The sequence below is a fragment of the Alosa pseudoharengus genome, unplaced genomic scaffold, assembly GCF_046254945.1.
Source record: "Alosa pseudoharengus isolate Yale_2024_CS ecotype anadromous, Long Island Sound unplaced genomic scaffold, YU_APseudo_1.1 YU_APseudo_1.1_scf_19, whole genome shotgun sequence".
NCBI lineage: Eukaryota > Metazoa > Chordata > Actinopteri > Clupeiformes > Clupeidae > Alosa > Alosa pseudoharengus.
Genome location: NW_027468657.1, coordinates 21,606,840 through 21,751,018, shown reverse-complemented (window position 1 = coordinate 21,751,018; position 144,179 = coordinate 21,606,840). Strand labels below are relative to the sequence as shown.

The window sequence follows — 144,179 nt, the reverse complement described above, 5'->3', positions numbered from 1 at the left end:
AACTTGGAGAGAGTCTCCATCTACTGGCCGTTTTGAGTTAAATCATTTGTTTAGTCACTTCTCTTGGTTCAGTTTAGTATCAAATTATTGCACAGGCTTAGGCTAATTGTTAAGTAAATATTGAATGTTCTTGAGTCTTAACTCAATATGAAAACAAACAATCCCAGCGATCAAGGATCTTTGATCATATAATTTATTCCAGACGGTAGCAGTCATATGTTACAGGGTCATTCTCCAGCTATGGCACTTTTTGACCTGGATTTTTTTAGAAAATGTAACATTTCTTTAATTAAAATCTATTCATTGTTTATTTCTCCACTCTGTTTAGAAACTTGCCCTGAGAATGGTTGTGATGATTGTAGTTAAATAATATATCTGTTTGGCATTTTATTCCACAACAAAACAAAACAAACAAAATATATGCACAAAATAAAAAATCACACCCATTTAAACTTCACACAGCAACTTCAAAGATCACTGTTGGACCAAATGCTTCAGGCATGTAAGAAATAACCTGCGTCAAGGATTTGACAAAGGTAGCCTACATGTAGTTGTTAAGTTAAATTCTAAACAAACTTTAACATATTTTTTAATTCTGTTTCAACTTTCATATGTATGACTCCTTTCTGGCCAAATTTCAGAGCTTTTAAGTTTACTCATTGAGTTTGAACTGAGAAAATAGAAAAGTGTTACGATTGTGTCGGTTCTCTAGCCTGGCCCCGCCCACCTAGATCTTCTTTTGAGGGACATCTAGGGCTTTTCTCAAAGTCAAGGATTCGTGCTTGGTAGAACGAGTCCTGCCGAGTCGAATCCTTCACAGGCGAGGCAAGGCTTCTTCCTAGCATACGGAAAACACAGGAAGCTGCAGGTGCATTATTAAAAAGCATGTGTGCGCACAGGATTGTGAGTGTTCCAAGCACGCAGAAGATACACGCATGCATCCTCGAAAATCTCAGAACCATTTCCCTCAAACAAGAATGTCAGGCCAATCAGTGACGATAGAGGAAGACGAAACAGAAACTTATTGTGATAAACAGTATAGCAGCAACACCTGCAAACATCAAAAAATGCAAAAAAAGCAAAGGTAGACCCATATACATTGTTTCCTGACTGTTGATGCTGTTTATTTTCAGTTTGTAAAGTTCAGGGGAAGTAGGAAGTAACGTTCGGATTCAAAGTTACAATGCAAGTGTTGGAAAAGAATCCCAATCGTGAGTCACCAGACTGTATTCACTTTGTAAACGAGTGTGGATATTTCCAGGCTACCAGTTCTCCCCTACTCTCGCAAAGTGGCTAAACACAAATGGAATGTTATTACCGGTGTTACATGTCAACTGCCTTTACATGTTAAAGGTGCACTACGAGTTCCTGCATGGTTTCAGCGCAATTTAATTTTTGTTTCGAATCGTAGGCATCAAGATGTAGGGTCTGGGAACTTACCATAGGCACTGCTTAATCACTGCTCGGGATAATCGGTTGTCTTTCAAATTTCCTCTGCACGCAATAGGATAGCGCTACAACTCATGAATCCCATGCATTTTCCCACCAGCGGAGCTAGTTGGCTAGTTGATCAAACTTTTCCCCATTTAAAAAAACCTTAACTCGAGTCGCGATTCAAAGACCGCTGTTCGCCAGCAGCAGCATAAATCTTCTTTGTTTTTTAAGTAGCAGGACATTCACGCGGAACCATCACCGACTCTATACACAATGTGATTGGCCTGATAGAAGTTTCATTTTTCCAGCTCGCAAGCCAACGGAGAGTTGCTAGACTAGCCTGGCTGCAAATTACATTTGCTGTCGCTAGGGTGCATCTAGATTTCTAGGCTAGAGAACTGTGTGAACTCTGCTGTCTTTGTATGAACAATTGAACGGGTGAATGCAACAGAAATAATTATCCCAGAAAGTCCCAGAAATATGACTTGAATAGAAGTTATGCAACTAATTGATAAACTTTTAGAATACTTTGAGCACTGATGCAGTCAGCATAGGCCTATCAATGGCAAACTCGAAACAGCGCCAAAACAACCACCAGTGGACTAAAAAGCTATTACATGTGTACTGTTAAGACTCGCCATAGAGAATGAACGGGGGAAATTAGTTTGACGGTGTCATACTCCTGCGCGGGCCGAATGCTACATACCACGGACATGTTTTGAGGGGCCACCCAAAATGAGGTGACGGGCCATATCTGGCCCGCAGGCTGTAGTTTGGGGACCAGGCTAGCAAGGCTCCTTGGAATATTATTGCTACTGCAACAAATATGCTGTTAAGACACACATCCTGCTGGCCTTGGTAATTATTCTGGGTAGCTATGTGTTGTGCTGGGTCTTCACAGATCCTGCTTAGGCTACTTGGTTTAGTGCTTGAAATTAGGGATCTAATCATATTGGAGGCTTTGTTTCACTTAACAAATCGCAATAATCAAACTGGCGAATGAAGTTAATGAGACAAAACTCCGCTCTAAGGACACAGATTGATTGATTTTATTAGATCAAATAGCATCTCTCTGGAATTGTGATTTAAAACCAATCTTATGCACGCAGTTACGGTATACTGATATGAGTTAGTTTAGTGGGTAACATGCAAGCCTAAAAATGTAGCAGGTTTAGCTCTTGCTCTGCGTGTCATATGTGCAGGCCAATAGGCGTGTTCGACTTGAGGCAGATCTGTGCAGATGTGCAGATGTGATGCATGCTGGGTTGAACACAATGCATACTGGGATGGACGCAATGCTTGCTGGTTAGAAAATTCTGTCCGACTTCTGTCAGCCGGGGAGGGACTTACCACCGTGACACCATATCACATGACCTTAAAATATCGCTGGAGTCTTAGCCTGCAGACAGATCTTGCAGTTGCCTTCCACAAGCTGCACGAGCTAAAACACGCCCTCATGACGTCAGTTCAAAGACGTCCGTAGATATATATACGGACTAGATGTCACCTTGACTACTGCTGTTCATTGGAACGAATGCGTCAATCGAGACGCCATCTTGCCGCGGTGATCCACTCCTCTATAATGCATTAGCGTCAATCTAGGCAAAGATCTAACGAAAATAAAATCACCATAAATCGTCAAAATCTCAAGCAACTATCTCGTTTTTTGGGTTGTTCCAACTGACAGGCATGTGTTTATGGTCGAGTCTAGAGAAAACTAAGCTTTTGACGATAATAAAGATAAATTTTACCCGTCTAGCCCCATAGACTCCCATTCATTCTGCACTACCTATCGGCGGCCCCTAGAGGAACAATGAGTGAACTGCAACCAGGTTCGATACAATGAAAGTATACAGGATCTCCGTAGACAGGCTCTGGTTGAGGCCACATACCTCTCGTCTCGTTGACTCATGTAAGTTGTAATCTCACCAGAAGTTGCTGTAGATCTGTAGAACATTTACTTCCGTGCTTTAACATGGTCTGCTACTACATAGGCCAGTCGTTACTTTTAAAATCATGGGTCAATGCTTTGGGCGAACGAGATGTAGCTTAATTCACAAATGAAAAAGCCATGAGAAAGGTGATTTTCTGACGTTTCAACAATGAAACCGAGTTTGCCATCATTGTGAGTAGTTCCCAAATTTGTCGCTAATCGCTAAAAAGGTTTTCTATCGCTGGGGATGGCCAAGTGTCGCTAAATAGGTAACACTGACAATACGGGAGAACTAGTTTAGAGCTTCAGATCCCCGCTCCAAGATGGTTGCGGTGTTGACGCATGCTGAGAAGCAGAAGGCGACATCTAGTCAGTATATATATCTATGAAAGACGTCAGGGAGGGAAAGTAATCTCATCGCCATCTAGTGGTTGCGTTCCTAGAGTTTAGCGGAGTGGATGGGATTTTTTTTTAGAAAAAATATATCTCGGTGCACATTGGGATCTTAATTTAATGCCTTCCATATGTTAAGCACTGGGGTCGCCTCTATTGCTTCAAGTGGCCATACCTTATTTTTAGGATCAGTTGAATTGTTTTGAGTTTTTGTCGTAACATGGTGATAATGAACTACAGTTGCATGTGACGTCACAGGTTTGGGCGCTTAATCTCTAACTGATCAATACGGCAATTTGCTTAACTGGCTTAACATATTTTTGTAATAACGGAACGTGATGTAAACCGCGTGGTGATAACCTTTATGTCTGGATAACTGGTGTTGTGCTTCTACTTACATGAAGAGCTGGCAGTAAGTGTTAAGTGTCAATGCTAACCAGGCTAATAAACAAACCATGCTACCGTGAGTAACGTCGAAGGGTAAAGTCACGTGACTTCTTTTGTAGTTCGTTTATGAAACAAAATGAGCCATTTCGATTTTTTCAAATAAGGCAAAATAGGGTCTGACATTTTCACAGTTAGAAGATTATTACTGTATAGACACTGAAAAATATTTTTGATGGATAACATCGCTGATTTGGCTTCACAATATTTTTTTAAAAATAGGTCTATGGGACTTAACATTGGAGCTGCTCTTCGATAGGAACGCAACCACTTGGGGCGCTGGTTTTCACTTTCCCTCCCTATAGGGCTTATTCGCAAACACCGCCGCGGCCATATTGTTGATATGACATTCCAGTTCTATAGGCTATATTCTATGTGACAATCGCCTGTAGCGCGTAGATTTGAGCTGAGCAGAGCACAGTAGCCTAACGGCTTCATCTCGTCAATATAAGTAAATAAACGTATGGACCCATATCTAATAGCATTAAGTAAAGATCCGTCATTATTGTCAACTGTAAATTACCCCGATATTTATTTTTAGCCTAACTGTCTTGTTCATACATCGGCACACGTCGCAGCTGAAGGGGACAAGCGTTCAAGTCGCCTGAGTCAAGGTCGGCGAACTTATATTTGTTCCACCAACGACATCGTCTAACATTGCCATGATCGCAGAGAATAAAGTTGCATCTCATTGGACTGCAATTGTATCTTGCGTTTGCCTGTTGCTCACAACCTGCAGCCAAGGACTTTGCTAAAGTAGTTTAAAGTGGGTTAGCCAGTGATCGTTTTTGTCTGATAACTTCTACAGGAGGATCTATGATGCAACTACATGTCTGGCAGAAAGGGCTAACATATTCTCTGTAACATTTCCAAAATCCAAGTGAACAAAACACTATACAAATCAGAAGTATCTACTGATATCTTTCTCCGCTGAGTTTGTTCCTACTATTTGCCACTTGCCGTGCCACTAAGACAAGCTGAAAAGGGCGCATCATGAATAAATATATTAGCCTTTAGGCTACTGTAAACGTTGGCTAACATTGCCTACCTAGCAATGCTATGCAAATGCAATTATGTCCAAAGGTAATCTATGGTAGGCGACTACATCAGGCTACTGCTGATGTCTCCGCATTGCATAGGGGCAGCTGCTGCGCTGTCTAAAACGTATTTAACTTAAGCCCACAGAGGACAATATAATATAGTATTAATAATACAAATATAATAATGGCGATGTGAAGAGTTGGCTGTAAGTTTAGCCTAGGCTATTTATCATATGTAGCCACAAGTCTCTCCTGCGCTGACTACTTCTCAGTCTCATTTTCTTCTCGTTTTCTGACCATGTCAACATTGAGCAACGAAAATAAGGGAGATTTTCCGGGTTACTCACCCAAAATACAGGGGAATTTCAACATTCGTCTTTCTGTTGCTATCCCTCTGCTGAGAGCAAGAAGTCGTAGGACTACAAAACTGCTGCACTAATTAAACGAGGTGTGAAGCTAAGCTAGGTCTAATGAGATTGTCATCAAATCGTGCTCTCTCCCACACTGTTCTGATCACTCTCAAGCAAAACGATGCTTTAAAAACATATTTTCGCTGCAAGGGCAGGGGGTACAGGACAACAGTAAAGAGACGGCCAAGTCCGATGGGGCTAATGTTATGAAAGTAATAAAATATGGGATATTTTACGGGAAAATATTAAAACAGGAAGACACCTGGAAAAAAGTTGACAGGTAGGCTATGTTTCTGACAGTGGGTGAATCTAGGGCTATTTGCTGTTAGAACGGCCTGTATTGCTGTTGTTAGAACGGCCTGCACTGTAGCCTAGGCCTATTGCACAACATAGGCCTACCATCACGTTAAATTTTGTACAAATAAATAAATAGCCTACAGCGATCATACCGGTGCTGTCGCGCTTGTCAATTGACAGCTGCATTAAATAGACCCACCTATGCATTTTCTATATCAACAAAATGGCCGCTGCGAACGTTATTACCTGATTATTACGTAGATCGAATAAGCCTAATAGGGCCATTTGGGAGGAATGTCCTCATGACGATTATGACGGGAGTCTCATGCTGCTTCCTTATGTTGGAATATGCGAAAATAAACAGAAATCGAAGGGATACCTTCTTATACGTGATTTCTGCAACAATGGTAGGCTAGCCTACTGAAAACGTTTGGATATTCTTTTATTTTCTGCTGTTAGCTAAATAGATAGACACACATATAGGGGAAACACTTGATATTGAATTTATGTGCTACAATGCAGGCCTGTTAACTGTATGACAATAGTGGTTTATTTAAACTACATCATAAGAATTTATTTCGTCAGTCATCATGCTCATTTTAATGAGTAAGAATGAAAGTTCTGCTGTGTTTATTGCAAACAACATTCCGCGATATCTCCCGCGAGTCACGTCAGGCAGACTGTAGCCTGTCTGTCCGGGATGAGCTGCCCTCTGTTGTACCTCCTCCCGGCTAGCCTCTGAAGATCACGTTTACGTAGAAAGCCAGACCAAGTCAGACTCACTCCAAGTCGAACAAGCCTAATATTTCAGGACTTTTATTTATTTGTTTTGCGGTGATGACGGTGTCGAGCTCAGACACGCGGTAGGCTTGAGTGATCTGCAATTGTTACCAATAAAGGTTATGAAGAAATATGCATATGTAACTGACTCATGCTGAAACTACGTATATTACCAACCTAATTTGCTTATTCCCCGGTGTTGAGAATGACCGACGATGAACACTTACTAGGCTAGGCCTAAGCTCCAATGTAAAACGGTTAGCGCTAGCAAACTGTGGACCTTTAGTAGCTTAGCGTAGGCCTATAACATAACCAATTTTCTGGCCTTAGTTGGAGCAAATATGTTTGTATTTCAACCCAAAGTGCTCCACATACAAGACATTGACAAAAAACAAAAGACAATAAGACAAAAAATGCCAGACGGAGCGGCGTAGTCGCCAGCGTTGACACCACATGACAAAAACATTTCAAAAAATAACAAACACAAAAGATGCCGGACGGAGCGGCATAGTCGCCAGCGTTCCCGTGACACTAAGACATACAAGACAGACAACACAGCAAATTGAAAATAATTAAATAAAATAATCATGTTAAAATTAGTCCAATTTCTAACCGGCTGAAAAAGTCCAAGGGCAATGATGACCCGCGTGAAACTGCCAATGCAAGACCAACAAAGTTCTTTCACTGACCAACTCAGAGAATTTACTAGCAGTCTGGAGAGCAGAGCACCGGAAGAACAACAGTCTGAAGTCATGATGGGCGATCTTCCTGCTGATCAGCAGCTCGGTGGCTTTAGCAAGGACTGTTTGTTGCTTCATGGCTCCTGACGTCGCCATCAGAGCTCCCCACGTCAGCACTCAATCCAGACTGCAGGCACCCAGCGTCAGAGGCTATACAATTAATGTTATGGCGGCTCCCAGGTCAGCCGCAGCTCGGTGGTCGTGGCAGCTGCAGATCTCTCGCAGAGTAGGCCCATTGCCCTGAGCAATCTTTCCGTCCAGACGAGTCCAGACAAAGGATGTGCAGCGTCAGATGGAAGAGGGATGGCTAGTCAAGGCAAGCTCATCAGCCCAGTCGAATAGAAACTAACGTTACCGTTAGCTATCAGCCAGAAAAAAGGACCAAGAATAACACAAAACTATCGAAAATAACGTAAATAAAGGGTGAAAACATTTAACTTGACAAATAAATACAAAAAAATAACAGAACATTACATAAAATTACGAACCTTTACATAAAAACAAACAAAAACATGATGCCAGACGGAGCGGCGTGTCTCGCCAGCGTCCCCGTAACCTAGCAAACAAGGTGTTACTTAAGTGTAGTTGAGCTTGCCAAACCAAGCTAAACAGTCAGTTCGACCATGACTTTGTTTATGATACTCCTGTTAATAAACTGGAAAGAGCGAAAAACAAAAACAACCTTATTATAAACGCCGTGCTAGCGATGCGGTCATATTGACCCCTTCACGGTTCACGTCACAACAGACCCGGCAGCAGACACCAATTTACAGAGGGGCATTACATTTTTCCAAGGTGGGCACAAATTGATCACTGTTGCGGGAACTTAAATAGTTTAAGATAGGCCATTAATAGACACTGGGGTTACAACAACTGAATTCAAACATATCTAGTGCCAAAAATGCTTACACTTGACAAAGCATTCTAATATGAAAATGTAGATGTTTAGGATAACCTATTGTTGTAAAATGGTGCCCCGTGAGTAGGGATGAAGAGAGAAAGCGGGAGGGGGTATGTGTGTTTAGAACTGAGATGCATAGTGAAGTTGAGACTAGAGTGAGTCATATTCAAAACAATCTAGCAGGTTAGCAGCTCATTAGCCTATCTTAGTCTACGGCAACATATAGTTTATGAAGTTGTGCGTCTATGAACAAAGTAGGTTCACTGCAGATATGTAAATTATGTAGCACTTACGTTTTGAGTTTAACGTTAACAGGGTGCGATTTGTGTAAAAACCAGAGGGGGGGATGATTTTGAATAAGTTTGTAACCCCCCCATTTTATTTTATTTTTTAAATTAACGAACGATTCATAGCCTAGTAATGTCATGGCTAATAATAGCCTATATTCATTTTGCCACCTTTGTAACATTTACCTTTATCTTAGTTTTAGTTTACCGTGATGTATGACTTTAAACAGCGAGTGTGCTTGGTATGATGATCAACTCCTCTAATGCAGGGTAGGACTAAGTTTTGACAAGCATACAAATTCACCTTGTTCTTGCCCCATCTGAAATGACTCCTCTACTTTTGCTGCCTCCATCCTTTCTGTATTTGTTATGTAAAAAAATGTTGTATATGATGGCACTGAAGTCTTGAGTTAGTGAATTGGCTAACAGTGTTAGTTGGTAACCAAATAGCACACATTGCACTACACGCTGCGTACTGTAGGCTACGTGCATTCTCTCTCCTGCTGATTTGCGTTCAGTAGCCAAGTGCGTAATATTGCAAAAGTTGAAAAAGTGTTTATTGTAGCCTGCAGAAAATAAATAGCATACTATCATACTGTCAGTTAATTGGCTACAGTGCAGTGAAGTTTGGAGAGTAAAGTTATAGGGCAACTTGAAGTTTTATGAAAATAATTTACGAACCAGAACATAAAGACCATGGAGCTTCTATATTTCTTGCAGCTGTTAAAACACCCGCTAGATAGTTTAAATACCCACCAACATTCGTTTTTGCAGTACAGATTATTTCTGAAAGTTATTTGTCTACTAGGCATAGCCTACTGGCTGATTTATCAAACGAGTGCTTTCTCGTTCGTCCTCCGCAAACTACAGGTGTTTCGGTAGAGAGCCATTGAATAAGCGATGCCAAGCAATTTCTGTAACACTTTTTGTGACATTCAGCTATCTTCTCATTTAATGTAAGTTCCTTCAGACAATAGGCCTACGTTCTATACGTGGAGTTGTCCTCCATCTCAGTTGCATCAGTTTTCTAATTTTGAAGGTTCTAAAATATGACGATATGCTTCACTGAATCCTTCTCGTTTTCTTTCATTTGTCCAGCTAACTTTTCCATTGAAACTAGCCATTTATGATGGATTACACAGTCGACATTCTGAAATGTCCTGCACGATCAAGGCTAAATTAAGTTATCACGCAGCCACTGTGTCAGCAGCATGAGTGCTGACGGTGACGGTGGGTTTCTGATGTCAGATTATTATGTAGGCTAGCCTACTAGACTGTTCTCACGTTGCAGCGCTTTACTTATATAAAGTAGCATTAATCAATATGAGGGGCAGAGGGGGATAAATGTTGTCCCCCCCGGCGATGAAAATAATTAAGCAGAGGGGAGGATATCAAGACCAGAGGGGGGGAAATCCTACCCATCCCCCCCTACAAATTGCACCCTGAACGTTAACTAGGGAATGGATTTGATCAAATTCATGTTAGCTGATGTGATGCTTGGTGTAGTTTACAATGCGCATTTCTTCAGATAACTGTCATTACGTGATGCATGTAACATGCTCTAAATAGGCAGTGGTTTATCTAACCTAGTCATGTACTTATCTGTTTTATTTTCAGAACCACACACACGGCCGAATTTGGGGCGGAACTGAGGACTTTTGGAGCTGAATACGATGCAATAAAACTAGAGAAATGTTAAAAACAGACCACGTAGCATTTGTTTAGGGTTGCATAGCAACAGAAGTGACTTTGCTTAATTTGTAATGCAAAAACGATCTACATTGCGGAAGAATTAAGGATACTTTTTCTTCATGACTTGTTTAAATGTCATTGTAATTTATTTGACGCATGTAGTGATGTGCCCAATGAAGCGAGGCTTCGGAGCTTCTGTCGAGCAGAAAGGGGCGTTTACATAAAAATCACGTGACTGATGACAAACGAGGCCAGTAGGAGTTAAGTCATTTAGAGACGTCTGTATGCTTCAGAGACGTCTGTATGTATGAATAGATCCTATATGAATGTCCTTGTTATCGCCATCATGTATGTCTGTAGGTAAAGTATGTTTCTCTGGTAACAACAGATGTACAAGAGCTCTTCTTCAGAGAAAGGTTATCTCAATACCATATGCAGGAATGGATTACTGCACAGGGCTACCGGGCCCAGGCCCAGGGGCCCTGAAGCCCAAGCCTTTGCATGGAATCATTGCCTCAATATCATCAAATCAGGATGTAGACTATGAATCTGATTGAATTTAGTATTGGCCATCCCCAAAATGCACCAGAATACAGGAAATCACATCAAACAAATAAAAAAAATTCTGGGGAGGACCCCCAAACCCCCCTCTCACATATGCGACAATTAGTGGGAGGCCCTTAATACATCTGGGCCCAGGGGCCCGAAAGTTCATAATCCGTCCATGACCATATGTAATTGCCTTCTGGTCTAATTTTGTGGATGATATTGCATGGAAGAAAGTCTGGCTCCTACCTAATCGCTATCTAACAAGGTTAAAGAAGTGTACTTTAAGATTATTCATAGAGTTTACCCGACTAAAGCATATATTGAAAAAAGATTCAAAAAAGATATAGATGTGAATTGCAGCTTCTGTGGAGGATTTTCTGAAACTATGGTACACTTGTTCTGAGAATGCCCCATTGTAAAAGAGTTCTGGCGTGATCTGTGCCTTTTTATAGTGAATAACATTGACAAAAACTTGAATTATTCAGGAAAAATGTGCTATTTGGTCTTGTAGATAATGAACGTAACTCGAACAGCCTATTTTTAAATGATCTACTAATTATTATGGCAAAATTTTATATTTACAAAAATAAATTCCTAGGGAAAACACTGTGCTTTATTGCTTTCAAAAACGAGTTTAAACAATACATGTTCAATTAGATTTTATACGAAACCAAAAAGCTTTTAAAACTATTACTGTTTGTGATCTTTTTAATGTTTTTAATTATACATTTACCCCCTGGCAATAGGTTTTACTATGTGTTTGACACCAAACACATAGTAACACTTTACTTGACGGGTGAGTTCATACACATTCATAGCAGCTGTCATAAACTGCACATAAAGCATTCATGACTGTTTCATGAGACATTACTCAAGATTCATACCAAACCTTTCATGAATGTGGAAGACTGAACGACGAGAACTTGTCAAAACTTCAGTGCATTTCTCTGTTTGGCAGGAATCTCCATTGATGAAAATGACAAGCTTCCCATGCTGCTTCCTATGTTTGAATGTGCGAAAATTTACAAAAATTAAATTGAATCGAAAATCTAAATATTGTAATGATCTGAGCCTAGCTGTTATCACTGTACTCCCATAATGCTGTGCGTGTGTGTGTGTGTAATGTTGATGTTGGTTTTAGTATGAGTAATGGCGTTTACCTTGTCATGTATGTGTTAGCTGGTATAGTCTTTCTTTATGTTGTACCTCATGTGTTTACCCCGTGTATTGTATGTGACTACCCTGTTTGTGTATCGTGCTTGACCTCCCTTGTGTTGCCTGTTTAATGACGTTCGTGAGTTTTGATGCATAACCAATAAAACCATTCTGAGACAACTTTGCAAGATTTTTACAATATTGTTATTTTATGCAGGTAGGGTAGACAGATGACACACATGTTCAGAAAACACTTAATAATGAATTTATGTGCTTTAGCCTAATGCTGATCTGTTAAAAGTATGGCAACAATAGTTTATTAAAGCGTAACTCTAGCCAAAATGCAACCTAGGGTCTTTTTGTGAATGTACCCGAGTCAAACTTTCGTTTAAAAGCATAATTAGGATGGAAGCGGCACTTTTAAGATTGACCGTATTGTCGTTTATCAGGTCAAATGGCCTTTTGAATGGGAGTGCTAGGGCACTACTATGATCGCATCAAAATCGCTATTCTAAGAAGGCTCAATACAACATGAAACTTTGCTCGAAGTATCACCAGGGTCTCTAAACATGAACTTAAGCATTGAGAACATTGTTTGTGTACACAGAGTTTACTAAAAAGAAAGGATTTGAACAACTCACTTTAGGAGTTGGTTTTTCCGGTCACTGCCACCTTGCCAAAACCTTTCTAGTAAAAGAAACACACACAAACACACACACATACAAAAAATCGAGGTATGTATCGAACAGTGAAACGTCAAAAAATTTGATGCAAACTGAATCAAGACTTTGGTGTATCGTTACAGCCCTAAAATGTAAACTGTAGCCTATTCAGTGCAATCAAAATTCTGCAATATCTCCAGTGAGTCACGTCAGGTGTAGAAATAGAGGTTGCATTAGAGTTTTTCATTTTCTGTCATTTTGATGGACAGGGTTGTAAAAATTCGGTCATTAGCTATTTTTGCTTGGCTGACACTGGCATATCTCGTGAGTAGTTATTATCATGAACAAACTGTCAAAAATAAGCCCGGCCCCCTGAAACGTCATAAATCACGTGATAACCACGCCTCATTTTTATGCAAATTAGCCATGTGGTTGTCGCCACGTGTTGTTTGTTATTGTTATTGTTTTGTGAGTCATGTGACAGTCATGTGACTGGTGTCAAACCCCTGGGCAGCCATATTGGGTGTAAAGTCATGTGACAGTCATGTGTCTGGTGTCAAACAATGCCACGCCCCCCCCCCTTGGCATCCATATTGGATGTGGTGTCATGTGACAGTCATGTGACTGATGTCAAACCCCTGGGCGGCAATATTGGCCGCCAAACCCACATGTGTGTTTTGTGGATAATGGGGGATCAGATAAACTTTCTAAGAGTTGTATATGTTTAGTGGTAAATGGGGCTAAATACAAAAAAAAAAAAAAAAAAAAGAGAATGGAGTAGCCAGAACCCAGATTCGAACCAGGGGTCTTTAGATCTTCAATCTAACGCTCTCCCAACTGAGCTATTTCAGCTGCTGGGCTTCAATGGTATGCAATGTAATGTAACCCTTATGAGTGAATTCATGGTGGTCATAGGTCACCGGAATGTAGGTCTATGTAGGGTATGAGGAAAACTACACACGTGAGTTTTTCACCATAGCAGAGTGTGTACATCGAAACCCTCCTGTTTACAGGTTGAAAGACTATGATGGAGACATGTTAGAAGGGACCTTTTATGAATAGGAGTTGCAGAAAATCCTCATAAACAGGGATAAGGCCTTCAAAGTGGAAAAGATTTTGGAAAGCAAAAGAGTGGGTAGGACGCGTATGGTATTGGTAAAATGGTTAGGTTGGCCATCAAAATTTAACTCGTAGGTCCCCGCAAAAGATGTGGTTGATGCTTAAAAAATGTCTTTTAAATCACAACACAACATACGTATCCTTATTCACACCGGCGACATCATGGAGGACGAAGGGTTTTATGTGACTTTACCAAGCAATGCGTGCCGCGATATTTATCCCGACAATAGAATATCCAGCTACAGAACTAAACTGGCAAAAACACTAACACTAAGGGGGGCTTGGGAGGTCGCGTTAATTGAGTTCATGTACCCCAAAACATGGGTTCCATTTCACAAAAAACATTCAAAATTCACAATTACCGATACAACTACTAACATCCTTATTGTTGGTGAACTTCGTGAAGCTTTCTACAATAGCATTGCTGATATCATAGCAGAAATCAATAGTATCGGGTCTCATATACAGTTTACCTATGATGAACTACTTCACAAAGTCCGTGTGACATCATCCGAAAGTGATGTTTCGCTAACATTCCGAGGGAAGCTAGCCAGGATTCTAGGTTTTGAAGATATCATTCCATTCGCGGTACCCCCCGGAAGCGTCGGTAGATACGCCCCCCACATTGCTGATTTGTATGGCAGGGAATATACATTGTTTGTCTATACAGACATTATAGACCACCAAGTTGTAGGTGACTATTATGTACCACTCCTGCGATGTGTAGAAATAACGGGGGAGACCAAAAATATAGTCACAATCGGCTACGACAAACCACACTACGCACGTGTGTCTAAATCACACATTGACGACATTACCATAGAGGTGAAAAGTGATCAGAACCACAACGTGTCATTCAAGTACGGCAAAGTGATTACAAAACTCCATTTCAGACCAGTAAAACAACTTCCAAGAATTTAAAAATGAAAGAATTTAATCCCTACGCGGACCCACATCGTTATGTTACATATTATCAAAACCAGGCGGGTGGACATATTGACGGGTTCGCTGGGGGCCCTGTCATGTATGGAGGATTCGGCTTGGGATCGCTCCTAAAAGGTCTGTACAGAATGGCTATGCCTCTATTGCGTAGAGGTATTGGAATCGATAAACCGCATTTAAAAGCGGCAGCTAAAAATATCGTCAGTGATGTGGTGAGCAACGTCATGCAAGCCCACAACAGTCAAGAGGGGTCGGGAGTGTTAGTAATGCAACGTAGACACATGAAATGACCGCCAGGTGTGAGAAGAGGAAGATACACAAAGAAAAAAAATGTAAAGGCTAAGAAAAGATCAGTGTCGAAAAGGAAGGCGCAGAGTAAACAACGGGGGAGTAGACCTGCTAAAAAGAGGCGTAAATCCATATTCTAACCATGGCTCTGATACACGGCATGTCGGCGGAGTGTGTCAAATCTGAGTTGGATCTTTTTACAGTGCCTATGACTCAAACGGCTATAGAGAAAAACACCTATGTTGAGATACCTCCCATATCAGCTCTGTCAGACACAGGCCCCCTGGAGTTTTTCGTCGTGGTAAATGGTCAAGACTATATTGATTTGAATAATTCGCCATTGTATACAAGATTAAAAATCACCTTACCCAACGGAGCGGACCTACCAGCGGGGGCGCCTGTGGGTTTGATAAACTACCCTGGCGGCTCAATCTTCTCTCAGGTCGACATAACGCTGGGGGATCGGCTCATATCACAGAGCTCAAACACCTATCCATACCGCTGTATTATAGATTGTCTATTGAATTATGACCGTGAGGCCCTGGAGACCATTTTCTCTGCGGGGCTGTTTTACAAAGATACAGCAGGCCATATGGATGTCGGGGATCCTGGAGGGGCCAACGAAGGTCTCACAAAGAGAGCTGCATTTTCTGAAACGAGTAATGTTGTAGAATTGTTAGCTCCAATCCACAGTGACATATTTTTTCAAGAAAAATTGATGTTAAACGGAATTGATATCAAAATAAGACTAACTAGAGCGAAGGATGAATTCTGTTTAATGCGCAGCGATGCTGTAGCATACAAAATCAACATTCTTTCAGCAACTTTAATAAAGTTAGGCAATATCCGTTTGGAAGTTCGGTTCAGTCAACTGTTGCCAAATACAATAAATTTGATTGTGTATGCCGTATTTGACAGTATAATCGAGGTGTCTAATCGAAGACAGATTTTGATGGACTACTACTGAAAGATCATGAATACTGTTGAATTATCGACTATTATGGATAATATATCCAAAAATGCACATTTTCTAGGGGTATTGGCTTGTGATCAACTACCTAAAACACCCGTGTATCATTTACCAGCCTCTGTGATAATTAATACACATAATTCAGACCAACCTGGTGAACACTGGCTAGCTACGTACATAACTGAAGAAGGTGATGTGTGTTTCTTCGACAGCTTCGGGAACCGTCCAGACAGTGATATATTTCCTCCAAGCATATACACATTTCTGAAAAACATGGGTAAACGTCTGCTATATTCAAACCAGCAGGTGCAAGACTTTGCGTCTATCACATGCGGTCAACATTGTGTTTTCTTTCTGTATCATATGTTGAGAGGGTTATGCTATGAAGATGTGATACTTAAATATTCCGAAAATTTAAATAGAAATGATAATATGGTTTCATTAATTGTGAAAAAATTACAAGGTTGTAAATGCATGTGTAATATATTCACATGCGTGCAGCATGCACAGATCAATGATAAGTATCTAAAAAAGTGTTGAAATGGCTTCATATTAAATAAACATGTCAAATGATATTTCAGAGTTGTGTGTTTTTATTGAAAAACAAAAGGATAGAAATACACACATTATAAGTCATACATGTATCAAAAGTCATACAACATTATAAAACATTATAAACATAAGAAAAACAAAGCAGAAAAATGACAATTTACAAAATATTACAACATCTGTGAACATTAGGGTTGGGCACCGAAACACGGTTCTAATATGGCACCGGTGCCGACACAAACGGTAGTAACTGCATCGAATCACAACGTGGATTTCGGTGCCTCATTTCGGTGCTTAAATAGCGTTTTTTTTTTTTAATACGAGGCATAACTGCATGTCATGCGCCATCTCTAATGTCTTGCTCTGATTGCAACACATCCAGATACAGTTAGCTAACATAAACACTGGATGTATAAACCAGAGGGGTGCACCACATGAGTGGACAGTGTTTGACAGCTTCCGTGAGACCAAATAGCTTACTTTAAAGCGATATCGCGAGCTCCTGTCAAATTCTAGCAGTGGGCCTAACTACACACAAGCAAAAGGCTATGAAACAACATCAACAGTAGGCTAGCCTAGCCTATACGTTACACAATATCCTTGCTAATGCGCTAACTGACATTTATTTGAAATGTTATCAGCAAAGTTGTAAGGTGAAAACTTTATTTCACGATGTGTTAAACAACATAATGGCATGATATTAATCTTTCATGTGCATGAGGTATACATATAGCATCACAATGAATATGAAGATCATGTTAAAAGTTAGCTGGCAAAAACAAATATGTAGGTTACATACCTGATGTCACTGAGCTGTCAAAGAGGCTACGAAACCATCTCCGTACGTTATCGCTAATAACTCAGCTGACTGGTGTTAGCGCATAGCCATAGTTGCTGTTAAAATGCCTACTTGGCTAGCGCTGGGAATCTTAACACTTCAACACCGACATGAAGCCTAACATGTTCAAAACTACTGCGTGTTATGAGTCAAGACATACAATTTCTTGAAGCATTTGGGAACACACTGAATTAACTAGAAAGTAGAGTCCCTTAGATTAGCTTGCTTGCAAATGCCGTTGGCAAACCGCCTACACTGGGTAAACTTGAAAGCTTGCCATTGTGTGTGCATGCATGGCAAGCTGTTTTAACATTTAAATGTATTATTCATAGTAGCAATGAGATATTGATAGTAAATTGAATATAACAGTTCAATTTCATGTTCAAATTTGTCTCATCAATAAAAAAAGCAATTCATGCTTTAGACCATTTTAATTTAAAACATTTTAAAAACAAAGTACCGGTTCAGGCACCGTTTCGGCACCGGCACCGTTTTAAAGGTATCGATTTAGCACCGGTATCGGATAAAACCCAAACGATACCCAACCCTAGTGAACATTAGACATAAGCAATGCATAGTAATCATTACAAGATTTCTAAAATTTAAGCCATGCTGATGCATCTAATTGAGGTGTTGAAAAACCAGGGGATTCTGATACCGCTCTGACTGGTGTATGAGTAGGTGTACTATTTCTTTTCAGTGCTGTGATTGAATCTTTAACTAGCCTATTTGGTATTGTAGAAAGAGGGATGTTTAGCATCGCAATAGCCCTCAGAAATTCATGCCATCCTTGAGGTCGCCTGCGATGGCTCACAGCCTGGGACCCGGTGATACTTTTTACCAGATCAAACACATGCGTACCTGGAATGGTTGTGCCATTAAAAACAAAAGACCCAGAATCGTCCCACGATGCTATGCCTTGAGAGTTGTACATTTTTGCTAATATATACTCCGCATTCCTTTTGCTTCTCGGGGGTACATTTTTTAAAACCTCAGAGGCTACCTGATTGTTCTCAAAAGTGGGGGGTGTAGTCTGTACTGCTAAACTCTGTGACACATCATCGGATGATGACTGCAGTGGTAAACTCAGTGTCAGTGTGTTCGTCTCAAGGTCCCCCTGTTTAACCAGGGCCAAATATCTCTGTAATAATGACGTATAATGTTGGGCCTTCTCATGAGGGGTCAGATGTGTTTTACTCAAAACATTTTTCATAGCTACTTCCAACTCATTTTCAACAGACTGGCGCAGTGGGGTAGTTGCAACATCATTTTTTAAACGGTCCAATTGTCTTTGCGGTACCAGATACATTTTCTCAGCGTACTCCATTACTTCTAACTCTGTCTTGATGTAAACAGACTGGTTATGAACGGCAGAGCAACACTCAAGAGGGGCAGGAGAAATCCACCTTTCTGGTTAATAGTGCGTCTCTTTGTGCGTAGGCCAATTTTCTTGTCAGCCAATAACTTTATCAAAATCTTATTTTTACGTAGTTTTTTATATTGTACGGCTGTTAAGGATATAGTACCGCGAAGAATATTCAGTGTCACCTCGCAGAGAGCTAAGATTAACTCATCTGACGCAGAATGTAAAATGATACGTCTCTGGGCCGGTTTAGCTTTAAGTAAACGTCTCAAAAGAGGCAAATTTCTACCTATTCTCTCAGACATATCGGTGTCTCAGTTTGTTTTCTTTGGCACGTAGACAGCCTGATGTTCCAAAAGCAAATCTGTTCTGAGGCGATACAAATCCGGGGTTTTTGGTTTATAGTCAATCAACAAATATCCGTAGGGTTTCTCAGTGGCATTTTTAAAAGATTCAAGAAATAATTTTGTGTTACCGGGGTACATCTGTCTCGTTAATACACTGATTTGGTTGTTATCTCTAGGGTTTTTGAAAACAATTAGATAATTAGTGTTCAAACTGATTGTTCTGCTAGATTTCCCCTGAAAGAACAGATTCTGAACCATGTAAATGGCACTAAGATTACGATGATGTACTGTATTTTTCTGTATTGTTGCTGGCATCTTTCATTACATCATCAATAATTAGCAGGTTAGTTTTTGATATGGGTAATAACTCATCATCATCTAGAGCGTTAGGTATTCCTTGAATAAATTTGACATCTCTCAGCTTTAACAATTCGTCATAAAGTGGCTGCCAACAATCATAAATATACACTATATTTTCAATTGCATCACTAATAAGGCTGTCGATATTGGCTATCAACTGTTTTACAAAAACTTAGGGATGCACGATATATCGGCGGCCGATATATTATTGGCCGATAAGTGAAAAAATTAAAATATTATTATCGGTCCGATAACAGAATTATGGCCGATAATTTGCGCCGATATTTTTTAAAGTCCTAATTTAGGCCTACGTAAGGTCCGTCTGGCTACACTGAGCTACTTGAGCTTGGTTGGCTATACTTTTTCCTCAATATAATGTCAGCGGTGTGAATGTATTTCACCACTCTAACAAAATCTGTGGATATGCGTTCATTTGGGAATCTGTGCATCTCAAAATCCTCTCGTGAATTATCCGCCATTTAACCTTACCAGAGCGGAGCTCAGCCCTATCTAGTCGTCTTGTGCTGATGTGTTTGCACTTTACCGTGCTGGTCGGGGAAACAAATAAACAAACTCGTTAGTGGGACGAGTACATAAGTAGGCCTAGTTGTGTTTTAGTATTATATTTGCATTACTTTAGCTTGGGTTTTGTATTATTACCTAGAAATATGCTAACCATTCCTGCTTCAGTTCCAGACAGGTCATCATAATAAGTTATTAAAACCTTCGGGGCTAACCCCTTTCATTTCTGCTGCAGCAGGTTGTGCGCAACAGAGTAGACGGACATAAGATACAGTCTGAGGAGTTGCAGCTTTATTCAGTTACCCGCAGTTGAAACTAAACCTAAGTTTCCCTCACAAACTCTGATTTGGTCGCTATACTGTAGCTTATTCCCAGCTGAGCCGTTTATGAGTGTTTAGTCCTAAATGAAAACGATTCATACTCTCTAGCCACCAGAGCCGGACAGTAACGGAGTACATTTACTTGAGTACAGTACTTGAGTACAATTTTGTGGGATCTGTACTTTACTCGAGTATCATTTTTGGGGAGTACTCATGACTTTACTCAAGTACATTTGAGAGGCAAATATTGTACTCTTTACTCCACTACATTTCTATCCATAACCGTGAGTACCCGTTACTACTTTTGAAAAAAAAAAAGGAAAAAAGGAAAAAATCTCGGAAACCCTGAATTTGTTGTTGCCCTCTAAAACGTGATTGGATTGTGCATGCACCACTGATTGGGACAGCCTATCAGCAATCACCTTCAGCTTTCCGCCAAAGTCAACTCCATGGTCAGATTTAGATAAGAGACGAAAGCATGGACGAAACAATGCTTCACTAAAGGGAAGAGGAGAGATAGACTTCTCTGCTCAGTCTTTCTGCCTCTCCACCCTCTCCATGTTTGAGTACTGACTGCCCACTACTGTTTTACTACTGTTTTACTTCTGTTTTACTAATGTCCACAGCCTAATGTTTTTACTACTGTTTTACTGCAACACTTTTTTACTGTGTTTCATGCTATATTAGCACACATGACTAATGACTTCTGCTACAATACTGAATACTGAATGGCTGTAACCCTATTACTTCAACCTGTTCTTGCACTGACATAGTTTTTTATATTACCTTGTCTACATTATACTTTACTCTCCTATTTGTCCATATTATTTATGCTGGTCTCTAGACCTTATTCTTGCACTGTTGGACTACTGTTGGAATACTTTTTGCACTTTCACCACAACACTCACTCTCTTGAGCACCTTACCATGCACACATACCTACAGAACTACTGTTGGACTACTTTTTGCACCTTCACTATGACACTCTATCTCTTGAGCACCTCACCATGCACACAGAACTACAGGCCAGTCCCGGCCCTGTCACTGCAAGCGTCTCATGCTTGATCACCCTCAAACACACTGTGGATTTGTTTATTTAATTTATATAGTATATTTAGTATTTAGTTTTGTTATTTTTCTTATCTCCTACTGTCTCTATTGTACAGTAGAGTTTGGTTATATGTTTATACTTATACTTATATTTACCATTTCTGCTGTACAGTAAGTGCATGTTGTGTGTGATGTCTGTATGCTACCGAGACCCTTTGAATTTCCCCTAGGGATCAATAAAGTATCTATCTATCTATTAATGGATGAAGATGCAGCAGGTCCATCCCGGGAATGTGCCAACCCGTGGCCCCACCTCGCCAGACTATTTCAATTTGCTGAACAAGTTAATGATAGTTTTCACTTCAAGTGTTTCAATTACAAAATAGTATTTTGTATTTGAAATATGTATTTTAAATACATGTACAGTGGGTCCCTGTTAAGTTTGGACGGGTTCCTTCAGGAATCACGATCCCCATTTTCTCGGCAGAAATGGCACAAACTGCAGTTGACACAAACAACCACAAGGTGTCACTTTGGTGCCACTACTATTTTTGATGCGACTTGACTTACTGCTTCCATGATGCAGTTTCCAAGTCAGTAGAACAATCAGAGAAAGCTGAGCCATTACCAAACATATATGATAATACAATAGCGTGAGTTTATATATCTTATACCCTATTTGTCACGGTTACTTATAGATTTGATAGTGTAACGATAAGCGCATAAGAGCATAAGAGACTTTCAGCGGGGGCACGGAAACTTAAATTGATCACGGTAGTTTAAGCTTACACTTGACAAAACATTCTAATATGAAAATGTAGATGCAATTGTTGTAAGATGGTGCAGCTCCTTTAAGAAAGCACCGTGCAAAAAAGTAGACGTGCTGTTGAGACTGGAGTCATATTCAAAATGCAAAAAATAACACCGCAGATAAAACCAATTATCCTCATTCATTGCAACCGCAGCATGCCTGCTTGCTGACGTTTAAACAAAAAAGATATCAAAGCACCTTTTGCGTTTGAATGTAACATGAAAAAATGTTTAAACAGCTGGACAAATGATTTAGCTAATTGATTATAGCCTGTACACCAGCAATTGTTGAACATTTGGAAAAAGATCGCTCAGCTGTTGCCACAGTCACAGGCAATGTCAGAAACAACATGAGAGCAGTACACACTTCCCCGAATGTGGATGTTACACTGTCATAATCTACCACCAGCATTTTGGCAAGTTGAAAAATAGATGACTTCTGTGAAATCTCTGCTTTAAAGCAAGACCTAAATGAGTGGAGTTGTGTTGGGAATGTCGGTGCAATGTCCATGCTATAATGGTCTGACAAACGTAGGCTACTGCCTTTTCAAGCAGTTCATCATCACCTGCGAGTTGAAGGATCATAGGACGTAAAGACTCAAACACATAACAAGTTTCCCGCATGCTTGCACATCTTTGGGAGAGCTGACTGATTATGATGTCCAGAGTTGCATTAAATACCTGCACTTTGAAGTATCTCTCTGCATCGGTTAAGCGTTCATCTTCCGATAGTTCGTCAAAGTGGCGCTTCACTCTCCGTGCTCTAACATTTTCAAATGTACTCTGAACCCCCATTTATTTGCGAGTGTCTGCGCTGTAGCCTTGGCCTGGTCAAAGGCACGCAGGTAGTCAGAAAGGACCGGTATAGAATTTTTCAGCAATTGCATTGCGGGGGTAGCGACGGGCCCCGGGAGGTCACAGGCCCTGGTGCGACTGCACTTGCTGCACCTATAGTTACGCCACTGCGTGGAGCGCTAATGTGTCTACTGTAAATCATTCATGTGTGAAAGGCATTAGGCTGGAAGCGCTAATGTGTCTAAGCTCATTAGTCTACTTTCAATAGGCCTACTTTACAGCCTGAGAGGGGGAACATAACCTATAGCCTAGGCTACTGTAGAGTAGGCCTACAGTAGGCTAAACAATCTATTGTGAAAGTCTGCAACGAAAGTTTCCTAATGGAAGCGCTAACGTGTCTATTGAGCTCATTAGCCTACTTTCAATAGGCCTACTGTACAGCCTGAGAGGGGGAACATAGCCTACTGTAGAGTAAACAATCAGTTTACTTAGTTACATTTGTTTAGTTAAATCCAGTTTTCTACTCTATCTCCATGATATGCTTAGCCTATAGAAAGACGAAGTCGGGAAAGTGCTTCAGAGAAAACGTATTTATTGAAATAATGAACAGTCTACATTCTACATTCTACAGTCTAAATTTAAAGCACGTTGAATCCCTGGGAAGATCTGCGTGTTGTGCGGAGGAATTCGTTGATCTTATTGATGCAGTCCTTCAGTTCACTCCTCCCCATAGCAGGGAACTTTCGTTGCAGTGTTGAGACCACAAAGTTTTTCACATTCTGCGGCAATGCTCGCTTGCCCTTCGCTCCATCCCAGTTGGTGGTTTTGCTCCAGGCTTTATAGTGTTCCTCTGTGACGATGGACCTGAAGAGCAGGCATCCGTATCTGCCCACTTGGCCGTAGCTCTGTTGGTGAATCTGTCAGTGACTAATGCGAGAAGCGGGTTCTGTGTTATGCATTTTTCCGACACTTGGCTGCAAGCTCCCCTCCCCCACCCCCTTCTTTCACAAGCAGTGCAGCTTTCTGAAGCGGTGCCTTTTGAAGCTAATGTAACAAATACCACCAATATTCTTGTGTGGCAATAAAAGTATCCAGGGTTTGTGCAAGTAGCCTAAATATATAAATAAATTAAGGACATGCAATCCTTAACGTGAAAAAGCTTAACGTAGCTTAATGTCCCAAAACAACAAGTCGTTTTATGCGCTCATTATAAAGAAAGTTTAACGTGTCCCAAAACAGCTGTCAATTAATCACCAAACGTCAAGAGGGTTGAGTCTGAATGACACCGAGTTTTAGACACTGAGTTTTTGAAGTTAAGAAATATTTTCGTAATAAAAATGGTAATTTAACCAATAAAGGCTGAAAACATGTAGCCTACAGTACATGCAACCCAGCAGAAGACTATTATAGGCTATTGGCAAATCATTGAGCATCATTCACACATTGTATTCTGCACAGTTTCTACACGTGGAGCGCTAATGTGTCTAGGCATACTGTAAATCATTCAAAATGTGTGAAAGTCATTTCTGGAAGCGTGTCTACTGTCAGTGACTAATGCGAGAAGCGGGTTCTGTGTGGTAGGCTATGCATTTTTCCGACACTTGGCTGCAAGCTCCCCTCCCCCACCCCCTTCTTTCACAAGCAGTGCAGCTTTCTGAAGCGGTGCCTTTTGAAGCTAATGTAACAAATACCACCAATATTGTTGTGTGGCAATAAAAGTCTATCCAGGGTTTGCGCAAGTAGCCTAGCCTAAATAGGCCTATATAAATATATTAAGGACATACAATCCTTAAAGCTTAACGTAGCCTAGATTAATGTCCCAAAACAAGTCGTTTTATGCGCTCATTATACATGGATTTCTATGAAACGTCACGAAAACATGCTGTGCGCAACCAAGAGGCAGAAAGCACCATAGAACAGCATAGAGCAATGCAAAAGAGCAAAAGAATAAAATGAGTTTTTGTGCTGACAACTGCACCAATTCGAAATCACGATGGTTAGAGAATGTTAAATATGTTCAATATCCCTAATGGAATGCATGTCTTCGCCAAAAATGACAAAATACGATGTTATGTTAATAATGCAAATGAACGGCACACTTTGAAATATAGTCGGAAATGAGATGTTATTATCATTGAGACAACAGGGGTATACAATAAAATCCGATTGTAGCTTACAGCAGCCGACTATTTAGGTTAAGTTTATAACGTTGTGGACGGCCACCAAGCCACAGTCTTGAGTGACCGGATTCGTTTTCCTTTGTCATATGAATGCTGTCATTTTGTTAACATTAGGCTACTGTTTAGGAGATGCTGTAGGCAAAAGCTATATTTCAACCTTGTTAGTGTCAGAACTATTCACAAGGTTTCTGGGCGGAATTTTTAAGCACTGTGGCAGTAGTAATGCAATATTTAGAAAATGTACTCTTGTACTCTTGATACTCAAGTACTTTTAAAAACAAGTACTTCAGTACTTTACTTAAGTAGACATCTGACTGTTGTACTTTTACTTGTACTTGAGTAAAATTTAGCCAGGGGTATCTGTACTTTTACTCAAGTAATAAAGCTGTGTCCGCCTCTGCTAGCCACTCACTTGCAATTTACTGACGTCAGGTTCACTTAAAGGAGCCACACATACTGTAGGGCTAGGCTACTGTTATGTTGACTGCTGTACTATTGAGGACTATTATGAGTTCTGTCCATCATTTGGTGGTAGGTAAAATTACTGCAATAAAATTATGCTTATTAAATGCTTCCCCAAATCACTTTTCACAATTTTTTTTCAAGAGTAATATTATCGGTTATCGTATCGGTATCGGCCACAACAAACCAATAAATATCGGTTATCGTTATCGGCCCTAAAATTCCATATCGGTGCATCTCTACAAAAAATGTCTTGCCAGAATTAGAAGGACCGCTTATCACACAAGAAAACGGATGCTGTAGTCTGAAATCGTATTCAGGGGACTCTTTTAAGCCAGTGTTATATTTATCCATGATAGACATATACTCCTTAGTAGCCGTATGGCCTAGTTGTGTAGTCGGGTAGTAGCACCCTCTTGTTGTAAACAACCCTGAACCTCTTCTCACCAGTTTTGTTTTTTAGAATGAGATGTTTCTTGTTACGCACAATATTATCAGTTCGAGCCCGTATGTATCGTGTGCTATCTCTGTCAGTCACATAATGATCAACAAGGTCAATGAGGGTGTCCAATCTGATCAGTTTTGAATTCTCAGCATTGAGAGTAATACCCTTCGCCTTCATACACGTTTTACCCTGGGCTGTGCGAAAACCATAAGTCTTTGGTCCGGCTGAACAGAAATCTGTGATGTAGTCAACATCATCCAGCTCATTTGTGAGATCCCCTAAATAGGGACCCAACGGCGGTTCCCAATCGCCGTCCTTTGAGACATAAACCACACTCAGTATCACTGTACAAAAGACGCTCACCCAATTTGTCCATAAGCTCGTACAATTTAAGGCGAGCATGAGCGGTGGTGAATGCACCCACAAACACATTTATGTTTGAGGTCTGTACACAACTACCCTCAGCATGACGCCATTGGACTAAGGCCACATCATCAAACACAAATGAAAAGTGTGTGACATCATATTCACAACCAAAAATGTATCTGGCAAAATGCTCAGGGTCTTTCACCATTTCGGTGGTGGGCAAATTCTCTCTCATAGAGAAGCAACCCCAGAGGCTGTTGAGCAACAACTTGTTTATTTGCCTTACGGCTGGGTTCAAACAGATCTAATCAGGATCCAGCCTAATCCCCTCCTTCTCATAATAGTCCTTGATGTAGGCCTCTTTAGCCAAACCAGTCACTGCATGGGCAGGGTATCTGCTAGCTTCCTGCTTGTATTGGAGAAATGTTTTCACATAGTCTGAAAACAATGTGTCAGATCTCTGAGAAAAATGCCAGACCTCATCAACCTTGGTGACAATGTAGCCCTTTTCAATAGCCTTCATCAGCTCAAGACTAACCCAACATCCCGAAATGGAGCGCTCATCATCACTGTGCTCACAGGGGCTGGTCTGATTCTCTTCTACAGCACAAGTCCTGCAGAGGGGGAACATCAATTTACCGTTGCAACGGTATGGCAGCACAAGGTGTAGTAAGCCCCTAGGTGGAGAGACTGTAGCTTTGATCAACCCGTAATAATTTTCAAGCGGCTGAAAATCTCCCACTATGATCTGGGGGTTGTGGATGGGGTACTCACACTTGCTCTGGCATGCCGAGTATAGGGATGTGAAATCAACGTAGTGAATTTTCTCACCCTCACCAGCTTTGCGGTAAAGATTGTAAGCATCTGTTCTTCCACCGTTAAGAGAATCACGAGGATTTAAGCGCTCAGGGTGTACGTATGTGGCCATGAATCTCTTAACATCAGGGTCACTCTGCTTAGCCTGGTTCCACTGACATTCCCACATCACTTCGACCCTAAACCCTTTGGTCTTGGTAAGGTATGACACCTTATCATCAAAATGTCTCCTCACATCTCCGTAAGGGATATTTAACAGGGGGTGTATATGGTCTGGATTGTAGCAGCAATCATGGCCGTGATGAAAACATCTATTAAATTCGAGTGCATGTTTGACACCATTTTTTTCATAATAGCCGTCGAGGTAGTACTGGCCTACTTGCACCTCGCCGCCTTTCAAAGCATGTTGTACAACCATATCTCTACTATCATTCACATATTCCAGCCATTGGATGGAGGAGTTGGAGTACGCCTTATGCTGGTTAACATTGTTGTGTGTGAGTGCTAATGTGTCTGGTCGCAGGAAGCGCGCCTTGTAGACAGCCATGCAGCATGATGCTAATGTAGTCTGAGTGAAGGGGTCTACACCAGTACATCCAATGAACGCCTCGCGGTATTTCATGCACGCGTCCCTCAGTAGCACAACATCGTGAACCCCATAAGATCGTAACTCCTTCTGAAAATCAAATACACCTATGGATGCTTCGTTATACCATGTGTCAAAGTCAACTCTGTCTTTATCGGACATGGTGTCGTACCCATAGTACGCACGGTCTGGATAGGGGCCCCTGTAGTAGTTGTTCACAGATGTGTTACATTTGTGTGGGAAGTACCCTTTATTACCGGTTTTCAGATTTAAGGCTGCAGTTGTCTTAGCCAAACGCATGGGGATAAACGAATAGCTGTCAATGAACCGCTGTTTAAAGATCTCATCATACATGAAAATCAATCGGCATCCTGTCATGATTATTTTGGGTGTAACCCCCAGCTTGGTGAAATGCTCCAGTAAAATGATATTATCAAACCCTGATGCGTTGTGGGCCATCCATGTGTAGCCCTTATATGTAGACCGTCTGAAGTGGCTCAACATCATAAACACACAACTACTACCCTCAGCCTCAAAAGACTCCCCTTTGAAAGTCATGGCGGCAGCAAAATTCGCCTGGTGTTTACCATTTTCAAATCGTGTTTCTAAATCGAAAAAGATATACTTGGGCTCTGTCTCTTCCGGCTTGAATGAAACAGCTATGGTTATCACCAGGTACCAAATCGGCTTTACAGTGAGGACAACGCATGGCTGAGCATCTGTGGGTTTTTTTCTTATTCATGCTAACATGATATCGTCTGTTACACTTTTTGCAGTACTTAGTGACATCACATGGGGCCACCATTTTGCCTATAACCCCAGTGGGCGCAGGTTGTTTGTGTCTGGAATGGCAATAAGCTGATTTGCAGTACCGCATAGAATCACGGCAGTATACTGATGGGCCATTATTTTTGTGGCAATCCACATCGTTGCATACATCACAGCTGTATTTACATGCGTGATCACGTTTACTACTGTAGCCACGGTAGCAAAAGCCACAAAAGTGACCTTCCCCCAGGAATGTATTGGGGCGCAAAATCCGGTGGTAATGATTGTCATGGAGGTACAGATAAACAGTTTTCTTAGGGTTGGGTGTCACCCTAGTCTGATACGTCAGCAACTCATGTAGGGGGGTTCGGTAAAAGACCACAATTTTAACATCGTACATGTCCTCAAACATGGCCACATCAGCAAAGCCTATTTGCTGCTGAGTAGGGATCGACCGATATGGATTTTTTAGTACCGATACCGATTTTTTTCCATCAGCCTAAGCCGATGACCGATACAGGCTGCCGATTTTCTTGAGCCGATACTGCTTTTATTTTGCTCCCTCAATTTACATCATACAAATGACACATAATTACACAAATGATAACAAATGTTATAAGTCTCAATTTAAAAAAGGAACATTGAACTTATGGATGGGTGCACTGAATATGGTTAACTGTGCAAAATGCTTTCATCAACATCTTACAACACAGCCTTGATGACGCATTGCTTGCTGACATACTATAAGACATAATTCAGGTCATCACAAAATGTCCTTTGTCAACACATTTAAATAATTTAAGAAAACAATAAGCCTGAAAATTAGCTATTGAAATAAAGTGCTTGATTTGTAATTTAAGATTGCATGGTTTAAATTTTTGTATGTCTATATTTTTCTAAAAAAAGCTGCCAGATGTCAACCACAGAACATAAATCAGCAGAGGAAAATAACGTGGTGTCAAATGTTTCTGTTCTAAACGGCATCAACGTCAAAAGGTAGCCTATATAAACATATCTCTCAGTTTTAAAATCTCTCCTTCAGGTAGCGCAGCACTCTCATATCGCTGTGATGCGTGTGTCCCACTGAGTGAGACAGACAGACGCACACACAAACTTCTGTTTGGTAGCTGACGAACCACCATTGAACTGGATTGATAATGATAACGTTAGCAAACGGCTCTAAAATACACGCATGACTCATGTACCAGACATACACGGTATGTCTGGTACATGATAAACGTTAACACGAATTAATATTCAACTACATATAACACGTCTCTCATTATTAAAGCTCTGATATCACTGCGATTGCAACTCCACCCGCTCGAAGGGAGAGGGGGAGGGAGACGCACACACCACACGCGTCCAAAACTCAGCCAGGTGGTCGCTGAATAAAACTCCCACAAATACCACGGAACAACGTCGGCATTACTTAATCATATGATTGACCAGTGTTCGTAACAGCTACCGCTACCCCATGCAAACGGATAGCCTACAACTTAGTGCAGCTCCCTAAATACAATGGCAAGCAGTCTTATAGAAGAGGGGCATTCAGGGAGGGAGACACACACACACCACACGCGTCCAACACTCAGCCAGGTGGTCGCTGAATAAAACTCCCACAAATACCACGGAACAACGTTGGCATTAATCATATGATCAGTGTTTGTAACAGCTAGCTACCGCATGCATATGGATAGCCTAGCCTACAACTTAGCTATTTGCAGCTACCTAAATACAATGGCAAGCAGTTTTATAAACGAGGCATTAGCATTAAATAAAGTAGGCTACCTATATCATTCGCATTTTCCACTTGGACCCACAAACTTGCTTCCACCTTCAAAGTGTATGGCAATATTTAAGCTAAGTCAAACAGTTAAAAGATGCTTTGAAAGTTTAAAGTTTACTGTTGTCTTGAAGAGCAGGCTTTCAGCTCTGTTCGTGGGGGAGGGGCAGTCTGCACGTGAATTGCAGAGTCTCCAGCAACACAGAGCTGCCTGTGGACGCCTGTATGTAAATAATGCGGGGAAAAAACTATCGGCGAACGCAGGCGCTTATCGGCCGATGCCGATACATGTAAAAAACGCAAATATCGGCCCGATATATCGGCCGGCCGATATATCGGTCGATCCCTACTGCTGAGGCGTGAACCCCGCATGCTCATGCATGTCAGCCCCCAGCTCCAATAATCTATCGGCTGTGGCATCAGGGTTCAAAAAATGAGCCAGACAAATAGCTAAACAGGCATTGTTTGAGTCATTAACAGGTGTGAACAAACATATTTTTTTCTTCCTGATGACCTCATCATGAGCCAAATCCTTCAGCTTCCTATAACCACCACCGTTTCCACTACGCACTATAGAGACAAAGAGATCCAGACTCTGATCGGCCAAGAGCATCGTGTTACTCTGTAACACCCTCTCAATAGCTTCAATCAACCGGTCCAAAGCATAACCATCTTCATTTGTCAATTTAGCCTGTACATCGGTAGTAAGACTTTCACCCCTTAACACAATGTTGATAACTGCATTTTCCCCACCTAATCTCCTTGAGAAATCCACAATATCATTCAAGGTAGCGTAACAGTGTTCTATATATGAAGCCATGTCAGTATCACACAATCCCGTTGTAACGGCCTACTTAGTTCCATACTGTTGAAACGTGGCCTGGCTATAACTCTGTAATCACCAACGACACCTCCTTCATTCGCTAAGCGTTCTATGGCATCATGGTCTAAATTGTAATCATGGGCCGTGTCATGTCCAACATTGTCGCCGCCACAGGGCTGTACACCAGAACTGCCAGGAATCACATCCACACTCGCCGAGGGTTCGTCTTGTAAAATAGCTGTAGGAGCCCAAATACCTGTTTGCACCCCAGACCCACCAGGTAACACATCCATGCTTACTGTAGGATCCCTGTCATGCACATCACCACCAGTACCTGTTTGCACCCCAGACCCACCAGGTTCCACCACATCTATGCTTACTGTAGGAGCCCTGTCATGCATATGACCACCAGTGCCTGTTTGCACCCCAGAACCTCCAGCTAACACATCCATGCTTACTGAGGACTCACCTCGTGCGCTAACTGAACAGGGTGGTACATATGTATCGTTAGCTGCATGCATGTTAGGATTGTCAATGTTAATAGAGTCATGAATTGGTCTCTGACTAGTGATCGGGTTCAGCGAGGTCTCATCAACTGGTGTATCTGATGGGAGTGGCCCATGTGTAACATTATTTGTCTGAAAGTAAGGATGGTCAATGTTAATAGAGTCATGAATTGGTCTCTGACTAATGGATGGCTGTGGGGTGTTTGAATCTATGCATCTCCTGCGATATGTTTCCAAATTCTGTTTAATGCGCTTGATAATAGGATTGTCCCGGTCAATGTTTTGTACGAATCTAGCAACTTGGCTTTCAAGCTGAGCAACCATTGTTTGCTATGAAGGTATATTGGGTGCAAAAGTGGCGAGCACATTTAACTGCAGATTTTGCATGTGCACACTAAAGTCGTGAATGTGTAACAGTAAAGTTGTAGTTGTACATATTTTTTTATATCTTGTTAACACAAAATAGGGGCTACGGGTTCACAAATCCTTTTTACAGGTACACAAATCCTATCCTGTGAGTCACAAATTTCAAGAGTCATGCACTCGACACTTTTGCTCCACACATGACATAACACATGAGCAATGGTAGTCTGAGCGCGATCCTGGATCCAGATCCGGCAGCCTTGTTTTCTCGATCGATTCGCTCGACGTGCACACATACAAATCTTTTTGCTCCTATTATATCACCTAGCCAGGAGCAAAAGTCACTCGTCACTCGTAGAAGCAGATTCGAGCACTTGTATCAATTGACTTGTAGTCGTGCAAGAAAATCAAAGCGATCTGTAGAATTTTATTAATGAGAAATTATTTCACAGATGCACAACTTCGGATGCATTAGTTCACATTTGGGTTTACAAATGCACGAATGTTGTGCATGTTCTCAGATTATGAAACACGGATGTGCAAATGTGTTTCGCACCAACTGCGCTGCAACGTTTGGAGCAAAAGTGTCGAGTGCATGACTCTTGAAATTTGTGACTCACAGGATAGGATTTGTGTACCTGTAAAAAGGATTTGTGAACCCGTAGCCCCTATTTTGTGTTAACAAGATATAAAAAAATATGTACAACTACAACTTTACTGTTACACATTCACGACTTTAGTGTGCACATGCAAAATCTGCAGTTAAATGTGCTCGCCACTTTTGCACCCAATATACCTTCATAGTTTGCAGAGTGTTAACACAGTCGGGGTAGCCAACTCTTGTACGTTTATCAGGCGGCTCATTGTCGTCACCCCCGCTGTTTGATTCATAATTTCTAGTGCGTTTATGTGGTGGGGGCATTGCTACTCTGTGATTACTCAGCAAATTATTCAAGACTTTTTAAAACTAAATTACGCATATATAGCCTACCACGCGTGCACAATCATAACTAGTAGAAAAATAATTAAAAAATAAAAACAGAAATAGAAAAAAAGAAAACTATAGACTACAAATCAAAACAAATAAGGCCTTAGACAATCTATCATAATAGGGTTTTAACAAGTCTAGATCAACATAAAAGGGTCATCCCTGCTCTGTATACCATCCATAACAACCGCGAAATTCTTCGCATGATTTTTCGTAGCGACGTGATTATCTCTGCAGACCTCATGCAGAATTTTCATAGCACCAACAACCAGATCTAACGCATTGCCACATGGATCTACTATCCCGGTAGCACTACGAGTCATGCGTGTATTTAAATGCTCACCACATTTTGGCTTAGCTTCATTTAGCATCAACACAACAGTATCCAAGGCTGATTCTGCATCTGTGTACTTATAGTGACCTGAGTTTACATCACGCACTGCATTACTTACTGAGGGCCCAGCCACCCCCAAGTCATCAACAACCGTTAAAACTGACCTTTTATGAACTTCACAGGATTCGTTGGCTACCACAGCGTTTAGTATATCCCTGTCAGATATGTCATACAAATCTGTTCCATTAATATCCCATGCTTCAAGTTGTGTATCAGTCCATAAATCCGTGCGGTTAATATCCTCTGATTGAGTCTTGACAATAGGTTGATAGTCCTTTGAATAAGTAACCCCGTTGTTGATAGATGCGTCTCCAAGGCCTATCGCGTCATCCGTTGTAGTCAGGTCTGTAGATGATTGCAAAACACATTACTATGTCGCGCTTAGCACATGTTTTATTTGATCATAAACAGATATTGGTGAATTTCAACTTACCAATCGTTTCTTGAACGCCCACATTTAGCCGCTTAGCAGACCCCACAGTTTCGGTTAGATCTTCTTCAACAACGCAATGATGACGCTTCTCAGCTGCTTTGTGATAGATACGGACGTCGGATGATACCCCCGCTGTAGCGTCTGTAGACTCCGTGGGGGTACTCGTCGTGACCTCCACTTCAGCTACCCCAATCGGTATATCCAATTCGTGTTCGCCAAACAGCATGGACTCTGTTGTGTCGGAGTCTCTGATGACCTGATTATCATCAGATAGAACCGTTGCTGAGGCTACGAAATAGAATGGATATTGAATGTGTAAATATAAAAAGAACCACTTTTAGATTCAGACACATATCAAGCAGAAAACTCCGGGGAAACCATACCTTCAGAAGCACGATCACTCTCTGCCCCGTTAAGTATATCACCATGCACTGAAATGTAGAAACAATCAGAATACAAAGTTAACAAATAGCCTACTAATAAAAAGAAAAGGAAACAAGCATAAACAAATACAAATCTCTACACTAGATAATATTTAGCTTGGGGGTACTTACAAAGTAGGCTTAGATTTCTGGGTCTATCATCAGATGCTATAGGACCACCAAATGTATTCAATGAACCACCAAGGATTGACAAACTGTTAAAAACAAAAACAAAAAAGTGTTAATGTCAATTAAAGTATTTCATGTATGTTATAGACAACCATTGACAGTATGGGTAAATAGATCTTAATGCTTATACATACTCACATGTACTGAGGTCCATGCTGCACAGCTATCTTCTGACAACAGTCAAGTCAATGATGATAACTGATGAATTCCTGGCAGACTGTTCTGACAGGGCTTTTAAACCTTAGGGGCTGACCATTCAAAATGTAGGCTGGTAATATGTCATTACATTAGTTTGTAGGTTTGGTCCCCGGCCTTCAATTGGTCAACAGAACATTGACCACGACCCTCATCACCCCGCCTACTGTATGCCATAGGCCTTATTACAAATGCAGATCCAGACAGTCGCCACCCCCCTGCCAATACGTTTTTAATTGTTTGATCCTTTGTCCAATACACTAACTACTTACATCCCGATATGCATAGTAGTTAGCAACATCAGACAGCAAGTCTCCGGCTCCAACCATCACCCGTTTAATTGTTTGATCCTAAGCCCCATACACTAACTACTTACATCCCCATATGCAGAGTAGTTAGCAACATCAGGGCAGACACGTGGCTACCTAGCACACCCAAAACACATTATTATAATGACCCTATGTGCATGCATACAGTCGTCACTAGCCATATACAGTTCTCACAGAGACATTTGTGTATGTAATCAGTTAAACAGTACGACTGCGTCTAGCCAGCTATATGATGTGTACATGAAAGGGTCTTCAAACAATAAACTCAGAGACATGTCCGGACCCAACACCTCCTCTACAAAGTGTGGGGGGATCATAGACCCCAATACATACATAATTAACCATTGTGATTGTAATCAGTTAAACAGCACGCCTGAGGCTAGCCAACTGTTTGATAAGCCACATGAAAGGGACTTCAAACAATAAACTCAGAGACATGTCCGGGCCCAACACCTCCTCCAGGCATAGACCCAACACCTCCTCCAGGCATAGACCCATTTGGTCACACACACACACACACGACCCCATGATTCTAGTTATAAAAATTACAGTACATGGGATTTGGCTGACACCTTTTTAGCCAAAGCGTCTAGCGAAATGGTAACCAATTTAAACTTTTTAATTTTTTTTTTTTTAATCCAAATCTCTCAACATCTCTAGGACTTATCAAAAAATAAAAGTAAACTTCATACTACTCTCAGCCATTAATATAGTTGCTAGGAGTGGGGGTCGAACCCACAAGGACACAAACATCCATTGGATCTTAAGTCCAACGCCTTAACCACTCGGCCATCCTAGCAGCACACTTTGTATTTAGCCCCATTTACCACTAAACATATACAACTCTTACAAAGTTTATCTGATCCCCCATTATCCACAAAACACACATGTGGGTTTGGTGGCCAATATGGCTGCCCAGGGGTTTGACATCAGTCACATGACTGTCACATGACACCACATCCAATATGGATGCCAAGGGGGGCGTGGCATTGTTTGACACCAGACACATGACTGTCACATGACTTTACATCCAATATGGCTGCCCTGGGGTTTGACACCAGTCACATGACTCACAAAACAATAACAATAACAAACAACACGTGGTTAATTTGCATAAAAGGAGGCGTGGTTATCACATGATTTATGATGTTTCAGGGGCGGGGCTTATTTTTGACAGTTTGTTCATGATAATAACTACTCTCGTGGACATATGAAGTGAGGCGCAGTCAGCTGCAGTTGATCTCGAATGAGCCTAATGACTAGGCATCTTTGCTTATCAGTCCATCATCATCAGTTCATATTATCCATTAATTTTACAGGTGCATCTAAAAAAAATTTAATATTGTGGAAAAGTTCATTTTTTTTATGTGATTTAGTTCTGAAAAGTGAATCTTTCATATATTCTAGATTCATTACATATAAAGTGAAATATTTTAAGCCATTTTTTTCTTTAACCTCAATGATTTTGGCTTAGCCTACAGCTCAGAAAATCATTATAACTAGTTCCTTCTCTCAGAAATTAAAATATGCATTATGTCGAATGGAAAAAAAGTGATAGTTATCTGGAACCTGAGCCAATCGCGGTGACTGTTGAGCTCTATAATGGCGTCTCAAAGACTTATCAAAGAATTTTCCGAACTCAAATTTTGTGGGCGGGGTAAATATGGTCTGGCTTCCAGGCTAAGTAATCTGCATACGCATCCAGTCTTCAGATAATTCACAATTCTGTTTTTTTTTTTCACCCTCTGTTATCACACTTGAACAGCCATTTAGTTTTGTTTTCCATAGTATTAGTGTAGGCTACTTTATAACACAATAAACTGTAAGCTCAAAGTCAGTCAGTCAAACTGAGTGCAAGATAAAAACCAAATGGATAAGCACAAATGAGGTGTAGGTGCTCCATTGGTCGGCTGGGAAGGGCTTTGAAGAAGAAATCCAATTTCTTGTCCAAAACAATGTACATTACATTTTAACCAAGGGCAAAACATAACACACCAGATACGTAGCTCACTCCTAATTTCAGTATTCCCAGAGAAACTCCACAGTGTTTTGTTTTTGTTTTGGGGGACAGCCTGGGCTGCCTACAGAAACCATTAAAAAAATGTGCTCACAGGATGGGCAACTAAGGGATAGTGAGGAGATGTTTGCTGCATGTGACGAAAAATGTTACGGGCTTGACATCGCATATGATCAATGACTCCATATTTAAAGGAGAACAATTCCCTTTACATATTCCAAAAATAATTCTGACTGGAAGCAACTGGAATCCATGCATTTCCATGATCCCTTATCATCCCTTACCTGTTCATTTGTACTCATCGCTCGACTTATCGTGAAGTTCTCAATGTCTCGTTTTAAATGTCAGGGTCCTTGGAAGTCTACCAATGACGTGTGGAGCTACTTTGAGCACCGTAAATGGTGTAAAACAGTGATTTATTTGCATGGCTAGCCCGATGCCCGAGGCACCCACATTGAAAACCTGTTGGTAGCATCGGCTAACTAGCGCCAGATTTCGGAGTGCAACACACTTTAGGTCAATATCACACCGAACTTCTCCTTTAACAGCGGCTCTAACGAATAGTGGTCTGCCTGCTGTCCTGCACTTGTCTATATATGGCTGTCACTTTTTATTCAATATTCGAATATGCATTCGAACATGTCGTGAAACATCCGTAGTCAAACTTTAAATAAACTATTCATTTTTTAGTGCCATGTGTAGCGCAGTTTTACAGTCTATGATTACTTTGTTTTTTATTCTATTATTTGCCATCTCATCCAGTAGCGGGTGCTCTAAATGTATTGTAGCGTTGGCCCATGACAAAATCCAGCCAATAATAGCCAGTAGCCACAATAATGACTGGAGCCAGAGCCCTCAATAGCCACCCTGTTTCGAAAATAGAAGATAACGCACAGAACGCCCAGCCTGAGCGGACAATTACGTCCCCAACCCATCTAAAATGTGGTGTCTGGAAATACGTTGGGTTCTACACCGTATGGTAAAGTAACCTCTAAAGATAATGTAATTTACCGACTCTGCAAAAAACAGTTTACTTATGCATCCACGGCATCCAATCTTCGCGCTCACGTCCCGTGTTCGTCGGGTAGCTAAATGTTGAAACTGTCATGAACATTCATCTCGTCGGTGATTGGCTGGAACAGTTTGTTATGTTCCACGGTCCAGGCTGGACCAGCCTGTTTTTGTTGCAGTTTAAAAGGGGCCACATTTTTTTATAGCGTAGGCCTATTCAGGGGACAGGCAACTAGACAATACAAGAAGTACAATGTAACTATGTGATTAGATTATGAAGATAATCTGTAGCCTATTACTTTTTTCTTGTGAAAAATCATATTCAAACCATAGACTATATAAACAAGAAAAAAAGTAATAGGCTACAGATTATCTTTATACTATCTCAGTATACCTGAATAAACACATTTCACATCAGTAGGCTAACATACCATACATGCATATTCAGTAAATCAGTAATTCATATTATAAAAAAAAAATCAATTCAAGTTTCCCCCCCCCCCAAAAAAGCTTTATTAAACATGGAAATGGAATATGTACGGAGCCCCGGTTATGTCATGGGGAAAAAAAATTATAATAATAAGTTGTGGCCACGAAATAGCAATTCGTTCCCACAAAAGAATAAGTTGTGGCCATGAAATAGCAATTCGTTCCCACAAAGTACTAATTTGTGGCCACGAAATATTAATGTGTTCCCACAAAATAGGTAATTTGTGGCCACGAAATAGGTAATTTGTGGCCACGAAATATTAATTCGTTCCCACGAAATTGTAATTTGTGGCCACGAAATAGGTAGGCCTATAGGCTGTGCACTGGACAGCTGGATGAGCAAATCAAGCGCAACTCCTCAAACAGGAACAGTCTCTGTCACACAATGGACAGGGATAGTATGGTAGAGTGCTATTTTAGGCTGGGAATGAAATACAAAGACATTTTGAAAAGCCTGGCATTGGAGGGATTCATTATTAGCGAGAGGCATCTCCACAGACTATTAAGAGCCAGGTCGCTGCACCGGCGTACAGTAGGTACGACTTGAACGTGTCTCTCTCGTTTGCGTTTTTTTTTATAAGGCGGCCGTGAACATTTCCATTAAAACATGCATCAGATAGCTGGAGGTGAATCTTCATTCCCCCCCCCTCCTCACTCTCACTTTTTCCCCATCCTCATCTCATCTCACGCCTTCTACCCACACACCCATCACTGTTCCATTTCTTTGTTATTATTTGCATACGCCGCGCGCTGATCGGGCACTTCTATCTTTTGTAAAACGTTGCGTCGCAGAGGTGCGCTGACCCGAGGACCTGTGCCGAGATAGATGGACGGTCAGGAGCAACGCCGAGGCTGATGGAGAACCGGGATAAATGAAACACTTTTTAATGAAACGTAATTTACAATAATAAGACATTGTAAAACACTGAAAGTTAATATTTTGTCACTAGCAACCTACATCTGTCCTCTGTCAAATACAGTTACATTTACAGCTCTGAACAAAACCGTTCAAGAGTAATTTAAGGAGAAGTCGAACGTGCGTTATGTTTCATTCGTCCCTCCTGGCTGGGACAAATGAAACAGCATGGGGGACGAATGAAACATACAGCTTAAATTATGTAAACTTCCCACAACTTCAATATTTGACAACATACCATGAATGGTACTTCAAGTATGTGTTATTTTAGATAGATTGCTGCTGGGCTATATGTCTTGGTTCATGTCTGTTAACAACTCATTGCCGCCATGGTGATGCGCGTATATCGCGGTTATGGAAATAGCATGCACTATGTCATTAATATAGCTAGAATAATGCATGTTTCGAATTATATAATGTTTCTATAGTACAAAATGTTATTTCACTCTGTTTTTATGTGGTTAAAGCCACCACACATCCAAATAAGTGCCCTTCATGACCCACAGGCCGTCAGTCTCCATACTGTACGTCCATAAACGTATGCACAGCCTTATTGAGTCTACAAAAATGACGTAGCATAACATGGGTGGTGGTGGTGGGGGGACGCACCGTGAAGGTTCATTAGAAATGGTAAGGTGGAGACGGAGAGTGTGTGGGACAAGGAGAGACAGAGAAAGGAAAGTTTATTCCACAAAAGCAAAAAAGCAGAACCTAATTATGTATTCCCCCTTTTTTCTCAATACTGCCCCCAGGTGTCCACAACTAAAAACTGTTGAAAATATAACAAAATAATAAAGGTCTGCTATTAAATAAAGCAATTAACTAAACAAATAACTAGAAATTGTCATTCTTACTAATTTAAGCTATACAATTGTCGCTTAGAATGACGGTTTTTATCTTGGGTTAGATGTGCGAAAGGCGCCGTTGCTTACAAACAAAAAGGTCGATTGGATGGTCAAAATGTCCAGGATTTTTGTCAGACACAGGTGGCAACCCTAGTTTCACTAGTCACATGTTTTAACAAGCAACACTTGTTATTATGACCGCCGCGCAGCGAAGCGGCGGTTATATAGGTTTAGTCAGATTTTTTTTTTTTTTTTCTTTTTCGCATGTCCAAATTTCCGTCAAGGATTCCCGGGACACTGAAAGACCGGGGTAGACGAAACTTGGTGGGCATGTATCCCCATATGGATAGCATGGAACCATCGTTTTTCGTTTTGATCTGTAGCCCCCCCGCTGGACTGCACCCCCCGAAAGGAGGGTAGGGCAGACACAGTTTTCTGTGAATATCTCGAGAACCGTAAGGTTTAGGAGGACCATTTTTTTTTGTATGTTGATCTCAAGGGGCCATCAACCCATTCCATGTGCACACATGTGCATAAACAGATACACACACACACATACATTCACAGTAATCATACGTATGACACATACTCACACAGTAGACATATGTACGCATGCATGCACATGCACAAACACACATACGCAGGTAAACACACAAGCACGCACGCACACACACACACACACACACACACACACACAAACATAAACATGTACACGCACACATGCACACAATTCAAGAATTTCTCAGAATTATGAACAGGCAAGATGGGGGTGGGGTTGTATAAAATTAATTTTACATGTGAAATCTATGAACTAATCATGTTTTGGTACTTGTTGTCTAACAGATACCAGTGAGAATTGAGTGTGGATAATGCAATTTAGTGAGACAGTTAGAATCATATAGGCCTTTCAGCGTGATTTATTTTTGTGGAAAAACTGTGCTGGACTGGGCGGCAGTCATATTTTGTACCGCTCTGCGGTACATCTAGTTGAACTAATAACAGACGTGTGTCGAAAATTGACTTTATTTTCCATACGGAGAAATAACATATGCAGAGTCTAACCAAGGTCAATCTTGGCAAAAAAAAGCCCTCAAACCTGAAAACACGAGGCAAAAGTGCAAAACATCACTAAACTAACTAAACTAACACGCGCATATTTTTGTAGGCTATTGCAATCATTGCAGCCTACAGTTGTAACAGCGCGTTACAACTAACCCCGCTGGGTCACGTTTCTTTTAAGATAAGATAGCTTCTATGTGTTGACTACATGTTTCAAAACGGTGTTCATTTTTAGCCTACAAGACGATTATTAGTCAGTGAGCTGCACCCACAACTCAGTAATCGAAAGACAAGTAGCCTACCACCTATTTACTTTGATGCCTTCAAAAGACGTTTTGCTGTAGCCTAGATCTACGTGAAAACACGTCCATACGGACTGAAAATTTGTGGAACACCGTCTCATAGTAATGTGGTTAACTGACCAATATGTCCCGATCAACCATCTGCAACTAGGAAAAAAGTCCATGTTACATTTAACCCCGAGTTACTTTGTGCCCCGCGCTCCCCTGCAGCTTTCTGAAGCTGTAGGCCTAACAACACATAGCCTACCACCTTGACGTGAAAAAGCTTAACGTAGCTTATGTCCCAAAACGGCAACAAGTCGTTTTACTCCCCGTATGCGCTCATAAAGAACGTTTAACGTGTCACAAAAACAGCTATCAATTAATCACCAAACGTCTTATAAACAAGTCTTGCCAGGAGCAACACCTTGCAAAAAATGATAACAATAGGCCTAGGCCTTTATATGGCTCTGTTCTTGCCTAGATTCGAACTCAGAACTGCCTGAAAGTTGCAGACCTGTTCTGGAAATACGTGCATTAACCCACTCGGCCGTCAGACAACGCTATCTGCTTCGAGTAGGCCTATTGGGTAGGACTGTAGCCTACACTGGTTGCTGTGGCACAGTCTTGAGTGACCGAATTCGTTTTCCTTTGTCATATGAATGCTGTCATTTTGTTAACATTACTGTTAAGGAGATGCTGTAGGCAAAGGCTATATTTCAACCTCGTTAAAATAAAATCCGAACTATTCACAAGGTTTCTGGGCAGCATATTTATGTTCTGTTAGCAAGCTAACTTCTCATGACTGCCGACAAAGTAGCCTACTGCCAGCTGACCAAGCTCTCATTTTAAAACATTACTGAGAGACAGGCAGGCACTGTACAATCAAGAAATATTGCCACTGAATCCAAAACTATGTTTAACATTATGTACAAAGCTTATAGGCTACAGTGGACTAGCATGTTGCAGGGGCTGCTAAAAACACAGAGAAACAAACTGAAAACTCGGCCAATCACAGCCCTTGCTGGTCCGTGAATCACCTTGATGGTGAATGAAGTGTCAATTCTTAACTGGGACCCACTGTAGGTTAACATGGCAAAACTCGACCCCCTACCTGATAGCCCCACATATATTTGCATCTTTCTAAAACTGCTTTTCCATGTCTCACCTGCATAAAATATAGTATAAACACAGATACGTGTGCATTGACTTAGAATAAATGGGGTTTACTGCCTGGTCGGGACAAATGAAATAGGTGTTTCAATCGTCCCCCCATAGACATTTAGCATTATAGGCTGTTTTGCATCCATTACAAACAAACATGCAATGTGAACGTCTGGGATTGGGGAGAGCACTAAATGCTCTACTGAATAAGCATGAAGTCAAACCTTTAAATGAAAAACACTCTTTAATAATCAAAAAAATAAACCGCTAATGAAGTAAACTTGTGACCATCAGAAATCGTTTATCGCCTGTAACTCCGTGATAACAGGACGTAACAGGATGGCATTTGGCTGAGCAACGGAGGTTAATATGCTCTATGTTTTGTCCAAATGATGTCTGTGTCTATCATCGTTGCACTCGGAGAAAACCGGAATGTTTCATTCGTCCCCCGTTTCAATCGTCCCGGTTGTACCCTACTGCAAACCAGAGAATTGAGAGCTGGTGGGGAGTGATGAGAAAAGACACGACAGGCTTCTACTGACGCTCGATTTGCTCACCCAGCTGTCCAGTGCACGTTAGACTATACATATTTCGTGGCCACAAATTACTATTTCGTGGGAACAAATTAATATTTCGTGGCCACAAATTACCTATTTCGTGGCCACAAATTAACTATTTCGTGGGAACGAATTACTATTTCGTGGGAACGAATTAATATTTCGTGGCCACAAATTAGTACTTTGTGGGAACAAATTGCTATTTTGTGGCCACAACTTATTATTTTGTGGGAACGAATTGCTATTTCGTGGCCACAACTTTTTCCCCATGACATATCCGGGGCTCCGTAAATATGGCAATACATCTGTTCAACATAAAAGTTTACCACCTCCACGAGATGGAAGGCATGCTAACACCATTGAGTCAGTTGAGGAAATTGCTACCCATTACACTTTTTACACATTTATTTTCAATTCAGATGGGGTTCAGTTTGTGTCTGAACACAATGGTTTCAAGAAATTACTTGAAAAACTATCCAATGTATGCTATCAACCTAATTCCCCCTCCATTTCTCGATGTTGACGACACATTTGTCTGGTAGCTAACATTCGATGTTAGCTTCATTAGCTTGCTAACTATATTGACAGTGTAACAAGACCAACTAGTACACATTACTTGTTAAAACTACTCATACAAACATAGTTCTAAATTATTCTATTCTATTATTCTAATAAATTAAGGTGCAACTTATGAGTATGTGGTGTATCAACCAGCCACTGTCAAATAAATGGTAACCACGATTATTACTAGATGCCGAACATATGAGGCAAACTGGCCCTTATTTATCAACCGAGCGTAGAAACCAGCGCAGATTTGAGCTCAGGTATCATGTTACAATGGGGCTCAGGTTTAATTCATGAAACGTTTGTATCACTCCAGCGTAACACTAAATGTGTGTTGGTAAATGTGGCGGCTGCAAACAAGCGTACTTTAAATATCACGCCTCTATTCTCATTTTAGAGGCCTCGCCCCTTGAATTTACGACATGGAGGTGCATAATACGACCAAAAGAGAAACATTTCTGACCTGGAGATAGCCACAGTGATGTTGCAAGTCCAGCTGAACTTTGTTAATTCTGACAGCCAGAAAAGTGTCAAGGAAGGTATAGCACATCAAGTGTAACTAGAAATGCAATTCCGAGGAATTACACGAGGGGATGCAGTCTGCTGGTTAGGGTGTTGGTGGGGCTGTTGAGCTTGCTGCTAGCTGGTTGGTAGGGTAATTGTGATACCTGCAAAGGTGCTTTTGGAGTAACCAAATTTGAATCTTGTGTGACATGGCATTCTTGGGATATCATACTCAAGGTGTTTTTGACCTTGACATTTGACCTTCAACCTCCAACTTCAACTCACTTCATCTTTGAGTCCATAAAAACACTCGTACCAAATTTGAAGCATGTACGTCAAGCCGTTCTGGAGATATATTGCTGAATGCATGAGATATGGCTGGGACTTTTATTTTGACACACAGGAAACACTTTAACAGGATGTGTAGTTCAGGTAGAGCTAGATTGTATGCTTAGAAGCTGAGACAGTTTGTTACTCCCCGATGTGAGTCGCTACCGGATGTGAGTCGCGCATGCGTCACTTTGCTACTTTGCGACTACCTGTGCTGTTAGTAGAGCCCGACCGATAAAGGATTTTGAAGGCCGATACCGATACAAATATTTGTTGATTTAAAAATCCGATATTCCGATATATCGGCCGATATATATATATTTTTTCAGAAACGCGCAACAAAACATTAACAGATTTCCCTAACATTAGTTATTTGTAGTTATTTATGAGTATTGACTAAAATAATATGATAATGCATTTCAAAAACAAACTTGTTTATTTTTAAATAATATTGTCACAGTGGAACAGAGGAACATCAAAATATATTAAAGTTCTGATAAATAAAATGTATAAAAATAGAAACATGATATGAAACTTAGTTTTTTGAACAAAAACACAATAACAAGTTTCATAAATATAACTTTGAACTAAGACTTAACATTTACAAAAAATAATGATGACATTATTACTATCATCATCATTTGTATTATCATTAAACAAGATAAAGGTCACTCTTAAATGTTTGAGTGTGCGTGTGTAATAATTAGTCCCTATTTGTCAGGATTCTCGTATGAACTGTTGTTTATGTCTCCCCCTACCTGTTGGAGTGTGAATTCTAGACTTTATTTTTGTAGCCATGTGTTCGGTCATGTGCCCGGAATCACGCCCATGTCCTTATTTGGGCAACTTCCTGCCTTTGTTCAATTCCCTCCAATTTCTCTGTTCAGCTGTCCCTCATTTTGTGTTGATTTTTGGAGTATTTAAACACTGCCCTTTTAGTTCACTTTGTCAGATCGTCACGGTATGTACTGTTTGCTACCTGACTGCCACGTGAGTAAGACTAGCGTGAAGCTCTTTAAAGAGAAAGAATTAGTTTACTGTCTTCCCGGTTTTGAACCCTGCCTGTTATTGACGAAGTCTTCTGCCTGTCGGTTTTGGATTACTTGCCTGCACCTGTCCGCCTGTATCTGTCTGCCTGCCTGCCTGTGTTTGAAACCTGCCTGTACCTGGACTCTGATTTGCCTACTGTTTGTGAATAAATCGTTTGATCTGCAATTGATTCCCGTTCTGAGTCGTGACAGTACGATCTGACCAAGATGGAATCAGCAGATCTGAATCAGATGAAGACTGTGCTGGAGAGGCAAGGAGCGCTTCTCGGTCGACATCAAGCCCAGTTCGAGGCAGTTCAAAGGTCTCTGGAGGCCCTCACAACCAACATCACAGACATGTCTGCCCAGCTGCAGCAGCTCCAACTGGGCCTGGTGCCGCCACCCCAGCCTCAACTGCCGACCCTGCCCGATCCACCCGGCCCGTCTGGTAACCCGTTCCGAGAGCCCCGACTGCCAGCTCCTGCACTTTATGCCGGGGAACCAGGAACCTGCAGATCTTTCCTTTCACAATGTTCGTTGGTATTCCAGCTGCAGCCTGCCACCTTCCCGTCGGATCAGTCCCGGGTTGCATATGTCATCACTCTCTTGACGGGCCGTGCAAGAGAGTGGGGAACTGCGGTGTGGGACTCCAACTCCCCAGTCTGTCTCAGCTATCAGGCATTCGTAGATGAGATGAAGAAGGTCTTCGATCGCTCGGTGCATGGGAGAGAGGCCGCCAGAATGATGTTGCAGATCCGTCAAGGCAAGAGGTCTGCTTCCGACTATGCTATCGACTTCCGCACCCTTGCCACCACCAGTGGCTGGAATCCAGATGCCCAGTATGATGCCTTCCTCCATGGACTCTCCGAGGCCATCAAGGATGAGATCGCCACCCGTGTACTACCTTCCACCTTTGATGACCTCGTTGAGCTGGCCATCCGAGTGGACAAACGCCTGAAGCAGCGCACCGGGGAGCGAGAGTTCCGCCCTCCTCTGCGGGCACCTTCCTCGGAGGTCCCTCACCTGTCCCTGCCAGTGCCAGCAGACCCCAGCGTACCAGAGCCCATGCAGGTGGACCGTACCCATCTGTCCCCAGCCGAGAGACAGAGAAGAAGGGACACCAATTCTTGCATGTATTGTGGTAAACCTGGCCATTACTCCGCCCAATGCCCAGCAAAAGGCAACGCTCACCTGTAGAGGGGGGATTACTGGTGAGCGTCACTCCTCTTCATCCCTCTTCACCCGTCCGTACCCTTGTCCCTGCCACGCTCACTACAGGAGCTCATTCCCACCTCGTGTCTGCACTTATTGACTCGGGATCTGATGGCAATTTCATGGACGCTTCTCTGGCTTCTGAGCTACACCTCGTCTCAGCCAAACTGAAGACACCTCTGGAGGCAAGGGCACTAACCGGAGTAAGGTTCTCCCAGATAACCCATGTCACGCCCCCGGTGAGTCTACTAATTTCCGGCAATCATCAAGAGAACCTAGTGTTCCATATTTTAAACTCACCGACTGCTCCCATTGTCCTTGGCCGGCCCTGGCTGGTAAAGCACAATCCACATATTGATTGGGCTAATAACACCATCCTAGGCTGGAGCCCATTCTGTCTGAATAACTGTCTTAAGAATGCTGTTACCCCCTTGTCTACAGTCTCACCAGTCACAGATGATTCCATGGACATGTCTAATGTGCCACCTGAGTACCTGGATCTCAAGGCCGTGTTCAGTAAAGCCCGTGCAACTTCCCTGCCACCACACCGACCCTATGACCTGGCCGTCGATCTTCTACCTGGTACGTCACCTCCTAAGGGCCGTCTTTATTCCTTGTCTCGTCCCGAAACCGAGGCTATGAACAAATACATTGGTGAATCACTAGCTGCCGGTATCATCCGCCCCTCTTCCTCGCCTGCTGGTGCCGGGTTTTTCTTCGTAGGGAAGAAGGACGGCGCCCTGCGTCCGTGTATAGACTATAGGGGCCTGAACAACATCACGGTGAAGAACCGCTACCCTCTGCCTCTGATGTCCTCAGCGTTTGAGCTGTTGCAGGGGGCCAAGATTTTCAGCAAGTTGGATCTCCGCAGTGCTTACCATCTGGTCCGAGTAAGGGAGGGGGATGAATGGAAGACTGCATTTAATACTCCTTCAGGTCACTATGAGTACTTAGTCATGCCATTTGGTCTCACCAATTGCCCAGCTGTGTTCCAGGGTCTGATTAACGATGTCCTGAGAGATATGCTTAACAAGTTTGTTTTTGTTTATCTAGATGACATTTTAATTTTTTCCCCGTCTGTTTCCCAGCACTCCCAGCATGTCCGTAGTGTCCTGCAGCGCCTTTTGGAGAACCAACTGTTCGTTAAAGCGGAGAAATGTGAATTTCACAAGGAGACTGTTTCCTTCCTGGGGTATGTCATCACAGCAGGAGGGGTACAGATGGATGGTCCAAAAGTAAAAGCAGTCACCGACTGGGAGCGCCCAACGTCCAGACGGGAGCTACAGAGATTCCTGGGGTTTGCTAACTTCTACCGGCGGTTCATCCGCAACTATGGTTCGGTGGCTGCTCCCCTAACCGCTCTAACCTCCTCCAGGATGAAATTCTCTTGGTCACCAGCTGCCGAAGCAGCGTTCAACGACCTGAAGAGTCGTTTCACATCGGCCCCGATCTTGAGCCAACCTGACCCTGACCGTCAGTTTATCGTTGAGGTGGATGCCTCGGATGTTGGGGTGGGTGCTATTCTTTCTCAGAAGTCTGGGGCAGATCAGAAGATCCACCCCTGTGCATTTTACTCCCACAAGCTCACTCCCACAGAGCGCAACTACGACATTGGAGACAGAGAGCTATTGGCAGTAAAGTTAGCCCTAGAGGAGTGGCGTCATTGGCTGGAGGGTGCTATGGAGTCATTTTTAGTTTGGACGGATCATAAGAATCTGGAGTATCTCCGTTCGGCTAAGCGTTTAAACCCCAGGCAATCTCGTTGGTCTCTGTTTTTCTCCCGGTTTAACTTTTGTCTGTCCTACCGACCAGGATCCAAGAATGGTAAACCGGATGCCCTGTCTCGTCAGTTCCCGGATTCGGATCCTGCTCTTGCACCTAGCACCATCCTGTCTCCACAGTGCCTCATAGGAGCTGCTAGATGGGATATTGAGACCATTGTCCGCACAGCCCTGTCTGGTGAGTCCGGCCCCAGTGCTTGCCCTCCTAACTGTCTTTTTGTACCACAATCTGTCCGTCCCCAGGTCCTGCAATGGGGTCACTCATCCAAGCTGGCCTGTCACCCAGGTGTCAGACGCACCACTGCGTTAATCAAGCAACGCTTCTGGTGGCCTGCTATGGAGGGGAGTGTGCGTGAGTTTGTGGAGGCCTGTTCTGTGTGTGCCCGGAATAAACCATCAAACCAACCACCTGCCGGCTTACTGCAACCCTTACCAGTACCCAGGAGACCCTGGTCCCACATCGCCCTTACCCAAGCTACCCTCTGCCAAAGAGACCGCTGACTTACTCGTGCAGCATGTCTTCAGGCTACACGGGCTCCCAGTGGATGTGGTCTCAGACAGAGGTCCACAGTTCACCTCTAATTTTTGGCGTGCTTTTTGCAACCTTCTCGGTGCTAAAGTTAGTCTGTCCTCAGGTTTTCATCCCCAGTCAAATGGCCAGTCGGAGCGAGCCAACCAGCAGATGGAGACAGTGTTGCGGTGCCTGACGTCACAGGACCCTACGGCCTGGAGCCTTCAGCTGCCATGGGTGGAGTACTCTATAAACTCCTTGCCATCTGCTTCAACTGGTCTGTCACCGTTTCAGTGCTGCCTCGGCTACCAGCCTCCTTTGTTCCCGGCCCAGGAGGAGGAGGTTGGGGTTCCCTCCGCACAGACGTTCATCCGACGCTGTCGCAGAACGTGGTGGCGGACCCGGGCCGCCATTCTACGCTCACAGACCAGAACGAAGGGTCAGGCAGATCGTCGCCGCATCAGGGCTCCACACTACTCCCAGGGGCAGCGGGTGTGGCTTTCCACGCGTGACCTTCCTCTGAAGGTGACTTCCCCGAAATTGAATCCGCGCTTCATCGGCCCCTACACCATCTCCAAGGTGGTCAATCCCTCAGCAGTTCGCCTGAACCTCCCTCCTGCCCTCCGCCGCATCCACCCCACCTTCCATGTGTCCCGTGTCAAGCCCTTCTTGTGTAGGCGTCTGGGTCCCGACCCCGAACCCAAACCCCCGCCACCCCCCAGACTCGTTGATGGATCTGAGGTTTACACAGTCCGTCGCCTGCTCGACGTCCGCCGTCGGGGTCGGGGCCACCAGTACCTGGTGGACTGGGAGGGCTACGGCCCCGAGGAGAGGAGCTGGGTCTCTGCCCGGGACATTGTTGACCCCTCGCTCATCACAGACTTTCGCCGTCAGCACCCTGCTCCTTCCACGGTCAACGCCAGGAGGCGTTGGTAGAGGAGGGGGTACTGTCAGGATTCTCGTATGAACTGTTGTTTATGTCTCCCCCTACCTGTTGGAGTGTGAATTCTAGACTTTATTTTTGTAGCCATGTGTTCGGTCATGTGCCCGGAATCACGCCCATGTCCTTATTTGGGCAACTTCCTGCCTTTGTTCAATTCCCTCCAATTTCTCTGTTCAGCTGTCCCTCATTTTGTGTTGATTTTTGGAGTATTTAAACACTGCCCTTTTAGTTCACTTTGTCAAGATCGTCACGGTATGTACTGTTTGCTACCTGACTGCCACGTGAGTAAGACTAGCGTGAAGCTCTTTAAAGAGAAAGAATTAGTTTACTGTCTTCCCGGTTTTGAACCCTGCCTGTTATTGACGAAGTCTTCTGCCTGTCGGTTTTGGATTACTTGCCTGCACCTGTCCGTCTGTATCTGTCTGCCTGCCTGCCTGTGTTTGAAACCTGCCTGTACCTGGACTCTGATTTGCCTACTGTTTGTGAATAAATCGTTTGCTCTGCAATTGATTCCCGTTCTGAGTCGTGACACTATTGCCTTATAAGCTACCTTATAATTACAATGTCAGCTTGCTTATCCCTTTACCTGCACTTTTAAAATTATTTCCATCAAGCTACATCAAACCATTTTCAATCATCAGTTGCTGCCTGCCTTCTAAAACCTACTATTTAGTGATCTAAATCCATTATGTAACTCTGCTGCGGCTGAACGACAGTCTGAAGCGCACACTTGGCGTCATTGGATTTCACACACGTGTAAAGAAAAGCTAACTTTTATGCACAAGCTACGTTTTGCACAAGCTACGTTTGATACTTTTTCTCTATGTCTAAATGTTCACTCCTCTCACGTCTAATTTACATTTTACAATGCAGGGACTGTAACTACAGATATACTAGTAATAAATCATTACTTTATTTAGGCAGAATAAGTTCGTTGTGGTTTCCAAGCTCATTAATGTTAACGTTAGTGATATTCATAGCATTAGCTAGCTTTGTGGTTAGCTAGTCTATGATGAGCCCTAATTTAGCAATGGATAACGTCTTACTGCAAATTGTAAAACATACGCTTTCAAAATAACAGGCCGGGGAGAGATGATACGTCTCACTGCTATAACTGTCACGCTATTAAAGAAATACATCTTCAGTCACGTTGTCAAAAGTTAAAAAGACAGACAGTCAACTACACTGTAACAACGTAACATAATTACTAGCTAATTCCGCTTCACTCTCGGCTTATTTAACAGCAGCAAAACTGGACATTGTTTTCACAAACTTTGTCATGCTTATTTGAGTTAAGAGAACTGATGGGGATGTTCTTTTAATTGTTATTCAAGCAATGTATGTCTCGTGACCAAATCACCATGAACACACTTCACTGATGATCTCACTCGCGGATAACTGCTTCTCTCTGCCCGACTCTGGCTGGATCAGCAGGTTGCAGGATGTGTGGCGCGTTATACACGAGTGTTGCCAGCAGGGACGGTGTAGAGTGCCCTCTGGAGGACAAACTATACAACGCCAACACTCATGACATGGTTGAAGGGTGTTTCGTCCGTTTTTATTTTATTTTTAAAATATTCATTTATCGGCCATTATAAATGCCGATACCGATAGTTTGGAAAATGCCATATATCTGCCGATAATATCGGCCCGCCGATAGATCGGTCGGGCTCTAGCTGTTAGCCACAGAATAATGACATTAGCCTACACAACAGTATTGTACATGTATTATTTAGCGTAAGGCATCACATTTTCACGGCATGATCTCTAATGTCAGTTCTAGATTAGAGGCTATAGCCTGCTAGCGAGAGACTTCTGTAATATCAATAAAATTGACCTACATAACAAAGTTTGTTCACTGCTGGCAAGTAAGTAAGCAATCAAGCACAACAAAGGCTGTCACTTGAATGGCGTTTGCTAACGTTAGCAATCAAACAATCTTAGATAGCTAAAACGTTTTTGAAACACAAAAGTGAATTATTTTATGGATTTCAGTCGGATCCCTTGGCGTTATGCCGTAAAACCTATCAATCTGAGCATGCGTGACTCATATCGGGTAGCGACTAACATCGGGGAGTGACACAGTTGAATTCCTCACAGGTGACACCTGTGTCAGTGTTCTGATTAGCCTGGGAACTGCTCTGAGAACTACTTAACGAGCGCAGCTGGCTCTATTATGACATCACAGCCCCCATTCAAGTCTATGGGGGAAAAATACACTTTTAATTACAAATATCTCAAAAAGTATAAACTTCTCAAAAATGAAAAACGGATAGGACGGTAAAGCCTTGGAAGATCTACGGAACGGTGCTTCAACCAAATTTGTACGTTAACCTCGGGTCTCAGGGGTATAAATTTGAATGCATTTTTTATTTCTCTCAGTTATTTTGGTTTATTATGGCTTCATGAGTATACAAAATAAATTTCACCTCTGTACATCAAGTAGTTTTTGAGAATTTGAGGACATTGGGTCTATTTTACCATAAAACACAACTAAATCGCCATTGTGTAACAAAGTGTAACTCTGTTTATTTCATCAGAATAGAATAGTGTTAAGAGTAAAACAAAAGTATAAAGTGTGTGTGTGTGTTTGTTAGTGTGTGTGTGTGTGTGTGTGTGCGCGCACGCGCATGCGTGCGTGTATACAAAGGTACATGTGAGAGAGTGCACCTATGTATTTCAATTGATTTTTTTTTTTTAAAGTAACAAAAACATAAACAATGAAACACTAAATTCAAGGATGTGCAAAATAATGCAAACTGTGTGTGTGTGTGTGTGTGTGTGTGTGATAGTATGGCACCCTGGAGGTGTCATTGCAAGATATTTTGTGTGTATATCAAGATAATGTGCACTCATTTTACTAAACATGTGTGTAATTTAGCTAAATGCAAGTACAATTTAGCTATGAGCCCACAATTTAGTAAAATGAGCACACTATTTATGAAACTGAGCACATCATTTGCTAAATTCAGTGCACATTCTAGTACAATGAGAGCATGATTAAGCAAAATTAGCTATTTTTGTCAAATGAGCTCACAGTTTAGTAAAATGAGTGAACTATTTACTAAAAAGAGTGCACAATTTAGTAAAATGAGCACACTATGTACTAGAATGAGTGCACAACTCAGTAAAATGAGCGCATGATTTAGTAAAACGAGTGCATATTCATTAGAACATATAATTTAAAAAATCAATTTTAAGTTTAGTTGACAAAACTGTGTGAAAACAACAGTGCAAAATGCAAAAAACAATGTGTGTGCATGTGTGTATTGGAAACTGCTAAACTTTTAGAACTAGCACCATAGGTCTATTATGTGGAAGCAATCTGGAAGCACACATTTTAAGTCCCGATGTCCTCAAATGAGGACATAAAAGATAAAAGCTTCCTGATGTGTTACAATAAAAAAGTAATGTGAAAAATGTATGCCATATCATACTAGAACTGTTAATAAGCATGAATAAACAAGTTTCAACCCCATAAATTACAATGGCACTTTACCATGGCAACAGTTGTCATGTGCCCGCTGATAAAACATTTAGGTTGATATCGACGCCATCTTGTTTTTTCCCAATACAGTGTAATGTGCTTTTATTACCACTAACTGGTGCAAAAAACTGTCATGATATGAGGGCAACAGAAATGTATTCAGAATATTGAAGTAGAAAGTCCTGCAAAGCCTAAATGTTATGTCCTCATACGAGGACGCAGGGTCTCAGGAGGTTAAGCGGTTTGGGCTGAATAGCGCGCACAAAAAGGTAAAAAGAAAAATAATAATAACTAGAAAAGCATTTCCTGAAGGAAATACAGTGCATGCAAAGTTGTTGCTGGGTAGGTTGCTAGGGTAATTATAGTGGTTGCTATGCTATAAAGTGGTTGCTAGGCTGTTGCTAGGGTAATTATAGTGGTTGCCATGCTATAAAAGTGGTTGCTAGGTGGGTGCTAGGTTGTTGCTAGGGTACATAAGGTGGTTGCTAGGCTGTTGCTAAGGTAATTATAGTGGTTGCTATGCTATAAAATTGGTTGCTAGGTTGTTGCTAGGGTACTTAAGGCAGTTGCTAGGTTGTTGCTAGGGTACTTAAGTGGTTGCTATGATGTTGCTAGGGTAATATTAGTGGTTGCTATGCTATAAAAGTGGTTGCTAGATTGTTGCTAGGGTACTTCAGGTGGTTGCTAGGCTGTTGCTAGGGTAATTTTAGTGGTTGCTATGTTATAAAAGTGGTTGCTAGGTTGTTGCTAGGGTCATTATAGTGGTTACCATGCTTTAAAATGTGTAAATAGTAAAACAACTTAAAAGTTATTGAAATTGGGAGAAATAGAGAGAGGGATAGAGAAAATGAAGAAAAGTGAAGAAAAGGAAGTGAAAGAAAGTTGGGATGAGAAGTGAGCTATTCAGTTGAATGGAGAGGGACACACAGAAGAGGTTCCATTCAAGTTGCTGCAGGCAGTCAGTGAGAGAGCACAGGTGCAGTTGATTGCATTCTATTTCCTTAATGCCTATTATGATGTCATAAAGCCATGTTAAGTCTATGGAGAATTTTAAAGTTTAGTTTTTATTTAATATCTCAAAAAGTAAAAGTCGTAGAAATATGAAAAATCATAGAACGAAAATTTGCAGCAAGAGCTACGTGTCGAAGTTTGAACCAAGTTTCTACGATAATCGGTTCAAGCCAAATTAGGGCCTGGAAGAATAATAATAAGTCGGAAGAAGCCCGTGGAATAACAATACAGTGCATTTGCATGCACTGTAATAATAAGAAGTCTCCGGATTTCAATAGAGGGGATGCATCCCCTCTAACAAAGTTTATTTTCACAGAAAGAACGCATATTACAAATACATTCATTACAAAACCATGACACCTGCCATCTGTTCCTTGAAAAAAAAGATTTATGACTGTTGTGCTTTCCAAAGCAAAAGTAATTCTCAACACATATGACTATCCTAAGCCATCAAATGTGTCAACATAACAGGCTACATTACGGAAAGTAGGCTACAAATGTGAAGGAAAAGTCCAAGATATTCCATAAATTCAACTCTTCAACTCTCCAATCCTCTGCTGATTCCCTGCTGCACCATACTGTGCCGCCTCAAAAACTTGCATAGGCCAACACAAGTTGAGACTTGACGTGAGATTCAAGCGTAGCCACCGCTGACTTTCAAATTGATAAATGCCATGCTTTGTGTGGAAATGAGCGTACACCTGTCCTCCGCCTGTTTTATCTTGTATGTTCGTTTCGTAAATGAGAGCCACTGTCTTTATGATTGGTGTTCCATTTCCTGATATCCCTAACCACCTAACCACACTCCCTGTAAATAATAACATTCAGACTATATGGAAAAAATATATTAGAAAAAAAGGATAACATGAGCACATGAAAAACACGAAGATTAAGCTTGTCTGACTGTTATTAATTTAAATATTTATGACACTCCCTCATAAATCCCACAAAACCTGGAAGTCTATATAATTTTCATTAAGTTTCATGAGAAAATAACCAATCAAAAGTGTGAGTTTGTAAAGAAAAGAAATAACATTTCTAGAAAAATTCAAATTGATGAGTTTTCAAATGTTCTTTAGCATTCTTTCTAAAACATACAACTCTGTAGTGATTTCAGACCTCAATGTGTAAGTGTTTTTGAGAAATAACGGCAATCAGATGAACCTTGTCTCATTATGACGTACATGTATGATCGCAAATAACTGAGAGTATAAAATAACATGAGATGGATATACTACTGTACCCTCTTACATTTTGATCTCAAAATAGTTCACTTTGTGGTGTTAACTGCATTTCATTTGATAATTACCCTTCTCTATTTATTCTGTACTTCCAAAGTATTATCTCACCTTTTAAATTAATGTACAAAGAAAACCCTGCTATGCATCGAAGTAGTCATGCTTGTTTAAAGTGTTAAATGTGTTTGTTGTGTCCCACAAAAAGGGAAGCATCTTCTCACTGGCACAGAGATACTGAGGAATCCCAAACCCAAAACCCTGGATAGAGAGGCTCTGTGAATGTGGAATGGAATGTGTAGAGAGGTGTGAGGCTGCCTGTGTTAGGGGAGACACTGTAGAAGGACAGAGTCCCTGCTGGCCAGTCCAAATACACCCCTACTCTTCTGGAGAATGTGGAGGGGGCCGGTATGTAGTCACTCTGATTATTGTGTCTCACAGAGAATGTGTTATGAGCACAGTACAGACTCCAGGACTTGTCATTGTATCCCAGCCAGGACTTATCTTTGGTTCCAGTCCAGTACTGGTCACTCAAAGCCCTCCTATTGATGCCTTTATAAGCCACGCCTATAGCAGCGCCATTCCCATTCCACTCAGCCTCCCAGTAACAGCGTCCACTCAGACCCTCTCTACACAGGACCTGATAACAAAACCCCTTAAATCTCTCTGGATGGTTGGGATGGGCCTGCTTCTCAGTTTTCCATGTTGCCTTTCTGTTTGCTTCAGATAAACAGAGATGTGTGCTTACAGTGTTTGGATCCATTGAGAGTTTACAGACATCTACAGAAATTAGAAGACATAACATTTTAGTACTATTGACTGTGCTTGTGTACGTGTCCATACTGTATACAGTATGTGCATGTGCTGGTGTGTGTGTGTGTGTGTGTGTGTGTCTTTACAACTACTTACATTTTTTGGGCCCTGGCCTCAGCCTGAACTCTCCTCCTTTGTCGACACTAGAGACAGAGAGAACCGACAGAAAATGAGTTTCAGTTTCAGGAGGGCTCAACTAACAAGGACACCAAAACAAGAACACTAGTTTTCTGCAGCTGATAGCATCTTTTTAAAGTTGAAAACTTCTCAGAAGTTGTTTTTTTGACAGCTCACCAATTAAAAGCTGAGTCGTTTGTGTATTCCATAACAAATGGCAGAAAGGAAGACGGTACCATATTCATTACTGGAGAAAACTAGTATGTTACTAACATTAACTCTTGATTAGCACACATTGTTATGGCTGCAGACTGTGAACATAGCCCAAGTTGTCCTCTGTTACTTGTAAAGATGCAAACAATGTTGGGAACAACTACATGTGATGCCAAAGAAGAAAATATTTGGACTCACAGTGAAAACACAATAGGCCCTATTTTGGCGATCTAAAATGCATAATCACTAGCGAACAGTTCAAATACATTTAGGGATTTGTCCAGTCCACATTATGTTTCTTAATCAGTCATGGGCAGTGACGTTACTGAGTAATGCGTTACTGACATCACTGCTCATGTTACTCTAATCAGACCCAGTAATCTAACGCGTACTATTTCATTAGCGATAAAATCTGTTTAATTACATTGTTTTCAATTGGAGTGTCCTGACTGCATCAATGCGAGCAGCGAGATGCTACGCAACATTTTGAGTTTCTATTTTCTTTCTGTCGCTTGCGTTGCTGTGCTATTTTAAATGAGGACATAAGGTGTGGTCTGGCGCATGATCTTAAAATCACTATCTTACACAATCTAAAGAATTATGCCACTGACCAAGAAAAAACCTGGTCTATAGCAAAAGGCACATATAGATTGGTTCGAGGGCCAAGCAAGCTGATCAAGAAATTACTCTTCAATTAGAGTTTATGTAGATTTCCCATTAAAATGAATGGGATTTTTTGGATTTAGGCGAAAATGTTTACAACTGTTTCAAGTTACAAGTGTTTGGTCTGTAAATAATGAAGGGGAAACTGATTCTACCATAGAAATCATATATTTCCTAAAGCTTACACCAGAGTCCTGCAACGGGTCGGGTACACTACCCGCATAAAAGTGGCTAAAATGGGTGGATTGTGACATTCCTAAAATTCACTGGTGGGGATACGGGCAGATAATAAACTCCTTGCGGGCAGGTAGCGGATGAGGACCAAAACAGTATTTTAGTTTGCTAAAATAAAACATAAATGAAAAATATGTGAAATATTTTTATGTTTGAATTACCATTACCACATCACAAATATATGTTTTAGTCAACGATAATCTACGACCCTTGACCATCACGTGACGTCACTACTGCGACTTTGATTTCTTCGATGCATCTCGTAGTTGGAGCATTGCCAGCATAGGCATAGGCTTACATATAGGCTACCTGTAATTTCTTGATCAGCTTGCTTGGCCCTCGAACCAATCTATATAGACCCCTATCTTCCATTTAGAAATTAAATTGAAACTTTTGCATCAATTTGAAATGACTGAGTGCCTAGCCACCCCCATTAATATGTGCCTTTTGCTATAGACCAGGTTTTTTCTTGGTCAGTGGCATAATTCTTTAGATTGTGTAAGATAGTGATTTTAAGATCATGTGCCAGACCACACCTTATGTCTTTAATTGCCACACCCCTGGGCGCATTGTTTAAAGGTTGTGTCAGCGATAGCGGGGATCCGTCACTTCTGTTGATGTTCAAACAAAACAGAGAGCTAGCTCCCTACTCCCTCCAAAATTTGAGTTTAAGATAGGAATAAGCTTTGCGTTGTGATAAGAATACGCTTTGCGCTGTGTTTTAGATCACCAAGATAGAGCCCTATATCATTATAATAGAATAGGGCTGTTCTACATACTTCAGTTTAATTTGATAGTGTGAATCTTCTCGTTTAGCAGAGAGCAGCTTCACTCCTGACTCTGTTGGGTGATTGTAGCTCAGGTCCAGTACTCTCAGGTGTGTGGGGTTAGAACTCAGTGCGGAAGCCAAAAATGCACAGCCATCCACAGTAACTAAACAGCAGGACAACCTAGAAAGATGACATTTTGAAATAAATCTTTAGTTTGGAAATAATAACGAAAAAAAAAAAACATAATTGAGAAGTTTCTGGAACTGAATCACCACCAACCTTAATATCTGCAGTTGACACACTGGATTCTTCAATCCAACACAGAGAAACTTCACTCCTGAATCCTGAAGGTCATTGTGACTCATGTCGAGTTCTTTCAGTGGACAATTCGCTGACTGAAGAACTAAGGCAACAGCTTCACAGGACTGTGCAGTAAGTTGACAATCAACAAGTCTAGACAGAGAAAGAACAATATTTGAATTCTGTACATTAAAATTCTACACGTGAAAAACAGTCCAGCATTTCACGGTAAGAAACATTCTGCGTATTGGCTGTGCTAGTGAAGAACAATATGTGAAGTTAACTCCAAGTTATTAAACTGTACAACAATGAAGAAGACTGGGAAATTTAACAAATTGGCTATACACTCACATCCAGCTAACACATACACACACACACAATCACACACACACACACACACACACACACACGCACACACACACGGCCGTAATACGTACCTAAGTGTCTTTAGTTGACATTGCGGAATAGCTGAGAACACATTCTCTGCTGAATCACCGAGGGCATTGTAACTCAGATCCAGCTCTTTGAGATAAGAGTTGTTGGAACTCAGAGCTGAAGCCAAAGTAGAACAGCCTTCCTTTGTCACTGAACAGCCAGAGAGTCTGAAATCAGATTGATGAAGAGATAAAGAGATCTGTATGAGTGTCAAGGAGGTTGTAGTCAGATGAGAACATCAGGCCTGTGTAATGTTTTTTTTGCAAATTAAAACAAAAAGTAATATGCTCTTTATGGCGCAGAGGTCACCACTATATCACAGTCTATGCGTCCAGTCTGACTGGTACTGTCCCTGGAAAGATTTAGATCCAAACACTGGCATTTATCCAACTTAATAGCTGTTAACCATTTTTACAGGACCTGTGAAGAGTAACACATTATTTAATATAAATGCTTATAATTCCTAATGAACAGTGCAATGAATGCAATCAATTACTTCAAATTTTAGGTGAAATAAAAGATGGTCTCATTAACAAAGGTTGCAGAATGATCATCTAGTATCTCTAATTAGCTACACCCCTAGCTTCTTGTCTCCCGCTTCCCTCATACTTAATCACTTTCTTTTTAGGCAGTCGACTAGTTACACAATGCTAAATTAACCATGAATGAGAAAAATCAGTAGCTTTTATATTGTTTGCTATTTGCATAATGTTTTTGACTTTTTTTTCCAAAGTTATATTGTTTGGCTTTTAAGCCTTATTTTGATAGGACAGTAAAGACTGGACAGAATATCAGTGGGAGAGTCATAGACAGTAAAAGAAATGGATGAACAGACTCATTGTTTTCAATGGGAGGGCACTGACACAAATTGAACGTTTTTTCACTTGGTCCCCCAGTACTGCGCAGACTCGCACTTAACTTTGTGACATTAGCCATCGAACGGAATCTTGTAACTCATATGATAGATGGTTCACACAGAAATTCTTCTCACACTTCCTTCACCTTCAAAGTCATCGAAGTTAAATATTTTAAAAAAATGTAATCTCTAGCAAGCGCTGAGCTGTTCTTCACTCTTACGTCTCACGTTCGCTCTGTAGTCCTGCAGCCACTGCACTTCAGCCCATTGCACAAGTTAGGCTACATTACATTCATCCATACAATTCATTACATTTGTACGTAAGTTGAACGTAAGTTCCATCTTAGTTTAATTTCAACCTATATTGAGAGTTTATGAACTACTAATATTTAACCCTCTAACCGCCCATGTCGCAATATTGCGACAAGCGTCATTACTGAATAAAACAGACGATAGACCCGAGTACAGTGTAAAATCCCATTTGTACTCTTGACCACTAGTTGGCAGACACCCAGAGCTTCGAAGCACGCGAGAAACACACGAAGAAGACGTGCATTTCCTCCATAACGCGGAAGCGATGCGGGCCATAGTTTTGCACAAATTGAAGCAGAAATACACCAAATGTTGAAAAAAGGAGAATATCTGAAGGAGAATATCTGCCTTTTGGAGAATATGATCGATGTTCAACATCTAGTATTTACTGAAATGTGCATAATTCACGGTGGTTACCATCCAGTGACGTCACAATATGCAAATTAGATGAGTACATTTACCCCCTTCATAAACTTCTGTTCATACTCAATGATTTTCACATTTACAGTAGGACTTTATCTCTGACCACTTGCAAGCCATGGCCTTTTAAAATTTTGATGTAAAAATAAAAAGGGTTAACAGGTTGCACCACACAAATAGTCTCTGTCAACAATATTGCAAAAACCACGGGCACAATTTCTGCAAAACTTGGTGGAAAGGTGGAGCAGATCCGACTCAAAGAGAATTTCAAAGTATTTCTATATAGTAGCCTGGCTATTTTTTTCCGAACGATAGCGAAAGTCTCTCTGTGTCCATTTAGTGAATTATGAATTTGTGTGTAGCTTTGGCTATTGCCGATGTCATTCATTTCTTCACGTCTTACAACATAAATAAATGCAATAATAGTCTGGTGAAGTCAGAAATGAGCCTGTCTAAAGGTCTCTTGGAAATCATGTGGCATGTTGCATTAAAGAAGCACTATGCAGGTCTGGTTATTCCTTCGCTGTTTCTGGGTTTTCGCCAGATTTGGGCTCACATTTTTCACTACACAGCTCCCCCTGCAGCTTCGGTAGCAAGTGAACCCCCACTAGCTAGCGAGCTAGCCATCAAGAAACCAAGCTAAACACATACAGGGCTCACAATAAAACGGTCGAGCAAACACATTGTTCAAGAGACTATCAAACCACATTACAAAGACGAAGTTCACCCAAGGGTAGGCTACTTACAATTTCAACAGCAACAAAGCCAAGTCGCCGTCCGTTTTGCAGTCTTCTTCGAAACTATAATCTGACTACATTTTCGAGGCACGATTGGATACTTCCGCTGAGTCACATCCGGATTTATTCGGACCAGGTTCAGAAAGTTGCATATTCGGTTTTTCCGCGGAGAAGCGATAGGGGGAGACGAAGCACCCACCAAACGACCCAGAAAGTGTTGTAGAACCATCAGAATGACTCTCAACCTGCATAATTAAGGTAATTTTTGCTAAAATTGTTGCATAGTGCTTCTTTAAATGCACACTCAATTGCGATTCAAAGCAAAAAGTATCACTGATAACGAAGGTAAATTGCATTATAGCATATTTGTAAATGTGCCGACGGCAAACGTTTTGTATGCAGTTGTGGTTAAAGTGAATCGTAGACTATATAATAACCAAATAAAGAAAAGGAGATTATTTGCACCTACGTTCACCAAATAAAGGCCGTGGTTGTGTTTCTACAATATGTTGGCACAAAACGTAATTTCTGTCAGAAACCAAGTAGGCTAAACATTTTCATTGTCATTGTGAACTATGACGATGTCTATGTTCAGTATGTTTTTCATTTATTCAAGCAGTGACATTTGGTTTAATGCATGGGGTAACGTGACGTGTGTCAGACAAAAGATGGGCCTGTCCCTCTCAAAACACCTTAAAATAGTGTGATTAGCAACCAGGGGAGGAAAAAAAAAATCTAGAGAAAACACTGGAACACGGGTCATCTCATTTAAATGGAGGGAACGTCAAATATAACAAGTATAAGTCAGAAGAGCTACAAATGCGACCGATTACACATTTAATTCACCTAAACAGTGTTTGAATCCTGTTTGTACTCACTGGAAATCTTGGACCTAGCAGTTACTGCGCAAAGCACAGATTTCATTACTGTTAATCTGTTATCACAGATTTTATTAGCCATCGAAAACCTCTGAAATGATTATCGTTAGTGTCGTTTTTTTATTAGGTTTACTTGCCTCTATGCAATGCTTTACCTTAACATACAATGGTATCCCATCCCTACGGTGCGTTAGCTTCCCTACAACCGGACATGCTAAACATTCTTCTTACGGGAACCCAACGTTACGTATGAGGTAGTCGAGTCTGTTTTGCCTTGTATTGTTTATGTAGATAATACAGAAGCTACAATGTCGGTACAGGATATATGTTATATGAAGTTTTGGTATTTCAAAAAAATCCTAAAATGAATGGGCTTCTATGGGGGTGAGCAGAGAGATGGTCCCTCCCGCCTCCATTGATTTTCTACTTCAGGGAATTCGCCTGCCCCCTTGGATGGGAAGCAGGTTTGGAGAATCACCCCAGACTGGACTCAAACCTGAGGTCTCTGTGGGCATAGAATGGTGAGTTCCCAGAGCCTACATCTTGATGTGGGTCTGGCTTGTCAGGCTAGTTGAAGCCGACATGTAGCCTACATTTCCGTATAGTCATATCCAATCAGCATTGAAGACTTTTTCGCGACAAAAAAAGTACCTACCACAGGGTAGGTCCTCTTTTGGCCCTGAATTTGTTGGTGAAAACGGCCCTATAGGCCGCTTTATACAATATGTTACAACAGTGGTCAAATCAATTAATAATTCTTGTAAGTGCTTTGTCATTCACAGTCTCTTCAACTGAGCACTGAATTAAATACAAGAGATTCACTGAAAGTGATCATAGGTGGCTTTGAAACTATAAAATCAAGCCAGAAAACATACTGCACACTCCCTCTTGTTGCTCCTGGACGAGATCATGGAATATGGCCCTTCTGATACTTCCACAGCAACACTTTACCCCTCCACTCCCCCCACAGCCCCTCTCCTCTCTCAGACCAGGTTCTACCTCAGCCAATACTACATGCACATAGTGTCTATTTTGCTGACTGGTGCATGTAATGGTGCTAACAAGCACAGGGCACTTTATAACTGAATCTGTTTTACATACATTTATTTTCTACTGCTTTTTACACCTCTATATATATTTTTATATTATTTATAAATTATATTTGTGTACTACTCTACATGACTGTGCAAATTGCCCCTAGGGGATAAATAAAGTGTTTTGAATTTAACTGAATTGAATTACAAAGACTATACCAGACACTTTAAAATGAGGAGACACAGCACTCAAAGAATCCTCCATACAAATGTATGGGGTTAGTTTGTAATGCCAATATGGCAGTTGTCTACACATATCCCGCCCCTTCCTGTGATGTAAGTAACCAGCCACATTATTGGAAACAGCATGATTGATGTCATCTTCTGAAATAGCTGCCCAAAATAGCTGCCTGAAGCCACTACTAAGATGGCCGCTGACAGGGAAACTACATGCGCACAACTGAAGCATTCCGTTCGCGATGCGTCAAAACCATTTTAGAAGACTGGTCTATTTTTTTCGAATGTACGTGCCGCTCTCACGTCTGGTTTAGCTACTTCCATTGATTATAGTGGAAGCTAATTGTTGCAGCAGACACAACACGAACGAAACGCTTTAGTTACGCACCTGGTGTAGCTTCCCTGTGAATAGTGAGACTTGCCTAGAAGGACTTTGACTATACGTATTATGACTAACCTCAGAACCTCCAGTTTACAGTTTGTATCCTCCAGCCCAGCAGAGAGCAGTCTTACACCTGAATCCTGAAGATTATTGTGACTCAGGTCCAGTTCTCTCAAAGCTGAGTTTGCTGACTGTAGAACCGAGACTACAGATGTGCAGGACACATTAGTGAGATTACAGCCAGCCAATCTGCAGAGTAGGAGAGAAAAGAGGTTTGGCATAAAGATTTAAAAAGTTAACTGCAGGCTTCTTGATTCAGTACATACAGTTAACTCCAACATTTTAGTCACCCTTGATGAGGTTTTTATTGTTCATATGGACATACATAATCTTTTGGTGATTTATTTTAATCTCACAATGAAAACAATGAGGATAAATCCAACTCTGAAATGATCTGAGAAAAAAGGAAAATCTCACAAAGAAATATTAATAATAACAAAAACACATTGCCCTTATTATTGGCACCCCTTGAAAATCGTATATATACAAGGCCCATCTTTTGTGGCCATTGTGAACCATTCTGCCTTTGCCATCTCAGTACCCTAATCGGTAACACTTTATAATAACTAAACACAATTAATCATTTATTAAGCCTTTGTTACTTATTAGTTAATGGTTTGTTCATCATTAGTAATTTCTTATTTGTCATCAGTAAAGCATTTGTTCACACAGTTATACATAGTTTGTTCATAGTAAATAAGCCTATATGTTAAATATGTTTATACATTATTGTTAATACTTAATAAATGATGCAATAATATGTTTTTGATTAAGTAATAGTTCTATTATTTAACAGTTGTTACATACACATGCACTAATGATTAGTTAGGGTGAGGATACATATGTTATAAACCACTTCCTAATACTATAATTAATAATTAACTCAGGAGTTACAAATGGTTAGTTAATGATATTTTGTGAGTTCATCTAAAGTGAGGACGTTTTATGCCTTGCAACACATTTACAAATGAGTTATAAAGTTTACTCTTGCATTTATTAATTTAACCGAAACTTTCACCCAAAGCGACTTACACATGTCAATGAAATTAAAGGGCAAGGCCACATTGGTGAACGCCGGGGCTTGAACCCCCAACTTTATGGGTTACTACATGTTAACCTGGCTCCCTATCCACTACACTACCTCTGCCCAGTGGTATTACAACAGTCAATTCAAAAATATAATATAGATATGCGTGTTTACTATGAACAAACCATTTTTAACTGTGTGTAAACATGATTTACAGATGAGAATCAATGTAGGAATAATGCTTTACAAATGAAGAATACAGCATTTAAAAATAGTTTACAGATGTTTAATAACAGTGTGTAGTAGAAGAAAACAGAAACTCTTGCATAGTTGTAGGGGTTTCTATCTGGGCCAAGGTAGTGTAGTGGATAAGGAGCTGGACTAGCATGTAGTAGCCTGAAAAGTTTGGGGTTCGATTCCCGGCTTTCACTGTTATGTCAATGGCCTTCAATTTAATTGACATGTGTACGTTGCTTGTCTGCTAAATGAATGAATGTGAATGCAATCTTTACAACTCATTTGAAAATGTGTTGCAAGCCATAGAAAGTCCTCACTTTAGATAAGCTCACAAAATATCATTAACTAACCACTTGTAACCCCTGAGTTAATCATGAATTATAGTATTAGGAAGTGGTTTATAAAATATGTATCCTCACCCTAACTAATCATTAGTGCATGTGTATATTGCATAATTTATTAAGTATTAACAATAATTCATAAACATATTTTAGATATAGGTTTATTTACTATGAATAAACCATTTATAACTGTGTGTACAAATACTCTATTTATTAGAATTAACATAGGAACAATGCTTTACAAATGATAAACAAAGCATTTTGTAATAGTTTGCAACTGGTTTATAATAAGAAAATGATTTCATAAGTGGTTGTTTCATTACTTATTAAGTATAAATCATGTACTTACAAACATATTTTTTGGATAGGCTTATTTACTATGAACAAACCATTTATAATTGTGTGAACAAATGCTTTACTGATGATAATTTATGTATGAACAAGAAATGACTAATGATGAACAAAACATTAACTAATAAGTAACAAAGGCTTAATAAATGATGAATTGTGTGTAGTTATTATAAAGTGTTACCCCCTAATCTAATCTGTAGAAAAACAGTGGGATGAGTGTAGACCTAGGAATCTGGACGACCTGGGGAGATTTTATAAGGAGGTGGTCTCAAATCCCTTGCTTTGTATTCTCCAACTTTATGGGATGTCATAGGAGAATAGTACGAGCTGTTTTATTGGCAACAGGAGCCAATATACTGTAAGCAGGGGTGCCAATAATTGTGACTGATGTGTTTTTCTTTCTTTATGAGATTTTCCTTTTTCTCAGAATAAACTTCCTTTCATGGTTGGATTTTTCCTCATGGTTTTCATTGTGAGATTACACCAAAAGATTATTTTTTATAACTGTTTTTAGACAACTTTACCAGGGGTGCCAATAATTCTGGAGGGTACTGTATGTAGACCTCAAATCTGCTTCAAATTAACAACTTTAGTCTAAATAAATCTCTAGAATAATAATAAAAAAGATGCAGGCACATTCGACCACCATTTGACATAAATTTTACACCCCCCCCCCTCCGAGGGGGAAGGCTTGCTAACAGCTCACCATTGAGTCAATGGGGGGGAATCGCTAGCAGTTACACTTTTACGCCCCCACAGGGTTCAGCTTGTTTCTGAACACAATGTATGCTATCAACCCAATTCCGCCTCAATTTCCCGATGTGATGACAAATTTATCTGGTAAAGGTGCAACTTATGAGTATGTGGTATTATAGCATGAGGCTTAGCTTTCTCAACAGAGCTAAACAGTCTTGCCATTTAAAACGGTTCAAGTGAGTCCATGCGAGACAGTTCTGGCAGTGTAACTGGAATACCAAAACTTGGGAACTTAAAGGTACAGTCAGTGATTGCACTTTATTTCAAGCCCATAACATTTATTGTCACTTTCAGATATCATCTCCTCATGATTTGCTAGCTACCCATTCCATGAGGACACTGTTAAAAAAAAAAACGGTCTCTGTAGGCAGCCCAGGCTCCGGAAATTGGAAACAAACAAGTGGGAGCAGCCTGTCCCCCAAATAAAACCAAACCCTGAGTGGAGTATATTGAAGGGAGGGGTAAGCAACCTCTCTGGTGTGTTTTGTTTGGTACTTGGTTAAAATATAAATGTGTGTTGTTTTGGACAAAAGTATCTGCTAATAATTGTAAATATAAACAAAAACATAAACAAAAGCTACTTCCTGCGCAATCGCTGACCTCACCTTTAATGTTACCCTAAACCTTGCTGACACACAAATAACTCTGAGGCTGAAAGATTTAATCTTGTTAAGGTGTTTTCTGTACTCACACAGGTGCACCTCCATAGGTTATATTCAATCAAATCAAACACTTGGGGTTTCATCCACCAATTTCAGGCGGTAACCACTGTTATAACTAGATGCTAGGGCTGTAACGATATGCGATTCGAAACCGAAATTGTGACACTCGTCCACAAAGCTGTGTCGCGGTGTGAAAAGGCAAAACCGCGACACACCCTTTCTAGTGTTTCATGCAGTGCTTTGCAGCTTACGCGGCCGCATAAGCAACACACATCTCCCGCTTTACTTACTGGTAGCCTATGTTGTCCAAAATTAAATAAATAAATCATAATTTCATACCTCTCGTTGCTTTCATTGTAGACTATGTTTTCAACTTTACCAAACAGTATAGAAGTAAACCCCCTCACCTTGCCCCGCTCTCTGTCGCTCTCCCTCCCTCTACCTCTCTCGCTCAATGGATAAGCGCCAGTCGGCCAACACAATCCAAATAAAACATTCACAATCGTGAAAGCAAGGACGCATAGAAGATGACTAGCTAAATTGCTATTAAATCCACTTAGCATCATTAGCATGCTGCACATATTTGTTTAAAACTCTTGCATTCAAGTTGACTGATCATTTCAATACCAATGTTTCCCAAAAGGGCCTGTCCCAAGGAGCACAAGTATTACCTTGAAACTTAAAACACACATCAGGAAACTGAACAGTCCAATCAGTAGACTATGATAAGGTAGCCAACTATGCTACTTTGTTTACAATATGTCCAGGCTTCAACCAGACAGCTGCATTAAAGAGGTAGAGTAATAGAAATAGTAGGCCTAGCCTATAGGCTAATCTGCATAAAGTGTGCTGTCATAAATATCAGACAGTATTTCTCTCTTTGGTAACACTTTACACTTGACATAAGAGTGACATGACACTGTCATAAACACATGACAGTCATGACACATGAAACCTAACCCTAACCCTAACCTCTAATCCTAATACTACGCCCAACCCTAACCCTAAGCATAACTCTAAACCTAACCCTAATCCTAACCCTAAATTGTTATGACAAAAACCGAATGTCACTTAATAACAGAAGCGTTATGTCATAAATGTTTATGACTTGTTTATGACACGTTCATGTCACTCTTATGTCGACACTGTCAAGTAAAGTGTAACCCTCTCTTTTTATATCAGGATATAAAATAATACAGTTATATTACATATTACTGTATATTGTAATCCTCTGGTGTTCTAAGGTAGGCTATTGAAATGTTTAATAAAATGTCTACCCCCCCCCCTCAAAAAAAAAGAAAAGAAAAATCGAGGTTTGTATCAAATCGTGGGTCAAAAATCGCGATCCAAACCGAATCGTGAGGTCGGTGTATCGTTACAGCCCTACTAGATGCCGAACTATCTATGCAGTCTATGCAGATAGACATATGTATCTATGCAGAAACACCAAAATCCAGGGGCTCAAAATAAAAGCACCCACCAAGGGAAAAAAAACATGTAGCATCCTCAAACCAAATCAATGTCCCCCAAATGGTCTAAGCCCTGAACCCTCAATGACTTAAGGCAAGACTCGGCAGGTGAAAACATCATTTTTTCATGCACTGGTCAATTTCGAGATTTTGAGCTAGTTTGTTACCTTAGCATGTATTCTATCACACTACTACAACAAAAAAGTCCGATTTACACATTTAGGTGTTTATTTCATTATATTGTGTCTACTCGCGCCTGTATATTTCTCCTAAATTCAGCAAAAGTTAGCATTTTAACCTTGCATGCACTCCCGCGACAGTGATCCGAAACAGATCATGTATAGTACCGTTGCAAAGCTCTATTTTTCCTGTAACACGCTATGTGATCCATATATTAGGGCCCTATGAAATCTGTTTTATTATTTTGCAAATTCCGTTTTATTTTTCTCAAATTCCGTTTTTTCGGATTTTTTTTTTTTTTTACTTGTCTTCACTTATAAAAACTCAATGACAGACACAATTCAGCTTTTTAAATATTCAGCAAAGCCAATCATTCAAAATTCTCCAACATTGAGCCAAACATTCAACAAATCTCTGCGCAAAAACAACAGTTAGGGCCTAGGGCCTACATATAACTTCAACTACATGGCCATAACTAGGCGGCAAGTTTAGATCTCAATAAAAGGGCACTTTGTAACTCAAAATGTCCCACTACTTAAAAGTAGCCTATTTTTTGTAGATTCTTGTTTTATTTTAAATATGTGCTGCGTTCTAGAGCATTTAGCCTACCATCATTAGCACACATCTCTACTGAAGGATGGCTACATGATGGTAAGGCGCTTGATGTTGAGCTCTCTCGTTGGTGAGATTCTATTGCAGCACTTTTTGAATGGTGGGTCTGCGCGTCTGCTTGAAGTTGCTGACATTCGTGTCTGGGAATGGGACTGTTTGCAATGTTTCAAGAAAGTGACATAGTGGTATGTCATCTTCTGCACACATTTCAACAATCTTCCACAAACTCACGTCTTGCATCTACTGATTTTGTCTTTGTCTTGGCTGGAGAGATTTGCCCGCAGTGGATTTAGCTTTGTTCTTAAGATGCCCTTTTGATTTCTATGGTCGCGTATATTTGCGAGTCAGGTCAATTATATGTTGCAATCTTGCAAACTAGTTGTTTTCAGACTCATAGTAGTAATTGGGGTATTGTTTAGCCCAGTTATCTAGCAATCAAGCAGTTTAGTGTTTTGCCACCGTTGTCGGGATCGCGTCACGCACCAATCAACAAACTCAATGCACATGAATATTTGAGCTATGATTACTAGGCTACGGAACGCGTTTAACTAATGTCTTTTGGTCACGGTTTGCAGAGACCTTCTTATATGCTTTTTGTTTTAAAGTAAACTGAAATAAAAGTGAAGCAAGTAGAAAAAACACCCGTTTATTTATGTGTCAACAGAATATCTGCAAATTCCATGCAATTCCGTGTTCATAGGAGAATTCCGTTTTCATGTGTAGATTCTTTGATTCCGTCCGCGTTTTCCGCATCGCGGAAATCATAGGGCCCTAATATATGGACACTTCCTTTGTATCAGCAACCAATCGCGAAAATTCAAAGGCGAGTCTAGGCTGAGAACGGAATCTCATTGGCTGTCTTTTAAGGCTGTTTTCTCACAATGAGTTTCCTCTCCCACTCTGAGCACGAAATCTCCACTTCAGAAGCACTTACATACACCAAACTTTCTAAACTTATGCCTAACTATATGTAGAAGAAAAGAGGGGATTGTTGATATATTATTCCTAGCCTGACTTACATGACATTATATGCCTAAAAACATGGCAAAATCGATTTTTTAAGGCTATTGACAGCATATTCTGATTTACAGGATAACAAAAGTAGGTATCCATAAATCCCTCTGTAATTTTCCCCCATCTAATATCTGAACACAATGAAAACATAATTTTGAACCTGGCTGTATCCAATGCTCAGATTTCGTGTTTTAAAATGTATGGAAATTAGTGCATAATTAATTAGATAATGCCTAATTTGCATATGTAAACATTACATTATAGAAAACTTGTAATACATTTTTTCTCATATTAATGTAAGTAATCAACTGGGGAAGTTTCATAGTGATATCTGCTTGTTAAAAATCTTACCCTATTCACCTGTAGTGTCTCGCCTTAAAAGACATGAGCTGGTAAGTGATTGCCTGAGTCTCAAAATCCCCCTTAAAGGACAAGTTTTTTTTTTACACTTAAAGCCCTGTTTTCAGATAGTTTATGATTAAATAGAACATTTAAGATTTAAATTTGGACACATGCTGCTGTCCTGAGAATTTTTGGTTTCTGTGGTAGCACCCCCCCACCTCCACAACACTGCATAGGTGCACTAGAACAATCTTTCTAAAACGCATTAAACTTTCGTTTACAAAGACGTGAAACTCACCGAGTGATCAGGGGTGTTCACTGATATGCTCACACAAAAATCGCTGCAAAAGATGCTTTCCAACAGGTGTTTTACCATTCATTGTTAAACTGTGGAGCTATTTTTCCAAACGCCTCACACCCGTACATTCTTCCGTTGAGAGCTTGAATAATAGACACTCCAGCCCAGTTGGTAGTGATAATGCACCTTACACCGTACACTTGTCAATTACAAGCAAACCACTGGCATTTCATTGAATACACAGAAGTAACAGAAGATCGCTGTCTTGAAGTATTTTGCAACAGACAGCTAAAAATGGGGCAATTTTGTGCAGTTCCGAATTGCGGGAAAATTTGTGGCAAAAACTCACAGACTTCCTTTCAAACGAAAGTTTAATGCATTTTAGAAAGATTGTTCCAGTGCACCTATGCAGCGTTGTGGAGGTGGGGGGGTGCTACCACGGAAACCGAAAATTCTCAGGACAGCAGCATGTGTCCAAATTTCAATCTTAAACGATCTATTTAATCATAAACTATCTGAAAACAGGGCTTTAAGTTTAAAATACCGAGCTTGTCCTTTAAGGTCTAAAGCGTTCTGCATATAGGCACTGACATGAGTGCAACGACCCTTTCGGTCATCTGCCAATGCAAACCATTGTTGAAATTGTTAACTGACAATCATTCGATAAACAGTGGATTTACAAATACAGACCTCAGTATCTGCAGATTAGACTGTTGATTCTTCAGCCCAGGTGAGAGCAGATTCACTCCTGAATCCTGAATGTCATTGATACTCAGGTCCAGTTCTCTCAGAGGGAAATCTCCAGACCTCAGAGCTGAAGCTAATGTTTCACAGGACTCTTTGGTTAGTTTACAACCAGCAAATCTACAGAAAGAGACAGATATAGGGCATAGGATACAGTTTAGAAGCGCACTCTGTGTCATATGAAGTAAACATTTTACAGTAAACAAGTAGACATTTGATAGCAAATACTGTATTCGTCAATGCAACTGTCCCTTTCACTCTCAAATAAAAAAACTCGATAGTTGTTTTCTCAAGATACAACAAACTGAAAACTCACAGTGCTTTTCTGCAGCATCTCACAGCTGGGAGCAATCTCCTACGACCCTCATCTGATGTGTTGTACTTCCTTAGGTCAAACTCATCCAGCTCTTCTTCTGACATTAGAAGCATATAGACCAATGCTGTGCAGTGTGCAAGTGTGAACCTGGTTTTGTACATCTTTGACTGGAGAAAGTCTTGAATGTCATCATGAACTGAGCAATCACGCATTTCAGTCAAGCAGTGGAGTATGTTGATCCATCTTTCTGGTTGAACATTATTCTGCTGCATGACCTTGAGATTCTTGACCGTTTTCTTCCTACTCTCTGGATTGCTCTCTGTGTGTGGCAGCACACCATGAAGTAGTTTCTGGTTGGATTCCAGTGATATGCCATGAAGGAAGCGAATGAAGAGATCTAGGTAACCATTGTTACTCTCCAAGGCTTTGTCCACTGCTTTCTTTAGAAGAACATCCAAAGGAACCACTTCTGGCACAGATTCATATTTCTCACCAAGGAAACACCCAAGCACCTTCATGTTTTTGTTTAGATAGCAGTAAAACACATAGAGAGCAGCAAAGAACTCTTGCACACTTCTATGCACAAAGCAGTAGACCTTCTTCTGATGCAGGACATATTCCTCCTTGAGAAAGATTTCAGTGCAAATCCCAGAGTATACTGTGGCATCACTGACATCAATGGCACATTTTTTCAGGTCCTCGTCATAAAAGATGATATTGCCCCTCAGCAACTGATTTAAAGCCAGCTCACCAAGTTTCAGTAAACTCTCCTTGTTCGACTCCAGAAGTTTCTTTGAGTCGTTTTCAGTGTCTTCCTGAAATTTCTTGTTCTTTATCTTTGTTTGAATGATCAAGAAGTGAATGTACATTTCGGTCAGAGTTTTAGGAATCTCCTCTTGACCCTGGATTTGCTCAAACACCAATGCTAAAATCCAACAGAAAACTGGGATGTGACACATTATGTGGAGGCTCTTTGAAGTCTTCATGTGTGAAATGATTCTGTTGAATTGATCCTTATCATTACTGAATCTTCTTCTGAAGTATTCCTTTTTCCCTGAATCATCGAATCCTTGTATCTCTGTCACACGGCTGATAAACTCAGGGTCAACCTGACTGGTGGCTGCTGGTCTAGAGGTTATCCAGATCTTTGCAGAGGGACAAAGAGTTCCTTTGATCAGACTTCCTACCAAGACACCGACTGATGATATTTTAGTGACATCATACAACTCCTTGGAGAAATCCAGCTGAAATTGACTCTCATCTAAACCATCAAAGATGAAGACCGTTTTGTATTGCTCATATGTCATTGGATCCAGCTCTTTCAGTTCTGGGTGAAACTCTAGCAGGAGTCCATGAAGACTGTACTGGTTATCCTTAACCAAATTCAGTGCCCGAAAAGGAAAAACGATCATAAAATGGACATCTTCATTGGCGTGTCCCTCTGTCCAGTCCACAATAAACTTCAGCACAGAGATGGTTTTTCCAATACCGGCAATGCCCTTGGTTAGCACTGTCTTGATTTGTTGCTCTTGATTGGTTGCACTAAGGTCTTTGGATGCATGAGTTGGCAATGGTCTGAAGATGTAATTGCAATGGATTTTAACATCCTGTGAGATTTGTTTCCTGGATGTTTTCCTGGATGACAGTTCAATCTGTAGAACCTCATGTTCTTCGTTGACTCCTTCACTATCTCCCTCTGTGATAAGGAGCTCTGTGTACAGCATACTGAGTGGACTTTGGGTTTCTTGAACAGTGATGGTTTCAATCAAGTTTTCATTCTTGCGTTTCAGAGTGGCTTTATGATTCTGAATAATTCCCTGTAGATCACTCATTGGCAGGTCAGGATGGTCACATGTTGGCATACTGCAGAGCAGCACAATAAAATGTAAAAGAAACAATGAAAGAGTCAGTTATGTTTACACTGAAAGAGAGAGAGGTAGGTTATAGAAGATAATATTGTTGCCAAAACCAGACAATAATCTAATGTAATATGTATCCAATATACGACAGATCTATATCAAGATTAAATGAATTACACAATGTCATCACAGTTCATACTTCAATGACAAACGATGGCAAACAATGCCAAACTAATGCCTTCAGGCATATTACCACATCTTTAAAATATGTATAATTACTCTGAAGGAGAGAACAATTGAAACTATAACTGAGCAGCTTCACCTTTAACTAGATGTACCCCAGAGCCAGTGATGCCAGTAACGCGTTACTTAGTAACGCGCTAGTCTATTTTTACCACTTTTTTCAGTAACGAGTAATCTAACGCGCTACTATTTACAAACCAGTAATCAGATTAAAGTTACTTATCTAAGTTACTGTGCGTTACTATTTTTGTCATTTTCCTTAATAAAAAGATATATTCTTTGCTTTCTTCTTGTCTTGGGGATTAATGTCGGCTATGCTCACGTTTTCAGCATGAGGACAATTCACGTGCAGCGACACAAACGTAAACAACAATGGAGGGAGAGAGAGAGATGCACATTTCATCAGTCATTACTTTGATTTTGTGTGAGCTAAACATGACAACATTAAGGTACATTGTACATTCTGTGCTGGCGACAAAGTGCTGTCTAGCTAGACATCCCAAGTCTCCCGAAGTTTTGGGAGTCTCCCACATATTGATAGCGGCTTCCTGACGCCCGCAAATTACATAAAATCTCCCGGAACCTAGAGCGAACAAGAGCACGCAAGCCAGACCGGACATCAAATCAAAGATTCTAGAATCTTTGCTTCAAATCGCGTGTGCATAGCTTAATGCGCACACAACGAAGAGGGAGAGAGAGAGGAGTGGTGCGTTTGTGCCTGAAGCGCATCCAAGACAGAGAGCATCCTGGTCTGTTTTGCTAAATCAACCAATCCGTTTTCAGTGTAAGTGCTTATATCTCTTTTCTCCCAAACATAATTAATCAGTCCAGTCAGTGTATCTAGGAACAGAAGCGTCATGGCAGCGTCAGTGCCCCTCAAAAAGTTAGATTTAAGACCCATTTCACAGACTACACAAAAGTGTACCCAATTGTCTCAAAAGATTAAAACATAACTAGAAAAGCATTTCCTGAAGGAAATATAGTGCATGAAAATGCAAAAATATGATGAGTTCATATGGTTAAATTATTTGCTTGATAGATAAGGTTTACTATAGTTGGAATGACTGAACAGTTAAATAGGTTGATAATTGAAATGGTTAAATTATTTAGGCAGATAGTTGACGATAACTAACAGTTGGAATGGCTCCAATGTTAACAAAGATAATAATGCTAACCAAGTTACTATGCTAACTAGCATGCTAACAATGTTAAAATGTTAACTATGCTAACCATATGACTTAGCTAACCTAGCTAATCATTTTTATTAGTTATGATAACTATGCTAATTAGCATGTTAACATGCTAACGATGCTAACCATGTGACTTAGCTAACTTAGCTAATCATTTTTAGCAGTTTTGCTAAAAATGTTCATTAGCATGCTAACACGTTAGCATGCTAACTATGCTAACCATGTGACTTAGCTAACTTAGCTAATCATTTTTAGCAGTTTTGCAAAAAATGCTAACTAGCATGCTAACATGCTAACTATGCTAACCATGTGACTTAGCTAACTTAGCTAATCATTTTTAGCAGTTAAGCTAAAAATGCTAACTAGCATGCTAACATGCTAGCATGCTAACTATGCTAACCATGTGACTTAGCTAACTTAGCTAATCATTTTTAGGAGTTTTGCTAAAAATGCTAACTAACATGCTAATTAGCATGCTAACATGCTAGCATGCTAACTATGCTAACCAAGTTACTTAGCTAACTTAGCTAACCAGCTACAGTGGGTAGGAGTCATAGTTGATGACAAGTAACAGTTACAATGGCTGAACAGTTAAAAAGTTCAGTAGTTTAAAGGGTTAAATTGTTTAACATTGAAATATTGTAGTGAGGACTTTTATTTTGAAACAGTGTTTGGCAGAGGAAGCAGTTGGACAGGATGTGTAGTCTTAATAGGGCCAGTTTGTATGCTTAAAGCCTGAGACTGGCAGTTGATGCAGCTGGCCCGAACACCTGCCATAGGATTCTAATTGCTTAACGGCAGTCTTAATAGAGCCATATTGTATGCTTAAAGCCTGAGACAGAGTATATAGTTTAAAAGTTAAATGTAGATAGTGTAATGGATGTTGATAGACAGAAAGTTGAATGGATGTTGATAGGCAGATTGTTTAATGGATGTTGATGGATAGTTTAATGGGTGGATGAGTGAATGGTTTGAAGAGGATGAATGGATAGAAAGTTGGAGGAAATGTGTCATATCCTTGTAGAATGGAGAGACAGAGAGAGTTGGTCTAGTTCAGTAGAAAGCAGTTGATACAGGTGCAATCAGTTGAACTGATTCTTTGATGGGGCCTAGATGAGCAGCTGGAAGATAATACCAGGTGCAAATCAAGTTAATTAGTCCATTGTGATGTCATCAGCCCATGTTAAGTCTATGGGGAAATTTTGAGCAGTTTTTAATTAATAGTTTAAAAAGTATAAAAGTTACAAAGATGAAAAATACAAAGCCTACGCAACGCAGTTTGAATGAAGTTTCTACGTTAAACGGTTGAAGCTGCATTAACTGCGTTAGAAGAAGAAGAATAACTAGAAAAGCATTTCCTGAAGGAAATACAGTGCATGAAAATGCAAAAAATATGATGTAAAATATCATACAGAGTAAAAACAAACTATATTGATTGCTAGGTAGATGAGGTTTAATATAGTTGGAGTGACTGAACAGTTAAATAGGTGGATAGTTTATATGGTTAAATGATTTGCTTGGTAGATAAGGTTTAATATAGTTGGAATGATTGAACGGTTAAATAGGTGGATAATGCTTAACTTAGTTAACTTAGCTAATTTTTTCATTTTTAGTAGTTATGCTAACTAGCATGTTAGCAATGCTAACTATGTTAACCATGTGACTTAGCTAACCTAGCTAATTAATTTGATCAGTTTTGCTAACTATGCTAACTAGCATGCTAACATGCTAGCATGTTAACTATGCTAACCATTTTACTTAGCTAACTTAGCTAATCATTTTTAGAAGTTTTGCTAAAATGCTAACTAGCATGCTAACATGCTAGCATGCTAATTATGCTAACCATGTGACTTAGCTAACTTAGGTAATCATTTTTAGTAGTTTTATAAAAAATGCTAACTAACATGCTAGCATGCTAACTATGCTAACCATGTGACTTAGCTAACTTAGCTAATCATTTTTAGCAGTTTTGCTAAAAATGCTAACTAGCATGTTAACATGCTAGCATGCTAACTATGCTAACCATGTGACTTAGCTAACTTAGCTAATCATTTTTAGCAGTTTTATAAAAAATGCTAACTAGCATGCTAACATGCTAGCATGCTAACTATGCTAACCATGTTACTTAGCTAACTTAGCTAATCAATTTTAGTAGTTTTGCTTAAAATGCTAACTAGCATGCTAACAAGCTAGCATGCTAACATGCTAACTATGCTAACCATGCGTAAGAGTCATAGTTGATGACAAGTAACAGTTACAATGGCTGAACAGTTAAAAAGTTCAGTAGTTTAAAGGGTTAAATTGTTTAACAATGAAATATTGTAGTGAGGACTTTTATTTTGAAACAGTTTTTGGCAGTGGAAGCAGTTGGACAGGATGTGTAGTCTTAATAGGGCCAGTTTGTATGCTTAAAGCCTGAGACTGGCAGTTGAGATCCAGGTGGCCCGAACACCTGCCATAGGATTCTAATTGCTTAACGGCTCTATTGTGATGTCATCAGCCCATGTTAAGTCTATGGGGAAATTTTGAACAGTTTTTAATTAATAGTTTAAAAAGTATAAAAGTTACAAAGATGAAAAATACAAAGCCCACATGTCGTAAGTAAGACCTACGCAACGCAGTTTGAATGAAGTTTCTACGTTAAATGGTTGAAGCTGCATTAACTGCGTTAGAAGAAGAAGAAGAAGCCTAGGAAGAACAGTACAGTGCATTTTCATGCACTGTAATAAGCATAAGAATAAGAAGCCTAGGAAGAACATTACAGTGCATTTTCATGCACTGTAATAATAAAATGCCTTGGAATAACAGTACAGTGCATTTTCATGCACTGTAATAAGAATCAGAAGAAGCCTAGGAAGAACAGTACAGTGCATTTTCATGCACTGTAATAATAATAATAAGAAGAAGCCTAGGAAGAACAGTAGAGTGCATTTTCATGCACTCTAATAAGAAGAAGAAGAAGAAGAAGAAGAAGAAGAAGAAGAAGCCTAGGAAGAACAGTAGAGTGCATTTTCATGCACTCTAATAATCGTAAGAATAAGAAGACTTGGAAGAACAGTATAGTGCATTTTCATGCACTATAATAAGAATAAGAAGAAGAAGAAGAAGAAGCCTAGGAAGAACAGTACAGTGCATTTTCATGCACTGTAATAATAAGAAGAAGAAGCCTAGGAAGAACAGTAGAGTGCATTTTCATGCACTCTAATAAGAAGACTTGGAAGAACAATATAGTGCATTTTCATGCACTATAATAAGAAGACTTGGAAGAACAATATAGTGCATTTTCATGCACTATAACTAGAAAACGCAATTCCAGGGAATTACCAGTGCATGAAAATGCAAAACATATGGTGTGAAATATATTGTTAAAACAGATGATGTGCTAATTGGCAACCAACATGATGAGGTTTAATATAGTTGAAATGACTGAACTAGGTAGATGAGGTTTAATATAGTTAGAATGACTGAACTAGGTAGATGAGGTTTAATATAGTTGGAATGACTGAACAGTTAAATAGGTGGATAGTTTAAAAGGTTAAATTATTTGCTAGGTAGACAAGGTTTAATATAGTTGGAATGACTGGACAGTTAAATAGGTGGATAGTTTAAATGGTTAAATTATTTGCTAGGTAGATGAGGTTTAATATAGTTGGAATGACTGAACTAGGTAGATGAGGTTTAATATAGTTGGAATGACTAAACAGTTAAATAGGTCGATAGTGTAAAAGGTTAAATTATTTGCTAGGTAGATGAGGTTTAATATAGTTGGAATGACTGAACTAGGTAGATGAGGTTTAATATAGTTGGAATGACTGAACTAGGTAGATGAGGTTTAATATAGTTGGAATGACTAAACAGTTAAATAGGTGGATGGTTTAAAAGGTTAAATTATTTGCAGGTAGATGAGGTTTAATATAGTTGGAATGACTGAATAGTTAAATAAGTGGACAGTTTAAATGGTTACATTATTTAATAGGGAATTATTGTAGTGAGGACTTTTATTTTGAAACAGTTGTGGACAGAGGAAACAGTTTAACATGATTTGTAGTCTTATAGAATGAGACTGTATGCTTTTAAAGCCTGAGAAACTGACAGTTGGCCACCTGGCCTGGCCACCTGCCACAAGATTCTAATTGCTGTGATGTCATAAAGGCCCAATGTTAAGTCTATGGGGAAATGTTTAATAATTTTTAATTAATAGTTTAAAAAGTATAAAAGTTACAAAGATGTAACAAAGTACAAAGTAATGTACAAAGCCCCCATGTCCTAAGTAAGACCTACGTAACATAGTTTGAATGAAGTTTCTACGTTAAACGGTTCAAGCTGCATTAACTGCGTTAGAATATAATAATAAGAAGAAGAAGATGACTTGGAAGAACAGTACAGTGCATTTTCATGCACTGTAATAAGAAGACTTGGAAGAACAGTACAGTGCATTTTCATGCACTGTAATAAAAAGCCTAGGAAGAACAGTACAGTGCATTTTCATGCACTGTAATGATAATCTTGCACACTGCACTGTTTGTAACAGCAACTTTAGCATTGCTCACGGCGGGTTAAATGATTGCAAAAGACTTGTTGAGGTGAGTTTAACAAGTGTAATTTCATTTGCATATTACTCAGGCCTATAGGCTACAAGATGGCTAGTTGCCAAGGCTACATGAAAAAAAAATCTACATATTTTACTATAACAATTTCTATCAATAGGCCTTCCTTATTTGGTGTACTTAGACATTATTGAACAAACATCTGAATTTCAGTATCTAAGTAGGTTAGGTTGGGATGTCTGCTATACATTGCTGTTAAAATGCACTTCCAGTATAGTGAGTATTGGCAAAACCGGTTATCATTTTTATGTTAAGGCGTTGGGGGTGTTGTCGGCAGCTGAAAGTAACTAATAAAGTAACTTGTAATCTAACTTAGTTACTTTTAAAATCAAGTAATCAGTAAAGTAACTAAGTTACTTTTTAAAGGAGTAATCAGTAATTAGATTACTTTTTCAAGGTAACTGTGGCAACACTGCCCAGAGCAGTACAAAATATGACCGCCGCTAAGTCCTGCACATTCTCTCCGCAAAAATACCCTTATGAAAAAGAACTATAGGAATCTTGTAGTATTTTGTGACAAACTATTATAGGAATCTTATAGGAATACTATTATTTTGGATACTATAGAAGTACTATAAGACTACTATAGAAAATATTATAGCGGCTAAGGATATTATAGAGATATTACAGAACATCACAGAAGTATTATACACTACTATAGAAATCTTATAAGATTACTATAGTTCTTTTTCGTAAATAAGGCTTGTCAATTTGTCTCCATCTCCTACTCTTGCAACTTGTGTGTGCGTGTGACTACTTGCCTGCATACGTGTGTGTGTGTGCAGTGTGTGTGTTCAGTGTGTGTGGGTGTGTTTATGTATGTGTGTGTGTGTGCGTGCGTGCGTGCATGCATGTGAGTGAGCGCACCTGTGTGTGTGCATGTGCGTGCATGCGTGTGAGTGCATATGTACTGTGTGTGTGTGTGTGTGTGTGTGTGTGTGTGTCTTTATGTGTGTGTGTGTGCGCGTGTATGAGCGTGATAGCAATCTTTTGGCTCGCGCCCGCTCTCGCTGATTTCTATGCTCTATTCCATCCCTATCACGTTACCAACAGTGAAATTGAATACTGTGACCCGCTTGAGTCCCGAAAAATTGTCACCCTCTAGTGTGAAGTTCAGCAACCCTTCGCTCTACTCCACCATCTACGATTGGTGTACAGTCACTAAATGTACACATAAACCTATATGACAAGCAGCGGTCATAATAATGGAACACGGCACCTTATTGGGAAATTAGATTATTTGGCGTCTACACCTCTCATCCCCTAAATGATAGACTTATTGAGCTGAAAAGGATCTTCAGTGGCAGGCTACTCCCCCAAATGTTCCTCTGAGAGACACAGAAGGTCATTCCTTCCAATGACCAATAAACTATGTAACTCTTCACCTCTTTGCTGTAGAGATGTGGCTGATGACTGATGTGAATTCTATTCTTTCTGTATTTTTACATGCACAGGACTAGGGTTTAAACCCGGGAGACGGGATTCCCTGGAAATCTGATCAAGACTAGTTCCGTAGGCCTACCGTAGACCCTCTTCAAGGCCACCACCAGGAGACCATCCCACGCGCAACAGTTGTTTGAATCTCTAGTACTTTTCAGGCTACATCCGTGGAGGCGGTGAGCGCGTCTGCGGCCAATTTGTCTCAAAAATCCGAAACTGCCTGAGCGCAGAGATCTATCGACGCGCTTTGTTTCTTGAAAGCACACTTCCAGAAAAAAAAGAAAGGGCAGGGTGAGAATGAATTGTAAACTAAAAGAAATATGAAGCCTAAGTTGTCATAAGTTCAATGCAATGACGACGTTTGAACTGTCCGGCAGGAGATCATTTTCAGCAACAGTTCAGTCAGACCAACGGTGTTCAGCTCTCTGTCAAGTTCGCCGCTCCGCCTTAATGGTAAGCAAGCATTTATTTATCAAACGATAATGTTTTATTCTAAAATTGTACTACATTAAATTCGGGCATGTTTACAGTCTTTGTACATTGTACTGTCTAACTTACAAACTCATTCATGCTTGGGTCAACTAATGTTAGGCTAGCTAACTTTACTTGCTATTGTCAAATTAATGTTTTACGTTACGTTATGGCAGTTCATCATAATGTTAGGTTAACGTTACTCGGCAGTCTGATTTATAATTAGGGCCTACCTTAGTTGTCAGTAAGTTACAGTTTATTATACTCATATGATTTACATAAAATATTTGCTAGTATAGCTTCTAGGCTATTGTCAAAATGATAGGCTGAAGATGTGCTGCTGGTTAACGTGGAGGTTTACAGCTAACATTTATGTAACTCCTTGTGATCATGATGTTTTGTGAGTTTAAAAGGCTAACTTTAGCAATACGTTTGATTTGATTTGATTTATGTGGAATAAAGACATATCCAAGGGATAGAAAAAAAAATAAAGTGTGTGCAAGCACTTATTTCCATCATGGTCCCTGATGTTACAAGACATATATCCACATAAAACAAAACAATTAAACATCATATAAATAGACCATGAGAGGCTAAACATAAAAGAATCTTCCCTAACCCTTCCTTTCTGTATTAAAGTGCAATGTGCATACATAGACAACACCAACAGACAACTCACATGGAGGAAGACATGTTAGTGTCACTAGGGATTTAAATTCTCCATGAGCCAGGATTTTACTTTTTTCCTAAAACAATGATAGGTGGATATGCTCTTAATTTCCAAAGGTAATTTATTCCAAATCACCACACCACTATATTTGAGAGTGCACTTACCAATGTTTGTTTTGAACTTAGGCAAGTACAAGTCTGCATTACAAGCTCTGATGTGGTAAGCATGGGCATCCCTACTCCTTGTGATTTTTAATGCCGGTGACTTATGATCGCAAACATTATGGACCACCCTGAGCTGGAGCTGAACTGCCATAGCCTCCAGGGGGAGCCAGCCCAGCTGTTGGAACTGGAGCTTATTCACATGATCCCTTGATGTGAGCCCCAGCACTACCCTGACTAACCTATTCTGAGATACCCGCAGTTTGTTCTTTAGGGCCTTAGTAAGACCACCATACCATGAGCTAAAGCCGTAATCAAAGCAGCATAAAGCCAGTGAATTAGCTAGCAGTCTGAGGCTCTCTGTGTCAAGGAATGGAGCTTTCTGATCTAGGAATCTGGATCGGCCATTAACATTGCTCATGAGCTTTGAAGCCATGCTCCCCCCATCTACTGTACGTTGCTGTCTAAACAGCATCCTAAATATGTCACTGAGGGCTTGGCAGGGAAGAGCTGCCCCCCAAGGCTGATACTATACAACTCTTTCTTGTGCAGTCTTGGCTTAGAGCCAAACACTATGAATTCAGTTCAGGCCACATGAAGAGACAATTTATTGTCTAATAGCCAGACCCTTATCCTACTGAATTCCTCTTGCAAAATGGCATGCAGCTCAGGCTCATTTTTGTTGGAGGCTATAATAGCTGAATCGTCAGCATATAAAAACAAGCTCTCATTGGAGGCGGACTTCATGTCATTAATGTAGATTAAAAACAGTGATGGCCCTAAGACGCTCCCTTGGGGAACTCCACAAGTTACCAGTTGTTCCTTGGATATATGACCTTGGAAGTCTTTTGGGATCTACCGGAGAGGTAGGAAACAAACCAACTTAAGGCGGAAGGGCACATGCACAAGGCTGACAACTTGATGTACAGTAGGCTATGATCGACCGTATCAAAGGCCTTCTGTAAGTCAATTAGGATCATGCCACATAGCTTGCCACCATCTATTTCGCCCCTTATGAAGTCAGTTAGGAACAGTAGACATGAGTCAGTTGAATGTGACTGTCTGAACCCTGATTGGAATTCATAGAGGCATCCACAGCATATTGATACAATTGTTCATGAACTACTTTCTCCAGGACCTTGGAGACTACACTCAAAATAGAAACCGGTCGATAATTTCCCGGATCAGACCTATCACCTTTCTTGAAAAGTGGGATGACTTTAGAATGTTTCATGTCATCAGGAACAGTGCCTTGCTCCAAGGACAGATTAATAACATGAACAATAAAAGGGGCTATGAGATCAGCTGCATCTTTCAAGAACCTGGCTGAGATATTATCTAGCCCTGTGGCTTTGGCAGAGTTAAGTCCCTTTAGCATGTCGCCGATTTTTTCTGCTGACACAGGATTGAAGGAAAAACTACTGGGAGTCACATCTATCATAGTATAAAAATCCTGAATGTGTTCAGGCCCGTACAAATTTGGGCTGGGTGGTAGCTTCTCCACAAGTTTGTGGGCAACTGAGGTGAAATAATTATGACCGCCGCGCAGCGAAGCGGCAGTCATATAGGTTTAGTCAGATTTTTTCTTTCTTTCTTTTTTTCTTCTTCTCTTTTTCGCATGTCCAAATTTCCGTCAAGGATTCCCGGGACACTGAAAGATTGGGGTACACGGAACTTGGTGGGCATGTAACCCCACATGGATAACATGGAACCATCGTTTTTCGTTTTGATCTGTGGCCCCCCCGCTGGACTGGACCCCCCAAAAGGAGGGTAGGGCAGACACAGTTTTCTGTGAATATCTCGAGAACCGTAGGGTTTAGGAGGACCATTTTTTTTGTATGTTGATCTCAAGGGGCCATGTCAACCCATTCCATAACCACTCATTTCATGTATAGCGCCACCTAGTTAAACACAAAAAAGTAAAAATGAGGTGTTGTAATCCCAGGTATCTGTGACCTAACATAGTCAAAACTGCACGAAATTGGAAGTGTAGGATCAAGGCTTAAAATTCATTTTTCAAAATGGGGGGGAATTCCCCCCTTAGGTTATTCATGTAGGGGGGATTTACACAATTTGGGGGGGAGGGGGGTCGATTCTGATACCAAGTACAGAAATTGTGATTTCGATACTTCTTCGATACTTTTTTAAAAAAGTGTTTGATTTTGGGGCCCCCACCACCGTGACGTCATCAGTAATAAATATTGTAGTAGGATCATTCACAACAGTGGACATCCTAGATTCTGCTTGACTCTCCCCACACACACAAACACACACTGAAAATGATAGCTTATGTGATATGTTTCTATCATATATTTTTGAATTCATATAGAGTGTATTTATTTAATAATGCATTTTTTAAAGTATAGCATTTTACTAGTAATTACTAGTAGCTAAACATATTTAGTAATTTGAATGCCTCATATTGACGTTTAACCTATAACACTTAGGCATATATTTAATGTGGTGTGTAAGTCTAATTGAGTGCACATTGGTGATGAGTAGGTGTAATTGAGTGCCTGTCACTTTAAGAAAATACGTGAGAGTAATTCTATGGAGTAATTAGCCTCCCTTCAGCCTGACTGTTTTAGGCTATAGTCGCTAGTGAATAAAAGTTGTGCATAGTGCGGTATGTGGATGCAAATCATTATGTTTTCTATGTCATTAGATACAATTAATGTTCAAAAAACGAACATGTCGAAGACAATCTTTCTGGGATCAAGTGTTGACGTGACCTGAGCTAGCAGGATAGTTACCAAGGAGCTCTTTCCAGATGTAAAAGTTTGCCATGGTTGCGTAAGCGCAAAGTGGTTCTCTTTCTCTCTCTTTCTCTCTCTGTGTGTGTGTGCGTCTGCGTCTGCATGAGGCTATGTTCAATTCAACTCGGTAGTTGATCAGTCCGGTCAATAGCACCGCATTCACGCCACTTAATGATTATATTAACGTCATCAGACAGGCTGTAAAAGTGTATGCGGGAATTTCTCGCATTATGATGGCTAGAGTTGCGGGACTTCAACAAATTATGTGCAATACCTAGGGTTGCAAAGGGGCGGAAAATTTCCGGTAAATTTCCGGAAACTTACCATGGGAAGTTAAGCTGGGGAATTTTGAAAATATTCCAAATTGGAAACTTTCATGGAATTAAAGGAAATTATGGGAATTTACGGGAATTAACTGGGAATTTTGTAGCCTGGGTGTTCCCATGCTGCCTTGCGCGCGATTTGATTCACGCTGCTAAGGCAGCCTGGAGACCATGGACCAATTTTTCGCCTGAGATAGGGGACCAATCACAGAACAAGGGGGATAGCAAGACGATGATGAGCTATGCACAGACGCATTTGATAGACATCCGTGGCACCCAATAAACGGATCTGGGCATTTTTTTCAAATACGAGAAAATTAACGCTTGGTTCCCAGACCACGTCTCATTGAGAAGTGGTGGCGCTAGCCAGGCTAGGAATTTTGGGTAATTCATAGAAACTGTTTCATATACAAACATTTTGTTTCGTAATAAGCAATATGATTTGTATGTTCGTATTTTCGCTTAGCTTAGCATACAAAGCTAGCTAGCATGCTAGCGGGAATCCCATTCTCTGCCTATGGTTTACTAGCGTGCTAAACTAGCAACACTGAACTGCCCAAGATACACCACACCACACCACTCAACAACAAAATCCGATTGGTTGGAACATTTTTTCACCATAGGTTTCCTTTATGTCTAGCAGCCTATGCCGATTGCTGTGTGCATGTGATTGACATATGTGCAGGGTAGAAATTTGACTGAAATTGCATTAAATCAGGTTGTTTTAACTAATATTAAACTGCAAGATGGGGTTTTGTTCTCTGTTATAGACTAACTTGCCATATTAAAAATTCCCAGTTTATTCCCATTAATTTCTGTTAATTCCCATATATTCCCATTAATTCCCATGGAAAGTTTCCAACTTTGAAAATTCCCGGAATTTTGCAACCCTAGCTATACCCGCAATCCCGCAGTGAAATTTAAGCCCTGAGGATCATTATGACACCCTCTGAATGCACGCCAAGTTTCGTGGAATTCCGTTCATGGGGGGGCCACACAATAAATTCATTTATGTTACTATACACCAACTGGCCTGTAGGTGGCCGGAGACAGTTTTCTGTGAATATCTCGAGAACCGTAGGGCCTAGGAGGTCCACCTTTTTTTTGTATAACTTTTTTGTGACTTTCGTTCATGGGGGCCTTACAATAAAATAATTTGTGTGTACATTTAGTGACCATACACCAACAAGGATTCCCGGGACACTGAAAGACTGGGGTACATGAAACTTGGTGGGCATGTAACCCCACATGGATAGCATGAAACCGTCGTTTTTCGTTTTGATCTGTAGCCCCCCCGCTGGACTGGACCCCCCGAAAGGAGGGTAGGGCAGACACAGTTTTCTGTGAATATCTTGAGAACCGTAGGGCCTAGGATGACCAATTTTTTCCGTATGTTTGCCTCCAGGGGTCATGTTAACCCATTCCATGTGCACACATGTGCATAAACAGATACACACGCACACACATACATTCACAGTAATCATACGTATGACACATACTCACACAGTAAACATATGTACGCATGCATGCATATGCACAAACACACATACGCAGACAAACACACAAGCACACACACAGACACACACACACACCCACACACATAAACATAAACGTGTGCACGCACACATGCACACAATTCAAGAATTTCTCAGAATTATTAACAGGCAAGATGGGGGTGGGGTTGTATAAAATGAATTTTACATGTGAAATCTATGAACTAATCATGTTTTGGAACTTGTTGTCTAGCACAGGGGTCCCCAACCTTTTATGTACCATGGACCGGTTTGTTTCCTATTTTTTTTTCACGGACCGGCGGGGTGGGGGGTGGGGGGCGTGGGGGGGGATGGGGTCGGGGGTTCCATGTTCCATTTGTGTTGTGCATGCATTACTTGAAAAGAACTAGCTCCAGTTATGTATGAACAGTGAAGGCAAGGATCTCTTAAACATGTGAAAAACGTGAACTTGAAGAAGTGAAAATTGAACAATATGAACTATGAATATTGAACAACTTGAAGCTACATCTATAAGTGTGAACATGCTTAACAAAATATGGGAACAAAACATAACGTGCATTACGAATATAATCAGTGGGAGCCCTGTGCTTTTTTCCCTGCAACAAGAAGGTTCCATCTGGGGGTGATGGAAGACAGTGACACCCTCAGTGTGTTTGAAATGTCCAGTCGATACACAATTTGGTCTTAGTTGCAGTCATTGCCGAAAACCCGGCCTAGCATAGATACGTGGTGGGAAATGGTAGCAACGTTTTCAGCGCGTTTACGGCTATCTCGGGATATTCTGCTTTGGTTTTGATCCAAAAACCCGCCAGAGAGGTTTCCTTATACACACTCTTAAGACCACCGTCATTTGCAATTTCGATCAACTGCTCTTCCTCCTGCGCTGACAAGTTAGGACTATTCGGGATATTGACAAATGGGTTGCGGACCCACTCATTGGTTTGCCGTGGATCTTTGGAGGATGGGAAGTAACGCTCAAACTCATTTGAAAGCGCAACAAGGTGATTGCGCACCAGCTGCGAGAGAAAGGGCCCTGTCTCAGTCTCTCCCAAAACCCCCACTACTGTTTGGAACATATCAAATACACCCCGGTCCACTCGTCGTCCCCACAAATCAAGCTTGGCTTTAAATGCAGCGACTTTCTGCCAGTTTAAAGACAGTCGTCAATTTCCCCTGGAGTGACAGGTTGAGGTCATTAAGCAACCTGAATATGTCACACAGTTAAGCGAGTTTTGACACCCAGTCCTCATCACTAAAATGTTCAGCTAACGGTGACTTTTTCTGTAAGAAATCTCTGCAGCGGCTCTCGCAACTCAAACACTCTGGCCAGTGACCTGCTAAAGATGCTTGTTTTTTGTTGCTCATTCTAGCAGTTTAGCTAACTTTGTGTGACACTACCGTTCGCTAAGAAGGTGAAGTGAGCTGACCTGAGGCTGCGCAGCGCTGAAGGCAATATGTAAAAGTGTTGAAGGCGGGACAGACAGACGTAAGAAAATAGACCTTGCAAAATGCAAACATGCGTGCAATTAAACAACTGCATATAGGCCTATGCCATGTAAAAACGTGACATTATTGCAAATGAAATTGAATTTAGTTTGCATGCATTTTTTAAGAAAATCGTGTCGTAGGCTACGGCCCGGTTAGGAATGTCCCGCGGCCCGGTGGTTGGGGACCGCTGGTCTAGCAGATACCATTGAGAATTGAGTGTGGATAATGCAATTTAGTGAGACAGTTAGAATCATATAGGCCTTTCAGCGTGATTTTTTTTTGTGGAAAAAATGTGCTGGACTGGGCGGCGGTCATATTTTGTACCGCTCTGCGGTACATCTAGTTGTTAAAGTGATTGGCAATATCCTCCTTCTTATTTACCTCTTTTCCATCAATAGAGAGAGTTATACAAGAACTGGGGGTGCTTGTTGTCTTAGGTATGCATCCTAGATTTTTCAGAACCTTCCACAAATGTTGGTGATTGTCTTTGTTTTCGTTTATCTGTTCCGAAAAGTACTGTAGGTCCTTTTGGACTCTTTGATTATACGTTGGGCCTCATTTCTATTAGCTTTAAACTGTGAGAAGTCAGCTGGGTCCCTTGTGCATTTGTACTTTGACATGGCTTTATCCCTAGGCCTGATGGCTGCAAGTACTGTAGGCTACCGGTAAGTAAAACAGCTATTTAGGGCTGATGGGGATAATGTAATCTGCATTGCTTTATTTAACAAACTGCAAGCAAAAAGAGGGTTGAGTTCGCTGCAAGGCCAAACCCAAGAGCAGAGCCTAAAATCTGTTTAGGCAGTCGATAGGCTATATGGTGCGTGCGCCTGGAAAGACGATAGAAGATATGCTTTCTGAATAGCACAAATCGTTTCCATAAAATAAGTCAAAGACAGAAAACTAAGTCTTAAACTAAAACTAAGACGACCCATTTCCCGGGATCTGATTCATCTAATTTTCGGGGAAAATATTAAATCCTACACAGGATGGTGCAGTTGTGACAATCAAATTTCCTTTCAGATAAGTATTTCTTAATCTTATTCCTCTTGTCTATGCCAAAGTTGGAGAAAAGGATAGTCAGGATACATCCCCTTCTCTTTTCTGTGTGTCCACAATAACCTGGTCTGACATTAGCCTAGCTAAGCATAAGTCATTGGAAGTGGGTTACACCACTCCTCTTATCTTACTCTGGAGTAGACTGCAAATAAGCTAATTTCCCAAACAGTTGTGTTCCTTTAAAACATTTTCATTACTGTAGCAGAAATCAACTTAAGTTTACAGGTGGAGCAGCTGTTTCTATTGGTATATGTGACATTAAATGTGACATCACTTACTTCACATTATAAAGAGTGTCTGCCATTAACATATTCACAGGACCACACATTTAACAGCAACAGGAAAAAACTGACTAGGCATCTTCACATTTAACATAAAATGTGCACTGTCAATACACTGAAATAACATACACTAAATTAAGAGCTAAACAATGGAGTCAAAGTTGAATCACTGATCATACAAGACTGTGTGTCCTCTACAGCGTAAGTTTCTGTGATAAACACAGTTTTGCAACTAATTTTCATGTTTTGTGCATCCAGTCTATATAACCCATTTATGATAAACACATTAACAGCATGGCACCACACTTATGTCCAGAGCATGGATTGTCCAGAAAATTGTCCAGGTCCGCCCAGAATTGACCATATATGGTTGAATCTCCACCAGTTACTTTTGGTAGATTCACTTTGGGCAAAAGACGGAATGTTCATAATAAGAGGTTTTGAAAAAATTACTGCTATGGGAAAGAAAGCTCCCTTGAATAAATCAAGAAATTAATGGCCATCTGTAGCTTCTGTGGGTATATGCACTGCACACCAACAAAGACAGTCTGACCTGGTATCAGAGGCATCTCCACTTATATTCGGGGGTTTCTGCAAGGAGGCATCACTCTTAACAGGCACACAACTGGGTACTGGAGATCCTGCTCTCTGTTTTTCATCTCTGAGGATTTTAATTAAAAAAAGAAGAAAGGATTTTATTGTAACAAAAAAATCATTAAAAATGTCATAGGGTATGACTTCATTATTGTCATTTATAGACTAAATGAAGTTGGGTTAATGTTTGATATAGCATGTGATGTATAGACAAGTAAGTAGGCTGCACAAATTAGTGTGCACATTCACAAGCACATTCTCTCACTGAAGTTGGTCTGTAAAGCCGATTAATCGTTAGAACTGTTGTATTTAAAGTACCCCCTCGCTCGGTGTAAAGATTTTTTCCTTTTCATTGCATCTTCCGTCAAGGGTTTTCGCTACTTCTTCGCCGGCTCTGCCATTATACACACGTTTGCAACAATCGCGTTTCGTTAGCCTGCCTCTGTGCTGTGGATGCAGGATGTAAACTGATCCTGCTTCGGTCGGCGGGTACGATACACTGAACTTGCAAGCGGGATATTCTTCCTACAGGCAGTAGGGGCGGGCGAGAGAGTCTTCATTCGCCCTGTAATGAGTCATTTAACCATATACCGACTTACGAAGATGAGTAATTAACACAAAAACGTTGCCTGGTGTCCCTTTAAGCAATACGACACTAGTGGGAGTGGTGTTGGCAAAGGATATCACACTCCGCTAGCGCGTCGTGCCTAACAATGACCCTTAGCTGTTGTAGAATCAGTGTAACCTACGGCCTCTTGGGGCTTATTGCTTAATAATCTTATCCTTGGCGCTTCCTGTTGCCAAGCAACGTAACACGACTCAAGTCTAGTTCAGTGAGAGGCTATATGTGCTTGTGCATACAGTAACTTGTATCTTGTATAGCTTACTTACTTGCCTATACAGTGGGCATTGCTTTCAAATGGTCACTTCAGTCGCGCATTACGAGGCGTGAAGCTGCGTGAAGCTTTAGTACCACTTTCAGCCACTGTCTATACGTCTCATATTAAATTAAACATTCACCTACTCTTTATTTACTCCATTTTCTCACTCAAAAGTGACGTTAAGAAATCGCTGCTCTCTCGTTTAGAAGGAATGGAATGTTCGACTTGGATAATTCAATGCAATATGCAGAGTGACAACTAGCTGCAAAACGCCCAATTGGGGATGTCCTGATATATCTCTCGTCCAATCAGAAATTAACTTATGTAATGGTGTTGGTAACATTAACATTTATTCATTTAGCACTCTGTTATCAAAAGTGACTTATGTCAACTATATTACAATGGATTACATTGTACAAGTGCCTTGCTCAAGGGCACAACAGTGGAAGCCAGGAATTGAACCCACAACTTTCAGGCTACTGCTTGCTAGCCCAGCTTCTTAACCACTACACTACCACCGCCCCCCAGTAAACAGCACCTGGCCTCAGGCATGGTGATAGTTGTTGCTTCTCTCGCCACTCTCACTTGTGCCATGTTGCTTATGCTAAATTATGTTCATAAACTCTAAAAAATAATATGTGCCATCTTATTTTAACAATAAATCCATTACAAATATACAAAAGAAATCCATTAAAAAGGTACAACTTTTACTTTGCTTTGCTGTATAAATTACTAGGAATTTTATGAGCAGATTCTCCTCAGGTGTTGATTGACATTCAGGGCCATAACTGATCTATAGATTTATATGTCTGTGGTGCTCATTGTTAAGTGAAGTGTTCAAACACTCTAACTGAAACACTGATCACAGAGTGGGCCCAGAACTCAGGAAGATAATGATTTAATTTATGTGCAACATTACACGGGTAAAGTATCTGTTGAAGTTCATTTGAAAAAGAAGTTGAGAAATGCACTTAAACGGCACTTAAATTTACTTAAATACACTTAAAGGTTGTATCAGCGATGGTATCAGCAATTGAAACTCTCCTGAATGCGCATCTCGTCGGTTATTGGTTGGAACACTTTATTTTGCCTTTGAGTGGTTGGCAACACTTGTTGGTAGCAATTGTTTTTGCAGATCTCAGAGCCTAGGCTGCCTACAGAGACGCGTTTTTTTGACAGCCTGCTTATGGGGCGGGCAGCTAACAGATCGTTAGGAAAGATTAGATGAATGTGATCATTTATGTTTGGGCCTTTTTTGGGCCTGCAATCGCTGATACAACCTTTAGATGTACTTTAATTATAACAATAATAGTCAAATACAGCGTATCAAAACTCAGAGGGCCTTGGTCAGATTTTTTGCAGGCTACCTTAATCACAGTAAACCAGAGTCACTTACTTTAGTTTATAGCAGACCTTCCAACTCTTTGAATATATTGGAACTGTCCTTGAAGCTTCAATCTTCTTAGACACACAGCTGGGTACTGGAGATGCTGCTCCCTGTTCTTTGTCACTGGAATGATAGCATGGGAAATACATGGAGCATATGGTTACAGCTATAGTAATAAAGCATACCTGTGTGTTGATTTTACAGAATACATTTATAATATCCACCACTTCGGATTTTAGTGTAACAATAAATGGAGCATAGCGTTAGTTCAGGCAGGCCACGGAGTCACGCCCAGCAACTCGGCTAACTGCTCAGCTGACTACCCAGCTGATTGATCAGCTGATTACTTCCTCAACAACAACGACAACCAGCGAGAACTTCTGTAGCTTACTTTTGGAAGATCTCTTTCGTTTGGCTCTAAATTTACGTTTAAACTGCTTGACTATCTTGTTGACTTTGGGACTGACGCAGCATTGAGCTTTGGGGGTAAATTGGTTGTTAAGACGCTTTGAGTCGTTCGACAAGTATCGGTAATTTTGAAGCTTCCATATGTGCCTAATGTAGGTGGTAACAATTTAAATGAACTAGCCTAGGCCTACTTCACTCATTAATAATTTTGCCTATGGGAAAGGCTAATTAGGCTTATTAATTGCTTGTCTTTTTGCTCGTCTGCTGAATCGTTGGCAGTTAGGCAGATCGCTATAGACTACGCCCCATTTTCTCAGCATGATCCATAGCTCCTGTGCCTATGTTCAAAGTGTGGGGTTGATGGGCTTCAGCTGCCTTTGAGCTACCTCCATCCAGAAGCTTAAGCTATCTTGATCCTCACATTTAAAAAATAAATAAATAAATAAATAAATGTTTTGCACTCCTGGAGGTTGGCTGGAGGTTTGCCTGTATGGTAGTTTTGGGGGTTTGTCTTGCTGCTCCCCCTGCCTTACACTTTCCAAACTTGCACATGGAAGGGCAGGGGGCCTCCCAGAACAGCTATGTATTGCCATGTAGCCATATTGCTTGCCAAATGAATACCTCCATGGCTGGAGGTTGCCTGGTATGGATATTCAGGGGCGTTCTGCTGCTCTCCCCTTATCCCTAAAAGCATGATCTTGGAAGTCCTGTGGCGGACTTAAACAAATATAACTATCTGGACAAAGTGGTCCTGACTGAATAATAATAACTTGGACGTATATAGCGCCTTTCATGGTACCCAAGGTAGCTTAACAAATGGGGGGGGGGGGGTCAAGGGGTCAAAGGACTTAGTGAAAAGAAATGTTTTGAAGTGCATTTTGAACATGGGCAGGGATGGGGCAGAGCGGACATGGAGTAGTAGACTGTGCCAGAGTGTGGGAGCAATGGCAGAGAAAGCCCTGCCTCGAATGCAGGCTTGCCCAAAAAAAAGGCCTGTGGTTTGCGCAGCCTACAGTAAGGTCTTAGTGAGTTAGGAGTCCTCTAGACTTCTTTTAAGCTGTCTCAGAGGTGGAAAGTTGCGTTCGTTGGGGGCAGGGCCGGATTAACAATTCATAGACCCTTGGGAACAATTGTCTGATGGCCCCCCCTGCCCCTCAGCCAACGTGAATCGGTCAGTTAATAGGCCTATATCGTGAAGATTTGTATTGCCATTTAAGGCACGAGCGCATCTGTGAGGCCAAGCCTCACCAAGTAGCCCGTTTGTTTACAACTAACATTACATTTAATTAAACTGCTTATAGGCAAGGGCGTAGGTTTGGTCTGAGCTTTCGTGGGGACACTACCCACTGACCCCCCCGCCCCCCCGAAAAAAAAGCCACTCAACTCTTTCACCAGCCACTATAGATATATAAAATGATTAAAATGTGCTACTGTCCAACTATCCATGATTAAAATGTGCTACTGTCCAAGTTGATCTAACTATATTGTGTAGCCTACATAATCTGATTTTAATATGTACAGATATGTAGGCTATATTTAACATTTAACATTTATTTTCTATTTGGTCTGTTATGAAATCATGCATTGACCCATTTAAGCACAGCTCAGTTTTAAGAAACTTAAATAAATGCATGCTTAGCATATTGTGAAAAGAAATCATGAAGGCTACATTGACAGTGACTCTTAACCGTGAGCTGCCTGTATCTCTGATTCTAATATTTACAGATATCTAGGCGATGTAAGCACAGCTCAGTTTTAAGAAATGCTTAAAGCCGAAAGACCATGTTGAATTTTGCTACAATTTATTTCAAAACCGGATTACTCTGGAGTTAACTACACGGGAATGCATTACACTTTGTGTTAGGTAAGGTCTGCTGTTTATTCTGATATATGGTTTGTCATGTGTTGCGTGAAGAGTGTGTATTCCACCGAGACGAATGGATGTGGAGATGGGCGCAGAGAATAATTATTCAATCTCTTGAAGTTATTTTTCTCGCAAACTGTTTATCACAGCAAATAGTGGCTAGCTAGCACCGTTTAAAAGCTGAGAAAAGGCTCTTTCATGTGACACGTGTGATGAGTAGCCTACTTCCCGAGGAGTTCAACAGAGAAGAATGGGTGAATTTGGACGCACTTCATATGCCGAAGTGAAGCTGAAGCGCTGCGCAATGCTGCGCAGGAGACTGTGGCTCACTGGTAGTTACATTACATTACATTTGGCTGACGCATTTTTAGCCAAAGCGACTAACAACATGGTAAACAGTTTAAGTTTTAAAGCAGGTGAGTGCTAGGATCAGCAAGACTTGTAAGTGGTGCTATGAGAGGAGATGTTCTCTAAAGAGCTGGGTCTTCAGGAGTTTTTTGAAAATGGAGAGGGATGTCCCTGCCTTTGTAGGAACTGGCAGTGTGTTCAACCAACGAGGAAAAAGAGATGAGAAAAGTTTGGATTGGCCTGAGCGTACCGGTGGTAGAGCTAGACGTCGTTCGTCTGAGGAGCGCAGCGGTCTAGAGCAGTGTTTCCCAAACTTTTTTTCTGGGGACCCACTTTTTAAAAATGATAGACCATCGCGACCCATTTCACTTCAAATCTACCCTGCAACCACCAATATTGTTTTAGGCCACAGGTTCTCCAACTTTTTCTATGCCTTCCCCAACCATACATTGCTATTGGATCTAGATAGATAGACATAGCATTATGAGCACCATCAGCATGAAAAGTTGGAAATGACTACTGAAAAGATATGTTTTACATGTAATGTGCATCCGAGAGTTTGGGGAAATACTCGCATGTTACGCAGTCTTCATTCGTCAGCATAGTAAGCCCGTCCTGTATTTCTAAAAAAAATGTTGTAGGCTACGTTGCGTTGCAGACAAATGGGTCCATAACACTGTGGACGTCAATTCCGATGTAAAAAGCAAATAACTCAAGTCGTTGTATTGTATTGTTGTATTATATTATATATATATATAATATATAATATATATTATATTGTATAGTCATTATATCAGAACAAGAGGCTTTTGCGCAATAGCCGGAAGAATGCGCCTTTACTTTGGAGTTAGCGAGGTAGAAAACGAGAGGAATAGTGTTTAAAATGTCCATTTAAATTGTAGCCTAATATAATGCACTGTTGTGCATTTTAAATCAGAAATAAGAATGTGAGGAGGTTGCTATTAACTTTAAAGATTGCATCTACAATCGAAATAATCTACATGCAAATTGAATGGCCTTATGTCCGGTCTATGGATGTCTGTTTTTGTTGACAGCACGGTCACTAGATTTTAATCGGTAAAGTTGAGGAGCTGGTATCTGTTAATGTTCGTGCAAATAGGCGGATTCGTCCCTTGTAGTTTACAACTGCGAGGTACATGGCAGGCGCCCCACAGAACGGTTTCATTTTGAGAGGTAGATATCCATGCTCTGGCACCCCCTCTGCGATGCGTTCGTCCCCCAGTTTCATGAGCTTTTATGACAAAACCGTGACTGTGGTAGTTAACAAACTACATCCTAATCGAAAACTGTTAACTTTGGTATTAAATGACAAATGGTATCAGTCCTATATCAGGCCTATAACACAACATAAATTGTGCCAACCCACAACCGTGCTGGCGACCCAAATAAAATCTCCTGCGACCCACCCGTGGGTCGCAACCCAGACTTTGGGAAACACTGGTCTAGAGGTAGCGTATGTCTGTATAAGGGCATTCAAGTAGTTATTATAGGTAACTTCAAATCAGCGCGATTTACCCTTATAGGCTACTGCACATTACACGATCTGTACGAGATGATCCACAGCACTGAAGTGAGAAATGATTTAACTCTTTGTGTAGCGCATGTGAGCACTTTTCCCCCCATTTCAACCTGAATATTGGTGGGGACATTTCAGTCGTAATTTGACATTGGTGTGGACACGTCCTTCGGCCCCCACGCAAATCTACGCAAATGCTTATAGGCTATGCCAAAATAGTTTCAACATTTTGATTATCAGTGTCGGGTGAATTAGGAAATGCCTTATGGCTAAAAGCTGCTTGGGATCCCCCCTATGGTTATTTGTATAACCATACAAAAAGTTAAAAACGGATGACATGATGCGCGTCACTGACATAATGCGCAAATAATATAGCCTAGATATTCCAATATATTCGAATACATGTGTTTATTTTAGAGGGGATATTCGAACGTCATTTTTGAGCAATTTTGACAGCCCTAGTCCACTGTAGGCTATTAACTGTAGGCTATTAACACCTTCCACCTAACCCCGGTGAGTGGGGGTCGCTATAATGCGTGTGAAATAGCACCATTGAGTAGCCTATGCGAAATAGCCTTAAAAACGTTCCGGTGTTGTGTGCCTTCTGATTTCTTCACCTACTGGTTTCCTTGCGTGTGCATGCGCTGCAGCAGTTGTCAGACATTCACAAACAAGTTGTTTTAGGCCAGGGGTCGGCAACCTTTTTTGCCTGGAGAGCCACTTTTACCAATTTTTTTTTTTTCATCTCAGAAGAGCCACATAAAGACGGTTACAAGAAAAAGTTTGGATATTTAACGTACAGTTACTTTAATTCAACAGAGGATTTTTTAATACATTTTCTACTAGTTTTAAAAGTAATGTGCAAGTAACTTGAAATGTAAAGTAGAATGACAGAAGTATAGGCCTTAGGCTTCCCATGTAGGCTAAACACCACCCCCTATTTTCCCAGTGTCCTTTGGTATGCAAAGTAACATCATAGTTCACAACACAACACTCAACTTTCATTTACATGTCATTGGAGAAATTGAACATTAGGCCTACCAGAGATTAGATTTGGTGATGGCCTTGGAGTCTGGCTGGCTCGTACGTGAGGTGAAGTTTCATGGAAGAATTGAGGCTGTCATCATTTAAGGGCAACTCCACGCAAAACTGTCATATATCCATAACGCCAACTAAATAGCCTACCATGGGATTGTGTTGGCGTTATGGATGTGACAATTTTGGACGGAATTGCCCTTAAACGTGAGCACAGGTTTGTCTTTATATTTTTCATATGTGAGAAAGATTTCACACAGGCACTGGGCCACGGCCAATCAGAGGGGAGGTCCCGCCCTTCACTATCTGTGATTTGTTTAAACCACGATATTGGCCAAATATGTGTCTGTTATTGAACCAAAGGTAGAGTTTCAATGCGGACACTTTTTCCTCTCTCGAATAGCTGGTCACACCGGTGCGACCTCCGATTTTTTTTAGTCGCACTTTTGAAAAATTAGGTCTTCTACGGCTGCAAACGGGATTCACTCGCCGTTAACCAAATATTTCTTTATTAGGGCAGGGCAGGCATATTTCTGACTATTAAATTATTTCTAAACCAGTCTGCTAAAGTCTGTAGTGAAGTCTGTGTAGGGTTTTCCAGCTCCATTTCTTTTTACGAGACACCCGGCTCACTTGAGAACTCTGCCGGTTGTTGCAGCGTCGTTGCAGCGTCACTGGAAAAATACAAATTAAAGTCGCGTGATCCCGCGCGCGGACCGCAAGGGAAGCTGGCCAAGTCGAAGCACTGCCCACTGTACGTCTCATATTAAATTGAACATTCACCTACTCTTTATTTACTTCATTTGCTCACTCAAATGTGACATTAAGAAATCGCTGCTCTCTCGCTTAGAAGGAATTGAATATTCGACTTGGAAAATGCAATGCAATATGCGGAGTGACAACTAGCTGCAAAACGCCTGAGGGGGATGTCCTGAGATATCGCCACTTGTGTTGACTCATAAAATGCCTCTCGTCCAATCAAAAATTATTAAATACTTTGCCCGTACCTAACTGTTGTGTAATAAGGCAATATGGCACTCGTGATCATGGTGTTGATAACAGATATTGCCATGGCTGTGATTAGCTACTGCACTTGGCATCTGGCCTCGTACCTATGGCCGGACCTCAGCCATAGTGATAGTTGTTGCTACTCTCGCCACTCTCACTGGTGCCATGTTGCTTATGCTTAATTATGTCTACTATCTCGGAAAAATAATATGTGGCATCTCATTTTAACACTAAATTCATTAAAAATATACAAAATAAATCCAGTAAAAAAGTACAACTTCATCATTGTCACTACAAAATAGTAAGTTTTATCAAAATAACACTTCCTTTGGAAATTGTACAACTACTTTGTAACTTTGCTGTACAAATTACTAGCAATTTATGTGCAGTTCTCAGGTGTTGATTGACATTTAGGGCCATAACTGATCTATAGATTGAAATGTCTGTAGTGCTCATTGTTAAGTGTAGTGTTCAAAACACGATAATCAAGATAATGATTTAATGTATGTGCAACATTACACGGGTAAAGTATCTGTTGAAGTTCATTTGAAAAAGGAGTTGAGAAATGCACTGAAATGGCACTTAAATTTACTTAAATACACTTAAATGTATCTTTTTAGCGAAAGAGGCTGGTAGCTCTTGGTTGTAAAGCGTAGATTTTATCCACGTATCGGGTGATCTTGGAAAAAGGGATCAGTTCATGAAAAAGAAAGCAATCCAGGCACTCCAGGAAAGGTGACGGAGGAAGGTATATTTAAAAAGCCTTTATTTGTTACTGGCTAATCCATAGGAAAAAACCCCAACATGTTTCGACCACACTTGGTCTTCATCAGGGCATGGGAACACTTAAATGTACTTACTATAACAATAATAGTAAAATACAACGTATCAAAACTCAGAGGGCCTTGGTCAGATTTTTTGCAGGCTACCATAATCACAGTAAACCAGAGTCACTTACTTTGCTTTAGAGCAGACTTTCTCTTCACTGAAACGTATTGGATTTTTCATTGAAGCTTCACTCTTCATAGACACACAGCTGGGTACTGGAGATGCTGCTCTCTGCATCTCAACTCTGGGGGATTTAAATCAAAAGAAGAAGGAAAGGCTGATCAACTGATTGGATAAATGGATTAACATATTACACAGGGAAGGTATCTGTTGAAGTTCATTTGAAAAAGGAGTTGAGAAATGCACTTAAATGGCACTTAAATGTACTTAAATACACTTAAATGTACTTCAATCATAACAATAATAATAAAATACAACGTATCAAAACTCAGAGGCCTTGGTCAGATTTTTTGCAGGCTACCTCGATCACAGTAAACCAGAGTTACTTACTTTGGTTTACAGAAGACTTTCTCTTCATTGAAACGTATTGGATTTTTCATTGAAGCTTCACTCTTTACAGACATACAGCTGGGCACTGGAGATGCTGCTCTCTGTGTCTCAACTCTGGGGGATTTAAATTAAAAGACGAATGATTGACTGACTGACTGACAGATTGGATAAATAGATGAATAAATTAATAAATTAATGAATAAAGATAATTGTTGTTCATTTGTTTTGTTTCCCTTTCCAATTTGTCGCTTACTTTGGGTTAAAGGGGCTTTGCTCTCCACTGAAACATGGTGCAGTTAAGTTAATGTGATGTTAAGAAATCACTGCTCTCTCGCTTACTGTACGTACACACCGCCACCGACTTCAGCTTCCATAGAAGCTCTGGTCGCCCTGTCAAGGACGCTTGTCAAAAAAGTACAGGGAAGCTTGGGGCGCTTTGGCCGCTCTGACGTGACAGCATTTTACGTTCCATCATGTTCTATCTTAATACTTCCGTCTATTCGATTGGTTGCTGGTCGATGGAAGCTGAACCGCATCATAGCTCATTACCATAAAGTTGACTGACTTTCAACTTTATGCTTGACGCTCAAGTCGCTCAAGACACCCAAAACGCGACGCCGACGGATTTGATGCTTCTGGCAGCTGAGAGAAGCTGGCTTCCATTGAAAATGAATGACTTCCTGACTCTTTGGAAGCTCATGTCGCCGGCGGTGTGTACGTACAGTTAGAAGGAATGGAATGTTCGACTTGGATAATTAAACAATAAGCCCAGAGAGGCCGTAGATTACGCTGATTCTACAACAGCTAAGGGGTGTTGTTAGGCACAACGCGCTAGCAGAGTGCCTAAAACCCCCCTTAGCTGTTGTAGAATCAGCGTACTGTAACCTACGGACTCGAGTGGCTTATTGCTTTTCTAAAACTGTTGCTATAAATACCTGCCAAAGTTTAATAAAGTAAAGGCAAGGCAACGAGAAATGTAACGATTTATTCATAGATAATCATTTTTCCGCCAAGAAATATATTTCCTCTATCTAAATGGTTGCCAAGCAACATCGAAACGCAGCTACTTTAACTTTTGTATCAAGTTACGGTAGCACAGTAATATAGAACGGAATGCGGTCAAGGTGTATGTTTGTGCTGGATTTTACAACGGCATCGAACGCAATTCAGCCAATCATAATCAAGGACCGGAACTATCAGTTTTAGAATGCAATGCAATATGTGGAGTGACAACTAGCTGCAAAACGCCCGAGTGGGGATGTCCTGAGATATCGCCACTTGTGATGACTCATAAAATGCCTCTCGTCCAATCAAAAATTAATAAATACTTTGCCCATACCTAACTGTTGTGTAATAAGGCAATATGGCACTCGTGATCATGGTGTGGTAGTGTAGTGGTTAAGGAGATGGGCTAGCGTAGCCTGGTAAACCAGACCCTGGAATCTTTCAGATTAAGGGTCTGGCCACGAGTAATGAAAATGGCCCAATTCGAGGGGCGGCACCAAGCATACATTTGAAACTCTCACTGCACGCAGTTGGATAACGCTACGACCAATCACAACAATTCACGGTGTGACGTATCCAGTTCTTGCAAAGGAACAATTTGAGGGCGATTTTCTGCTCCTCTTTTAGTTGAAAAGCCAAATCTAAATCCTTTATTGGAGCGGCCAAAACCGTTTCAAACAACTGGTGTTCATCGATAGCTATCTTGCAATGTTTTCTAGATGATTCCGGACGTCGCAGCACCGTCGTCATCAGTGCAGCTCGCCTTTGTCCCGCCTACACCGATTTGATTGGTCCCTCTCGCTCGAGAGGTAGAAGAAATTTGGATCATTGCTCGTGGCCAGAGTATCTTGCGGGCACAATTCAAATTGTGCTCTCGCGAGAACTCTGGATTTCCAGGGTAGGGCTAGCGTGCAGTAGCCTGAAAGTTGTCGGTTCAATTCCCGGCTTCCGTCGTTGTGCCCTTGAGCAAGGCACTTAACCCCAAGTTGCTCCGGGGACAATGTGATCCCTTGTAATATAGCTGACATATGTAAGTCACTTTGGTCAAGAAGTGTCTGCTAAATGTAATGTAATGTAATGTAATGTAATGTGTTGATAACAGATATTGCCATGGCTGTGATTAGCTACTGCACTTGGCATCTGGCCTCGTGCCTATGGCCGGACCTCAGCCATAGTGATAGTTGTTGCTACTCTCGCCACTCTCACTGGTGCCATGTTGCTTATGCTTAATTATGTCTACTATCTCGGAAAAATAATATGTGCCATCTCATTTTAACAATAAATTCATTAAAAATATACAAAATAAATCCAGTAAAAAAGTACAACTTCATCAGTCACTACAAAATAGTAAGTTTTATCAAAATAAAATTTCCTTTGGAAATTGTACAACTACTTTGTAACTTTGCTGTACAAATTACTAGCAATTTATGTGCAGTTCTCAGGTGTTGATTGACATTTAGGGCCGTAACTGATCTATAGATATCAAAACTCAGAGGCCTTGGTCAGATTTTTTGCAGGCTACCTTAATCACAGTAAACCAGAGTCATTTACTTTGCTTTAGAGCAGACTTTCTCTTCTCTGAAACGTATTGGATTTTTCATTGAAGCTTCACTCTTCATAGACATACAGCTGGGTACTGGAGATGCTGCTCTCTGTGTCTCAACTCTGGGGGATTTAAATCAAAAGAAGAAGGAAAGGCTGATCAACTGATTGGATAAATGGATTAACATATTACACAGGGAAGGTATCTGTTGAAGTTCATTTGAAAAAGGAGTTGAGAAATGCACTTAAATGGCACTTAAATGTACTTAAATACACTTAAATGTACTTCAATCATAACAATAATAATAAAATACAACGTATCAAAACTCAGAGGCCTTGGTCAGATTTTTTGCAGGCTACCTCGATCACAGTAAACCAGAGTTACTTACTTTGGTTTACAGAAGACTTTCTCTTCATTGAAACGTATTGGATTTTTCATTGAAGCTTCACTCTTTACAGACATACAGCTGGGCACTGGAGATGCTGCTCTCTGTGTCTCAACTCTGGGGGATTTAAATTAAAAGACGAATGATTGACTGACTGACTGACAGATTGGATAAATAGATGAATAAATTAATAAATTAATGAATAAAGATAATTGTTGTTCATTTGTTTTGTTTCCCTTTCCAATTTGTCGCTTACTTTGCGTTAAAGGGGCTTTGCTCTCCTCTGAAACATGGTAGAGTTAATGTGACGTTAAGAAATCGCTGCTCTCTCGCTTAGAAGGAATGGAATGTTCGACTTGGATAATTAAGCAATAAGCCCAGAGAGGCCGTAGGTTACGCTGATTCTACAACAGCTAAGGAGTGTTGTTAGGCACAACGCGCTAGCAGAGTGCCTAAAACCCCCCTTAGCTGTTGTAGAATCAGCGTACTGTAACCTACGGACTCGAGTGGCTTATTGCTTTTCTAAAACTGTTGCTATAAATACCTGCCAAAGTTTAATAAAGTATAGGCAAGGCAACGAGAAATGTAACGATTTATTCATAGATAATCATTCTTCCGCCAAGAAATATATTTCCTCTATCTGAATGGTTGCCAAGCAACATCGAAACGCAGCTACTTTAACTTTTGTATCAAGTTATGGTAGCGCAGTAATATAGAACGGAATGCGGTCAAGGTGTATGTTTGTGCTGGATTTTACAACGGCATCGAACGCAATTCAGCCAATCATAATCAAGGACCGGAACTATCAGTTTTAGAATGCAGTGGGGATGTCTTGAGATATCGCCACTTGTAATGACTCATAAAATGCCTCTCGTCCAATCAAAAAGGATTACAGGAACCATATGTAAGATGGTGGCCAAAACTGGTACTGCAATCACTTTCACATTACTGTAGAGCGGTGTATCCTCTCCTCCCCCTCCCCCCTGACTCGGGGTTGCCAACCCGGATGCCGAAACACTACTGACTTCGTGATTAGTAGATAGGTAGAGGGTGGCGCATCAGGCCAAAACACAACATGACATGACAAAACACAACAACAGTTGAGGGCTGCAAATTCACTTTTTAAATGACAATATCCTGGCCGGACTACTGTTGTCAGTGATATAAGTATTTGAAATAAACATGATTTCTTAATGTCTAGTGACTTATCAGGGCCATTTTATGATTAATTGAAATACAGTTCTTACATACGGTTCCTTTAAATACTTTGCCCGTTCCTAACTGTTGTGTAATAAGGCAATATGGCACTCGTGATCATGGTGTTGATAACAGATATTGCCATGGCTGTGATTAGCTACTGCACTTGGCATCTGGCCTCGTGCCTATGGCCGGACCTCAGCCATAGTGATAGTTGTTGCTACTCTCGCCACTCTCACTGGTGCCATGTTGCTTATGCTTAATTATGTCTACTATCTCGGAAAAATAATATGTGCCATCTCATTTTAACACTAAATTCATTCATTATTCAATTCATTAAAAATATACAAAATAAATCTAATAAAAAGGTACAACTTCATCATTGTCACTACAAAATAGTAAGTTTTATCAAATAAAACTTCCTTTGGAAATTGTACAACTACTTTGTAACTTTGCTGTACAAATTACTAGCAATTTATGTGCAGTTCTCAGGTGTTGATTGACATTTAGGGCCGTAACTGATCTATAGATATCAAAACTCAGAGGCCTTGGTCAGATTTTTTGCAGGCTACATTAATCACAGCAAACCAGAGTCACTTACTTTGCTTTAGAGCAGACTTTCTCTTCACTGAAACGTATTGGATTTTTCATTGAAGCTTCACTCTTCATAGACATACAGCTGGGTACTGGAGATGCTGCTCTCTGTGTCTCAACTCTGGGGGATTTAATTAAAAGAAGGACAGGCTGATCAACTGATTGGATAAATGCATAAATGCATGAATGAATAAAAAATAATTGTTTTGTTTTTCCTTTACAATTTGTCACTTACTTTGGGTTACAAGGGACTTCCTCTCTACTGAAATATTCTGGAAGTAACATTGAAGTGTCACTCTTCATAGACACACAGCTGGGTACTGGAGATGCTGCTCTCTGCATCTCAACTCTGGGGGATTTAAATCAAAAGAAGAAGGAAAGGCTGATCAACTGATTGGATAAATGGATTAACATATTACACAGGGAAAGTATCTGTTGAAGTTCATTTGAAAAAGGAGTTGAGAAATGCACTTAAATGGCACTTAAATGTACTTAAATACACTTAAATGTACTTCAATCATAACATAAATAAAATACAACGTATCAAAACTCAGAGGCCTTGGTCAGATTTTTTGCAGGCTACCTCGATCACAGTAAACCAGAGTTACTTACTTTGGTTTACAGAAGACTTTCTCTTCATTGAAACGTATTGGATTTTTCATTGAAGCTTCACTCTTTACAGACATACAGCTGGGCACTGGAGATGCTGCTCTCTGTGTCTCAACTCTGGGGGATTTAAATTAAAAGACGAATGATTGACTGACTGACTGACAGATTGGATAAATAGATGAATAAATTAATAAATTAATGAATAAAGATAATTGTTGTTCATTTGTTTTGTTTCCCTTTCCAATTTGTCGCTTACTTTGCGTTAAAGGGGCTTTGCTCTCCTCTGAAACATGGTAGAGTTAATGTGACGTTAAGAAATCGCTGCTCTCTCGCTTAGAAGGAATGGAATGTTCGACTTGGATAATTAAGCAATAAGCCCAGAGAGGCCGTAGGTTACGCTGATTCTACAACAGCTAAGGGGTGTTGTTAGGCACAACGCGCTAGCAGAGTGCCTAAAACCCCCCTTAGCTGTTGTAGAATCAGCGTACTGTAACCTACGGACTCGAGTGGCTTATTGCTTTTCTAAAACTGTTGCTATAAATACCTGCCAAAGTTTAATAAAGTATAGGCAAGGCAACGAGAAATGTAACGATTTATTCATAGATAATCATTCTTCCGCCAAGAAATATATTTCCTCTATCTGAATGGTTGCCAAACAACATCAAAACGCAGCTACTTTAACTTTTGTATCAAGTTATAGTAGCGCAGTAATATAGAACGGAATGCGGTCAAGGTGTATGTTTGTGCTGGATTTTACAACGGCATCGAACGCAATTCAGCCAATCATAATCAAGGACCGGAACTATCAGTTTTAGAATGCAGTGGGGATGTCTTGAGATATCGCCACTTGTAATGACTCATAAAATGCCTCTCGTCCAATCAAAAAGGATTACAGGAACCATATGTAAGATGGTGGCCAAAACTGGTACTGCAATCACTTTCACATTACTGTAGAGCGGTGTATCCTCTCCTCCCCCTCCCCCCTGACTCGGGGTTGCCAACCCGGATGCCGAAACACTACTGACTTCGTGATTAGTAGATAGGTAGAGGGTGGCGCATCAGGCCAAAACACAACATGACATGACAAAACACAACATCAGTTGAGGGCTGCAAATTCACTTTTTAAATGACAATATCCTGGCCGGACTACTGTTGTCAGTGATATAAGTATTTGAAATAAACATGATTTCTTAATGTCTAGTGACTTATCAGGGCCATTTTATGATTAATTGAAATACAGTTCTTACATACGGTTCCTTTAAATACTTTGCACGTGATCATGGTGTTGATAACAGATATTGCCATGGCTGTGATTATCTACTGCACTTGGCATCTGGCCTCGTGCCTATGGCCGGACCTCAGCCATAGTGATAGTTGTTGCTACTCTCGCCACTCTCACTGGTGCCATGTTGCTTATGCTTAATTATGTCTACTATCTCGGAAAAATAATATGTGGCATCTCATTTTAACAATAAATTCATTCATTATTCAATTCATTAAAAATATACAAAATAAATCTAGTAAAAAGGTACAACTTCATCAGTCACTACAAAATAGTAAGTTTTATCAAATAAAACTTCCTTTGGAAATTGTACAACTACTTTGTAACTTTGCTGTACAAATTACTAGCAATTTTATGTGCAGATTCTCCTCAGGTGTTGATTGACATTTAGGGCCATAACTGATCTATAGATTGAAATGTCTGTAGTGCTCATTGTTAAGTGTAGTGTTCAAACACTCTGAAGGGAAACACTGATGACAGAGTGGGCCCAGAACTCAAGATAATGATTTAATTTATGTGCAACATTACACGGGTAAAGTATCTGTTGAAGTTCATTTGAAAAAGGAGTTGAGAGATGCACTTAAATGGCACTTACATTTTTTTAAATACACTTAAATGTGTCTTTTCAGCGAAAGAGGCTCATAGCTCTTGGTTGTAATGACTTCACAAAACGGAAGGTAAAAGGTCCGCATTCATCAATACACCCATAGCTCGTTAATAAATATGTAGGGCTATAAGGGACCGTTTCCACCGGAGGAAAATAGGGGAGGGTCATGTCTTTTTATTCTTTGTTGAGGGGAGGGTCACCTAACTTTTTTTTGTCTAGGAGGGGGGGCTCACCCATCTTTTGTATTAATGAAAACAGCAAAAAATCAAAGTGGCTTGTTTGATTGTTGATTTCTGTCGCCAGATAACGTTCCCTTTCGTTCCATATCTCTGTCAACATTGAACAATGAAAATAAGGGAGATTTCACGGGTTTCTCACGCAAAATACGGAAAATGTCAACATTCGTCCCCATTAACGTTGGAAGGGTTGGAGCAACAAAGTAGCCTACTTTATTCACGCCTAACAGCCTATATCCATTCGGTCAACTTTATCCAGCCCTAAAAAAGCTAAATTTAACTTTGGTTTACTTGTAGTTTACCGTGTAGCCTAACTTTAAACAGTGTGCATGCTTAACATAGGCTAAAGCATACTTGTGCTTCATCCACACATCCAGCTCCTAACGTTTTGACAAGCATTTCTACCAATTGACCTTGTTCCTGCCCATCTCTAGCTTTGCTGTCTCCATCCTTTCTGTTTTTGTTGTTTGCAAAAAAAAAATATAGTATTTATTGGTAACCAGCAACAAGTGCAATTTGTTCATCGCTGACATTCTCTCCTGCCAACAAAAATGTGTTACGTTCCAAGTAGCAGTGCGTAATTCTGCTTCATAAAGTTGAACAAATACATTTGGTCATAAATAGCCAGTTTATGGTCTACAGTGTAGAGTTGGTAAGTTATGGTAGGCCAACTTGGAGTGAATATACAGGGGGAATTCTTTGTCTACTCGTGGCTGAGTAGCCTGGCAGGTGCGCACGTAGACATAGCCTACGGCCGAACACTGCAAGGGCCAAATCGTGCTCTCACGACAACCACGTCGTTAACTTAAATAGGCCTACTGTAGGTTAACATCACTCTGAGTTCACATTCAAGCAAGCAAAACGATGATTTGAATACATCTGTTTCTCTGGAAGGGCAAGGGGTAACAACAGGACAACACAGAGACAGGCCAGAATGCAGGACTAATGTTATGAGAGTATTACAGTAATATGGAATATTCTACAGGAAAATATTAAAACGGCAAGACAGCGGGGAAAAGTTAAAATGATAAAAATGGCCCAAACCCGGAAAAAGTTGGCATGTTAGGTATTTTTCGGTCCCTGTGATTATTTGTGAAATTGTGCAAACAGCCTTTTCAAGTCATTTGAGAAGGAAGGAGTGTAGCAAGCTCCCAAATTGACGCTCGTCTGAGAAATTGAGTTTTGGATAATGTTCAGCTTCGGCAGCTTTACAATGACTGAGGAAGCCTAGAGACGAGTCCATAGCAACAAGTTCATGTGTTGAATTTGTTATTACCCAGTGTGCTTTGTTGAATGGTCTCAATGTTTTATTGTTTTATTTCATGTGAATACTTACTAGAGGAGTAACTTATTTCAAGTAGGCTAATGCAGTTGCAGGAAGTGTGCATTTAGTTTCCATGCTTATTGTGTTTCCACAACAATGTTAGTGAGTAAATCTACTGAAATGGCCACCATCTTGGTGAAGTGTGATGTGTAAGATCAGAAAGCAGAGGGTGAGTTTAGAACGAGTCGATGTGTTTTCACAGCGCTTTACAGCGTGGGTGGAAGGTATCGACAATTGGCCGGGGAGGGTCATGTCTTTTTTGAAAAGACTGCAGAAGGGTCGTTGAAAATTTTCTTGCAGGCAGGGGAGGGTCATGCAACTTTTGATTGAAGCACTCAAAATCCCTCCGGTGACCCAGTTTATAAATAACGAACGGTCCCTAACTGATCTATAGGACAAACCTCAGCACTGATTTGAATGTGGCAAATCTCTGTGAAGAGATTCAAATGTTGGTACTCATAGTTAAGTGCATAGACTCAAACAATATTTAAATAGTTAAAAAATATTTAACAAGAAGGTCAAGCCACTAATGTATGTAGAAATGTTTGTGTAGTCAATCAATCATTTTTTTATTAAACTTTTCCCAGGGCAGCCGTGGATTAAGCCACTCTTAGACTAAAAAAGTACTTCAATTAAGAACTCCAGTGAAAAAGCTTTAAGTCCAGGACTAGACTTCATCCATGTCTGGAAAACTAGCCCATATGGTCTAAGTTCTACGTTCTCCTGTACCTGACACCTTCAAGTAGGCAATTCTTTTTTGAACTAGTTGTTGCCATATCACAGTCCTCAGGATGCTGCCTTTTGGAGGCAGGGGCTCCCTGCCCTCCATCTCCACAGTGACTCATTTCTTAAGTGCCGTATCCCTCCTCACCGTCACCGCAAAGTATTCTCCTGTTGACACACAAAAATAACCCAACATTTTTTAACAGAGCAAGAGATGGTTTAATGAAATAATGAAAAAAAATGATAGGCTTCCAACCACACACTGCATACAAGTATCTTAGACAGAATCTCTGACCATGTAGTATCATACAAGAATGTGATATCATATGCTGGAAAGAGAGAGAGACGCTCTTATGTTTCATTCTTTCCAAACACAATCCTATTCCATCTATTTTAAAGGTTAAATTACAATTTTTTGTGAAACTAGAATCAGTTTTATTATTGTAGGCCTTTGTGAAGCCCATCAAATACATACTGTTCAAACTTCATATTTTACAGTGGACTAGGGAAGGGCTGCCCAACACAACAACAATTATGAATGAAAGTAACAAGATGAAGGAAAAGATCTTAAGTCTTAAAAAGTCAATACAGTTCAAGTACGCTGATGGGTTTCTTTGTGGTCATTTGTGTGCAGACTTCGTAACTGTTAAAACACAGAGATACAGCTGTTCATTTCCTCCCTCTAAGTGGAGACTTGTAGGCTTGTTGAGTGAACTTGGCAGTGTTCTCAGAACAAGATCCAAACAATCTTTGGATCATATCCAAATCTCAGAAACAAAGAACAGTACCGCCTCAAATCTAGGTGGAAGTTCATCTCTGGTCATTTCATGATCTGCAGTGTTTCCGCTAGATTTTTTTTAACAGTGGCGGCACCCCACACCCCCCCGGAAGAAAAAAAAAGGTTACAAGGCTAGTATTAATGAAAAAACTGGGGGGTGTCACTCCCGGGATATTTTTTTTATTCAAAAACACCACTTTAAGCTATTGTCTCTTTGATCCGGATCAATAAGTAAAGCACCCACTTACTTCATTTAGCGAATTCCCGATTGATGCACGTTACTGATGCTGTTTACTAGTTAGCCTACAAACTCGGGTGCTGCGTGTCGGGAGTTCTCTGCCTCCGCCTCGTTCGTTAATTGTGAATAACGGGACACATCGGCGGACATAGTACAGACAAGTCCTAAATTATGCGATAGCGAACGTCAAAAAGTCTAATTGCTCCTTTTTGAAACGGACTGTCAGAAAAGACAACATGCTCCCAGGGCCAGCCGTAATTTAATCCGACCTGAACTAAATCGCGTCCTGAGCTTTAGGCTCTCAAAAGTGTAGCTTGTAGCCTACACATGGACACAAATTGCATACTTAAATAGCCTAAGAACTATTTTAAAACTGTTTTGTTAAACTATTCAACCGTAACACTTGCCATCACACATGCACCTCTTCCTCTCCCTCTCTCGTGCACTCACACACATGATGGCAAAGCATCCTCTTTGTGACAGGTCCCTTAACAAGCACATAGCCCATTGTGTAGGCCTAGTCTATGAAAATAATTGCTATCACTATCACAGCTCTTGGATTAACATGATACACAGGATTTACACTTGCAAGTGATGCAAGTTGATAGACAATTGTTTATCAAAAGAAGAAAGAAAAGTTTGCATAATTAAATGCTTTTGAATTAATTTTTTGCAGCATATCGCCTTTACTACCTACCCCCCTTTTTGACAACTGACATATCGGTTTTACATATCGGTTATCGGCCTCCTGTTTTGGTAATAATTGATATCGGTATCGGCCCTGAAAAAACCATATCGGTCGATCCCTAAGGCCTATAATATGTGAAGTGAAACTGGACGGGCCATCATAACCTCTGACTAGTTTTAGGCTACTTTATTGTTAAATTGCAATGTGAGCGGCAGCCAACAGGGGAGGATACGTCGGCAGGATTATTTAAAAAGCAACTGCAACTACATTGTGCGTCTGGCCTGATTCTGATACCGTAGCGGTATTAATTAAACCGTGGGGGGCCGCCATGCTAAAATAAACGTAGTGGAAACCCTGTGATCGAATATGTGAACAAGCCTCCGTGGACACTGGGCAGGGATTCAATAGCAAATCAGCAGCAGCAATATGCTGTGATCTATATGCATCTAGCCTATATGCTTTGGCATGCCATTGCTTGTAGTCTTTGAACCAGACCCCCTTATTTTTGGTACCATTCAAGGGGAGTCATTCAAGACTCTCATAGTGATTTTTGACAAGGTATACAACCCTAGATTACTAAATTACAAAATATGTGATAGCATTGCATTTGGGGTAGCTTTTTGTGTTTTATCAGCCTCTTTATGACCATTGTATGTCTACGGAAGGATATCTTAAAGGTGAATAGGCTAACATTTTTTATGCTTTTTTAATGACAGGACAGTGGAGAATGACAGGAAGTGAGTGGGAGAGAGGGTCGGGTGGGATCCGGAAAGGGGCAGGAATCGAACCCGGGTCGCCGGCGTACGGTGCAGGTGCACCAGCCAGTCGTGCCACGGCTGGGGCCAGGCTAACATTTTTAACTAATAGATATCCCCACAAACCTTCCACAGCTGATTATTTACATTAAGCCAATGTTTTTTTGCATTGCAACTTTTCTGAAATGTTATGTATAAGTATGTAAATGAGCCATCATCTGCTGAAATACTCAATCATGTTTTTTAAGTATTCATGGGTTTCATCAGGTCCCTTTCCACAGGTGTATAAAATCAAGCACCTTGATTATCAATGCAGACTGCATGGTGCTTGATTAATACACCTTCAGGTTCAAGGTTCAAAGTTCTTCTTTTTGTTTTTCATTTTGGACATATTAGTGAAATGTTATTACTGTAGGTGTTTTGAATGTGGGTATTTTGAATAGATCAAAATACTGCCAATAGCCGTTAAAACAAATCTATTATCACCATTTTCACAACTCTGAATAAGAAATCTCTACTTCAATAGTACTTATAAACACTAAAGTTTCCAGTTATACTCCTATATGAGGATTTCATAGAGGAGGCTGTTCATATACTGCTCAAACAAATTAAGGGAACACTTCAATCATACACTGGATCGGTACTCTGACACTGTTTGGTTCTGAGCACAAGTCTTTTGAGGCAAGTGTTTTATTTTGCAAGAACTGTCAGACATTCTGTGAATGTAGTTTGAGAATGGAGAAAAGGGTGGAAGGTTTCAAAAAATGTGTTTTAACAATTGTGGAAAACTGTAAGGGTTCCCTTAATTAGTTTGAACAGTGTATATGATTTGTAACCTATAGCATGGAAAGTAAAGTTCTGGAACATAATATAACATGGGTTTTGTCACTCTAATATGTCACCAAAATATAATACAAAAAGAAGAATTTTGAACCTGACTTTATCCAATGCTAAGATTTCTGTACTTGACATGTATGCAAATTATTGCAGATTTCATTAGATAATGGTTCATTTACATATTTATACAGAATATTTCAGAAAACTTCCCATACAAACAAATATTGACATTTGGGGACATCTAATAGTTAACCTTTGCACCTGTAATATTCTGCATAAGCATATAATAGACATAAACAGGGTGATAACACACAAAAGCTACTACCAATGCAATGCTATCACTAATTTCCTAACTCTAGGGTGGTACACCTTGCCAAAAATCACCATGAGTCTTATTCCCCTTTCCGATGGTAGGCCTACCGACCAACCCCTCTGGCTCAAGGACTATTGGAGATAATTTGCATAAGCTATTTATTAGCCTATGTGCCACTATAAATTATGTTAGGGATAATGTATTGTCCGCAAGTAATATCGAAAAATAAGTCCCGATAGAGTGAACAGAACCCCGATGCGCAAAACTAAAACATCTCTATGGCAAGAACGAGCATGCTCACCATTAAGGTGTTCAAGTATTAAATCAGTTTTACTAAAACTGATGATAAAAGAGACTCCCATTATAGGACCAAAATGCAATAGCAGAGCTATTGGCAATGAGTGTGGTTCCATGCAGCCAATAAACGGTTTCAAATCAGTTTATTGGGAATAAACCGAATTTGCATGTGTCTTGTAAACACCTTATTCTGATTGAAATAAAACGAAAAGGCCATATTCGGTTTACTAATAAACCGTTTGCACACCAGTATATGCCTGTTTTAAACGGAATATTGGGTCATGAAAACACTAAACGAAATATGCTCCCAGAAGGAAGAGTGTTGTAGGCCTGCACATGCTCAATTCGCACAGAATTAGCATAAAATGAACCAACTGCCTCTCACCCACTTTCCTAATCATGGCGAAACAACGCGCACTCTTTTGGAAAGACTAGGAGACAAACGTGCGTCGCTGACTTATGTCGATTGCTATGTAAACAGGAATATGCTCAAAACATGACATTCTATTTGCATGTAAACAGTTTAAACGGAATTTTGACAAAACGGAATTTGGGCAATAAACTGATTCAAAACGATTTATTCCCGAAATCGAAAACGTGCTCAATTTATTAAAAACTAGTTTGTTTCACAGTTTCAATTGAGCTTTATTTTTAGACACTGGAAGTTCATCAATAATGGAGAAGGCTCAAACAAAGTATATTAAATGGCCTGTTCCCCCCCAAGGTTAAAGAAACTCATTTCAAAATTATTAATAAAACCCAGTTGGCAACTTTCTTAACCCTCTAAGCGCCCATGTCGCAATATTGCGACAAGCGTCATTACTGAATAAAACAGACGATAGACGCGAGTACAGTGTAAAATCTCATTTGTACTCTTGACCACTAGTTGGCAGACACCCAGAGCTTCGATTCAAGCTCAACCTTTTTTTTCAAAGTTTTCAGGAAGCTCGCGAAAACACGCGAGAAACACACGAAGAAGACGTGCATTTCCTCCATAACGCGGAAGCGATGCAGGCCTTAGTTTTGCACAAATTGAAGCAGAAATACACCAAATGTTGAAAAAAAAATTCACGTGTGATGAAGTCTTGGATCTGTTATTCACCTATTCTGATTCTGAAGGAGAATATCTGCCTTTTGGAGAATATGATCGATCGTCTATTGACTGATAGTCACGGTGCGTCTGTGAATGGAGGTACGTCTTTGCAACAGTGTCCACTAAGCATACCATGCTTATTTCGACCCTTTGCCCAACATAGCTGGAGGTGCCAGTGGCAATAGTGATGATAGTGTCCGTAATGGACGTGGTATAGACAGCAGGGGTTGTAAAAATAGGGCTCTGAAGAACTACAAAGTCACCCGCGATATGGAACTGATTTGACCAGGCTACTTTATTGTATAGTAGCATAGGGTTTGTGATTATAGTAATAGTTTACTATTGTTGGTTTACATGTGACTGTATTCCTGTTCATTTGTTATATCGGTGAAATTACAAAAAAAGAAAGTATAACTGCTCAAATATGTTCAACATCTAGTATTTACTGAAATGTACATAATTCACGGTGGTTACCATCCAGTGACGTCATAATATGCAAATTAGATGAGTACATTTACCCCCTTCATAAACTTCTGTTCATACTAAATGATTTTCACATTTACAGTAGGACTTTATCTCTGACCACTTGCAAGCCATGGCCTTTTGAAATTTTGATGTACAAATCCAATTTATTCTTTTTAAACCCTGGCGGCTAAAGGGTTAAAATAAGATTTAAATTAGAAGTTGAACAATGTATTTTTTGTAACTTATCAGATGAAACAGCCAATATTTTCTGGACCAATGTCAATAATTGGGTATCTCTTGACCTTGCATGACCTTACACATTTTATGCCTTCTGATATATTTTGCTATATGGAAAATGTCAAATTCCTTTTCTGAATTAATTACAGTGCATGGAAATGCACTGTACTGTTCTTCTTAGGCAACTTATTACAGTGCATGAAAATGCACTGTGCTGTTCTTCCTAGGCAACAACAACTTCTTATTATTATTACAGTGCATGAAAATGCACTGTACTGTTCTTCCAAGGCAACATCAACAACAACTTATTACAGTGCATGAAAATGCACTGTACTGTTCTTCCTAGGCAACAACAACTTCTTTTTCTTATTATTATTATTCCGCTTACCACTTTTTCCGTACGCAATTTCTCTTGAACAGTTTAACTTAGAAACTTCATTCAAACTTTGTAACGTAGGTCTTCAAACAGATCAGGTTGGGATGTCTTTTCAACTTTGAAACTTTTATACTTTTTAAACTATTAAAGAAAAACTTTTTAAAAATCCCCATAGACTTAACATTGCTGATTGTGACATCATAATACGGCCGTTAAGCAATTAGAATCCTATGGCAGGTGTTCAGGCCACCTGGATCAACTACCAGTCTCAGGCTTTAAGCATACAAACTGGCCTTATTAAGACTACACATCCTGTTCAACTGCTTCCTCTGCCAAAAAACTGTTTCAAAATAAAAGTCCTCACAACAATATTTCACTGTTAAACAATTTAACCCTTTAAACTACTGAACTTTTCAACTGTTCAGCCATTATAACTGTTACTTGTCACCAACTATGACTCCTACCCACTGTAGCTAGTTAGCATGGTTAACATAGTTAGCATGTTAACATGTTAGTTAGCATTTTTAGCAAAACTGCTAAAAATGATTAGCTAAGTAACATGGTTAGCATACTTAGCATGCTAGTTAGCATAACTGCTAAAAATTATTAGCTAGGTTAGCTAAGTCACATGGTTAGCATAGTTAGCATTGTTAGCATGCTAGTTAGCATAACTACTAAAAATGACAAGGTAGGTTAGCTAAGTCACATGGTTGACATAGTTAGCATGTTAACATTGCTAACATAGTTAGCATGTTTAACAAAACTGCTAGAAAACATTAGTTAAGTTAGCTAAGTAGCATGGTTAGCAAAACTGCTAGAAAACATTAGTTAAGTTAGCTAAGTAGCATGGTTAGCATAGTTAGCATTGCTAACATTATCAAAACTGCTAGAAAACGTTAGCAGTTAAAATTTGACGATAACTGACGATTTCAGTTATCGTCACATATCTACCTATACACAGCCATTAAACTATTTGAATATCAACATTCATTAAACTGCTAGAAAACATTAGCTAAGTTAACTAAGTAGCATGGTTAGCATGTTAGCATTGCTAGCACTACTATAAATCATTAGCTAAGTAGCATGGTTAGCATAGTTAAAAATCTTAGCATAACTACTAGCAAACATTAGAGCCATTCCAACTTTCAGTTATCGTCAAATATCTACCTATACACACTCATACAGAAAAATCAAGGGAAAAAAATATATTCACATATATGCAGCTACATCCAGCTTATATTTAAATAGATGGCTACAATATATTTAATACATATGTAAGAAGAACGCCTTCAGAAATGATATATATATAGCCTCGGAAACATAGAGACGTCGAGCTATATCATCATTTAAAGGAGCTAGTGTGGACAAGTAGGGTGAAGAGTTAAATGGTAATGATATTATTACATACTCGTTAATCTGACTCCATTTGATTAATAATTTGTATCACCAATCAATTACCAAGTAACTAGTCTCTCAGCTATGGAGGAGAATGGCATGGCACACTACGGGAATTGAAGATATACTATTGGTAGGCAAATGAACAATTTAATAGGCATTAAGTCTTAAAGGTAAATGTAACCAATATCACTTCAGTTGAATGTACAAGAAAACTCACATGGTCTACTGTAACAAAGTAGTAAATGGTAACAAAGAAAACTTAACCAATTCACAGAGGTAAACTTGACAAGTTAGAGATAACTGATACACCAGATAAAACAATACAAACCCAGAGATAGAGAGAGGGGGAGAGAGAAAGAGAGAGAGAGAAAGACAAAGGGAGACAGAGAGAGAGGGGAAGAGGGGGAGAGAGAGGGAGATGAAGAGGGAGAGAGAGGAAGAGCCCCAAGATGGGAAAGAAGACAGAAGAGCAGAGCAGAGCAGAGAGAGCCGAGGGGAAGAGAAGAGAAGAGAGAGCCGAGAGGAAGAGAAGAGAAGAGCCACTGGAGGACCAGAGCCTCCACTTTTATCATTCACTTGGGCCACCCCCGACTCATCAGAGCCTTTGTTGTCTGAGGTGGATGGGTGTGGCCCAGGTGGATATCATAACTTTATGCTACAGCTTAATTCTTAATCTACAATTATGAACAGATACATTCAATTGTACCAAAACCATAATCAGACTGTTGCCCACATTACAAGTATTAATTCAAGACCAAACATGAATGTATTATTCACAACACATATTTACAGAGCAATACTGTATGATAATGAGGTTGGCCTATCTCACCACAAGACATCAAGTAGGCCCAGGACTGAGCTATCTCTCAGTAGTGGGGCCAGAACAAGGAACAAATGGTCACACTTTATGCATGAGCGGGTGTTGGGGATCTTTGGCCATGGCCAGCTAAGACAACACAGATCAAACACTGGCATCCACAAATGTAAATTGAATGCAAAAGGGCATTCTTTAGAAATGCATAAGATTTGGGCAAAAGACGGGCCTTACAGATATATAGTACAAGAATGTATATATGCAAGTATATGTGGGACCCAGCAATGTAACATATATGTGGATATCGTACATGAACATATATGGTGAATATATTCAATTAACTTATTTGCACACAGGCAGTGATGGGTGGGGTTTACAAAAAACCTTCAACTTCAAAATACGTCACTACCAACGTATTCTAAGGTCGTTGGAATAACGGTTAAAATGTTTGTTTGCAGCTTTTTCACTACATAAGCATAACTAACAGCTACTACTAGTCCAAATGTAAACCGTTTGCTCTGGTTAAGTGGATTGGCGGGGAGTATGAGGGCAAAACCAGTATTTTGCCGACTGACTGCATTAGTAGACCTAACGTTAATGAGAAAGACTTTTTCAACGGCTCTGGATGGGACAACATCTTGCTAGAAACAAACGTTATGTGGTGGAGGGGAGGAAGGCTCTTGGCCGGTTTTCGAGGCCATGGTGGTCAAAATTGCTGGTAAGTAGATCTTCATTCTATGCTGAATTGCTTTCATATAACATTTGCAGAAGTTAATGTCCGAATTAACAATGGTATTATTGGTGGAAGCTGGAAGCTAACCTTTGCTACTTTCTGTAACATTAACGTTAGCATAAATTAGCCAGCGCTAGCTTTATTATTTTACACCTGAAAGGGGATTGAACAATAATTCACTGAGAAACGTTTGGACAATTAATGAAAACGACTTGTAATGACAGTGAAATACCAATTTAACCTGTCTCCCGGCCATATTTGGTAGTATATTTGCTTCTGGCATGTAGATTGATAGCTAGGCATAAATAGAAGCTAACTTATGATTTGTCATGCAAGACAGAAAATGTAACGGTTAACATTACTAGCCTAAGGTGTAGACATTCTATGCACTGTGGTTTAGCTAGCTAGCTGCTATTGTTGCATCATGGACAACACTTAGAGCTAACATTAGCTTTTAAAAATATATTTTTAGATAGGATGTAATGTGGTATGTGCTGGAGAGTATTAGAGTGGACGTGTAGAAATTGAAGACACAAGTACTGTGCTTAATTTCATGGAAAGGGTATTGCAAGTAATGTGTTTTGTTTTTGTGCACTATCAAACTACTTTGTCATGCTTTGTGCACTGGCATTCTTGCAAAACCATTCATACCCATGCTAAATTATGGAAATGTAAAAGTTGAATTGTATTGAAAATGACCATGTATAGTCATGTAGTATATTTGAGCACTGAAACCCCTTTTTTTTACATTTTAGAGAGGGAGGCAACACTCGAAAGCTACATCAAGTACACCGCAGGAAGGACCAGAAGACCTGAGACAACCCGTAGTATGCTTCACTGACAAATGTTGATGTTGATGCTTCATCATCACATAGACCAAAGGTAATCAAAAATTAATGTTTACTTATGAATATAACTTTTTTGTTAAAGGTCTATTTTCGAATGCAGAACATAACCTTTTGTTTCTGAGAATTTATACATTTGTTTGAGTAGTTTTTATCTTTTGAATGACAAGAAATTAGCTTCAAGCTACTGGGGACACAAAGTGAACTGAAATACCTTTCCAACCATATCTTTCTATGATGGTTGGTACAGCTTACCTACAGTCTCAGATAGCAGTCTCAGATGGGAGACACTTCATGAGTGGGAATATCCCAGGACATTACATATTACGCGAGTATACCCTTTACCAACGCCACTCTCATTCATGCTGTATATTCTGTTCACTTGCAGGTTTCAGAGAAGGCTGGTAGAGCTCTCTATGAGTGTGAGCTGTGGGAGATAACCCAGAACTGACAACCACCTAAAGAAGAGGTGGCGATAATGGCTCTCCAAGAGGAGGTTGTGAGTCTGAAGGCTTTTATTCAACAAGGTTCTTGTTTTCATACAGATGTGAACTTTTACATTAAAATGTACATGTTTAACTTTAATGAAATAGCAGCTTCTTGGTTGTACAAGTTTAGTAAAAATTTGAGGATGAAACTAACTTTTTCTTTCAGTGTGTATCTGTGTGCTTCTCTCTTCTGTGTATATGATATATTAGTTGTGTTGTCTCATTTAAAAGTGTTAGGCTGTCTGTGTGGACTGCTTCACATTTTCGCCTCACCATATATCTTTTCTGTGTTAGTAAACTGTAACTATTTGAGGTCCTAATTGATTGTGCTATTTTTTAGGAGACACTTAGAGGGAATGCCTGGACCCTGAGAGGACTAAGACGATAATTGGTGAGTTTATTTTATTTGTATGTCTTTCTCTCCAACTCACTTTGTATTTATCTCCAATTATCGTGATAACACAACAGTGTTTCTGCACTTTAGCATCTGTATTTGTGTCACTAATATTTTGCATGTTCTATTTGTATATGTTCTGTCTTATTCAGAGGCCACCCTGAAGCAGTTCCCAGGCCAGACACTCACTCCAGATTGCTGGGCCAGGCAATAAATGCCAAAGTGACAGAACTGAGGTTCCATAACAAAAACAAAGATTTTCAATAAAATAGAATAAAAGATAACAGAAGTGTTGTGTGTTTTTTCCTCTTTATACTGATACTATGGTTGATTTTAAGTAAACACAATAGTGAAATATTTATTGATCAATGCGGAAAATATCAAACCATAGTAGAATATGAACTATATTAGAGAAATATGTCTGAAATATATAGATCATGTGATCAGAATCGTCATCAAGGGTCATGTGATCATGCTTCTTAGTGTCATATATTTAAATATATTTAATTTTGGCATAAAATATAAGAAAGTGGCCAATATTGAATATTTACTTATATTTTGAAATATATTGATACATACATGGAAATATATGTATTTAACATAGATGTAAATATATTTATTTAACATAGATGTGCTTATACTGGAATATGTTCAAGCTGCATATATGTGAATATATTATTTTTCTGTATGGGCAGCCATTAAACTATTTGAATATCAACATTCATTAAACTTCCAGTCTATCAACAACTTTTAAACTATCTACATTCAGCTTTTAAACAGTCTACTTTTAAACTATCAACTTTTATTAAGCTATGCAACCACCCTGTCTATCCTAGCATCACCGTAGTAACCATCTCTGTATTATCTGTTTTAACTATACATGATATTTTACATCACAACTTTAGCATTTTCATGCACTGGTAATTCCTTGGAATTGCATTTCTAGTTAACATTGTGATTCTTATGGGTAAATATCATATTCACTGTAGTAAATGGAGCAATATGAAAATGAATTATTTGGAGTCTTTTTTATCTTCACTCCAAAAAGTTAAGAATAAGAATAAGCCAGGAAAAGTGGCTACAGATGTGTCCAAACTATTGTTAATGTGAATTATTATTGTGCTTTTCTTTTCTTATTTATATTGCTTCACAAACTTGTAATTGTGTTTTCTTTGCTATCCCATTATAGTGTCTTGTGTATTTAGATTTGTTATGTCCTTATGAGTTTTTGTATGTTGAATTTTCATTATTAATAATAATACAATTTAAAAAAAGACGAGCGTGCTGGAATTATCGAACGAGACCAGTCCACGCCCATAACTTCACGTCTCTTTACACTCATAGAGAATGCTACTATCAAATAATCAGCTGTTGTCTGCCATAACATGCATGGAAATTATAGCTACTGTGAAAGTGCAGGATACCTTTTACATTTAAACCTAGGCCTAGGAACAACACAACAGCTTCAGGTTGTGGGTTGCAGTTGACACTTTGGTTGACATGGGTCTTACAACTTCACGTAACCTCACATCAGCTTATAATACAAACAGTGATGAAAACACCCAAAGTACACTGATGAAGCATCCAAAGTATTCAAAATATGTTAGGCCTACTCACTTTGAGAAATCTATTGGAATACAAAATACATTTTAGGGCATGTAGGCTACAGTAGGCCTATTCTATAATCTGTAGTGGGCTAGCCTAGGCTACATTTTAAAAGTAACCTTCCCAACACTGGTGGTCGGTAACAAATCCCCGTCGTTGTTGAATACGCTACAGCCTATTGACCTGTGCAGATTAAGGCTACACGATTTTTTTGTCTTCCACGACTGTCTTTTAAGATTGACATGCCAGACTAGGCGATCAGAGAAGCATAAATCATTGTCCCATCTTGGTCAGGAGATTGGCCACATACAAATTTATGTAGCCTAACCTCTTCGCCTGTAGTAGCATAGTGTCAGTGTCAAGACGGGAGTAGTAAAATTATTTTTCTGCAAAGTAGTTGTACATCCCACCTCACTGAGGCCAGGTGCTGGACAAAAAAGGGCTTATCAAAGAAAATAAGAATAGTTGTCCGCACACTGAAACGTTGTGTTATGTTTTTAACTCAATACATTTAGCTCTATTGGAAGATTGCAGTGTGCGGACAATTCTTCTTTTCAGTAGTAAAATTATTCCCAAAAAATCTAACATGCTAGACTTTTGATCGTGGAGTTGTGGAACGTCTCAGACGCAGACAATAAATCGCTGGTCTTTGAATATCTTAAAAATCGTGTAGCCTAATCTGTCACATTAGCCTAGCCTACACGTACCCCTCCGGCGTCGTTCCCGACTTTACATATTCGGGCATGACACTGGAAATGTGTCGGCTACGACAAAATCGGGCTGAAATCGTGTGATTCGACAGGCCATAATAATAAACTCCCAATATATAGGCTATAAAAAAATCAACAGCCAAACTATAATTATTTGTCGGACTCGTTTGAAAATATTATCAACGTAAGCTGAGACTGATTGACACACTAACGCCCAGTTTCGACAGAAGCAGACGAAATCACACTTACTGCCCCTCACGCATTCGAGATTCACCTTAGTTTGAGACAGTCGTTCATCTGGTGTCCTGTTCATATAGCCTTCTCGTATCCATATTCAAACATGAACAACAAAAAGCCTGCTGCATCTGATCTAGTAGCAGACCTGCGTGTTAAGTTAAAGTCTTGGCTACTTTCGGTTTCGGATAACAATGACGCAGTTAAAAATTATATCACCAGACACGGTTGAGAAACCTGTTGCGATGCATGCAGACATTTCATAGCGCTTAACAGACACTGGCGCAGGACGTGGATGCTCAGTGATGAGTGTAGATTTTGCGAAGTTCACCAAATCAGGCGAGGAGTAGGCTAGGCTATATGATACGCACTTGGAACTTGATGTTTCGTCAGCAGGCTATTAGCCAACGGCCAACCCCTAACCACTCTGGCCAGATGAATTTCGTTCCGCCTAGCTCCACTTAGTCTAGGTCAGGCGTGTCAAACATACGGCCCGGATGCGGCCCGCTAGATGGTTTTATCCGGCCCAGACTTGTAGAGAAAACATTTCTGACTATGTCAAAAAAAAATCTCTAGCCCATTCCTGTGAGGAGTTATGAATTTTCAAAGAAATAACCGAAATGCTCAATTCAGCCGCTAGGCGCAGCCAAAAAACAAAAAAAAAGTTCGTTGTTGACTGGTCCTGTGCTGCACTCTAAAAAAAAACTGGGTTAATTTCTCAACCCAAACGCTGGGTTGAAAGTGTTGGACAGTTATATTAACTATTGTTGGGTTGTTTAATCCCACCCAGTGGTTGGGTTACTAGCTGGGTCAGTGTCCGTGACCAGACCAGACTACAGTAACCAAACCCTTGGGCAACTTTAACTCAACTGCTGAGTTATTAATGGTATTAAAAGCTTCATCGTTCTTTGAGTGGTCTTTTTCACGACTGACAAAGGGGCAGGATCCAGAGGAAAAATGATCAAGGTTTGTTTCTTCTTATTTAAAAAAGTTTGTTATACTAATTAATTGTGGTAATAACTCAATAGTAATTGTGTACTGTAGGCCCTGATCACCATAAATACCGTCCTGATCACCATAAATGCCGTTTTCACCACACACTTGAACTATCGTTCGCACTGCACTAAAGACAGCAAGATAGCAGACCGATTGTCTTTATGTAAAGATCACAGCTTACATTGCAAAGCGTAGTTACAGCTTTGTTCATGAATTCAAGCTTCTAGCAAGACATAGGCAGCGCAGTCTACACATTTCACGGTTGTGCGTCGGGGGTTTTATTTGACACATTTGCTTGCTACCAGCGAACTCGCAAGCAATTTAAGTTCCACGATGAGGACAGACCAAAGACAATCTCTGTAAATCCGTAGGCATCAGACAAGTCCAGGGTAAAGTGTTGATAGCAAAGCTATGATGCTAACAGCTGCAGCTCCCTCAAATCTACCCAGATAGCAAAATTTGACCGGCCCACCTCTGGCCCACTACCTTGCCTCAGGGTTTTGTGAGTGTTGGCCCAGTTCTGGCTGGGCCTCCGGCCCAGCAATGGCCCAGTTACTGATAACTGACACAAAGAATTTCCTCTGGCCCAGATGTGGACCACACACTGCAAAATGACTCTCATTGTTTATGTTGGCCCAGGTCTGGCCCACACACTGTAAAATGACTCTTATTGGAACTGTTGGCCCAGGTGTGGCCCACACACTGTGAAATGACTCTTATTGGAACTGTTGGCCCAGGTGTGGCCCACACACTGTGAAATGACTGTCATGCATTCTGTTGGCCCAGGTCTGGCCCACACACTATATAACTGAGTGTTGGCTGAGTGTCGGCTGGGCCTCTGGGCCTGTACTGGCCCACACACTATAAAACTGATCTGACTGAGTGTTGGCTGAGTGTCGGCTGGGCCTCTGGGCCTGTACTGGCCCACGCACTATAAAACTGATGTGTTGGCTGAATGTCGGCTGAGTCCCCGGGCCACATGTGGCCCATTAACTACCAAAAGTACTTGAAAATAAACACAAATCCAGAACTAGTAATTAAAAGCACAAGCTACTTTTATTAACAAGTTTGACAAACACAACCTTGCAAATAAAACAAACATTTAAAAATTATACAAGCTTTTACATATATACACTTTAGAAATTAAACAAGTTAAAATATACAATCTACTTTTATCTACAACAATCGACATCTTTCATATACAAAAACACAAACAATTAAACATTTTAAAACTGTATAATGATTCAAAGAAATAAATTATTCTAAATGAATATTAAACATTAACAGAAATATTCTATCTCTCTCCCTCACTCGCTCTAAAAGAGTAATTCCATTGTCAGTAGTTGTGGGTTGAGTTAAGTGTTGTGCTAGTGCTTTAAATTCTGTATTTTTGTACCATGTACCATGACCTACCCAGCTACATACATGCACACATACTCACTCTCAAAGTATTTTTCAATAGCAGCAACCTTTGCCACCTGCCTTCTCTTTCTGTTGCCGCTTCATTGTTGCCTCCACCAGTTTCAGCAGTACTACCAGTCGGGGGTGTCTCCAAACTGCATTTAGGTATAAAAGAATATTATAAGATCATTATGAGGTCTAAAGCAAGATTTCAACATGTCATCTGTCAGAGAAGTTCTGTTTGTCCACTCAAATATACTTACAGATAGCCACCTCAGCTCAGGTTGATCAAAGAGTTCTTTCCGTCCATCCTTCAATTTGAGATTCATGGACAGCATGTCATTTCAAAAGAAAAGAAAAAAAATCATTAAACTATTTATCCTTTACTGTCTGACAAAATATTACTAAAGCCCAGTCTTGCCACTCTGCAGCTGTCTTGGTAACACCTCCCTGGTAGTTATTTTGGGCAACATTGACATTGTGTGATTGTTAAATGCTGATATATTACCAATTACAATCACCAAGAGCAAGACATATTTGTCAACAAATACAGACCTGAAGCACAAAGGCTTGTGGACTTCCTTCACAAGAGCCTTGTGGGTGCTCCAGTTGGTTGGCCATGTTTTCAACAGCGCATGTTTCCTGCCTACTCCTGTTCTTTGCTGACATAATGGATGAGGCAAACCAAAAGCATCTAAAAATGACACAAAACACAGGCCTAGATGAAAGCTGATTCCTATGATTTGGCTCATCTAAACAAAAAATGTATTACTTATTCTATTAAATCAATGTACAACTTACCAAGAACTCTTCAGGTCTCCTGTTTTTCTAACACAAGAAATGGTTCACACATGTATACACGGGTAGCATTCTTCATCCAAAGGAGTGCAGGCAGGTCTCTGGTCAGTGTGGCCTGGATTCTGAGGTGTACATTTAAAAAAAGTCACAGTAACGTTAGGTTAATGGAAGTATATGTTTTCAAAATGATTACATGATCATAAACAACCCCTCAGTACAAAATACAGAACGACCTTAAAATACAGATTTTGATGAGCTTTACATGACCAGGACAGGACCCACCCTGCTACCATCTCTCTCTCTCTCTCTCTCTGTTAAGCTATTTCTAAAATGATTAGATCACACTTTTCTTTGAAAACCACATAATTATGCAAGTATAGCTAACGTTACAGTACTGAACGTTTTTGACCACCAACACTGACGTTAACGGTAGCAGCTAATTAGGCCAACAAAGTAGGCTAAGAAATCATAACGTATGTTAGCGCTAGCTTCGTCATCGTCAAGGGGGTTAGATTGAAACACCCATTCTTGTTATGCTACTTGTTAAACTTTGTCTGCAATAATAAGCCTACGTACATTCATAATGATTTACATGCAATAACAGGTAAAGGTAAAGTTGCATGTTACTTACCACAGGCAGTGTCCAAAACGAGACAGTTTCGCGCCGTACTGCTGGTTTCAAACTGAACAGTTGCTCTGCTCGTGGCTCTTCCACATGTAATGGGCCGACAGTCACTTTACAGAATTGGGCCATGCACGTTTAGCGTCCGGCTGTCGCTAAATGTTTCATTTTTGCCGCCAACATCCGCGATACTGATCATTGTTCGTTCCTGAAGTATCGGGCCACACACTGTATGAAACCCATCTGCCGAGATTGATTCGAAAACTGGCAGTAGCCCATCAAACCCCAATCGGGCCAAATAAGACACTCAGTAATCAGCCCAACTACTGCGTGTCAGTCAGTAGCAGTAACAGCAAAAAATGTCCTGTCCTGTTAGTACTGTCCTGAGTAGTGTCCCGAGACAGTTAGACACTGTCCCGAGACACCCAGACACTGTCCCGGGACAGTTAGCCACTGTCCTGTGACACCCATGACTGTCCTGTGACACCCATGACTGTCCTGTAACACCCAGACACTGTCCCGGGACACCCAGACACTGTCCTGTGACACCCAGATACTGTCCCGAGACACCCAGACACTGTCCCGAGACACTCATGACTGTCCTGTGACACCTAGACACTGTCCCGAGACAGTTAGACACTGTCCTGTGACACCCATGACTGTCCTGTAACACCCAGACACTGTCCCGAGACAGTTAGACACTGTCCCGTGACACCCATGACTGTCCTGTAACACCCAGGCACTGTCCTGTGACACCTATGACTGTCCTGTGACACCTAGATACTGTCCCGTGACACCTATGACTGTCCTGTAACATCCAGACACTGTCCCGAGACAGTTAGACACTGTCCCGTGACACCCATGACTGTCCTGTAACACCCAGGCACTGTCCTGTGACACCTATGACTGTCCTGTGACACCTAGACACTGTCCCGTGACACCTATGACTGTCCTGTAACATCCAGACACTGTCCTGTAACACCCAGACACTGTCCCGTGACACCCATGACTGTCCTGTAACACCCAGACACTGTCCTGTAACACCCAGACACTGTCCCGTGACACCTATGACTGTCCTGTGACACCTATGACTGTCCTGTAACATCCAGACACTGTCCCGTGACACCCATGACTGTCCTGTAACACCCAGACACTGTCCTGTAACACCCAGACACTGTCCCGTGACACCTATGACTGTCTTGTGACACCCAGACACTGTCCCGAGACAGTTAGCCACTGTCCTGTAACACCCAGACACTGTCTCGAGACAGTTAGACACTGTCCCGTGACACCCATGACTGTCCTGTAACACCCAGACACTGTCCTGTGACACCTAGACACTGTCCGGTGACACTCATGACTGTCCTGTAACATCCAGACACTGTCCCGTGACACCCATGACTGTCCTGTAACACCCAGACACTGTCCTGTGACACCTAGACACTGTCCGGTGACACTCATGACTGTCCTGTAACACCCAGACACTGTCCCGTGACACCTATGACTGTCCTGTGACACCCAGACACTGTCCTGGGACAGTTAGCCACTGTCCTGTAACACCCAGACACTGTCCCGAGACAGTTAGACACTGTCCCGTGACACCCATGACTGTCCTGTAACACCCAGACACTGTCTCGTGACACCTATGACTGTCCTGTGACACCTAGACACTGTCCCGTGACACCTATGACTGTCCTGTAACACCCAGACACTGTCCCGTGACACCTATGACTGTCCTGTAACATCCAGACACTGTCCTGAGACAGTTAGCTACTGTCCTGTGACACCAAGCCACTGTCCTGTGACACCAATGACAAATGTTCCAAATGTGAACCACTTTGAGCTGCATTCTGTGAATGAAAGGTGCTATAATTAATTATATTTATAATTATTATAATAATTATTATAATTATTATTATGTAGAATCATTTATGTCTTTGAATCATTGTGTGTGTGTGTGTGTGTGTGTGTGTGTGTGTGTGTATGTATGTATGTATGTATGTATCTTTTTATTTGTTTTGTTTTAGATAAAATATAAAGCTTATTAATTGTTTTACATAAAATTGTACATGTAAAAATCCTTTTTTGCTTTATGACTTTTTAAGTTTTAAAGTTGTTTGTTAGAATTTTTAATAAAGATGACTTGTGCTTTAAAGTAGTAGCTCTGGATTTGTGTTTTGTTATCAAGTAATGTTCAAGCACAGCTGGCATTCAGCCAACACTCAGTCAGATCAGTTAGTGTGTGGGCCAGTGCATGCCCAGGGACCCAGGCAACCCTCAGCCAACACTTTGATAAACAATAACACCCACACCTGGGCCGACAGACAGACAGACAGACAGACAGATAGATGCTTTATTTGTATGAAGATAACAAAATATCAACTCAGGTCTCAGTGCAGACCAAGTACTATAGTGAATAATAAATAAATACAATATAACATAACATAAGTGCTTGTTTATGGAAGTCCACAACAACCATCTCCTTGGTCTTGGTGAGTTTGTTTTCCTTGCATAACAAAACAATAAGTCATTTTACGGCGTTTTGGCCACACTTGGGGCAGAGCAAATCTTTATGTCAGTTTCCACTGATTGGGCCATGGGCATGGGCAGGGATGGGCAGTATTTCTAATACATGTGTTTAAAATATGTATTTCAAATACAAAATACTATTTTGTCATTTGTATTTTATTGAGATAATGAAAATGCCTTCGTATTTTGTATCAAAATACTTCAGTGTTGCGTATTTTTGTATTTTCAAAATACTTTAAAATACTTTCTGTGAAACACTGTGATGACATCTATCTAACTATCTATACTGTAAAGCACGAAATGTCTGTCTCTGTCTGTTTGTGGCACCCTTGCATGGTCAAGCTGGAATGATTAACAGGCCCCATAACAACTATATAAAAAATATTTTATATATATAAAAAATAGTCTGAATGCAACACTGTCTGAGAAGTTAGTTGTGCTCAAAGGCATCAACTGAGGAAACACGACTAGCTAAGGTTACACACACTCCTTTGCTCACACAAGGACAGCAGAAGGACTTGAATTCACAAGTTTATATTGCAACACTTGAGTTTGATATTTTCCTTTCTTTTTTCTGTTTTACAGGTTTTTTTTCTAGACTTTAAATTTGTCTATGTTCTCTGACCTGTGAAATATTTCAGTGCTATGGTAACTTGACAAGATACCTCAAACAAGGACATTTCCAATTTTGCACATTTTAAATAACAAATGATTGATAATGTCATAATAATTGGCTTCTAATTGGCTCAACTGATTGGATGGTATTAATGTGACAACCTGATTTTTATTTTTACTTTTTTTTGTATTTACATTGATAGAAGTTGTGCACACACCATCAGGTGTATACAAAATTATTCAACTGTGATGAAACTCACCATAAGTGTGGTAATGATGTGGTTATATAACTTAAAAGGTTAAAATGCTACCTAGTTTAAATTTCTAAATCAGTCATCTATTTGGATTGTTTGTCTTTCAGTTATTGTCACTGATTCATAGTGGGCAATCTATTACACCAACTGGTTGGAAAGTGCAACAGTTGTGGAGTCGGCATTGCATGTCGCTGCAAAACAGTACATCTCCAAACTTATAAACAGTAACTGTCAAATAAGGAATTTGAAGATGACATCCGAAAAGCATTAGATTGCATAGAAAACTGATTGATATGAATACACTGTACAGTTTATGTAGTAATAATGCACTGGTTATGAATAACAACTATTTTAAGTAAACATACAATTAGTAATGCAAAAAGTTTTTGTTCTAAGATTTATTTCTCTTTTGTGGCCCCAATTAGTCCAGGAAACTGGCAAAAATGATACAGACTGCCATAATCTGTGATGAAGATATCATAGATGTTGACCTTGTGCTCGACGTAATGATGCCTGAGGTAAGGAAATGTGAATATAAAAGCCATGTCATATTATGATCAGTGTGGTTTCTCCAGAATAAATAAACCAAACCATACCAAACATGCATATTGTCACTACATTCTCATGCTATTTCCAATTTGAAATCTGTTTGCATTTGAAGGTTTCCATTAACATTGTCACGAACCACGAGGGTTTCTGCAGGTTTCTGGAGAGGTTCATGTCCATGCATCCGGCATTGGAGTAACAAGCATTGCTGTTTTTTTCTGTATTTATACATTCTTTTTTAATGTATTAGTTGTTTATTTATTTATTTATGTCTTATTGGATTTCAATTTATTATCTTCATTTCATTATTTACAAGGATACAAGGATACAAGGAAGTTAATTGTCACATGCATATAGTTACTGGAAGTAAGAAATGCAGTGAAATTATGTCTGGTGTCAGCCTATTTGTGCATTTATGGGGGGGGGGGGGTAAAAAGTGCAGTAGAAGAGGGGTTTAGTAGATTAAGTGGCAAGGGCTGCATAAAAAAGGTGGGGGAGGATTGGGATTGGGTGGGGGGCACCAACAAGGAGCACCCAAGAGCAACAGGGGCAAGGAAAAACTCCCTTACCAAGGAAGAAACCTTGGGCAGATCCACGGCTCAAGGGGCTAACCCAACTGCCAGGGGTCTTGGTGTGTGTGTTGGGGGGATGACAGGGGAGATGGGATAGTGTGCTGTGTATGTGGGGAGAGGGCAGTGTGCAATATGTGTGTTGGAGAAGCTTCCTCATGAGACAATGTGCTGTGTATTGGGGGGGGGGGGGGGGGGCAGTGTGCTGTAAGTATGTTGGGGATGTGTGTTGGAGAAGCTTCCTGATGAAATAATGTGCTGTGTATGTAGGGGGGGGGGGGGGGGGGGGCAGGGACTTACTATTGCAAGCAGAGTACTGTATGTATGATGTATGTGAGTGATGACAGTGAAGATGTGTGTGTGGGCGGGAGGGGAGTGGAGCAGTGACTGTGTGTGTGTGTGTGTGTGTAGTGTGTGTGTGGGCAGTGTGCTGTAAGTATGTTGGGGATGTGTATTGGAGAAGCTTCCTGATGAAATAATGTGCTGTGTATGTAGGGGGGGGGGCAGGGACTTACTATTGCAAGCAGAGTACTGTATGTATGATGTATGTGAGTGATGACAGTGAAGATATGTGTGTGGGCGGGAGGGGAGTGGAGCAGTGACTGTGTGTGTGTGTGTGTGTGTAGTGTGTGTGTGGGTAGGTGGGGGAAGTGTGCTGTAAGTATGTAGAGGATGTGTGTTGGAGAAGATCCTGAAGACAGTGTGCTGTGTATGTAGGGGGGGGGGGCAGTGTGCAGCAAGTATGTAGAGGAGGCTTACTGTAGCAAGCAGTGTGCTGTATGTATGTGAAGTGATGACAGTGATGATGTAAGTGTGTGTGTTGGGGATGGGGGTGGGGTGGGGGTGGGGGGGGCAGAAGGCTAAACCTTCTGGGGGGATGACAGGGGAGATGGGAGTTCAGGGGCAGAAGGCTAGGCAATCAAGGACATGGGTAGATGGAGGAGAAATCAAAAATAATAAATAAAAAGTTCAATGGAGATGTGCAAAAGTTGGAGAAAGTCAGATATGTGTGTGTGTGTGTGTGTTTTGACGTGTGATGAAATAAGAAAATAAATAAAAGGTCTGTAGCATAGGGAGAGGGATGTAAAAGTGCTAAAAGTCTTGTAGGTGTGTGTGTGTGTGTGGGGGGGGGGGGGGCAGTGTGCAGCAAGTATGTAGAGGAGGCTTACTGTAGCAAGCAGTGTGCTGTATGTATGTGAAGTGATGACAGTGATGATGTAAGTGTGTGTGTTGGGGATGGGGGTGGGGTGGGGGGTGGGGGGGCAGAAAGGCTAGGCAATCAAGGACATGGGTAGATGGAGGAGAAATCAAAAATAATAATAAAAAGTTCTATGGAGATATGCAAAAGTTGGAGAAAGTCAGATATGTGTGTGTGTGTGTGTGTGTGTGTGTGTGTTTGTAAAATAAATAAAATAAATAAAAGGTCTATAGCTTAGGGAGAGGGATGTAAAAGTGCTAAAAGTCTTGTAGGTGTGTGTGGGGGGTGGGGGGGTCATGAGTGCTGAGTAGTGAATGAGTGCAAAGTCAGTATAGTGTGAGTTCAGAGTTGGGAAATGTTTGAGAGTGCTGAGGAGTGAATGTGTGCAAAGTCAGTATAGTGTGAGTTCAGAGTTCGGATGGCCTGGGGATAAAAACTTCTCCTAAGTCTCTCAGTTCTGGCTTTGTGACTACATAGGCGTCTTCTTGATTTCAGTGGTAGGAATAATCCATTGTTAGGATGAGAAGAGTCCTTCAGTACTCTTAGGAGTACTCTTCTGGAATAGATATCTTGTAGAGCAGGGAGTTGAGTTCTTATTGTACGTTCAGCTGAGCGCACTACTCTCTGCAGAGTACTACAATCTCTAACTGTGGAGTTCCCATACCAGGTGATGATGCTACCAGTTAGAACACTCTCAACCGCTGAAGTGTAGAAGGCCTTCATGATGGATGTAGAAACTTTGAATTTCCTTAGCTGACGAAGGAAGTAGAGTCGTTGTCTGGACTTCTTCAGAACATATTGAGTGTTAACAGTCCATGTTAAGTCTTCAGTAATGTGGACACCAAGGTATTTAAAACTTGTTACTATATGTGTGTACTGGGGAAATCTGATTTTTTTTGGTGTTAAGTTTATGGTGTATTTTGTTCTGAGAGAAAACTGAACCATGCAAGGTTTTCCGTATTTAGATTTACAAAGCTTTTTTGTTTAAAAGGTTTTTTGTTCTTATGTTTAGAATTAAAATGTGTTCTCCAAAACTGTCCAGTTGTCTGTTTTTGTGATCATCTACCCATGGATGGCTACAACATTTGGTTAAGCAAGCCTATGACTTAACAGACCTGGGGGGTATTCCAAGTACATGGTTTAGTGATAAACCTGGGTAACTTAACTCAGAGTAAGTGATAAACCTCCTACAACAAGAGCCCTATGGTATTGTTTTGTTAGGAGAATGAAGCCATACAGCTCTTCTATTAGGAGGTTTACCACCTACTCTGTGTTAACTAACCCAGGTTTGTCACTAAACCTCGTACTTGGAATACCCCCCTGGTAAGATGCCTAAATATTTACACATTTGCCTATAATAATTATCTAAACAATTATTATTTATTCTTAAAATATTTGCTGGCACAAGGAGTTTCATTAATTATATTTCCCTTTATGCGTGCATGACGATAAACTACTTGAACTTGAACTAATGCTGCTTGTGGAATATCAACAATATACATTAAGTGTTTAATATACGTAGGCTATTTGTTGTAAGTAAAAAGTGATTTATATATTTCTTGGTTACAAGTAGCCTAGGCTAGCCTACAAGTTAATAACAAATAGAACAGAAAGAGGTGGAAGGTAGCCTAATAGGCCTAGGTGGCATAACAAACATTTCAACAAAACAAAACATTTCCAAAGCAACTGAGGTCGACAACGGATACTTGTGTTTTTATTTGGCGTTTTACCTAACTTTCCACGAGACAACCATCATGACAGCGCTACACACCTAGCACACATACCTTTACACAAGACAGTTCTGCAAGGCACAACGTAACTTAAGCAAGACAATGCTGGATAAACAAAAACATGTTTTACAGCAGAATAATATTGGCCAGACGTCGCCCTACATTCAGCGTTGTAAGTTAATAACCCACTTTCTACAAGCCACGTGTCTTCCTAACATCCCGTTATTGAAATTGTATTTTCCAACGAAACAAATAAAGACAAAAAATAGCTTTGTTCGTGATCTGTCTAGAATCTTTGATACCACTAGCCAACTTCCGCAATACAGTGCCACAAGATAGTACGCGACTTCCGCAAGACAGTGCCGCGAGACACTACGCAACATCCGCAAGACAGAGAACAGGACAAAAGTACGGTACAGTACAGTTTCGGCTCTAACCGCCTCTCGTGTCAGTGTCGGCCCATTCAAGGGTGCCTCAGCCGACCTGAAACTCCGCCGACAGTGGCAGCACTCAGCCAGGATCGGGCCGACTGTGTTTACTGTGCTTCAGCCGACTCGGACCTCAGCCGACACTGCCAGCACTCAGCCAGAATCGGGCCGACTATGCTTGCTATCTGGGTAGGTTCTGTCATGCATATTAGGCTAGCTTTTGCCAATGAAAATGAATGCGAAATAAAAAGAAAACAGTCCTGCTCCTAACTGAAGAAACGTTTACGTTAACAGTTACCAACAATGTTAACAACTAACTCAGTTTCACTGTTGCAAGTACAAAGTTGGCTGTAAATATGCTTCGCCATATAAAATTTTAACTAACCAGCTAGCTTTGTGATAACAAAATCTTACCTTTTATGTGTTTAGTCCACTGAAAGTTATCCACATATCAAACGATTAAATCCACAGTTATGGAGGAATTGTTTTGGGGAAGCAGTTGCACTTTATCCCACTTTTGCTGCCCTTTTTAAAATTAAACCACTTAAATCCATAGCCTAGATGAGCATTGCGCATAACGTACAACTATATTGACATGATGGTAAAGCTAAATGCCCAAGACACGTCACGTCATAAAAGTTGTAGGCTACAAACTTCATGACAGCTCGTTCGTGGTGTTGCCTAGTGCTGCCTAATTGAAATGGTATAGGCAAGGTTTATCTTATATTAGGTTATTATGTGTGACACATTTCAGTAGGATTAAAAGAAAGCCAAAATAAATATTCATCATCATCATCATGGCTGCATTTCCAGTATTGGCGATAAGTAGTCGCTTGTCCACTAGATGGCGCATCATTGCAGTGAGACGTAATTTTGTTGGAAGTTAAACGTGGGTTGGAATAACAATGGACGCTTCCTACAAGGACTATAGTTTACCGCAGAGAACGTCTAATAAGGATAGGATGATGTTCACATGAAATGTAATTCCCATTTCTTCTTGAAGCCGAAATAAATCTGAGGATGTTTATCGGACATGCTTGGTTTTTACTGCAGGTACGTTAATCTTATAATATCAATAAGGACCTAGGTAATGTTACCGTTAGCGTTGGTTGAGTGATGGAGGCCAATTTGATTGATTGCATTTGTAGAAAACTATAAATGCGGTTATACCAAGCAAATTGATAGCAGCACTGTAATTGTATCTTTCGACTGTCATTTGTTGCACGTGCTACAAAAATCATTCTGTGCAATGGAAGATTTACCAACGTTACACCGGTCTGATACAGTTTTGCCTATACATGCGTGAGACTGAGACGCCTGTTTATTTTGTTTTAAGTGCGTGCAGGGTGTGAGAGGGGAATCGATGTGCTTTGATGTGTCCGCTTGATACTGTAAGGCGTAAGCCATTGGTTTCCAAAGGAGATTTTATTTGTGTCGCCAGCATAGCCTATTGACAATTTATGTTGTAAATAGGCCTACCTTATAAGCCTACCTGTAGCTTAGGGAAGCTAACAGCTTTCTATTAGGATCTAGTTTGTTAGTTACAGTTTTGTCATAACTCCTTGATGCATTTTTGCATTTAGAATAGCCAGAGCGTGAACAATATCGGGTGCCTATGGACTAGGCTTGGTCCCAGCCTGATCTGCCCGCTATTTATTTTTTGATTTCTTGAAGATTGAGCTTGGTCTGGTGAAAGCCAGACTAGCCATGGACCTCAGTTACACAATGCAAGGGAACATGAATCAGCCTATATTTGCACGAACAATAACGGACAACAGCTCTTCAACTTTGGCCCGTTAAAATGTGTATGAACAGTCTAGCGACGCATTTCATCAAGGCCCATTTGGACATGTCAGTTATTTGCACCACTAGATGTAAAACAGCATTTCGTTTCAGACTACTGTTACTTAATTTGTGCATTAACAATAACGTTTCAGACTACTGTTACTTAATTTGTGCATTGACAATAAAGTATTACATGAACTAAAGATGACTAAAATCTTATGTAGAAGAAGAAACATTCACAAAAAAATCCATCCATCCAAAAATGACCTTTGTTTTTGATAGCTGTTGAAAACGGCATGGAACTGACAGAGATGTTTTTGTTTATAAATAAATAAATAAATAAATAACATTATGCTGATACCTTTTGCTTTTCCCAAATACAATGTAGCCTACAGGTGTAAGTGACCTTTCATCAATCCAGTTGCAATGGATGAACTGTCATGAACTGCCCTACTTGTGATTGTTTAGAGATTTTAAAGGTTTTATAACAATGCTACATCTTCTTTGGCTATTCTACAATCTATTCACCTTTTCAGCACCAGTAGGCTACTTTCTGTGCAGCGGCACACACACACTCAGGCATGCCAAACAAGCATACACAAAAGTTTCAAGAGTGGGGGATGGAGTAAAATATGGAGACAAATTGAAGTGTGATTTATTTTCGCGGAACGGATGTACAGGACTGAGCGGCGGTCATATTTTGTACCGCTATGCGGTACATCTAGTTTGATAAGGAACTGATAAAAACTGAGCAGCAGAAAAGCTGTCATAGTCGATACATAAATAGTTTATTATTATAATTAGGTTATTAATAGCCTACTATTACTTTACTACTATTACTGTTGTTACTGTTATTATTATTATTATTCGGATGAGCCAATAATGTAAATCTGAGTCTGAAATGTTGGCTACGAACAGTCTGTAACTGCACTGCTGCTATTATAAATTGTTAACTTTCGGGAACTATTTGAGGCTTCCATTAGCCGCCATTGTTGAAAAAAAATTGAACATTAGCGTCAATGGAGTTGTCGCAACTCTACCTTTATATGGCTCTGGGCTAGCCTACTAGACTGTTCTCACGTTGCAGCGCTTTACTTATATAAAGTAGCATTAATCAATATGAGGGGCAGAGGGGGATAAATGTTGTCCCCCCCGGCGATGAAAATAATTAAGCAGAGGGGAGGATATCAAGACCAGAGGGGGGGAAATCCTACCCATCCCCCCCTACAAATCGCACCCTGGGTGTACGGTCACTAAATGTACACATAAATTAATTTATTGTATGGCCCCCCCATGAACGAAAGTCCACGAAACGTGGCATGCATTCGGAGGGTGTCATAATGATCCTACACTTTCAATTTGGTGCAGTTTTGACCATGTCAGCCAGAGATATTGTGATTAAAACAACTAATTTTTTGCTTTTTAATTTTTAACTAGGTGGCGTTATACATGAAATACTGTAAGTGGTAATGGGATGGGTTGACATGGCCCCTTAAGACCAACATACAAAAAAAGGTGGTCCTCCTAGGCCCTACGGTTCTCGAGATATTCACAGAAAATCGTGTCCGGCCACCTACAGGCCAGTTGGTGTACAGTAACATAAATTAATTTATTGTATGGCCCCCCATGAACGGAATTCCACAAAACTTGGCGTGCATTCAGAGGGTGTCATAATGATCCTACAATTCCAATTTCGTGCAGTTTTGACCATGTTAGGTCACAGATACCTGCGATTACAACACCTAATTTTTACTTTTTTGTTTTTAACTAGGTGGCGCTATACATGAAATGCGTGGTTATGGAATGGGTTGACATGGCCCCTTAAGATCAATATACAAAAAAGGTGGTCCTCCTAAACCTTACGGTTCTCGAGATATTCACAGAAAACTGTGTCTGCCCTACCCTCCTTTCGGGGTGTCCAGTCCAGCGGGGGGGCTACAGATGAAAACGAAAAACGATGGTTCCATGCTATCCATGTGGGGCTACATGCCCACCAAGTTTCGTGTACCCCGGTCATGCGAAAAAGAAAAAGAAAAAAAAAAAATCTTACTAAACCTATATGACTTTGTGGTCATAATAATAACAGTGGGTCTAATTCTATGTGATAATGTGTAGTAGGCAGTGGAATAACTATTGGTTTCCATTTGCGGTGACTGCTGACTGAGATAAGGGGTGAGATTAAATAGATCCTGGAACTTAGCCTGGTCTGGAGCAGGCTAGCTCCACAGAATAAATCTCCATGGTAACTTTTACCATAACATATCCTATTGCCCCCTATCCCGCATTTGTGCAAACGGATCACGGATAAATTGAGCCAGGATAACCAAGATATCCTGGTTTAATCCCTTATCCTAGTTTTGTGCAACAAGCCCCTGGTCTCTAGCCTGGGTGCCATTCCGAACTTAGTCCCGCCCCACGGGAAGTTCGGTCTGGCATTGCTCCATTGTGGGGCAAGTATGCTCGCCCTAAATCGGGCGGACCAATCAAATCAGACTTTACGATGATGGACAGGTGAGCAACAGCACCTGGTCTATCACGTCATCTGAGCACGCTTAGATTAGGCTTATGTTTGAAACAAAAACGCTGTGGCTAGAAGGATTACATGGCTTTTAAGACCCCATATGGAAAATTCATATTATTATGACCGCCGCGCAGCGAAGCGGCGGTCATATAGGTTTAGTCAGATTTGTTTTTTTTTTTTTTTTTTTTTTTTTTCGCATGTCCAAATTTCTGTCAATGATTCCCGGGACACTGAAAGACCGGGGTAGACGAAACTTGGTGGGCATGTAACCCCATATGGATAGCATGGAACCATCGTTTTTCGTTTTGATCTGTAGCCCCCCCGCTGTACTGCACCCCCCGAAAGGAGGGTAGGGCAGACACAGTTTTCTGTGAATATCTCGAGAACCGTAAGGTTTAGGAGGACCATTTTTTTTTGTATGTTGATCTCAAGGGGCCATGTCAACCCATTCCATAACCACTCATTTCATGTATAGCGCCACCTAGTTAAACACAAAAAAGTAAAAAGGAGGTGTTGTAATCGCAGGTATCTGTGACCTAACATAGTCAAAACTGCACGAAATTGGAAGTGTAGGATCATTATGACACCCTCTGAATGCACGCCAAGTTTCGTGGAATTCCGTTCATGGGGGGCCACACAATAAATTAATTTATGTTACTATACACCAACTGGCCTGTAGGTGGCCGGAGACAGTTTTCTGTGAATATCTCGAGAACCGTAGGGCCTAGGAGGTCCACCTTTTTTTTGTATGTTGATCTCAAGGGGCCATGTCAACCCATCCCATTACCACTTATTTCATGTATAGCGCCACCTAGTTAAAAATTAAAAAGCAAAAAATTAGGTGTTTTCATCACAATATCTCTGGCTGACATGGTCAAAACTGCACGAAATTGAAAGTGTAGGATCATTATGACACCCTCCGAATGCATGCCAAGTTTTGTGTACTTTCGTTCATGGGGGGCCTTACAATAAAACAATTTATGTGTACATTTAGTGACGTACACCAACAAGGATTCCCGGGACACTGAAAGACCGGGGTACACAAAACTTGGTGGGCATGTACCCCCACATGGATAGCATGGAACTGTCATTTTTCATTTTGATCTGTAGCCCCCCCGCTGGACTGGACCCCCCGAAAGGAGGGTAGGCCAGACACAGTTCTCTGTGAATATCTTGAGAACTGTAGGGCCTAGGATGACCATTTTTTCCGTATATTTGCCTCCAGGGGTCATGTTAGCCCAGTTAATGTGCACACATGTGCACAAACAGATACACACACACACACACATTCACAGTAATCATGACACATACTCACACAGTAGACATATGTACGCTTCCATGCACAGGCACATACGCAGGCACGCACACACACACACACACACACACACACACACACACACACACACACACACACACACACTCACACACACACACAACATAAACATAACACAAACAATCAAGAATTTCTCATAATTATGAACAGGCAAGATGGAGGTGGGGTTGTATAAAATGAATTTTACATGTGAAATCTATGAACTAATCATGTTTTGGTACTTGTTGTCTAGCAGATACCAGTGAGAATTGAGTGTGGATAATGCAATTTAGTGAGACAGTTAGAATCATATAGGCAGAATATATAGGCAACAGAATTATTAAAAAAAACGGAGGGGATATAAAAGAAGAAGGATGGTTCGTGTGTTTTCTTCCTACACCTCACAGTAAGCTATTTTGTTGCTCTGATTGGTTAGGTCTATCCAATTGAGTGCAGAGGCATTCCCCCCCTGTATCGGTTGGAACACGCCCCATAATTACGTCCCAATGGAGCAGTATCAGACTCATATTCTGACTAGAATTTGAGTATGACAACGTCAGGCTACCTGGTCTCCTCAGTTCCTAAACATTTACAGAATTTAGTTAAATGAAAAGGTGAAGCAGCACAGTGGTAAACATGATCCTGTCCCAACTTTTTTTGAAACATGTTGCTGGCAACAAATTCAAAATTAACATAGGCCTATATTTTCCATGAAATAGCCTACATTTTCATTTTCAACATTTTAATGTGGGTCTGGCTCGTCAGGCTAGCTAAATGCCATTTCTGGGCACCACTTGCTGACCTACTAAGTTTATATTTCGGCCAACATTTTAGCAATGTATTCATCCAAAACCATTAATTGTTGAATAACAATTAGCCAAGTAAGACTTTGAATTCATGTTTATAGGCTTAATCACTGATTTGAATGGCTTTAGAGAGACGTTTTAATTAACAACTGCACATCCTGTCCTTTTAAAAGTACAATGTATGTATGCAGAATGCTTTGTAACTGTTAAACAATGACAGAGAATAATAAGAGACAAATAAAAGGGATATTAAGTTCAGTTTTGAAAGCCATCTGTATCAATAACTGTATCTTGTCCTTTTACAAATACAATGTTTGCAAAAATCTTGCAACTTGACATTATTGTGTTATGGTGTCTCTGTTCTGGTGCAGTGGTTCTTAAACTAGGGGTCGCCAAAAATAATTTGCAGCTGAATTACATTTTTCTCAAGGTTTTTAGGCCAACATGTTTTAAAAACTGGGATATTCAGTAGCCTAAGGTGTAGGCTTTACAATTCACAGTGTTTCCATAATGTTCATCCGAAATGCTCAAATATCTACCTGTGCCTTTTGCAATGATGAGCTTGATGATGTGCGTAACCTTAGTGCCAGATCACTATGCAGCCTTTTTTTTGGGCCTACATTGGATGAGTTCTAGTTATCCTTTGGACGTAATAAATGAGATTGTCAAAGGCTGCCATTGATATTAATGTCTTAGGTGTTGCCTGTTATGAGGCGGGAGGTCACAGCTCGAATTTGTCTAGAGGTTAAACTAAACTAAAGCCTCCCAGCAACACAACATAAAACAAACCACACAAAGGACCTAACTGCTTCCCACATGCTAGCCCTACTTGTGGTGCAGAACTTGGTAGTAGGTCCTAACCAGGTGTGAATACATGTGTGTGTCAGCTTGGCAGGAGCCTCAGAGAGCGGTCAACATACCTGTGGCGTGCTGGCACTCTCTGCCCGGTACTCCTCGTTATGCTGGGACAGCGCAAGCATCCTTGTTGGTGTTAAGTTCTAGTTTTTATTCTAGTATCCAAAATTGGTTCAAAATCCAAACAGAAATGCATAATCCAAATGCCACAGGCTACACAAAGGTGGCTACAAAGGATTGAGAAACTAGGCCCTGCTCCTCTAGCAGGCCTAAAAACCAAATGTCTCAATCTCCTGATTGAAAGGACACGTGTGACTTTACCCAATTTGCCACATATAGTGACATCACTGAAGCCCCGCCTGTCAATTAGTGCTATCCCTACCATGTGACCCTAACCTATCCTTACACTATTCGAGATGAAAAAAGTCCTTTTAGGCAAGTCCTCCCACGCGGCGGCCATATTGCAATGCTTTTTCAGCTTTTTGGGCAAGATCACAACACATGATTGGCACAATGTATTCACAACACACCACATGATTGGCACAATGTATTCACATGTCGACTTATTGCTGCGGAAGGGGCGGATATGTGTAGACAACTGCCATATTGGCGTTACAAACTAACCCCATGCATTTCTATGGAGGATTTTTTGAGTGCTGTGTCTCCTCATTAGAAAGTCTCTGCTGTGACTGACTTCATATGTCAACGTGAACTTCTGGCTGGGAGGAGCTTGAACAGACGGCAGCTTAAACCGAAAAGATCTGCTGCAGTCTACCTGACGTGACTCGCGGGAGATATCGCGGAATTTTGTGTGCAATAAATACAGTTTAACTTTCCTTTTGTGTGAGTCCTTCTTAATCATTAAAATGAGCATGATCGCTGACAAATAAATTGCTATGATGCAGTTTAAATAAATCATTGCTGTCATACAGTAAACAGGCCTGCATTGTTGCACATACATTCATTATTAAGTGTATTTTGGATATGTGTGTCTGTCATCTATTTAACCAACAGCATAAAATAACAGAATATCAAAAAGATTTGGCTAGCCTACCATTGTTGCAGAAATCACATATAAGAAGGTATCCATTCCATTTTTAAGAATTTTCACACATTCCAACATAAGAAAGCAGAATGAGAAACATAATCATGTCATA

The 144,179-nt window shown here is 40.5% G+C and overlaps 1 protein-coding gene, 2 long non-coding RNA genes and 2 other non-coding genes across 10 annotated transcripts; 1 reads left to right on the top strand and 4 right to left on the bottom strand.

The window, feature by feature from the left end:
- Positions 1–12,397: 12,397 nt before the first annotated feature.
- On the bottom strand, positions 12,398–35,225 carry LOC143132460 (uncharacterized). Of its 2 annotated transcripts, XR_012988301.1 has the most exons (5): positions 34,460–35,225; positions 34,289–34,336; positions 33,906–34,193; positions 33,577–33,817; positions 12,398–12,742 (listed from the first exon to the last, which is right to left on the bottom strand). It is a non-coding gene; the product is annotated as an uncharacterized LOC143132460 (long non-coding RNA). The 2 variants fall into 2 exon arrangements; XR_012988300.1 differs by lacking the exon at positions 12,398–12,742 and having other exon boundaries at positions 32,529–33,817.
- trnaf-gaa (transfer RNA phenylalanine (anticodon GAA)) lies at positions 13,497–13,569 on the bottom strand. The gene has a single exon. It is a non-coding gene; the product is annotated as a tRNA-Phe (tRNA).
- A 529-nt stretch (positions 35,226–35,754) lies between the features above and the next one.
- Positions 35,755–35,839, bottom strand: trnal-uaa (transfer RNA leucine (anticodon UAA)). The gene has a single exon. It is a non-coding gene; the product is annotated as a tRNA-Leu (tRNA).
- A 19,180-nt stretch (positions 35,840–55,019) lies between these two features.
- On the bottom strand, positions 55,020–124,461 carry LOC143132456 (uncharacterized). 5 transcript variants are annotated; one of them, XM_076292002.1, is made up of 19 exons: positions 124,098–124,460; positions 110,766–110,927; positions 106,591–106,704; positions 106,214–106,327; positions 105,986–106,099; positions 104,191–104,304; positions 103,811–103,924; positions 101,255–101,368; positions 100,875–100,988; positions 93,726–93,839; positions 91,408–91,515; positions 72,796–74,658; positions 72,426–72,599; positions 64,462–64,635; positions 59,533–59,697; positions 59,075–59,248; positions 58,805–58,975; positions 56,895–56,941; positions 55,020–56,765 (listed from the first exon to the last, which is right to left on the bottom strand). In XM_076292002.1, exons 2-19 carry the CDS (start codon positions 110,879–110,881, stop codon positions 56,206–56,208), a joined length of 4,464 nt encoding a protein of 1,487 aa, XP_076148117.1. In that variant the 5' UTR covers positions 110,882–110,927; positions 124,098–124,460; the 3' UTR covers positions 55,020–56,205. The 5 variants fall into 5 exon arrangements, with proteins under 5 accessions (XP_076148117.1, XP_076148121.1, XP_076148122.1 ...); XM_076292006.1 differs by lacking the exon at positions 101,255–101,368 and having other exon boundaries at positions 124,098–124,461; XM_076292007.1 differs by lacking the exon at positions 106,591–106,704 and having other exon boundaries at positions 124,098–124,461.
- On the top strand, positions 120,601–121,809 carry LOC143133144 (uncharacterized). The gene is made up of 4 exons (XR_012988476.1): positions 120,601–120,663; positions 121,015–121,153; positions 121,455–121,505; positions 121,661–121,809. It is a non-coding gene; the product is annotated as an uncharacterized LOC143133144 (long non-coding RNA).
- Positions 124,462–144,179: the final 19,718 nt, after the last annotated feature.

What these genes read in the sequence shown, in the direction of transcription:
- LOC143132456 (XM_076292002.1), bottom strand. Translation starts at nt 110,881, where the DNA reads ATGAGTCACTGTGGAGATGGAGGGCAGGGAGCCCCTGCCTCCAAAAGG. An exon ending in AGATGCTGCAGAAAAGCACT is followed by an intron (nt 72,600 to 72,795) that starts GTGAGTTTTCAG and finishes CTCTTTCTGTAG; the next exon opens with ATTTGCTGGTTGTAAACTAA. An exon ending in TGTAAACTGGAGGTTCTGAG is followed by an intron (nt 59,698 to 64,461) that starts GTTAGTCATAAT and finishes ATCTGATTTCAG; the next exon opens with ACTCTCTGGCTGTTCAGTGA.